At 37.6% G+C, this 144,179-nt stretch overlaps 1 protein-coding gene across 1 annotated transcript; it reads left to right on the top strand.

Annotated features, from left to right (window-relative positions):
- Positions 1-37,101: 37,101 nt before the first annotated feature.
- Positions 37,102-97,522, top strand: LOC149168932 (ABC transporter G family member 39-like). The gene is made up of 22 exons (XM_089426992.1): positions 37,102-37,453; positions 37,564-37,684; positions 38,927-39,015; positions 39,109-39,193; positions 39,278-39,437; positions 39,881-39,957; positions 40,061-40,114; positions 40,350-40,742; positions 41,376-41,654; positions 41,764-42,080; positions 42,427-42,587; positions 93,294-93,397; positions 93,493-93,637; positions 93,810-93,903; positions 94,180-94,294; positions 94,394-94,726; positions 94,814-95,104; positions 95,259-95,476; positions 95,760-95,987; positions 96,085-96,256; positions 96,589-96,843; positions 97,114-97,522. The coding sequence occupies exons 1-22, from the start codon at positions 37,125-37,127 to the stop codon at positions 97,381-97,383; spliced, it is 4,290 nt and encodes a 1,429-aa protein (XP_089283118.1). The 5' UTR covers positions 37,102-37,124; the 3' UTR covers positions 97,384-97,522.
- Positions 97,523-144,179: the final 46,657 nt, after the last annotated feature.

The following is a 144,179-nucleotide window of genomic DNA, read 5'->3' as shown; positions in this document are numbered from 1 at the left end:
ATTAAGATGTGCCCATTTTGCCTTGAAATGCTACTTGCCATTTTAGATGGCATTTCAGAATTGTAAAACATTATTTGAAATGTTTTATGGCATTTCAAAGGCATAACTTCTTGAGATTTGTGCTAACAACTGAAAAAGGTTACAATCATCCTTATATCTAGGGCATTCCTTAAAAAACTCCAATCATATATTAATATTAAATTACCCTTGTATCCCTCAAGCATGGAGCACTTTACTTCTTATTGACTCTTTGACCTTGGAGAATATGACAACTACCTTGTATCCCTCAAAGCTTGGGTATTCTTCTTCATGTTAACCAACTCCTCATAAAAAGGATCTCAAGTGCAAGCTACAACTTCCTCAAAATGTGGCCACCTACAGGCTACAAAAGAGGTGCATTAAAGTAGTGATCCATGTCCACGGGATGGAGTGCTCCTCTAATGTGATCCTTTAGGCTTTTTAACCAACCAACCTTCAAAAATAAGAAACTTTCAAAAATGAGTTATGCCTTTGCAACCTGATGAAAATGTTCTTTTCAAATCTGGGTATAGAAATCAGATTTGAACTAGTGTTTTGATATAACTGTTGGCTGAAAACAATATCTCTACAATATCATCATATCGAGGCAATGATAAGGTTTTCTTAACACCTCTACATATTGTCACCAATATCCAAAGAAGGTAACTACTTTAACTTTGTAAGTCATTTTTGTAGGCTGTAAGCACCCCTAAATCATGATTATAGACCTGACAAGGGTCACAAGTTACAACCCTTCTAAAGAAGGGTTTTTCCTTGTTACTATATGTTGGCTTGGTTAATATCTCATAGAATTCATTTGCCATATGTTGGATGATAAAATAGGAGTGCTGGCATAAACTAGAAATTTGTACCATGTGTAAAGGTCTACAAGATCCACTTTTTTATTTGCTCTTGCTAATCTGAAAGAGATGCCAGAAGAAGGTACAAAGTGAACAATTTCCAGAAAAGTGTATCCATGTGGACAGATTGCACATCATTATAAAAGCTACAACAATAAGGTCAGCTCAGAAACAAATCTTGGACATTATTTCAGTTCAACAATCATTCTACAAATGATCCCCCCCTTAGCCAGTGATGTTCCTTGGTCAAGCTTTCTAGAGTAAGGTAAAACAAAACTTCCTTAAGTGGTAGTCATGGCCACTTGCACACCCAATCATAGAATAGTCGGGCCTAAAATCAACTATGGAAATTTTTGGATGGAACCCTGAGAAGAGGATGGTATAAGTGATGTAATTATGTACAGATAGTTGCACTGGTGCACTTCTATATTCTGGTGCTTCTTATACCCTGAAGCTTAGAAAATGGGACATCCCTTGCAAGGATGGAAAAATAATTGGTCTAAAGACCTCAAAACCCTTAAGATTCACACATTAAATTATCCAGAGTAATGCAGATATATCGATATTTCCAATGCCTTGGAGATGGTTGTATGTTGTCTTGTAGTTGCATACAATGCTTCCTTGTGCATCATGTTTTCATCTTTTATTTGCATAAAGAGGAACTCTTTTACTTCTTCTCTATGCTAGTTATTTCTCCACATAGTAAACAATTCACTTATTGTTGGTAATATACTAGAAAATGAGACTCAACACCCATTCCAATAACATGCTGGGAACAATTTTTTTGCTGCCCACCTCTTCTTTTTGCTGGAATGTAACATTTTCTTAATTCTTGAATTTAAGTGGAGAATGTCTAAATCTAGAAAGGTGTGAAAGGTTGAACTCATTGTGACAATGAAGGAAGAGATGAATCAAGACCAAACAATTGGTTAATAATTGTCATTCTAAACTTGATCAATGACTACTCATGCATAGATTGTGAGGCATTATTTAGTGACAACCATCAAATTAAAATTCTCTTGGGTTGGTGCATTATTGACAATGGTGGCATAAAAAATGTGACTTATAGGACCTATTTCAGCAATAATTCTTGCCCCAAATTGCCATCCACATCCATATACACCAAGACCAATTATATAATGCATGCCACAAACATCGAATCATATTTTTAATTTGAGGAAATGGGAGGCTAAACCTTGGGCCTTCATGACCATTTTAGAGGGAACTCGTTGAAAATGGCTTCAATTATGGAGTCTCTATAAATGATGGTTGGGTGCACATTGGTTCACTTCAACCTCCACCTAGAGGTTAAGCGATCTCCCACTCTCAACTTAAGCAACACCTTTGTAGACTCTACCTCCTCTGGCCCACCTCATTCTATGGATACACCCTAAGTGGTCATATCTATGGATACACCCTAAGACAATCATGTGGACATTTACATTGATACTCGCTCCACAATTGTGAAATGTGAATCCCTAACATGTCATGTGGACCAAGTAACTAAAGCCTAGAACGGGCATTACATTTTTACCTTTTTTAGTAACCTAGTATGTTTTTTTGAGTTATATTTTTATTATTCCAGTATGTTAAGCATTATACGTATGAAATTCTAAGAAGTAGATATAGGTAGGCCTCCATAGTATTTTGATTGGTTCATCCTTAACTAGGGATTCTAGGTTATGCTTGCCCAAGGCTATATTTTTAGTAAACTTAAGTGGTAGCGTATGGCCACAACATTTTTAGTATAATCTCTACTAAACCATGCCCCCCTCACGTTGAAAAAAACATAAAAAAATAACTAACCTAGCAAAAATTGAAATTTACGATATCCCTTAACAATGAATAGGGATAGTGTTTTTTGTTTCTGTTGGGGGGGTAGGGTTTAGTTTTAGGGTTTTGAACAGTGCCCTTAACTAATACAAACTGCACCCAACCCATTATATGGACTACAAGCTTGCTTAATTAACCATGAGTTTCCAACAATGGAAACTTCAAGTAAAGGTCAATATATACTTCAAAGGAATCCAGAAGTAATGGAATGTATCAATTTTTATACTTACTACCTAGAAACAATAGCAAAAAGGATTCCAATCAAGTCAAAATGTTTACATCATATTACTTCATATTCAAGAATTGGATATTCTATGAATGCATCTAGATAAAACCTTTATGTTGTGATTTTTACTATGTTTTATTCATTTGTAGTGGTGAGTGCTAAATTGGTTTTTAACCTAGAGATATATATATTTTTAGAAATGATTGTGTGTGTGATCCTATGCACAATTGTACTTATTTTTCTTTGTTTTTATCTCTATTGGGCAAGCAATTTACCGAAATAATCATAATATGATTTGTGCTTCTATTTCTTTACACCAAACACTTTATCAACAAGCTTTATTGTTGTCTCTTAGTGAATGGATTGATTCCAAGATGAATCTTCTCAACGAACATTTTTTAATGGTAGCAATATCATAGTTTTCATTGAATTTTTGCAATATACAATGTCAGTGGCAACATGTAATTCACAATAATAGCATAAGATGGCAGGCTCTATAACATAGGCAGCTACAAAGCTTATATGCAATCATATTTTGTGATCATTTTTCATACCCTCTATTTTGGTAACATTAATAAAAACTTGAGACTTGGCAACAATTTTTTGTATGATCCGTAGAACACCAAACTAATTGTGATAGGTTCAGAGGCAAGTATTTTCCATCATTTTGTACTTGGCACTAAATCAAGCATCAAGTAAGCATTACTCATAGAAGTGATGGTGTATGATACATAGTAGAAATAATTTTTGATATTAATTGCTAACTATCGTTCCCTTAGCAACCAACCTTTCACCTTCCTCCATCTTTCCTATGAATGCCCCATAAGTAGTACAACTCAAAAACAAACCCCTATTCAAAATTTATTTCAATTGGTTGTTTGCATCCTGAATTTGGCTAGCCTTGCATAGGTCATAGATCATAGAAAAACATATGAATGCAAACAATAATCTTTAAGAGAAATATTCCATCACATTATTAGAATGAAATTTCCTCTGGCAAATTAGGAAACCTTCCTGACATGAAATTTGTGTACTTGGACTTCAAATCATCTATTGCAGTTTTTGATGGCTTTTTCCCTTTACTTGATGGAAATTTCTCTGAAAGAGTTGCTTCCACCAATTTCAAGATCTCCTCACCTGATAGATACTTCTCCTCGACATTGACATTGGTGAGAAAGGAAGAAATATTATTTTTTGTTAACTAAGAGGAAAGCTCCTTGGTAACTATGATAGGACAAAGAGACACTGGACCTGACTCATATGTAGGTACAAAGTTTCCATTTTGGTATCCAACCAAAAATTGATAGGAAACTTGACCAGGGGTGAGGGCGTTAGCCTGAATATGTCATTTTATAATCTTGAGTGCTTTATGTAGCTAAGTGACTCTTATTGTTAGGCCTATCTATACTAATAGAGATTGGATGCACAACCTTAGGATTCCCCTTTGTTCATTCAGAGTGGGCTCCCACTAGCTTTGGTTTGAGATAGCTCATGACATCACACACCTCAAAGGGAATTTTCAGCTATGTGACTTACAAGAGATCAAGTTGGGGGAGCACATTGTCTTCAAATGTTCCATCTAGTAGGAGATAGCACTGTTACATATTTATTGGATTTATTCTTGAATGATAACACTTGTTTTTTGGTTGTTTTGTCATGACTCGCATCTTATTCATCAATTTTAAAGTTTTGTTTGTTGCTTAGAGTCTATAGCTGAGGGACCTGGCACTATGTCTTGCCTAACTTTCCATTTCAAATATTAAAAGACAAAAACAATATCATTTTGCAAATATGTTTTTTTAGCATTTGAAGGACAAGTTTGTAGGCTTATCATGGATTCCTCCCTTATGTTGGAGGAGAGCTAGCCTTATGTGAGAAGGATGATCACCAAGGTGACAATGGGTGATGTTGTCAAGTAACTTTTGGGTTTATAGTTGATAATTGAATCTATATTTTGAAGCACAGATTTTAGAGGTAGCAATGAAGTGCGTTTCTCCTTGGATTGATGGAATGAGTTTAAGAACTTATTCCATTTCTTAACAAACCATCATTTGGTTGATGTTATGGTTCTTTTTCTTTTGAGAAAGAAGCTACCACAAGATATTTGAAAGCTTTTGTGGCTGCCTCAAAGGCTGGATCAAAGGAGGAAAGGGAGCCACCCCTCCTTAGGGAAGTCATGGCTACCTATAAGACTAGAGAAATTGAGAGTGAAAACCTATTTGTGCAAGATGTCATCTCTATTAATTGTAGGATTTGAACAATCAAATCTATCTTTGACATCATATTTAGCTTTGAACAATTTGCATGCCTAATGTAGGTGTTTTTTTGTAAAGTAACAACCTGCATTAATTTGTATTAATTGGGACATTTTTACATTCTATAAGTTAAAAAATTCCTTTAGTTATTGTGGCATTCATTTTTACCATTTAGAAAGACATGACAAATAAAGTGATTAGACATTTGTGTGAATTGTTCCATTTTCCTGATTGCATATATTTGCAATATGTTGTAGTTTTCATCTGTAGTGTGCTCTTCCACTCAGTCTCACTTGAGAAGGGATCAAATTGCGAGTTTTGTAGTTTGAAATAATCCATTTGGAAGGATATGAAAAATAATAATTGGTTTTATATGTGAGAACCATTGCAATGAAACATATTGTTCTTGTTCCTATCTGGAGCCTTTTCTTTATAATATTGTAGACATTTACTTAGACATTCGTATTAGTCAGACTTCAACATGCCCCCTAATTTTGATCATCAATAGTCACAAGGTTATCTACATGGTAAAATATCATGTTGGTATGTGGTGATAAACACAATTCTTAACAACATTCTTTATGTTTTATAGTGATAAAATTACTTTTGTAATTTTTTTTGTGAAACGTATTACATTTTAACTTTTCTTACATTATATATTGTAAATTTGACAGTTTGAGCTTTAGTATATGCATGATATGTAGGGTTTTGTACAAGTATTGTATTTACACCATCTCCAATAACACATTTCTGAGGAGTAATTGGAAACGAGAATCTTTTTGTAGGGTGTGAAGTTGCTTTCTACATTGCATCAAGAAACTTCTTGAAATTTGATCAAGGCTTGGGTATTTCAAAGATTGATTTTTTTTCTTCTTTGACCTTGTAAGACTTGGTCCTTTCCATTCTTGTAACATAAAATAGTGAATTTTAGTGGGCTTTTTGGTAAAATTTAGGGGCAATTGCAAACTTTTTTGTGAAGCATTGCATAGAAACTTTTTGGTGTCATAATGAAAGTGACTCATGCTTTGTAGAACTGGTAAGGGTGATACCTTGAAGGAATCTTACTTTCACATTGTTAGTCCTCTAAAAAAGACTGTTGTTGGAGCAAAGATATCACATAGCTTTTCAAGGAACAAGAAAATGTTCACCATACACACTCAGCATGCTTTGGACCCACCAACAACAATTAAGGGGTGCCTCAATAATTATGGAATGACAACTGCACTACTTCAGCATGAGTAGACGCCTACAAGTTTTGTTACTTGTTCTGGTGAGGTGGAAACCAAAGCCTTTCACAACCATGCGAAGGTGGTGTTATCTCTGGTTTTGTAGACTAGAAGGATATTTCATGGATATGCACTATTTGGTACAGATTTAAGTGAAGGTTTGTGCCAAATTTTGATTGGAATTTTTGAGTTTTTCCTTTCAGAATAATTATTTCAATTCATGTGTTTTCTTTTGAGGCACAAAGAAGCTCAACACCTTGACTTAATTGGAAATGTAGTTTTTTGAAGTCAGATGTTGTAAATTTTACAAGGCATATGCTCTTGAAAATGGGTGTTGCCAAACATGGTTGGCCGGAGCTTCAATCTGGTTGAAAATTTGTGAAACATTTTTGGTTTTAGGTAATGGTAAGATTATTAACTGAGCTCTTCAATATTTGATATGGGTGGGGTTTTGTTCAGACCCTTCATTTCATATTGTTTCAACATTTGGATGAGGGCTTAGACCTTCCCATTTTGATTGAATTAATAATTTGAGGGTGTGTTGGCTTGACCAAATTTGTTGTGGACATCAGTGCTCGACCTTCCACTGGTCCAATTAGTTGTCTTTTTTCTGCAAGAAAATGAGCTGCCACTATTGTGTGTGTATCATATTCATTTTTAGCCAATAATTTTTTTTTGTTGGGACTGAAATTAACACCATAGTTGATATTTCTGCTTTATTTCCATCTGATATTTAAAGCTGATTTAATGTACTTTTGCATAGTTGTATTCAAGTGCCATAGAAAATTCTGAAGAAGCATCTTTTTTTTTAATCATACAAGGTTGCAAATTCCATGCATGACTTGATGACTACAATAGCAAAGGTATTTTTCCATCCAGTTCGGGATCTTGTGATATTCTTTTTTGCAGTTGGAAAATGGAAATTTGTTAATGAATTGGGCTCTACCATTTCTTAGAGGCCATGGCCAAGGGTTATCTCTTCCATTAAATTCATCCAAGATTGCATCTTTCCTAATCTGTTGAGATATGCCATAACCATGGGCCATCAAGGTTGCTAAGACTTCCACCCACTTTTGGATGTGGTAGATAACTCTGTTGGCCACATTAAATTCATCCAATACTTGCATCTTTTCTCGCTTGTTGAGACATACCACAACCATGGGCCATCAAGGTTGTTAAGACTTCCACCCAATTTTGGATGAGATAGATAACTTTGTTGGCCATATTAATTCAATAACATGTCTTCGAGTGGCTTTGAACCCAGTTTTATGCACTGAAAGTTCTTTGATTTAACCACTTGACCACAACCCACCTAAGTTGATTTTGAGAAGTTCGATTCGATTTGTTTTAATATACAATTTAGTTTTTTATTTACAGGATAAATTGTGAGACTCTTGTGAAAATATCCTTGGCAGATCCTAGGTGAGAACCAAATCTAGGTTTACCATGTCAGAACCTAGGTTCATTGACCTTGGTTTGAAGATATCCGCTATACAAACTAGGACCACCCATACTTATCATTTTCATTCTCTCTTTCATCATCAAGACTAATATACTGAGGAGTTGTAACCCATGGAGGCCCATGGTAGTCATTGCAATGCAATTTATTAGAATACATGCCATGTCCATAAGTTTTTATACTTAATCTCTGCATCCAATGTGGCCATTTCTTATTATGAGATTTACCACATGCAAAAATGGCATCATTCACATCATTTTGAAGAAATCTGCAAAGGTCAACATAATTTTTTTCACATTTACGACTTGCCTCGCATTTGTTGGTTTCCAAAGCTTGAGCACTTTCATAACAAAAATAGGCAAAGTTGAGCGACAAAAATGGTCCACTCCCTTTTCATCTGCTGATATTAGAATGAAGTTTTATTAGAGGCATTGTTTGTTTGTTTGTTTGTTTGTTTTGGTTAGAAAAGGGTTTTCTCTTGGTTTTATGTGACTTTTAATTTATCATATGTAGCATGTTGAGAAATGGGAAAGAATAATGTGTGACATTTATCTTGTATAAATTGATGCTGAATGAAAGGATACCAAGTTTAACCAAGCTACAGTTCTATTTGGTAAAGGTGGAGGAACATCTTAAAAGGTTGCCTAAGAATACACCATATAAAGAGTTTGAACATAAGTAATATATGGATTTTTCTTTTGCAGATATGTTCTTTTTTATACCCAAGATATCATAGCATGAAAAATATATTGTAGAAATTGTTTGAGGACCTCATTGAGGTCGATTTTTCTAATGTCATGCTTGATTGGTACCTTCTCATATGTCAGGAAGACTTTAAACATGAATTAATATGTTCTTGAAACAAATCAGATTCAAATTTTATAGATAGAAAAGATAAAAGAAAATGTCAATGTCTTTGTTTGATTGTTACCTGACTCTATTGTGGCCATGTAACAAGAAATGTGATTGGAAAGAGGATGGGGAGACAATGCATAGCATGTATTGGATATGATTCATTTGCGGTTAGAGGTCCTCTAGGCACCTAAGCCATCAACTTTGGAAATGTTTCTAGTAGGGATTCCTATGGTTTTTAATCTTGTGATTCTTTCACCTCATGGTTATTTTTGGAGAGAAAATGTTTTAAGAATGCCATAAAAGACATCGGTAGATAGGTAAACAATTTTTTTATAATTTCAATGTCCATTCCATGATATCCTCTCTTTATTGTGTGATTGTATTTTGAACGTTTCTTATGATTTTGTTTTGTCTTTTAACTATAAAATTGAAAATACTTGGTATCATGTCAATGTAAACAACAGCCAAAGCTTGAAGATGAAATTGGTATTACAAGATATTGATTGGAATCCGTATAACTATTTTGTGTTAAAAGATTTTCATGACTATCAGAAAATTTTACTTTCATGTTTTTATTTGAGCACATGTTTTTTATATATTTACCAAGTTCATGCATTAGAAAATGAAATGTTGTTGCGAATAAATGACAAGGATTAAACATCACATATTAGATTATTTTTTTCACAGGCTACCTATAGTTTGAACTTTTTAGCATGTAACTTAGTTGGCATGATTGTGCCTAAGCTTTCCCTGAAGGTTGAATACTAAGTTACTAAGGTGTTGTTTTATATGCTGACATTTTATTTTCTTTCTTTATATAGGTCATCTGGCCACATTATAGTGGCCACTATTGCCAAAATAAAGAAAACTTGTTTGGGTTTCTTGCTTGTGTGGGGAAAATGGATTTAACATTACTGATGTTGAGGTATATGTCGTATAAACTCTTTATAGTATACTTTAGATTATATTTTATTGTTCATTGTATTTCATGTCTTACAATCTGCATTGTATCTTCTTTTATTTTCTGAAAATGAACTTAGTATTGATGCTAAGAAGCAGGAATTGAAGAAAGACACTGAGAGAATTAACACTGGAGCGACAAACACAAAAATAGAGAGAGAAGAGAGCTGGTCTAGTGATATTGTTAGATTCAATATCCCACATATGACGCACACATAGAGACTGATGGTCAAGTCTTCAGAGTTGGTGAATTCTCCTATATTGCCTTGGCAACACAATGATAATGTTTTGAAGTGATGAAACATCATTTCATGTGTAATTGTAGTTCAAACAATATTAAGTTAGAAACTCATATTGTAATACTTTATCATTTCATATAATATAATTTATGTGGTTGAAATTATTTATAGATGCAATTGATATTGTTTAGTATTGTAATTAACATATGAAACTTTGCATTTCCATATTAGATGAACATGCACATTGTATGACATTTTTTAAGTTTAGTTGCAAAAGCATACTAATTAATTTATGTTTATTAATAATGAATACATAAAATCAATCCAAAACTACTAAATTAGTAGTTTATATTGATTAATGATGAATACAAATAAAATGAATATACAACTAAATTAGTCATTTATAATGATTATTAATGAAAGTAAATGAAATGAATATAAACGATTAAACTAGCTGTTTATATAATAAATATGAAACTACAAAGAAAGTAACTACTACAAACAGTAAATTTGTGATTCCAAAGGACGACTAATTTTTTCATATATATGACTATTATTAGCTAATTTGCAGTATCTTATAACACGACCAAAATTTAGTCATATTTCTTTGTTCATTAATTGGTTTCAAACGATGACTAAAATTTGCATATATATGACTATTACTAGATAATTTATAGTATATTATAACATGACCAATATTTTGGTCATATTTCTTTGGTCATTAATTGGATTTCTCGGGTGACCATATAGAATATATTTTGTTGTATATTTAGTCATTAATTTGGCATTCAATGACTAAATCAATGACCAAATTTATGACTAAATATACTAATAGATGATAAAATTGAGACAACCAGTTAATGACTAAGCTAAAAATGACTAAAACTTGGTCACATTATAAGACACTGTAAATTAGCTACTACTGGTCACCGACTAAAAAATTTCCATTTATATGCAAATTTTAGTCTTTTTTAGCAATTAATTAGTCATTTTGTACTGGTGAATATACTCATTTGTCATAGGTAGAGCCACTGCTGCCAGTAAGCGTTCATAGCATTGACAGGGTTACCTTTTAACCATCAATGATTTAGAATCTCATCCATTTAAGAGTGTAGAATTTAGAGATAATTTCAAAAGTATATGTGTATTTCATTTTTTCCTTTTTCCTTTTTTTACTTTTCTTTTGACAATTTTTTTCAATACTTAAAAGCCATTGTCGTGGTTTGGTGACCAGAAAGTGACAATTCCATTCATTGGTTGTAATTGAACTAAACAAGTTGGCTCGTGATGAGACCCCTTGTCTTAAGATTAAAATAATCATAAGCCATTACCCTGGCTTGATATTCAATGTTGGTAATGTCAGTCTATTATTTCCCTATGATCATGGTAAGCAAGATCATGATGAGACCCCTTATATTTTAAGGTTAATATATTTTTGAATTACACTCTAAAAAAAGTAAAGTTAATGGATGGGGAGAATCATTGAATCCTTAAGAGTTTTGGATGAAAATTTTAGAGTTAGAGATGTTTAGTTGTAAACAGTCTTTAATTTGTTAAAGACAACCTTTCTTGACTGATAATAGAATAAAATGATTTTATAAAGTTTCAGGCTTCAAAGAATTTACAACTTCAATGGAAAAAGAAAATTTCAGAGTTATATGACACTTATCTAATTTTCAATGTTGTGATCATTTCCTTAAGAATTCCTACTTTCAAAGCAAAAGATCATAAAATGTTTTACAAGATTTTATTGTAAAGCCAAAAGTATTATATATATCGTTATTGTTTAACAAAACTAAAAATGTAAATGTGATAATGTTACAGTAGAAGATATCATCTTCTAAAAAAAGGATTTTTTCAAAATAAGTCCATTGACAAGAAGAGAATCTTTCGTTCCTAATGAATATTGCAATATGAATGTTGATGGGCCTATTTGTTTAACAATTTCAAATGGTCCAAGCCACATTTTCTGAAATATAGTATGCTTTCCTTTTTCCTCATGTACCTTGTCCTATTTAAGGACAAGATCTCCAATTTGAAAATATTTGGTGGAAAAAGAACTTGCATCAAAAGAAGATTTGTATAGTTCTTGATGGCGAGCATGTGTAAGCTTGGAATTTTCTCTTTTTTCTTCTAATTTAAGAATTTGAGACTGTCTTGGCTATTAAGAAGAAGAAGGTGTTTCTTTGATAAATTGGACCAGGGGTAATGAGGGAAGAGCTAGATTTTAAGGAATGATAGCCTCTTTCCCATATAATACACTAAAGGGATAAGTGCCTATTGAGGCCTTCTGAGTTATTTGATCTGCCCATAGAGAAAATGTCAAAGATTTGTGCCAAGACTTTTGGCTCTAATCAAAAGTTCTTTTAATAATTCTTATGAAGTTTTTATTGGTTGATTCTATTAGACCATTTCCTTGAGGGTAGTAGTTAGCAGAGTACTTAAGTTTAAAACCCCTCTTAAGAGAAAAATTCAATCATATTATTTACTCAAAAGTAAGATACGTTAACAAACCTAAGTGCAATCGGTAAGCCAAACCTAGTAAAATGAACTAATCAATGAATTCAATGATAACATCAGAATTGGCTACCTTTAGTGGTATTTCTTCCACCCACTTAGTAAAATAGTATGTAGCTGTAAGGATATTCTTATCATTCTTTGAAGAATAAGGAACAATCTCACCTATGATGTCAAGTCCCCATTGTTCAAAAGGTTGTTCAATGCTAACTAGTTGTAGAGGTAAGGTTGGTTTTCATTTTCTTCCAGTAGCAGTATGGAATATTTTTCATTTCCTCACATATTTGTGGGTATCCTTGAAATAAGTTGGCCAATAGTACTGAGCATGAAGGATCTTATGTGTAATAGTATCTCCTCCAAAATCTCCACCAGTTGGTCCATCGTGGAGTTCCTGCAAAACCTTTTTTTGCTTCAAACTTTCCTAAGCATCTCAATAATAGAGAATCACAATTTCTTTTGAATAACACATCATTAGCGATCTCATATTGATTGGATTTTAATATTAAATCCCTTTTCCTTTTTTGATTGTCTTTAAGGGGATCATATCCATTTTTTAAATAGAAAATGAGATCAACATATTGGGACTTTGAGTCATTTAAGCTTACCTGAGATATGCATATAGTACTACCTGAGGCCTCATCCACTGGTAGGTTGGAAGCTCCTGTAAGAAATCTACAAAAACCTTTCCCTTTGAAAATTTTAGCTTGTTTAATGTCAATATCATATTCTTGCAGGGTTGTTACCCAATTTCCCTTTTTTCCCCTAATTCCCTTTTCATAAGAAATTGTCTCACTGCTAAGAATGGGACTATTATCTTAGTGTTTGTTTTTTGGAGAAAATGCCTAAAGTGCTTTTAGATTTAAAAACAACGAAATATTTCTTCTCCACGTCTAAAAATTTTAGTTCAGTGCCTTGAAGATTATAACTAAAGAAAGAGATGGATGCTTCAGTTGTTGATCATTAAGTTGTGTTAGAACAACAACATAAGATGTTTGAGAAGCGAAAGTGTACAAGATGAAATGATTAAAAAAATTGGTGCTAAAGAGGGAGCATTCATAATGTTTGGTTTGATTAAATCAAAAGCTTCCCTTTCATTATGTCCCCACTTAAAGATTGATTTTTTCTTAATCATGGTTTGTAATGGTAAAACAATTTGGGAAAAGTCAGGGACAAATCTTTTAACAAAATTTATCTCACCTAGAAATGACTGCATAGATTTTTTATTGTGGGGCAAAGGAATTTCAGAAATTTCTTTTATTCTATCAGGATCGATACAGATGCCCTTTTTGGATACAATAAACCCTAAAATATTACCTTCATTTAGAGAAAAATAAGATTTCTTTGGATTTAATGAAATTCCATACTTCTTGCAATGTTCAAAGATCTTTTTGAAGTAATGTAAATGGTAATTTATATTTTTGGAATAAAAAGTTATGTCATCCAAGTAAACAATAATAGTTTTGTTTATCAGGCCCTTGAAATCTATATCCATAGCTCTTTGGAAGGTTGCCCTTGAGTTTATTAAACCAAAAGGAATTTTCTAGTAGGCAAAGGTCCCCCATTTAGTCTTGAACGTAGTTCTTAACCTATCATCTGGGTGGACCAAGATTTGGTTATATCCTAAAAAACATTCAAGAAAAGACATTAGTTTAGAACCACCTACTAGTTGCAAGTTATATCGTGAAAAACCATCAAGAAAAGACATTAGTTCAGAACTAGCTATTCAATGCAGTATTTGTTCCATGGTCGGTAATGGGAAATTGCCCTTCTCACAAGCTCTATTGAGATTTCTAAAATCTATGCAAATACAAATATCACCATTTTTCTTCCTAATAGGTACTAAGTTTGAAACACATTTTCAATTCCTAACAGGAAAGATAATCTTGGCTTTAAGGAGTTTATTCAGCTCAGATTTGATTTGGCTTTCTAGATTGGGGTGAATTTTCCTTAATTTATGTTTTATTGGTTTGCCATTGAATATCGTGGGAATAGTGTGTTGTATGATGGAGGTATCATATGTTTTAAGATCGTCATAGCTCCAAGCAAAGATACCTTTATAATTTTTTTAAAAATTAATAAAGGTTGTTCTCTCATCAGGTGAGAGACCAAGTCCTAGATTGATGTTTTGTGATTTGATATCCATTCCAAAGTTTACTAGTTCAAACCTTAAGGTTGAAATTTGGAGTTTATAATTAGTAACCTTCTTACATCTATCTTTCAGATCATAAATATCTTCAAGATTTACCGCATATTTAGGTATGGGATTTTCATTGGATTTTTGTTTCGATTGATTGTCATGTTCATTTTTATCAATTATCTTATCATCATATGATCCTTTAGATGTTAAAAAGCTTATGATATCTTCGTTGTTATTAAACACTTGCCAATTGGTGACATTATCGAGAATCGATGGTAGAAAAATAAATTCTATGGAAAACCTATCTAGTTTGTAGTCTTTTGATGGTATAAGCTTGGATGATAGATTAGCCAGAAGGTCAACACTTTCATTTTGAAGTCTAGGGATAGGAGAGATGTTGAATGCTAAAAAATGTGAAGTAAGGTCCTGAACCAATGATTGGTAATGTTTTAAATGTCTGGAGAGACAATGAATGGTGTTTCTTACTTGTTTGATAACAATTTCAGAATATCCAAATACTTGAAGATATTTGATATCAAGACCTATTGCTTTATACAAACCTTGGATCAGTGCCTCATATTTAGCAATATTATTTGTGCATTCAAATTCCAACCTACATGCTAGCATTTTTTTTTCTCCTTCTGGACTAATTAATATACAACCGGCTCCTACACCATCATTGGATTTAGATCCATTAAAATATAATGTCTAAAATAAAGTTTTAACTAATGGTTTATCTACAATATTTATACATCTGGAAGAATTTGTTTGAGAAAAGTTCTCAATCTAGGAAGTAACAGAGTTATCCAAAAAAGGTGACTTTTGTGCATTGAAATTTCCTAAAAATGACTCAGCAGAGTAGTTTCCAATGATATTATTGTTAAAAGCTACTGGTTCATTTTCATCTTCAAAATTAGCTATTTTATGCCTCAAATGTTTTTCTTGTCAATTTTTATTTTATTTGGCTTTTGGTTGTAAAGGACCCACATGTGAGACCAATCTTTTGCAAAATAACCATGATGTTTCTCAGACCAGTCTCTGTTAAGAATTAAACCATAAAATTAGGGAATATCAACAACTAGTATGTCAATTACTTGACAAACGTTTGGATTAGAAGAAAGTCTAATGCTGGTTGAATTCATTTCCCCGAAGACTTCGAATTTTGTTCTATCAAGTAGGACAATGTGGACTACAGACTTTTGGGATGAAACATTTAATTTCATGCAAACTAATCTTGGCATTATGTTTCAAGAGTCCCTTGAGTCTATTAAGCAGTTTTGAAGATTTTCATTGAAGATTTCATAAGTCAAAAGGAAAGAGGGAGTGTGTGAGTTAGATCTATCGCTAATTAAGGTAGAATCGATGGAATCAACCTTATTTGATGAATCATTAGGAGGCTTACCCATTCCTCTAGAATATTTGGATAAAATAGCAGTAGGAAGAGGAGAACCAGGAACTGCATTCAATTCCTTTAGTAATAACTTCTATTGATTCTTAAGCTTACTAAGCTCATGAAGAGAGATATTTTCGCTGGTTTTCTTCATGTCCTCCATTATGTTATATTCCATGGTATCAACAACTACCAAGGTTTTGGATGAATATGGAGGATTATATGAGGATGAGGTTGGTTGAGGAGTTGTAGAAGAAGACTTTTTACTAACCACTTTAGCCTTGGTAGCAAAGGTTGAAGAATTTTTATTTTGGGTTGATTTTGTTGAATCATGGGGCCTTTACTTCTAGTGATAATAGGTAAATCTTCTTGTTCATCTTCATTTTGGAAGTAGGTAGGATAAAATCCCACATCCCATGTACTTCAACCAATTCTTCATCTTCAGATTCATTAGCAGATCATGTCATTTCTTCATCATCTTCATCTAAATTAGACACAGTGTTAGATATTATATTTGGAGGTTGAGGATTAGATGTCTGATTTCTTTTGAAGGATCTAAAAGGTTTTTTAGAAGAGGACTCAACTACCTGTTTCTTAATTTCTACCATCTCATTTGACATGGTTTTAAGGACATTTTGTAAGCCCTCAATATCAAAGGGATCCTTAGGGGATTTATTCTTTGATTCATCCTTAAACATAACCTTTTTCGTCTTTCTTTCTTCCTAATAGTGTTCTTTTCTAATGCAACTATTCTCCTTTCTACAGACATGGTTTCTTTCATGTTTTCTACTAAAGTAGACTTATTTTCTCTATCCACAAAAATTGTTATATTGGAAGGAAGGGAATAATATACCACTCAATCTAAACATCAACATGAGGGCTTGATATGACTGGGATTTGTTTTAGCAATTTATTAAATTTGGAATTGAAATCTTTGATCTTTTCACCTGACCTAGATTTTAAATTAGAAAGATAATTAATAAGGGATGCAGTTGTGCAGTCATCACAGAATTTAGCTAAGAATTATTCTTCAAACATGTCCAAATTAGTAATAGACCCTAATGGTAATGAAAAATACCATGAACCTATCAATCCTTAGAGGGTGTAAGGAAATAATCTTACTACACAGTCTTCTTCCACTACTCCATTAAGATTAAAGGTTAACATATAATTATGGATATGCTCTTCAGTAGGTAATCCATCATCAGGATTAAATTTTGGTAGCCATATTTCGGGATGCTTAGGTAGATCATGGAGAGGTGCTGGCATTTTCATAGCTCCAGGATTGGCCCATGGTCTGGCTGGTGGTGGGGGTTGTTGTTGTTGTCTTCCTGCCATTATTGGAGTTTTGGAAGAGGTGGATGTTGAGGGTGATTGTGTGGAGGAAGAGGTAGGTTGTGTACTAGTGTTGGATGAACTGGCATGAGTACCTTGAGAAGAAGGGGTATGAACAAGAATGAATGGAGGGAATGAAGGAGTTTGTGGAGGAGAATTTTACAAAATCTCACTAGTAGATGTTTATGACTCAAATTTCTTAGTTTTTTTCTAGAAAGAAGGAAGAGGAAAATCAAATGGAGGAACCCCAAGCTTCTTGCTTTGAGAACGAGTTAAAATCTGAGTAGGTTGTAAAATAGAAATTACACTTCCTTTTAAAGCTTTAGATGGCACATGATTTTCTGTTGAAATTTAGATTTCTCCTCATTTATTTATTAAATTATGGACCTCAGGTGATTTTGGCTTATAATCTAAAGAGGGTTATTCAGGAAATGTACTAGGAGATTTAGGAGGAGTTTTCTCAACTTCTGATCTAGAAATAAGAGTTTTGGATGAAGATCTAGAAGTTGGAGATGATCTTGAGGGGGAGTGACTCTTGGAATGGATTTTTAATTTAGATTGAGTTCTTTTTTCCATTCATAGTCGGTGGCCCTCCTTCTAGCACCAAAATGTTGAAGCCTCGAAAATCGCTGCAACAACATGGGGGAAAACCACCTAGTCGGGGACTTGAATACCATCCCTTTTCTGTTTGGAATAGTGGCTCTGACTGGATATAATGGGACCAGTTTCCCAATAAAAATGTGATAGAATGGATAGAGTGTTTATGACCAAAAACTAAGTGATAGATGGGGTGGTTTATAAACTAGAATACATGTATATTAATCTATCTATTACCTAGGGTTACTTATGTTTATGCAATCTAGAATAGTTTCCCTTATTGCATGATAATAAAGGTTAATCAAACACTTATAGAAATGAAAATCTTTTAAGATAATTATTTTTATTAAATAGTTAATCAAAATAATTGATGAAACACATATCGCAATCAAATAACATTCAAAAATTGCTTATATATGTATTAAGGATGAAAATTCTAGCATGTTCATAAGTGAATTAATACATAAATGCATTAGAAAAGATACATATAATAAACAATATAAAGAGGAATGACTATCAATTCATTAAAAAATAGAAATACAATGATAAAAGTACCCGATGTATATTATTCTGGTCTTGAAAGAAATAGTTCATGTCCAGTCTTTCTCATTAAGATGGTTTCAAAAGTACAAAAGTGCAAGCTTCCAAAGCCTTCTCTACAAAACTTCAGGACCTTGATATTGTCCTTCTACTAAGATAAACTTCAAAAGTACAGTAGTGCAAGATTCCAAAGTTTTACTTTATAAATTAGGGGACCATTTCTTTGTAGACATGAAATGGTTTATATAACAAAAGTAAAGTATAAAAGTAGACAATACATGAAAGTTATGAGGAGGTTAAAACAACTCTCCTTAAAATAAGTGACACTAATACAGAAATAGAAGTTTTTGAACTGACGAGATCATGAATGCAATTGTGTCTATTCTTTCATTCACTACTTGAGCTCATAAATATACATCATTGGCTTAACTTTAGGAGCCTTAACTGTCTTCATGCATAGCTGTCCCATGTTGACTCCATCTGAAAGCCCAGTAATCATATGGGTGGATGAGTCAGCAAGGCAGCAGAGCATTAGCCACTGACTATGTGGCTTTATAAGATATTTCCAATACATTTCCTAGTTGATTTTGGTCAACTTTTTAGTTGCTTCTTCCTTTGCTTTTGAAGATTCTTGCCATTTCCTTTCCAGGAATTTGATAGTAGGAAGATTACCAGGTGGGCATTCCAGAATCAGGTTTCCATTATGCAAGTCATCATTGATAGTTTCAATGATGTTATTGCCAAAATTGGTTTCCCTAGAGACTACTCTTTCTACCTATTTCAATTGAATGTCCCAGTTGGTAAAGAGGATTTCCTTGTGAGATTCCTCTATTCTGGGAGGGTCTACATTTTTGCCTTCTGGTGTATCATGCCATGGTATAAATCTTGATATTTTATCATCAATTCATTGAATGTCACCCTTATATCAGATGATTAATTCATCAATGAATCACTTTTAACACATAGTGGATTGAGGATAGATAACATTTGACATAACATTGCTTGTTGCTTGATAACAAAGTGTTTAACTCCATTAATTCCTTTATAAAGTCCTCCAATTTAGGATTTTCCTTGAACTGATCAAGCGAAAACTAGAGTTGTTGGATTTGGGCATCCTTAGTACTAGTCTTTGCTTAATATTGGAGCTTTAATTGATCAGAGCTCTGCTAGAGTTGAGACAATTGTGTCTTTACTTGATGGTCAACAAGTTGTCTTTGTTCTGCCAACTATTGCTCCAACTATTGAATTTTCTCTTATTTTTCCTTTACCAATTGTCGAACCTCTACTGCTTTGTCAATCATAACAGATGCATAGGCACCTGCGAACTGTGACAACTTTGTCAAATTCTCTGAAGGATCAATTTGTGTATCCTTCCATACTATGTCCATTGGTATATCACTAGGAATAATGGCTCTGTTCTTCTCCATTTTCTTTGTCTTTTCACTAAAGCGCGATGTTTGCAACTATAAAACGCATTAAGAAGAGGGATTTATTCCACTTTAAGGACAATTTCAAATGAAGGGAATGTCTAGATGATTTCAATTTACTTTGTAGTGACAAATTTATCAGAATCCCTATCAGTAAACGAGCTTTCTCCAGTGTTATGGGGAGTGCTAAATGTTGTCTCCATATCAATATTTTCTTCCCCTTTCTATCCTTTAAGTTGTTGATCAAAGCTTCATCCAATTGATTATTGAAGGGTTTTTTATCGATATGGATTTCTATGGATTATCTTCCACTTCAGTATCCTTCGAAACATGTTTTAAGTCTTATTTTGAATTTTGCTCTCAATTCTTCTCTGAATTATTTTCTCAATTCTTTTCTAAACCCTTATCTGAATTATTTTTTTAATTTTTCTTTGAACCATGTTTTGAATCCTACTCTTCTTGGGAAATTGGTTGAGGAATCATCAACAGATCCAAAGTGACATTTTGTAGCCTTCTTTCCCTATATTCTTCAAATTGCACTACCCTTTATAGATTCAATTTCAATGTAGCTATATGTTGCACTTGTGAAAATACCTTGGTAGATTCAAATAGGTCATCATAGTCATCATCTTCATGATTGAATTGCCTAATTTTTACTTGGGCAGTAAAATTGTGTGCAACTTTGTTAGGATCAAACTGTCTACCAGGAATGGTAGCCAGATTTAAGCATGTAATATTATCAATCTCAAGCAAAGCATGCTTGAAATAATGTAGAACATATACACCACATTGGATAGGGAGTGAAGGCCAAAGAGATTTCTTGGCTTCCTTTAGGGTCTTTGTCAATCCATTCACTACAGTTTGATAGGAAATCTCCCTAGCCATTAGTTTATTAGGGACATATAATGGGAGAACATGAGGAGGTTCCAAACTTCCATAGACTCTAACATAGGTAAATATCTCTCTTCAAAATCACCTGCCTATTGGTATGAAATCAATTTTGGCCTCTTCAGACAGTCTTGGGGCTCTTTTGTCAAAAACGACTTGGTGAATTGGCAGCATGACTCCTTGGCAAATTTTATAGAAATGGGTGTGGAAATTAGATTCCCACAAGATTTTATGATATATATGGATGGGAGTGGGATCTTGAATGGTCCATTTCCATCCCATGGTTGGGAAATTTGAAGTGAAACAGACCGCATCCATGATATATGCACTCATAAAGAATGGTGGAACTACTCTGGTAGTAACATACCGATGTTGCCTAAATTCTCGGATTTGGGAGGCAATGTTATTTGAAAGGATAGTGCCCCAATCCATTATATAAGAATTGACTATTGCCCCAATGAGAGGAACCTAATCGACTGAGAAATTAGTTGCATTAGGGTGCGCCAATAATCTACACATCATAGTTGTGATATAAGAATAGGGAGCGTCGAGAGAAGATATATAGTACATAGCCAATCTCTCAAGCTTATGATATTTGGGTAGGCCCTCCATTGTTTAATTGGATCTAATTCTACCTCATTCTCGCATACAAAATGTTTGAGGAAAGCTTTGTCATACACCTTATGTGTGTCAGGTATATGGTACATTTTCTTCAAATCTTCCGTTGTAAAGGACCCTATATCTGTTTTTCTTGAAGTCAAGAATGTCCTATCGGTGATCTTGATGTTCTCAATTATCCATTTTACCATATTGATATAAGGAAGGATATTGGCTCAAGCAATGATCCTATGGAGAAAAGAGCTGAAGGCTTCATAGTTGGAGGCTTCCTTAGATGAGGTAGCATTCGTTGTTGCCACTCTTTGAATTACCTTAGGTCCTTCGTTTTCAAGAAATTGGTACATGGATTCCAAAAAAGATGCTCCACTATCTATCGTGCATGTAGTGTCTAAGAAAATCGAGGGAATTTTTATTACATCAGAAGTAGAAGGTGTGGATTGTGAAGTCTCCATGGCTTTCTTTCCTTTCTTTGCTTTGGTCATCCTGTTACACTACTTCTTCGGTTTAACCTGCAATTAGAAACATATAGGAATTAAGAGATATGGGTTTGAAATGTGGAAGCGTTTGAACATACAAGGCTTAAAATGACGAAAAACATGGTTTAAATGCGAACAATTATGAAATATCTATATATAGGGAATCAAATCACCTTGGGGCATTAAATAATAAATACTATTAGAAGTCTTTAATAAGTGAAATCAAAGCTTCACGTGATACTTTATTATCTCATTAATATATCGTATCAAAAAAGCCTTTCAAATTATATTTAGAACATGTTTCCATGTGTTTTCCTGATATGTGATAGTAATATCATTATATCGGTTCAAGGGGTATGGGATGTCTACGATGCGATGATCACAATATCACAATCAGAGGTTTTGGATCAGAGGGGAATGGATATAATGAAAGGCCTTTTGCAATTAAAAAATACAAGGAATGATATGTCATTAGAGTGGGCCCAACTGATGATTTAATAAGAGTGACTTTTCCTTTGAGTTATTCATTCTTAGGATTTTATTAAAGTTGTGCCTTTTAACAAATAGTTTTATCGCAATTGGAAGATCAAAAGTGAAGGGAGCAGCCTGCATTTTGCTAATTTATGATTCATCCAGACGTTACATGTTTATAGGTTTCCTTAATTGTTATGTCGTGTCCGGATGGTTTATCGCACATCACAATCAGAATGGTCCTTGAGGTTTTTATATATCGTGTTCGTTATTAATTTTGCAATGTGGGAAAGTTATGATATAGAGCAGCTTTTTAATGATACCTAAGCCTCAAGGTTTAAGCATGTCTTGTTCTCGGGGTCTATACTTTATCGCATCACAAATTTCGAATGGATAAAATGGGGAGTTGTTCATTAAGACTTGCGAAATGTGACCATTTGAGTTGATCGAGCCTAATGAAATTTTGATTTGTTTATTCAAATAATTTCAAATTTGTCCTTTTAAAACCCTAAAATGTTTTATTTTCCCATGTTTTTAAAATTTAAAGGTTCCTCATTTATTTATATAATAATTTCCTAAGAGATTTATACATAAATAAATGGGGGGTTATTGCATAGCACAACAAGTCGTCGGATAGATCTTTCTAATGAGGTATTGTGCACATCAAACAGAGATCATATGCCAAAGTTACAACCCTAAGAAGTAAATGTACGAATTTACCCTAATGAAGCCTATAGTTTTGGTGTTTCATCTCCTATGGTTAGGGTTTTCAATGTTTAGGTGCTACAGAGCATTTTGTCACACCTCACGCACTTCCCTGTGACATACCCCGAAGTGCCCGAAACATCACCATCATGCAGTGCACTCATTTAGATATGCATGTCAAATCCTCCCTAAAACTTCCCTGAAGGAAATGGCTCTAAAACCTTAATTTTGGAGTCATTGCTCTTATAATGCTGAACACCATGATTGTCGCTAGTTTCATTATACTAGCCCCATCATGCCATCTCTTTTTTCTCTTCTATACCCTCAATGATCCCTAAAAGGCAATTTTCCTAAAGAGGATGAGAAGCTTCGTGGTCTAGAAGCTTCCAAAGCGATGAGATGGAGGTTTTTCGGCATGGATGAGGTTGAGTTCTCTCAACTTTTCCATTTGGTCTTATCCCTATGAACTACCTCATTGAGATTAGGGCCTTCTCCTATCTTTGGAGAGATCCTAACTCCATTTCCCTACCTATATATTCATCCTCTCCCATTCCCAAATGGTTGGTCTTTGGCTATTTGCACCCTTATGCTGAGATTGTGCCTACACGCTACTCATTTGGCTTGGAGAAGGAGTGCTTGGAGAGATTAAGCTTGGACTTGGAAGTTCATTCAAGGAGAGGCTATTGCCATCAAGGCTTGGTTGTATGCTTCCTCCTTTATTCTATTAATATAAAACTATTGGTTCATTTTCCATAAATGTGTATGCTTATGTATCATTTATCTTAACACTCCTTGATCTATTAAGTAGGTTACTTTTGATTATGCTATTTGTATTTGCATGCCTTGTTGTGTCTTCATCTCTTGTGTAGGTGTTTAAAACCTGTGAGTTGCAGGATCAAGCCCATGACGCAAGTGATTCAAGGTCTTCAACCAAGGAGGAAGTGATAGGATCAGAATGAGGTAGGCCATCTTCTTCGTTCCCTATTCAATTGTAACTTAGGAAAGTGTCTGGTATATTGTCACGTAGGTTGCTAGTCCCACTCATTGGGCTAGAGGGATCATATATATCTGCAGAGAGGATTTCCTAGACAACAAAATGGTGACTCTACTGGGGAGGCTATAACCCTTTCCATCTAATCCTTCACCTTGATTTTGTGATGAGTTTGACAAACCATTAGTTTTCTAGCTTATTTGCTTCTCTCTAACTATTTTAACTTGCTGGTGATTACTTGAGGACACTCAATTTTGTCTAGTCTTAAAGAGTTTTTATTTTCCCCTCATTTTTCTCACCCATCACGTTTTTGGCCTTCACAGTCACGATATCATTGTTGATTTTTTAATTACAGTCATGATTATTACTCTTTCATCACCCTTTTGCCTATAACAGGAGTGATGATCCTAGAGGATAAGAGAAATTAGGGTTTTTCTTCTTGTTCTCAGTCTTTTTTCCCTCTGTTAGTGATTTTCTAGTGTGTCTATGGTTTATTTGTCCTAATTGTCATGCTTAACTTACTACAATTGTCTCTTGATTTGGTTTATGTGTGTTTGAGGCTTGTTTTCTTTCTAGGGTTTCTAAGGAATCTAGGTCACTCTCCACTAATTGATTGGTCTACTTCTCAAAGGTCAGTTACTCTTGTTCAAGAGTATTCTGCATCAGGACATCTTTTATAAGTTACTTTTGTTTCTTTGGTGTGAAATTGTTTTCATTAGTGTTGAATCATATTGATGCTTTGAAGATCACTTTACTTCCATTGTCAAGCATAGATCACAAATTGTTTGCTTTGGTTGAACTGAAAGAACGTGCTTGTTATCATTCTTATGTTTCGGAAAGTGAAAGTGTTTGTCATTTAAGTATTTTCGAGACATTTCTTGCATTCAAAATCATAAAGTGAAAGAGATTTTCATGTTTAGTGAGTTGTTTGCATTTCCCTTTACTTTTTGCATTCATTTACATTGATTGAATCAAAGAGGAAGGAAAATCCTTATCACATCTTAGTGAAAGGAAAGTGATTTTCATTTCTATAGGATTGGATGTTGGCATTGGATTTGTTAGTAGAATGAAACATAAGATTTCATTTTTACATATTGCATTGGAAAGAATTGTTTGATGCATTACTTGGTTGTTTCTCTTCCTTTGTTAGCTTAGCCTTCATCGAATGAAAGGGTTTCATTTTCATCATTTAGTTGCATTATAGGAAAAGGTGACATCATTGAGCCATCAAAATTGAAACTTAATTCAAGATTAACTTAAAATTCACCTCAATTAACCTAAGGAGCATTTTTCACTCAAAAAAATATCTAGAGTTCTATGCTAGAGATGTGTTTCGGCATCTTAAAACATAGCACCTATCATTAATTTCTTGCACTGTATCCCAGGGGTGAAATCATGTCCTAGTATGGAAGTATATACGAGGTTCTCTAGTACTTTCGGGTATATTGGATGCACTTCAATATGAAAAGTATATATGGACACTCTCATCAAACGGTTTTGCATTAGACATTGCTAACACAGACTTGTGCTCCCCGTACCATCACGTATATATTGGGAGACCCCATTAGGTTGCTATCTTGTAACCACAGGTAATCGAGTCAGCCGCCTTATAAACATGATACACCAAACACAACATTCAGGGAGATTGGTCATCGTACGTTAAGTCCTTGGCTTCAGGTGGGGTGGATATTATGGTTCACAGACACTTGGTAAACCCTCTTGCCTATTTTTTAGCCATTTTGATTTATTTGTTGCTTTGTATCAATAAAATTAACTACCAATGATAACATGTCGAACCCATGCAGTTGCTTCTTGGCCCAATATTGAGTAAATCCTCATGAATTTTAATTTTAATCGACCTTCAATGAATCATCTCTCCTTCTTCTTCTCTTGAGAGAAATTTATCGTGGCTGAACCATTCTCTAATACTGAAGGGTCTTCACAAGAAGTTCATCTAGAGCTTCCTCAATCACTTGAAGCTCAAGGCTTTGAACTTGGGATTTTCCCAAGCATCCAACCCCTTGCTTCTCATCCACCACCTTCAGATTCCTTCTCACCTCAAGAATCTGATCTAGAAACCCCTCAAAGTCCGGAAAGGTTTGTCTTATATCCACCGAATCCATTATTTGATCCTTTTGTGATATCTCCTCAGCATCCTTACAGTCCTTACTATCAACCTGTTGTTCCTTTGGAGTTATATCCTTGTACATCTTGAATTCCTCCTTGCCAGTAGTTTCCACCCATAGATTCAAAAGGTGAGATCCCAACCTCTCCTCAAGGTCGTCCGGAAGTTTCTGCTACTCACACTCCTCATGTTGATGAAGAGAAAGAATATGATTTTCCTCCAGAAGGCTTTCCTTTTACGGGAAGAGTACTCCCATCTCACACACTACATGAAACCAGTGGGTCTATGCTTACACATGGTTATATAGCCTTAGCTCAATTGGTTTCAGGAAATCCTAGTGCTTCATCTTTTTATCAAAATCCTATTTTGTCATCAAATTCCATGCCCACTACTAGTTCGTTTATCCCAAATACGACCTCTCAAATTATTGTAAAAATTGTTGTCACATTAGTTCCCGTTCAACTGACGATTCCATTGCAACCTATACCATCATTTCAACCTGCCATTTCAGTACAACCGAATGTTTCAGGTTATGTCTCCATAAGTTCCTCCACCCCTTCATCAAGTGGATAGAATGTATCACTGGCTAGGGGAAAAAATCTTAACATTCCTCTTGTGTCAGGTGGAACCCATGTGATTGGATCACAACCTCACATGGTTGGGGTCAATCAACCTTATTCTAGTGGTATTCCTGACCACGTTGATCCATCTGGGGAAGGAAATATCTAGTATCAACAACCTTAAATAGCTTAGATTCCACTCCAACAGGCTTATGTCCCATATTTCTCACAAGCCTTACAAAATCCATCTTATATTCCACAAGCAGGACCCAACCCATACGAAACTTACCAATACCCACAGGGTATGCCTCAAGTAACTATCCAACAATCATTACAACAGCAAGAGAAACCTTTGCAAGACTACGGGCAACCTTTGCAGTAGTATCAACGACCTTTGTAAAAGCAAACGCAGTTTGTTCAATAACCCACTCAACCCTTGTATCTGCAAGGCCAACCTTTGCAAAAACAAGGTCAACCTTTGTAGTAGCAAGGTCAACCTTTGTAGCAACAAGGTCAACCTCTGCAGCAGCAAGCTCAACTTGTATATCAACAAGGTAAAACCTTGCAGACGTAAGGTCAACCCCTGCAGTAGCAAGGCCAATATCTTCATATCCAAGGTCAACATGTGCAAAAAACTTATAGTCCATATGTCACATATAATGCTTATCGATGGCATATGGTAGGTCAATATCAACCTTACCCTGGACAAAATCCACCTTATGGTCAAGGTGCCTTTTAGTGGGGGCAAAATCAATTCCCCTATGGTCAAAGTCTTCTGTCGTGGGTGCAGAATCCTTACCATCAAGGTTGGAATCCATAGGTTGGGCCTCCTCAAAGGCCTTGCATGCCTTTTAATTACAATTGCCATTTTTAGCCACGTTGGAACTGCCTGAGGTCTTAAGGCTCACAAATGATCCCATTGTTCATTCACCTTACTAGCCTCCAATTGCTACTTAAATTCCAAGTGATCTCCAAGTTCGAAGGAAAATATAAAGAGGACACTCAAGCCCATGCGATGACATATCACTTATGGTGTTCTTCTAATTCTTATATTGATGATTCTATTCGTATCTACCTCTTTCAGCGAACCTTGACAGGTGCTACTGCAAAATGGTATATTGAGTTGCCTCGAGCTACCTATGTCAACTTTAACTCCTTGGTTATGGCCTTCCTCACCCATTTACAATTGTTGATTCATTATGAAACTGGTACTCATTTTCTCACATCTCTAAAGAAAGATGCTTCGACCGATATTTCTGATCATATCCATGAATGGAGATGTTGGCGTCGCCTCATCAAATTCGAAACTCTTGATGAGTTGTTAACTAAATGGTTCATGAAATCATTTGTAAACAAAATTGTCATCGATATAGAAATGGGTGGATGTGTTACCGAGGACAAAGCTATTTCCCGTGCTTAGTATCTAGACTTAGTCTATTCCCAATCTGGCACGCTATATGAAATGTTGCATGATGCTCTAAGACCATCTTCGGATCTGACATCTTCAAAGTCTCTCAGTGTACCACATGTTGATGGTGTAATTGGATAAGTGTCTCAGACCTCTACTAAGACTTCTTCGAAGAAAAAAATTGTTTCAGATACTAGTTCTAATCGTCCTTCAAAAGAGTCATCAAATCCTGGTAAAACCTCCAAGGTCCATGCCATCCATTCTACAACAATAGATAAGGCCTCAAAAGGTAAGAAAAAGGGTAAAGGTAAATCCAAATCTGATACCCCAAGTAGGATCCTCCCAAGTCATTTGTTGATGATGTTTCCAAATGAAATCTAGAGTATCCTTGCCTCATTTGTGAGCAAGACCACTATACAAAGGATTGTCCCCGACATGCTGAAGTTAACCATTTATTGAAAGGGACTTCGGTTGTTTTGAGAGGACCATTTCCATCTCAGCAGACTCAGTTGGTAGACCAACCACAATACTCTGCCTCCTCTGGTTCCCAATTTTTCATGATGCAAGGTTCATTTCCTATCTCTATCGCTACTCGATCGAAAGACTATCAAACCCCTCAAAAGTAGATGGTGGAGAAAGAATTCATTGATATACCTTCTACTTCCACTCCACCCAGTTCTGGTTCACTCCATATTGAGCAACCTAACAATGAATCTATGATCCGACCACCTCCCAAAGGTGTGCTTCGGAAATCATCCTATAATCCGAATGCTAGAGCTGCACAACATTATAATATAGTCGAAGATATAGCTCAAGCAACTTAGGAAATGTTTTCTTTGTAAGTTCTCCAAACATGTCCAATGCAGCAGAAATAATTGTTGTCTATTATAGGAGTCATTAATCCTACTGATTCTAATTTAATTACATTCGATCTTGAAAACCATGTTCCTTGTCTTCCTCATCATATTTCTTTTCTAATTCAAGATATTATAAAAGGAAATACGATCCATCAGTCTATCATTGATGAAGGTGCTTCCACTTGCATCATGTTTGTTTCATGATGGAAGGCCATTGGCTCTCCTCCCCTTAATGAGTCCCCGGACACTTTGGAGGCCTTTGATGGCATAGGCTCTCATCCATAGGTATTCTCACAAATTTTCCTATCACGTTGGAAGGAAAGACTATTGAGCTAGAAGTGGAAGTTGTAGATGCAAATCTCAATTACAACCTTCTTCTCGAGTGAAGTTGGACCCATGCCATGTTTTTTGTGGTTTCTTCTTTATTCTGGGTGCTTCATTTTCCTCATGAAGGAAAAATTGTCACCATTGATCAATTGGCTTTTCTCTCTTCTGGTGCATCAAACGAAAATGCCCCATATGTGGGAAATACCGAAGTTCCATGTGAGAGTGTGGGGGCAGGTATTTTTAAAGATTTTTATTTAATGGGTACTTTTTATCTCCCACCTCTGAATATCCCTTCGATCAATATGATCTCTGTTTCTACAGATCCTTGGATTATTCCTTCTTTGGATTAGATTGATTCATTTGGTGATTCTATGTCATTAAGTCCATTAGAACAAGCTTATCAAGAAATTGTCTTGGCTTCAATGACTGCTTCAGAAAGTCATGATGTTTTCAATATGAACTTGGATACTTATGCACAATCTCCTTGGCTTGGTTCTTGGGATTCCCCAGATCCTTTGAACAAGACATTCCCCACCGACGAGAGTATTGTTGAGGTTATGTCTCTTGATGAAACTCCTTGGAATGATATTCATCATCATTCTTCGTTTCTTCCAAGCCTAAGTGAGATTCCTCCATGTCTTGAAAATTTCATTTCTCATAACCCGATGCACCCCCTTCAAATTCATGTTTTGGTGCATGAAGTATTGTCTAAAAGTAATATGGGAAATATTCCTATAACCTTGCCTATTGACATTTCAGTTCAACCTGAAATTGTTAGGATCTTTCAACCAGCGGCACCTTTTCCTTGTCATGAGATTAATTTTTTCTTGCCTCCTTTCATGATATTTTTTCACTGAGTCTCTACCATTTTCCCTTTATCACAATGGGATCTTCATCTTATGACTCATCACCCTCACTCACTCGGGGGGCATGGGGGCATAGCCTTTTATGATTTTTACTCCATCATTTGGCTAAGTCGATGCTTACACATCATGCCAATGGTGAAATTTTAGTTTCATTCTCTGCTGATCGATTACCCGAGTGTGGAAATGGGCTCCATCTAAACTTTTTACACGTGGTTATCTGTGTAACTACATTTTGTACATTATTGTGTGAATTCATTGGTGTGTGCTTTTTTATTTTTGATGTGATTGTTTTCTTTGCAAACATGTGTTTTCTTCTTACCTTGTGTTCCACTCAGTTTGAAGATGTCGTCATATCATTATGTTGGTTTTGCTGATGGTGCTTGTCGTACCACGCAGAATTTGTCTTCCGTGGCTTTCGCACTCTTCACCCTTGATGGCAAGTTGGTCGATTTGCAAGGTATTTTCCTAGGATGGACAACTAACAATATTTCCAAACACAGTGCAGTTATTGAACTATTGTCAGAAGAAGTTGCTCTTGGCATTAGAGGTTTAGCTATTAAGTTAGATTCACAACTCTTTGTGTTATAATTGAATAATCATTACTCAGTAAGAAATCCATAAATTTTTCCTCGATTACTGGAAAGAAATTTTTATTTTATCACATATCAATGTATTCCACGCAATTTGAATACATTAACAGATGCATTAGCAAATTATGTTATTGATAGACATTTGTGTAATTTATAAAGCTAATCATATCATCATGATACACGGACACATAAGTATAAAATAAAACATATGTATATATATCATGTCTATCAAAGTTTTTAACACCAAAATCTCAAAAAGTAAAGTGCTACGAGACACATGGCTTTCAAAGCCTACAACATGTGCAAAAACATCTAGGAAATCTATGCGTCTACATGGTGCTCGTGATAACATGTGACTACCCTAATCACTCGGCCTAATAGCTGGCGTAGTCTTGCAGATACCCCTACTATGTGCGTCTAATATCGCAGTGGCACCTAGTCTATGGTTGTGTATTCTAGAATCCCTCTGAGTGATCACATCCAAATTACATTCCATCTCTACTAAGGGGTTCGCTCCTTCCTCATAAGCAATGTCTAATACCTTATGGGCTACTCCCCTTCTATTGGAAACATGTCAAGTGACCTCTCTAGTCTAAGATCTGCACATTTATCACAAGTTAAATCTCAGTTACACTTTCACAAAAAATCATAAAACAAGTTGAAAAATCCAAAAACAATTTTTACCTACATCAGCCCATTTTTCACTCGGTGGCAATAGTAGATCCAAATCCCATCTAAAATATGTTCCTGCATAGGCATAGTCATCTAAAACAAGTAATTGGCGACGCAACCAAATGAAAAATTGCGAAGGGAAATTCATCTATTGGCCCCCTCCTCCTCGAGGCATGAGTTCACTCAATCAAGCTTCAGGTCTTGTGGAGCAGGATCTAGTACCTCCGTCTACCAATACCAAAACAGGGGCACACGCTCCAGAAAAAATGTAACCAGAACAGATCTGAAGACAAACTATTTCACGTTTCCTCATTTACCCTTGGTCAGTTGTCTCTTCATACTTACCAATAATCCCGTACATTTGTTGAATATTGTTGGAGTAAGACAATCTACTGCATATTGGAATTGTGATTTTGAAGTCTCATGTAGAGCTTGCATCCTAGATATGCAAGATATGGTGTATAGGATCGTTCTCAAGGGAATATTGTTAACTATTTCTTTCTTCACCTTCCTCCCCATTGTCATCTCAGCACCTAGGAAATGCCTCCTGACTAGAGTACTGGTACTCTCACCTCCTAGATGAGATTCGAAGAGTTGGATTCTTTCTCCTCTTCTTGAAAATCACGTGAGGAAGTAAATGTATATTTCTTCCAATTCCAACTCCTGGTCTTTAATTATGAATATTTCCCAATAAGTATCCCGTAAACTAATCATGTAAGGCAACAGTTCCATTTTAGCTCTTAGTCCTGTAGTCCTGAAGAACTTCAGGAACCCACAGTTCCTCAAAGAATTTATACATTCTAGGTCTTGGGCTGCCTCATGGTATTCTATAACATGGCCTCTTTCATTCCATTCTAGGACCATGTTGGCAAAAAATCTCCTACAAAACATCATTACACATTAGTTAAACTCTTTTTTGTGGAGTAAAATTCAGACATTTTACTTTAAAAGGGAGATTTTCCTCAAAAAATATTGCCACAGGATCATTTCTTCTATTTTTATTAAACCTGCAATGCCATCATGAGGGCCTTTCATCTCAGGGGTGACCATCATGGGTCTGATGAGCAAAAATGCGATGATCACCCATGCTATTAAAAATTGAAAATCCTCCCTCTCGAAAAAAAAATCAATTTAAATGCATAAAAATGTAATGAAATGCAAGAGCAAAGACAAAGCTCTTACCTACTTCTGATGATTCGAGAAATTATGCCCTAGATCTTTTGCACTAGTCGCCTAAAAATCAAAGAAAATTGGGTAAATTGCACTCTCAAAACATACTTCAGTGAAATGGTAAAAATGTTTTCACTTGTAGTCTATTTATAAGTTTTAATTTCATTTTTTCCGTATTTTATTATTTTTCCTCAATATTAGTGATAGTTGATTCTCTTTTGCAATTACAGGTACTTTTTGGTGGATACAGTGATTATTCTTCACTGATTCAACGAGTTTTGATTTATCTCTTTTTCAGACTCGTTAGAAACAAACGAAAAAGGAACCCCTCTGGAGTCATCTTCAAGCTCTTTTTTGACTCTTGAAATATCAAAAGATCATCGAGTACTTGTATTTTCGAACTTGTTAAATTAAATGAATTCATGTGTTTTGAGTATACAATTACCCCTTTTTCGCATTGAGATTGACTATTTACGAAAAAGGTACACCTTGGTTGACATGGTCAAGAGGTTCTCTCAAGTATTGTATTCTACCTTTTTGGGTTCGAGAGACAAATTACGAAAATGAACATGATGGATTTTCCTTTTTTGTCTCTTTTTCAAACTCTCTAAATATGAAAAAGACACTAAGTTATTCTTCCGGTGGGCTCATTAGAAACTTTTACGACGAAAGACTCATCACCATGATGAGGCCAAGTTTCTCCTTCCTGGAACTCATAAAACTTACTAGGATGGATTCATTCAAAGAATGAACTTATATGACAAGCATATGCTATCCCCTTCAAGCTTGTGATAAAAAACGTTGGGGGACTCGCTAGTAATAATGGGGGAAAATGAAAGTTAAACATCTATTGTATAGGAAGCATGTCGCTCTTGAACATGACACTCTTCAGCTTCACGTGTCAGGTTTGGGATATCCTCACTCAGTCACTTGTCCTCCTAGATTTTGGTGATCCATTTTTGCCTCTCATCTTACTATTCGACTTCTTCATCATGACCTTTAGTCCTATGTTGAGTCAAATGCTGCCACACTCTAGAGTCGTGTTGCCAATGTTCAAGAGAAGTCCTATCTGTAGTCTATTAACTAAACATTGTCTGACCATTTGTTATAGTCTTGGATCTTATTCATTTCATTCTACTTTATTCGTCATTCCGTGTCATTGATGGGGGACTCATCATGGCCCTCCTTCAATGGGTCACTTCCTGTCGACTTTAGCTCATTATCCGGGAAGATGACTTAGAGACTACATTTTAGTACCTTAGAGCTTGCATGCCTTAATGGAAATTTATTCACATCCAACTATAGGTTTTCACCATTGATCTTCGATCGAGTGATTCCACGAGTGTTTGAATTCAGCTTCTTTTTTCACATTCATGGATTGTACTATCATACCTTGAAATAAATTGTCCTTATTGGTGGTTTCTCCTATGATGTTAATGGCCCCATTGGCCAGTAATCAGGTAGTTTTCTAGCATGTTTGACTTCGAAACATTCATTTTCATGTTAGAATTCATACTTTGATCGCACTGGGATGGAGTGTAAGACCCTGAGTCTTGTCTGATATGACTCAGGATCTGTGGAGTTATGTATTATTTATGATTGTACATGTTTCTTTTATACGAATGGTTGTGACCATACTAGGGAACTTTACATTTATGATGATCATTTTATATCTGGTGGCTTTGTCCATACCTTGGATCTTAGATTTATAGATGATCCTTCTCATTCAGATAGTTGCACCCAAACTGCTGATCTTTTTCATAGTCCTTATTATCCGTATGGCTATGTCCATACCATGGATTCATGTTTCGATATCAGATATGTATATGTATATGCGTCCTTCATTTGCAAGTCTCTTGATAGTGTTTTTTCTCATCGTTGCAAAAGCTCGTAAAGCATCTCAGTCATCACTCCCCATTCTTCCTTAATGCTTTAGGGGGCATCTGTTACACAATCTTTTGTCACATGTCCTACACTTCCCTGTGACATACCCCGAAGTGCCTGAAACATGACCATGATGCAATGTACTCATTCAAATATGTAGCTTAGATCCCCCCTAAAGCATTGATTTGAAAATGCCTTGAGCTTCCCTTGAAGGAAATGGCTTTAAAACCCTAATTCTAGAATAATCGCTCTTATGATGCTAAGCACCACGATGGTTGTTAGTCAGATTATACTGGCCCTGTGATGCCATCGCTTTGTTTTCTTGTATACCTGTGATAATCCCTAAAAGGAAATTTTCCTAAAGAGGATGAGACCCTTCGTGATCTAGAAGCTTCTAAAGCGACGAGCTAGAGGTTGTTCGGCATGGATGAGGTCGAGTTCTCTCAACTTGGCCTTTTGGTCTTATTCTTATGAATTACCTCCTTATGATGAGGGCCTTCTCCTATCTTTGAACAGATCCTAACTTCCTTTCCCTTCCTATATATTCATCCTCTCCCATTCCCAAATGGTTGATCTTTGGCTATTTGCACCCTTATGCTGAGATTGTGCCTACATGCTACTCAGTTGGCTTGGATAAGGAGTGCTCAGAAAGCTTAAACTTGGACTTGGACATTCATTCAAGGAGAGCCTATTGACATCAAGGCTTGGTTGCATGCTTCTTCCTTTATTCTATTAATATACATCTGTTGGTTCATTTTCCATAAATATGTATTCTTATGCATCATTTATCTTAATGCTCCTTGATCTGTTAAGTAGGTTACTTTTGATTATGCTATTTGTATTTGCATGCCTTGTTGCGTCTTAATCTCTTGTGCAAGGGCATAAACGTTGTGAGTAGCAGGACCGAGCACGTGATGCAAGTGATTCAAGGTCTTCAACCAAGGAGGATGTGATAATATCATAATGAAGTAGGACATCTTATTCATCCCCCATTTCAATTGTAATTTAAGAAAGTATCTAGTAGATTGTCATGTAGGTTGCTAGCCCCACTCATTGGGCTAGAGGGATCATCTTTGTCTGCAAAGAGGATTTCTTAGAAAACATTAGGATTTTCCATTGTTTCTCAATAATAAATAGGCCTTCGAGCCTCATTGTAACATAGTTCAGAGGCATATAGCTGCCACATTTCTTCTCAAAGATAAACTACCATCACTCGAACTATTTTATTTCTATTTTGTATGTAAGCATATTTTAGTTCATTGATATTAATGAAATGAAGTTTTACTTTTGTTACATCACCATGTTTATGTTTGTATCTACATTTTGTTGCATTCCTACATAAGTTTGGATTAATGAGGTACCTGGGTAGAAATCTCTAAGGCGCAGTGAATAAGAGTTGTTGAAACTGTATAGACAGAACTGTTGGGGACAGTAACGATGAGCTACTAGTGGATGAAGATAGAGCTACTAATGGATGGAGATAAAGCTGCTAGCGGGAGAAATTTCAGTAGATGAGACGGGTTCCAAGGGTCTGTCTATGAGTGAAGCAGTCTATGAAAGGGTCTCGTGTAACCCAAAGAGTGAAACATCGACTTGTTAGAGTACCTCGAAAGAAAACAAGTAGATCGAGGGTGAATTAATGCTATTTCATTTTTTTTAAGTATCAAGGGAATGCAACGAATGAATTAAATATACGCATTCTTTAATCTCATATTATTATCTTTAAGAAGTAAAGATTAAACAATTCCATTATGTTCTATGATACTTAAAAATGGAATTGTCTTTAGTGTGACTTTTTAGAGTTTCTGATGCCAAAATCCGGTGGAAAAAATTGTGGTCAAATCTTGATTTGTGTTATTTAAACTAGTTTTTTCACTATGTATATGGATTCAGCACCCTGAAAAACCCCTAAGGCACTTTTATTGTGCAGGTTTACCCATCAAAATTGTGATTTCAATAAATTCTTGCCTAAACGAGAAAAATGCAACAGCTTCCAAAAAAATCGCACTAAAAACAAGTCCCTTAAAAAAAAATTGAATAGTCATCCTAACCATCATATAGAATCTTCATATAATATTGATGACCACATCGAGATTACATCATTTGATAAGTCACACCAATTATTAATGGTGTGTTGTCACTTTCTCTTAAATAAAGAATGTGCAACTGGTGAAAACGACGGATCTATATGAAACACAGCGAATAAATGATACAGATAGTACCTATTGAGAAACAACGATGTCAATAATAATGTCGTGGGAGAACATGACACTATTTGCGCTCTTTGCAGTAAAGGTAGACGGTGCAGGATTCGAGTTAATAGAATATTCTGTATTAAGTAGAACGTTTTGTTTTGAACATGGGTTGCAGAATTCGAGTTAATAGAATATTCTGGATTAAGTGGAACTTTTTGTTTTTAACCTGGGTTAGTTGACCTATGTTATTATTCTATGTATTTGGTACACTATCATGTAGTTTTATATGAATTTTCGGGCATAAGCCTCATTTAATAAAATTTGTGTTATCATATTTCTGTGATCACTATTTGTTTTACGTGAAATAGCCAAAGCAGCAAGATGCTCAATTTATCATGAGCTCGTCCCATCTGCAGGTCATGATTATTCAAAGAATTGCAGGAGGAAATGGGAAGCAGCATATTGGGCTCTGGTAGATCAAATATGTTTGGAGACAGCGATCGATTCCCCAGCGTGTCATCGAGCTCAATAGCGCGAAGATGCGAGGAGGAGGCGGTGGCATGGGCAGCCATAGAGAGGCTTCCCACATGCGAACGTCTCAGAACTTCCATACTGAACGACCTCCTGAGCAGTCACTCCATCGGCTCTGGTCACCAGCGGATAGATGTCACAAATATCCCACCTGAAGCTCGGAAGCAACTCATTGAGAGACTCTTGGGAGTTTCGGAGGAGGATAATCAACGCTTTCTGCTCAAACTTCGTCACAGACTCCACAGGTTCTCAACATTTTATACTCTCTGCTTTTCCTTTTCTTTTATCGAATTTGCTTCACTTTGTTGTCCCATATTTATCTGTAAGATCATCATCTTGGGCTTGTGGTACTCAGAGTAGGAATTATCATACCGGAGATTGAGATCCGTTTCCAGGACCTGAATATTTCTGCTGATGTTTACGTTGGCAGTCGGGCATTGCCAACCCTAATTAACTGGACTATCAACATGGTAGAGGTAATATGTTCAGATTAATAGAGAATGTGTAGGTTTTTACAGTGGAAAGTATATTGTTGATAAATTGTTTTTAGAAAAGATTGTAAAAACACGAGGAACGTAAGATATTTTCAGTTGATGATGGATGCATCCATCGCCAGAAACGAACATTCTGATCATCAGGAACAGAAAAATTTCAGAATAAAAGTCCTGCACTTATTTCTAAAAGTTTCCTGCACTCTACACAGTTATTTACTTTTGGAAATAACTATAAAGAAGGTTAGAACAATTAGATCCTCTGAGTTGATGTTTCAACCATCACAAGGGACAAACAAATATTTCAAAATATCAGCTGGAAACTTCAGGCGTTTCCTACACTACAAGATTATTTCTGAAAGTTTATCTGCAATCTACACAGTTATTTTCAAAAGCAATTAATTAAAAGCGGAAGCAAAATGTTTTTGTTAATTTAGATATTTTTATTTAGTTAAAAGATACATCAATATGAGAGAGATATCTAGTTATTTTTTCATTATATTTTAAAATTCTGCAATAAGTAAATTAATTTATGGTTGTTTGTTGGTAAAATACTTATAGATGTTGATTTTTTATTAATATTTGTAACTTTTAAATATAATGATAAAATTTATAAAATTTGGAAAAATCAAATTAAAGAAAAAACTGTAAGAGGTTTGAAAATCATAATTAAAAGAAAATAATATATATCTAGTTAAAAAATGTCTTATTTCTAATCTAGTTATTTTTCATTATATTTTCAAATTTTGATTTATAAATCGTTGATTTTTAAATACTTGTAGATATTGATTTTTCATCAATACTTATAAGAAAATTAAACCTAATTACAAAAATTATATCTATCTATATATATATAATCGTCTTTTAATTATACTTTTTATGATATAAATAGAACTACGTTTTCTTATAGAGATCATCAAAAAGATTCCGAAACTTTCTATGGTTAATCATTTTGAATTTTCGCAATGTGATTCTATTTTAGTTTCTGATGCAATCATGTTTACCAGTCAACAAAAAACTAATGGTAACCATTCGATAATGTAACAATTCTTGTCTATTTCGATAATATAACGTGCGAATATTATTATTATTATTGATGTAAGGGAATCTGTGAAGGATAAAATATTTCATACATTTAAATTTATAATAATAATAATAATAACCTTCGGTTCCGAAAGACGCGTTGTCTCTAATTTTTTACCTAAATTTGTGGGAGGTTGACCGTAGGATGCTTTGGGAATCCTTCGGCTGAGAAAGACACAGAAGAAAAATTTAACAATTCTTCACAATATCAGTGGTATCGTTAAACCCGGCAGGTAAATATTATCTTCAAAAATTTAAACTTGAAGTTTATCTGGACGCTCCAAGCTCTGGTCTGATCTGTGGTTTGTGAAATTAAAATCCTGAAGACTGACGCTGCTTCTTGGGCCTCCTGCCTCGGGCAAGACTACTCTACTCTTGGCACTTGCCGGAAAGCTTCAAAGCACACTGAAAGTAAGTATGCTTCCAAATTTCAAGTTCATGGCGCTATTTTGAATCAAGGAGATTGAATTTATTTTGTACGAGGTTTTCGTTCAGGTGGAAGGAGGAGTTACGTATAATGGGCATGCCTTCAACGAATTCGTGCCAGAGAGGACTTCTACTTACATCAGTCAGCATGATACCCACATGGGAGAAATGACTGTTAGGGAAACTCTCAACTTTTCGGCTCGTTGCCAAGGCGTTGGTTCGAGATATGGTATTTTGTTTTCCTATTACAGATATTTAAATTCTTAGTCAGTGTTTTTTTTATGGTAGAATTTGCAATATTTTGGATCTTCGTGTTATTTATTTTAATTCGATATTCAAAATATTCTAAGAAAAAATAGCCTATTATTAATGCATTATTAAAGAATTACTTATAAAATTCAGAATATTTATTATAGAATTACATATAAAATTCACAATATTTTAAAATATGTAATTGATATATAGGAATGTCACTGTTGATATACATTATGAAATCATTTATTGATAAAATTTACACTAAAACTTCACTACGTTATTACACATCTGCAAGTTATAGAAAATATCTATATTTATGTGAAATAATGTATATCTGTGTTTCAGATAAACTTCCAGCTTTTAATTCTCCATCATTAAGATGGGTCTATATTCCTGAATAACCGGTCTTGACTGCAGATATGTTAACTGAGCTTTCCAGAAGAGAGAAGGAACTAGGAGTGAAACCAGATGTCGATATTGATATTTTCATGAAGGTATCAACTTCAAGAATGATGCAGTTTTCCAATTAGATAATGGATTTTAATGAAAAATGGTGGAGCTGATATAAATACCATGAACTGTTGAATATATATTCAGGCCACAGCAATAGAGGGACAAGAAAGCAGTGTTATGACGGACTATGTTTTGAAGGTGAGTTCTTTTCATTTGAGTGTACTAATTTGATTGTACATGTCTATGTAATTTGTTTATAGATTTTTTAGTATTTGGTATATCTGATGTGTATGTATGAAAATTTCCAAATATTTTGAAATCTACAATTATATTTTTATGATTATAGGAATAAGAATCTTCAAATTCAGTAATAGCCATCAACATGTTTTTGTGAATTGTGGCGCAATGCATAATATGCAAATACTTGTTCCAGATATTGGGGTTAGACATATGCGCGGATACGATGGTAGGAGATAGTATGCGGCGGGGAATTTCTGGAGGTCAAAAGAAAAGACTCACAACAGGGGAGATGATGGTGGGAGGTGCCAAAGCTTTTCTGATGGATGAAATTTCGACAGGGTTGGATAGTTCTACCACATTAGAGATTGTCCGATACTTCTCCCAGTTCGTTCATATAATGAGGGCGACAATGGTCATTTCTCTGCTGCAACCTGCCCCTGAAACCTACGATCTCTTCGACGATGTAATTCTAGTGTCAGAAGGTTATATCGTGTACCAAGGACCCCGCCAATTCGTTCTGCAATTCTTCGAAAGCATGGGATTTCAATGCCCCGAGAGGAAAGGCGTCGCAGATTTCTTGCAAGAGGTAGGCGATCTAACCTTCCAACTCTCAAGAGAATACATTCGACTATCAATTTTACCTCGCCACTTTTGATTAGAGCAGTCTTAGGAGGTCATGTTTTTGTTTTATTGTGACAAAATTATGCAGAAATTTTGGGAAATTCTGGGTATAGTTTTCAAATTTGAATTTTGGGTGCTCTGGGTTTTTAGAATTTTAAGTGTTTTTAGCGTTTTTTTAATGATATTAAATCATTTTCACTATTAAAAAAACAAATTTCACCTTTGAAAATACAATTGAAACATTACTATGATCATATTTTTCTCCCAAAAATAACCTTCCTTATCCTTCCAACCTAAATAAGGGGAGAAATTTATTTTTCACTTTTTGTTTTCAGAAAATCTAACCATAATAGTGTTTGAATTAATAAGAGTATGTGATTTTTTGTATTTTTATTTAAGACGTAAAAAGTTGAAATTTATAGGAGATACAGTATGTATATTTTTAAAAAGTAGATTTTTTTTAAATGTAGATTGCGTAATTTAAAAAGGTCATACACCAATTTAATAGTATTATTTATTTTACTGAAAAGTGGATGTGTATCCAGAATATTGATAAAACAATTGAGCACTCAAATTATTCTGTTTTTTACCGGCATAGGTGATTTCGCGGAAAGACCAAGAACAGTACTGGTGCGGGACACAGGCATACCACTACGTTTCAGTGAAGGATTTTGCAGATGCATTTCAATCTTTTCACGTGGGGATCAAACTAAATTCAGAGTTGTCAGTTCCCTACGATAAAACTAAAAGTCATCCTGCTGCTCTTTCTAAAGAAAAATACGGTTTAAGCAGAGCAGAACTTTTCAAAGCATGCTTTGATAGAGAGGTTTTACTCATGGAGAGAAATGCCTTCATATATATATTCAAATTCCTTCAGGTAGTAAAAAATGGCACGGAAAGATACATACTCTTCTTTCAACTGAAATGCATTAGATTTTCATCCTATATTTCTTAGTTCTCAAGGGATTTATTTGCCTATTTATCAGATAACTGTCGTCGCTACGCTGGCTATGACCATTTTTTTTCATACAAATATGCATCACAGAAATCTGAACGATGCGGGCATTTATTTTGGGGTGCTATTCTTGGGCCTCGTCATGAATATGTTCAACGGAATGGCAGGAATAGATATGACAATTGCAAAGCTTCCGGTGTTTTACAAGCAGAGAGATTTCATGTTCTACCCTGCATGGGCATACTCGCTTCCAATATGGATTACTGAATTTCCTTCTTCCTTAATAGAATCTGCAGCGTGGGTAACTATTACGTACTATACCATTGATTTTGCCCCGAGTCTACACAGGTTAAATATTCTTCACGTTGTTATTCTTTCCATTTTCATTCTTCCGTTTTTCAACAAGTTCAAATTTTGTAGTTATGGTAGATTTTAAGAATATTTGATGAACAAAGTGACTTAAAACACAAGAATTCCCTAGTAACTTTTGTTATGAATTGCAAACTATTCCCAAAATGTTACCCACGAAATAAAGATGATCCCTCAACTTTAAAGTGGTCTTTTAAACATCTCTCATCCGATTTATAAGTTACTATGCGAGCTTTTCCAAGTCTTTTTGGTCTTAAATATTGTCACAAAATCTAATAAAAAACATCTAATACATGAAAATCGAATTTAACGAGTTGTTATGCAGGTTTTTTCGACAGTTTTTAGTGTACGTCGGCCTCCATCAAACAGGCCTGGGACTTTTTCGCTTCATAGCTGCTCTTTCACGGGATCTTATAATTGCAAACTCTGTAGGTGTATACGCACTCTTGTTGACGTTCGTCTTTGGTGGATACATTATATCCAGAGGTATTTATTTTTCAAAACTAAGAGATTATCTGTGTGGCCAGGGAAGCTACTCGTGTTGAACTTTATGATATTCAGAAGATGCATGAAATAAAGTACACAGGAAGAACAAATTAATTAAATAAATTAAGAGAAAGACAAATTAATTGTTTTGTAAAGGTAGGGTTTTCGTATTATGATGGTATGACTTCCCAACATTTGTATGCCAGGACTCTTATGCCATGACTCTTAGATATATCTGAATCAGCGCGAATGCAATCTAGATACAATTATCAACTTTTTTTTTTCAGTTTTCATTAATCAAATGAGAAACTACATCTGGCTTTATAGACTCCAGAAACCAAAGAGAAGTAGGCAAATCGTTGAATCAGACCAACATCATACCAAAGAAGCAGAGAGTAGATCACTAAGAACCAACATTTGTAGCACCAAAAAAAGATCAAAGAAGCAAAGAGGAGATCACTAAGAACCAACATTGGCAGCGGTCAAACAAGGCCAAGGCAGAGGAGAAATGATAGACGAGACTAAGAAACAAAGCCATCCCAAAAAGAAACAAAACAGAGGATCATAAAGGGAACGACGTGTACAATGCCATCCACCCATAAAGCCATCCCAAAAAGAAACAAAACAGAGGATCATAAAGCGAAGGAGCTAGCTTCCTGTACAATGCCATCCACCTAGAGCTCAGAAAACATAAAACCAGGATAGAAAATGATCCTTGTTTCTTAAAATTGGCAACTAGGGCCAAACTCCATGTGGATCACCTTATTTATGGCTTCTGATATTTTTCCAAGATTCCTCTCATCGAGAGGTGTAGGATTGATCTAAAGATCATCCGATTCCGACAAGTATTTATGGAGATACGATTTATTTTTATTATGGACAAATTGTCAAGGTTGGCCAGCAAACTTATGTAGGCTCAGAAGCCCAACAATCATGTCTATTCAACCTCAATGTTTTCATATAAATACAAGGAGCATTCTCCTCATTTGGACAATTCAATTCACTCATCTTCTCTCTCTCTCTCTCCTATGCATAAAAGGAGCCTCTCTCTCTCACACACACGTGTGGATGAAAAGGAAGATGTCCTAGGGCAAAGAAGACGCAGAAAGGACACTAGGATAGCAGGTCATCTCTTTGACTAGCGTTGACCAAGCGTTGACCTTCCAAAAGTGTGGATTGGGTGTGGTTGTCTGTCCTAGGCAGGCCACAATTTTTGGCATGAAAAGCGAGGCAATATGACCTCTGGTTTGACCAGTATTGACTACCCTAGTTTAGGGTTGCAGTTGATTTCAGAAATCTGCAAATTGACTGAACTTTTGGGGCTGTTCAAGGGCTGTTTCTTCAAGTTGTTCGAGGAAAACTTGACCGGAAATTGACCAAGTATTTTAGAGGTCAATTTCAGCTAGTTTGACCAATTTTGACTTTGTTGATCTAGGGTTTTCTACTGCTCATATAAAATTACAGAATTCAGATTTTGTACTATTTCTCTATGTTGAACTATTGAAGATAAAATAAGATTTTATCAATGGGTTTCCCTTCATTGGGGTTTGTCCCTAGCTAGCTACCACATCTTGTGTCTCTTGTCTTGGCTTGTTTTCTGTTGATCATTTAATGTTCTATCTGCACTTTACTTAATGTATATGTGATTGCTAATCTATGACTAATAAGAAAAAAAATAAGTAAACTACTCTAAGCATAGAACATACCATAATTTAACATGGTATCGGAGCTGAGGTGAAGACAAAGCCCAAGAGCAAGAGCAATCACCGAAGAGAAGGTTGGAAAGGCTATCTTAAAAAGAAATCATGGGGTCCTCAACACACTTCCTTGCTAAAGACAAACTCCGTGAGAAGTCTCACTATCACGGATGGAAGATGTCTCTCGATCTAACATTAGAAAAGCAGGAAGTGTTGGACCATGTGAGAGGCGGGATTGTTGAGCCTCCATCAAATGCATCCGCTGGTGCTAGGAACAAATGGACCAAGGGAGAAGTCAAAGCAAGGAAGATCATTCAGGACTCTATTGACAAGTGCTTGGTGGCCTATGTTTCCGAGCTGAACACCTCCAAGGAAGTCTACGATAGACTGGTGAGTTTATTTAAAGTTAATGATGCAAATCAAGTCGTGTTTCTTCGAAATAAGCTGAAGGAAATTAAGAAGGGAAAATTTGAGAGTATGCAAGCATATTTCTTAAGGATCACCAAGATCAAGAACAATCTCCTATCTATTGGGGAAGTAATTCCTGACAGAGAAATGACACTCACAACTCTTGGAGGACTGCCATCTGAATGGTATATATTCAGGACTACTCTTCTCAACAATAACATAATTCCTGGATTTGAGGAATTAATGGACATATGCATTCAAGAAGAAACGAGGATGAAAGAGGAAGAAATGCCCATACTTAATGGTCATCCCTCTGCCTTTTCTTCTCATACTAAAAGAAGAAACAATTCCGAGGCTAAATTCAAAGGAAAGGCTGAACCAAAGGGTGGAAGAAAAGGATGTTGTTACAGTTGCAATAAAATGAGTCACTATGTAAGCGAGTGCTCCGATTAAGGGACTCACACTGGGACGATGATCAAAATCCCTCTCAAGGCAATCAAAGGAATAGCAGGTTAAATGGCAGAGGTAAAAGAAGTGTCGGAAATCAAGGAAGAGGACAACCATTTAAGAAGGCAAGAAATTGCAGTTATGAGTCTAACACTGTTAACAATAAGTAAGATGAATATTATCTACCAGCAACTCTATCTACTACTACTCTCAAGGCACTTCACTAGTTACAAAGAAGCTCTCTATAATCTGATAGAGAAGAAAACCAACCTAGAAATTGCTCTTGGAGATAATTCAAAATATCCTGTGAAAGGCATAGGAAATGTCACTCTTCAATTGAATCAAGGTAATACCATCCACTTACAAGATGTATTATATGTACCTGATCTAAAAAAGAACTTGGTGTCCATTTCGACAATGGAAGACAAAGGCTACAAAGTGGCCTTCAGCGATGGCAAGGTAGTGTATGGAAAAAGAACTTTAAATATGCTTTTACTCTTGGGTTTCGAGTTGATTCATTATATCAGGTTGGTGGAATTCTGCTGGGTGTCATGACTTGTGACACATCTATTCAGTCCGAACTATGGCATCAAAGGTTTTCTCACCTTCATTATAAAGCTCTACCCGATGTAAGAAAAATGGTGACCGAGATGCCCGATTTCATATTAGAGCAAGAAGATGTATGTCCAAGATGTGTCAAAGGAATGATAAAAAGGGGACCATTCCCCTCAAGCCAAAGCAAGACCTCTGATATATTGTAGTTGGTTCACTCAAACATATCCGGTATGATGCATGTGAACTCCTTAACATGATATTAATATTACCTCACTTTTACAGATGATTATTCTCGCAAGACTTGGATATGCTTATTGAAAAAGAAGGATGAAGTGTTCTCCTAGTTTCGGACTTCAAATCCTTGATCGAGAATCAAACCAAAAAGAAGATCAAGACCTTAAGAATTAAAAATGGGATTGAATAAGAATCCAATGAGTTTCATGGCTTTTGTAAAGACGTTGGCACTAAGAGGGAGACTACTACAGCATATACTCCTGAGCATAATGGTGTGGTGGAAAGGAAGAATCGTACAATTGTGGAAGTTGTCCATGCTATGCTCCATGATCAAAGACTTCCGAAGTTTCTATGGGCCGAAGTTGAAAATACCGCCGTATATGTACAAAACTGATGCCCTCGTTAAGAATTGGATTCCAAGACTCCAGAAGAAATGTTCACCGGTAAGAAACCTAATGTATCTCATTTTATAATTTTTGGAAGCCCTGTATATTTCTGTGTGCCAAAAGAGAAAAGGAATAAACTGGGTGCATCTGGAAAGAAAGGAATCTTTGTGGGCTATAGCGAAAATACTAAGCTATCCGAATTGGATCCTAGAACACTCTCTAAGTTTTCATGAACTCTTTAAAAATCATGCCAAGTTTCAAAGTCTCATAAAGATCAAGCCATAAGAGGTATGCTCGTAACAGTTACAATTGGTGATCAGCACGGAGCAACGAGGACCGTCGGTTAAGCACGTAAATCATCAGCCCATGGTAATGCTCATTGCCACAAATTAGCAAAACCAGGGGTCAATTCAAGAAACGGGGGTAGTTTTTGATATGCGATTACCGATAAGTTGCTAATCACATATCGTAGGGTTAACCCCTCCAAGAAGGAAAGGTTGCAAGCACCCAGACCCGAAAAATCATAAAATGCAACAGATATCGCACTGATTCCGTCAGAAGCGAGGTCCCACAAAAACCAGCAGGATATCAGAAGGGCTTCGAGTAGTAAGCGGTTTCAATCGAGTCCTTCCCGATGCCACACATCCGGTAGGAGAGAGAGAAATGCACTAACATTGAACAGATAAACATCATGTTACTTATCCGCCCGATATGGACGATGACCGTAGGATCTGGAGGCTCCAGATCAACGGCAAAGACGCATTCCAATGGATGACCAGATTTGACGAGGTAAACAGGTAGAGTTGTATAGGATTTGAAGTCTAATGTGGACGATGCGTTCGGAGAAGGTCGTGTTTCGTGGGAATTATTGGAGTAAGGGAATAAATGGCCATGTCTAAGAGAATTGACACTCATCCATTATGAAATAGGTGGCCACCTCCCGGAGAGGCATTATACAATAATGATTATGCAAAACAGAGGGATTCAAATGGACAGAGGCAGGGGAACCGGAAAGCCGGGAAACGGAAACAAACAGTCAGAAAGAAGATTGGATTAAAAGCCACAAATTGACAAAGAGAGTAGCAAGTAGTAAGTTAGAGAGAGGAAAGCTAAGATCAGAGAAAAGAAGCCGAGCTGAACTGCAGAAGAAAAGGCAACATCGAGCCAGATAAAAACTGAGAGAGTTAGAGAGTCTGTGTACTCCAGAGAAGGCTTGAGAGGTTCAAGTGCACTCCTTTGTAATGCTTGTCATGTATGAGTCTCAGATTGGACTCATACTACTCTGACGAATAGTGGTCAAGAGTTCAGTGTGAAGAGTCTGTGTACTCCAAAGACTTGGGGGATCCAAGTAAAGTATTACTGATTTGTATCTATTGTGTGAGACTCAAATTGAGATCACTATTGTAAAAGCTCTACTTTGGAAACATAATAGAGAGGCCACCACTGAAGGCTGGACAAGGAGACATAACCCAGGAGGATTGGGTGAACTCCTTATTAAACTTGTTGTGTTTATATGTTTGCCTGTTATGTTTTCTTTAACTGCTTCAGTGCCTGTGTATTTTGCAATCTTATCGATCTGTTTCATAAAATAACATAGGCACATCCATGCACATGAGTTTGTAATACCTTATTGTCTGTCTTAGATCAATTCCAGATCAAGTGGTATCAGAGCTCTAGGTTGCTAAGGTTAGACAAGCTTGTGATGGATTTTGTTGTTGAATGCTAACTAGGACAAAGCTTGAATTAGGAGAAGGAGAATTGGTTGAAGCTAACCCAAAAATTGGAAGAGTCTATCCTAAGAGGAAAATGGGATAAGAAATTCCCTTGGAATCAGACTCCTAGTTCATGGATAGTTTCATGACCATGAGAGACATGGTAGAAGAAATGTATAGAGAATTTAAGAATGGTAGAGATGAAGATTCATCAAACTCCAAACAAGATAAAGGAGTAGAATAATATCTCCTCCATGACCATTCTAAAGGAAAGGGGAAAGAAGAAAAGCTTCCCACACCTCCTAATAGCCCTGAAAATAAAAAGAAAACATCCTTGATTAAATTAGATGTTAAATTTGATTTGTCGATATATGATGGAGAGTTGAATGCAGAGAAGCTGGATAATTGGATTAGACAGATTGATGTGTATTGCAGAGTGTAGAGCAACAATTCAAACAAAAGTAAGATTCAGCTGGCTAGCCTACACCTTGGAGGCATTGCCTTCGTATGGTGGGAAGGCAGAACACAAGCTGACATGAAGAAGCATGGTAAAATTCTTTCTGTCTGGAGTGAATTTGTTTGTGCAATTAAAAAACAGTTCTATCCACTAGCTTATATGCAACAAGCCATGATGAGTTGTCAAACTCTTCGAAAATTAAAAGGGCAAAGTGTACAAGGCTACACCTAAGAATTTAGAAAAAGAGCTTTGATTCTAGGAATTTTGTTAGACTCACCTGAAACTTTGCTAAAGTATATAGGTGGTCTACATAGCTATTTAAAGCACACCATTCTCATGTTTAATCCTACTAGCATAGACGAGGTATCTGTTCATGCTACCCATCTAGAGGCTAGAGGAAAGAATGTGAAACTAGAAGTTGGGGGATCATCAAAACCCACTACAAGCAAGAACAAGGAAAAGAGAAAGTAGAAATGGAAAGAGAGGAAGATAAATGCTGCACAAAAGATGAGGCCTTCATGCACTCACTGCAAGAAGGATGGGCATGATGATGAACACTGTTGGATTCTGCATCTGGAGCTGAGGCCCAAGAAGTACGATGGAAGAAAGAAGAAGACTGTTGCAACTATTCAAAAGGATTTGGGATCAGACTCAGGGGATGAAACAATGATCGCAACCACAAGTATAAAAGGTAAAAATTCTGAAGCATCTACTAGTAATTCTGCACAATCTACTGATAATGAAGAAAATGAGAGGAAAAGACATGAGCTTTTCATATTAGATTTATTTCCAAGCATCAAAAGATTGATACTTTTTTTGATAGTGGCTCACAAGTAAATTTAATTTCTGAAGCAATTTAAAGAAGCTGGGAATACTAACCACACCTCACAAGAAGCCATATCCATTAGGTTGGTTATGTGATAACGCAAAGCTACAAGTGACTAGATAATGTAAACTTAGGTTTTCTTTCGGGTCAGAATTTGTAGATGAGGTTGAGTTAAATATAGTTCCTTTGGATATATGTGGAATTGTTTTAGGAAGTCCCTACTTGTATGATAGAAAATCCATTTTCTATAGAGTTGAAAACAAGTATCAACTCGTTAAAGATGGAATCGAATATATTGTAAGATCTCATAAACTCAAGAATAATTATACTCTCATAAACTCAGGGCATATGAAAAGAATTGTAAATTCATGCAAACAATTTTTACAGATGGTTGTAAAGGAAAAGAAACTTGATAAAACTAATGTATTTGAGGGCTGTAATGCTAAACAGAAAGCTGATTTAGAAAAAATTGTTTCAGGATATGGTATACTATTTCAAGAACCTAAAGCTCTACCACCCAAAAAAGGAAATAGTACATGATATTAATTTGGAGCAAGATGCTCCATTTCCTAACATCGGAATGTACAGGTCATCTGCTTTAGAGAATGCAGAAATCAAGAAGCAGGTACAGGAGCTGCTTGAAAAAGGGTTCATAAGGCCTAGCACATCACCATGTGGGTCTCCAATTGTCTTGGTGTGGAAGAAATATGGCTCATGGAGAATGTGAATTGGTTATCGAGCACTAAATAAGATAATGATAAAAAATATTTATCCCCTTCCTCGCATAGATGATCTATTAGATCAGTTGAAAGAAGTTGTTTATTTTTCCAAGTTGGACTTGCACAGTGGCTACCATCAGGTCAGAGTTGCAGAGCAAGATGCATGGAAGACTACTTTCAAAACAAAGCAGGGATTGTATGAGTGGTTAGTTATGCCTTTTGGTTTAACTAATGCTCCTGCTACTTTCATGAGAGTAATGAATGATGTACTCAGGCCTTTTATTGATGATTTTGTCATTGTATATTTAGATGACATTCTTATATTTAGTAAAACATGGGAAGAACATCTGAAGCATGTAAAGCAGACACTAGATGTTTTGAAAAGAGAAAATATTTATGTTAAGCTCTCAAAATGTGAATTTGGCAAAACATCTTTCAATTATTTGGGTCATATTGTAGGGGGTTGTGAATTGAAGATAGATCCCTCTAAGGTTGCAGTCATTGTAAACTGGCATAAACCCAAATCTGCTACAGAAGTTAGAAGCTTCCTAGGAGCAGCACAGTATTGGAGAAAGTTTATTTCTAACTTTTCCTTGATTGTAGCTCCCTTACATGCTTTAACAGGATTGAACAAGGTGTTTTAGTGGGGAGGCAAACAACATAAAGCCTTCAACACCTTGAAAGAAAAGATTAGTATAGCACCAGTATTAGCACTACCCGAACTTCAAAGACCATTTGAGATTGAAACGAATGCCAATGACTATGCCATGGGAGCAGTGTTGATGCAACACGGTAAACCCATATGTTATCATTCTCAGATATTTAATTCTGCAGTAGTTAATTATCCCACATATGATAAAGAATTGTGTGCATTAGTACAGAGTGTGAAAAAGTGGAAACATTATTTAATGGTCAAAGAGACAGTTATACATACTGACCATCAACCACTTCAATATTTACACTCACAAACTAAGTTGTAGCAATCAAGACACCATAGGTGGATGGGTTTTCTACAACAGTTTCATCTTTTCATAAGATATAAAAAGGGCATACACAATAAAATTGCAGATATGTTGTCCAGACCAATTATAAGTGCATCTACTATACTTAAGCATAATTCATTATTGCATGAAAGCTACATTGAACAGTATGCTCAAGATATAGATTTCAAAGATGTATATGCAACTTTAAGTCATGGTAAACAAGTAGAAGAATTATATTATCATGTTAAGGACCAACTCTTGTATCATTTTGGAAAGTTATGCATTCCTCAAACTGAAAGAGTAAAGATAATTCGAGAATCACACACTTCTCTAATATCAGTTTACGTTGGTGTAAGTATAACAGTTTCATAGTAGCAAAGATTTTGTTATTGGCCAAAAATGAATGAAACAATTTCTAGATATGTAAGAGGGTGTACCATGTGTGCTAGAAACAAGCCTAGCAATAGAAAACTAGGATTGTACACTCCACTACCAATTCCTTCTCATCCTTGGGAAAGTGTTTCCATGGACTTTGTTGGGGGACTGCCTAAATCTAGAGAAGGTCGTGACTATTTATATGTTATTTTGGATAGGTTCAGCAAAATGTGTATTTTAATACCTTGTAACAAACATATTACTGCTGAACAAACTGCAAAGTTGTTCTTTCAGCATGTATGGGTTCATTTTGGATTACCCACTTCCATTGTATTTGATCGAGATTCTCGATTTGTTGGGAAATTTTGGTCAAGTCTGTGGGAATTGATGGACACCAAGCTGAAGAAGAGCACAACTTTTCATTCGCAAACAGATGGCCAAACAGAAGTGGTCAATAGGACAGTGATCCAGTTGCTCAGAGGCTATTGCAGCAAGCATCCCAAACTTTGGGATGAACATTTATGTTATGTGCAACATGCTTACAACCGAGATAAACATTCTTCTACACAGAGATCTCCTTTTGAGACCTTATTTGGTTTCACCCCAAGGTCTCCCTTGGATTTTGTCTTTGGTAAAGACATAGCGATTGATGGACACAGTGATGTGGAGAAGGCAACCAAGTTCATTGAAAAAATCCAAGAAATTCACCAGGCAGTACATGAACAGCTGGAAAAGAGCCAAGCCAAGTACAAGGCAAGGCATGATAAGCATCAGATTGAGCATAGTTTCCAAGTTGGTGATCAAGTCTGGCTGTATATTAGCAAATACAGAATGCAAGGTGAAGGTAAGAAGCTGAAACCGATAAGGTATGGACCTTTCAAGCTACTTGAGAAAATCGGTGAGAATGCTTTTCACCTTGATTTACCATCTTACATGCACATCTATTCGGTTGTTAACACAGAAAGCTTGAGACTATTTGAACCTTCATTAATTGAAGATCTCGAAGAGCAGAGTCAATTGCCTTATATTGATGATCTGTTGCCTGAATATCTCAATGAATTGCAAGAAGATATAGTTCTGGACAGGAAGGTGAGAATTATGAGCAAAGGGGATGTTGAGTACCTCAGGATTGGACTCAAAGGTTCAAAATCAAGTAGTTCAAAATGGATAGAAATTGGATAAGCGAGGAATCTATATCCTCATTTGACTAATGCTTAAAAACTAACTTTTGGTGGTCCAAAATCTTTTTCAGTGGGAAGGTCATGATCCGAATTAGATCCTAAAACAATCTCTATGTTTTCATGAACTCTTTAAAAATCATGCCAAGTTTCAAAATCTTATAAAGGTCAAGCTATCAGAGGTATCCTCGTAATAGTTTCAATTGGTGATCAGCGCAGAGCAATGAGGATCATCTGTCAAGGACGCAAACTGTCGGCCCATGGTAATGCGTGCTACCACAAATTAGCAAAACCAGGGGTAAATTCGAGAAATGGGGGTAGTTTCTGATATCGCAAGGCAAACCCCTCCAATAAGGAAAGGTCGCAAGCACCCAGACCCAAAAAATCATAAAATGCAATGGATATCATGCCGATTCCATCAGAAGCAGGGTCCCACAAAAACCAGTAGGATATCAGAAGGGCTTCGAGTAGTAAGCGGTTTCAACCAAGTCTCGCCCGATGCCACACAATGTTTGTCATGCGTCCGGTGGAAGAGAGAGAAAACCGCTTACATCGGATGGATAAACATCATGTTACTTATTGCCCGATATGGACGATGACCGTAGGATCTAGAGGCTCCAGATCAATGGCAGAGACGTGTTCCGATGGATGACTAGATTTGATGAGGTAAACACGCAGAGTTTTATAGGACTTGAAGTCCGATGTAGGCAATGCATTGGCAGAAGATCATGTTTTGCGGGCATTCTTGGAGTAACAGAATAAACGACCATGTCCAAGAGAACTGACACTCATCTATTATGAAATAGGTGGCCACCTCCCTGAGAGGCATTATATAGTAATGATTACGCAGAACATAGGGATTTAAACAGACAGAAGCAGGGGAACCGGAAAGCCAGGAAGCTTAAAAAAACTGTCAGAAAGCAGATTGGCTTAAAAACCACAAACTGACAAAGAGAGTAGCAAGTAGTAAGTTAGAGAGCGGAAAGCTAAGAGCAGAGAAAATAATATGAGTTGACCTGCAGAAGCAAAGGAAGCATCGATCCGAATAGAAACAGAGAGAGATAGAGAGTCTTTGTACTCCAGAGAAGGCTTGAGAGGTTCAAGCGCAGTCCTCTGTAATGCCTGTCATGTATGAGTCTCAGATTGGGCTCATACTACTGTGACCAATAGAGGTCAAGAGTTCAGTGAGAAGAGTTTGTGTACTCCAAAGCCTTTTGGGATCCAAGTACAGTCTTAATGATTTGTATCTGTTGTGTGAGACTTGAATTTAGCTCATTGTTGTAAAAGATCTACATTGAAAACATAATAGAGAGGCCACCACTAAAGGCTAGACTAGGAGACGTAGCCCAGGAGTATTGAGTGAACTCCTTATTAAACTTGTTGTGTCTATATATTTGCCTGTTATGTTTTCTTTAACTGCTTCAGTGCCTATGTTTTTCGCAATCCTATCGATCCATTGCATAAAATAACATAGGCACATCCATGCACATGAGTTTGTAATACCTTATTGCTTGTCTTAGATCAATTCCATATCACTAAGGGCTATAGAATCTATGTAGTTGGTCAAAGGGAAGTCGATATTAGTCATGATGTCACCTTTGACAAAGATATGGCTCTTAGAAAATTAGACAATCTTCCTACTTTAAGGGGATCTAAAGAAGCTAATACCGGGGAACCGAAGGAAAAGGAAGATGAGATGATGCCCGATGTGGAAGAACCTATGGATCCTATTGATCCTCCTCTGCAAGAGCCTTCCTCTTCTAGGAAGAGGCCTTCATGGCTTAGGGGGACACTTGATGATGCTAAAGGGCACATTGCACCGAGAGGAACCTTCCATGAAAGTAAGAAGCCAAATAGGTATCAGGGATACCTAGCCATCATGAGCACGATCATCCAAAATGAGCCTTCTTCATTCACAGATTTTGTCAAGCATCAAGTATGGAAGGATGCCATGACCAAGGAATATGAGTCCATTATGAAAAACAATTTTTGGGATGTGGTTCCCAAACCCCAAGACAAAGAAGTTGCCACTTCAAAATGGCTTTACAAGATAAAGCATGCAGTTGATGGAAGTGCGGAAAAGTATAAGGCTTATTTTGTCGCTCGTGGCTTCTCCAAGAAGGAAGGCATAGACTATGATGAGATATTTTCACCTGTTTCCTGATATACCATCGTCTGCTTGATCATAGCCCTTGCAGGTTCACAAGGATGGAACCTACATCAGATGGATGTCAAGACCGTATTCTTACATGATTCAATCAAAGGGGATGTCTATGTGGAGCAACCCAAACGATTTGAGATTTATGATCGAGAATCTCATGTGTGCAGGTTGAAGAAGTCCCTCTATGGGCTAAAGTAAGCACCCCGAGCATGGTATGAGAGGATCGATAGCTACTTGATGAAGTTGGGATTCACTAGGAGTGAAGACCCTAGCCTTTACTTTAAGGTTATAGATGACAAGCCTCTCATACTTGTGCTATATGTTGACAACCTCTTTCTAACAGGTGCAGACCCTCTCATTCATGAATATAAGAGGGATATGTCTTCTGAGTTCGAGATGAAAGACCTAGGACTTATGCATTATTTCCTAGGACTAGAAGTCTGGTAGAAACTAGGGGAGATTTTCCTATCTCAAGGAAAATATGTGGTGAAGATATTGGAAAGATTCGGCATGGTGGACTGGAAGCCTGTAACTACCCCGATGGAGCTTGACTTTAAGAAGTTAAGCCGTAGTGCTACTGGACCTATTTTATGAAATGCTACCGAGTATCGTCAACTCGTCAAAGCATTAATGTTCTTGGTGAACTCCCGTTCAGATATATGCTTTGTAGTCAACACATTGAGTCAACATATGGTTGAGCCTCACCACTCATATTGGATTGGTGCCAAGAATCTGTTGAGATATCTTCATGGCACAATCATTCATGGGTTTAGATACACTGCCAAAGATGTGAGACTACTTGGGTATACTGATGTTGATTGGGCAGGTAGTGTGGTGGACCGAAAGAGCACTTCTGGGTGCTATTTCTCTTTGGGATCTACCTCGATATCCTGGATGAGCAGGAAGTAGAAGTCGGTGGCTTTGAGCACCATTTAGGCAGAATAAATTGTTGCTAGCATGGCCTCCTGTGAGGCAGTCTGGTTGTGAAAAATCTTTAGTGAGATGTTCGAATTTACATTGGATACCACCATGATTCTGTGTGACAACCAAAGCGGGATCTGTTTATTAGAGAATCCCATATTTCATGATCGCTCCAAGCATATAGATATCAGGTACCACTATATTCGATATATGGTGTAGTGAGGATCAATAAGGCTCCAACATATCGATACAGATGAACAAGTCGCTGAAATTTTGACAAAGCCCCTAGGAAAGTTCAAATTCCTGACTTTCCAAGAATGACTTGGTGTCATTTAGAGACCCTATTATGAGGTTCAAGTATGATGTATTGAGCTCTGGGAGCTCCAGGGGTGCATGAGGTACTTCTTGAGCGACATGTGACCACAGGGCGACTCACCATCCCCTGGTTTTGCACTATGTACAGGGTAAAGGTTCAACCTTCCCCTCTGACACCCCGTGGAAACTATGGAATAGGATGATTATTTCTCTTGTGGGCCAGGATGATTCGTTCTCCGTGGCAACTATGGAGTAGGATGATTAGTTCTCCTGTAGGCCAGGATAATTAGTTCTCCATGGCATTGACTAGACAGGATGATTTATTCTCCTATGGACATGATTATTAGTTCTCTTATCAAGGCATCCTACCCATGAAGTCTGGGACTCATGGAAAGTACCTCTCATCTGATCAATGAGCAGGGAAATGAGGATAATGACCATAGTAGTACTATCGATGGATGTATCGTTGTATCTACCACACTCCCTATGCTAGGATGACCTCCATTGATTTGGGATCAGTGAGAGTGGTTCAAACTCTGAGACTGACTTCAGGTCAGTGGAGGATGGTATGATACATCCTCGATTATTTCTTCTTCTTCATAGTTTGAGTAAAGCAGAGCAAAGCATAGCAAAGCAAAGCAGAGTAGAGTGGGGTCAAGCTATATAGGATAGTGCATTTGATGGATGGAGAGCAACGACGGTCTGACGGATTGCAGATGAAGTTCTCCCTAGCTGACAGGGAGTATTAAAATTAGCAACTAGGGCCAAACTCCATGTGAATCACCTTATTCATTGCTTCTGATATTTTTCCTAGATTCCTCTCATCGAGAGGTGTAGGATAGATATAAAGATCATCCGATTCCGATAAGTATTTATGGAGATATGAATTTATTTTGATTATGGACAAATTCTCAAGGTTGACCAGCAAACTTATGTAGGCTCAGAAGCCCAAGAGTCATGTCTATTCAACCTCAACGTTTTCATATAAACACAAGGAGCATTATCCTCATTTGGACAATTCAATTCACTCATCTTCTCTCTCTCTCTCCTATGCATAAAGGAGCCTCTCTCTCTCTCTCTCACGTGGATGAAAAGGAAGACGTCCTAGCGCAAAAAGACGCAGAAAGAAGGACGCTAGGCAGTAGGTCGTCTCTTTGACTAAGGTTGACCATGCGTTGACCTTCCAAAAGTGCGGATTGGGTGTGATTTCCTCTCCTAGGCAGGCCGCAATTTTTGGCACAAAAATCGAGGCAATCTGACCTCTAGTTTGACCAGTATTGACTGCCCTAGTTTAGGGTTGCAGTTGACTTCAGAAATCTGCAAATTGACTGAATTTTTGGGTTTTTCAAGGGTTGTTTCTTCGAGTTGTTCAAGGGAAAGTTGGCCGGAAATTGACCAAGTATTTTAGAGGTCAATTTCAGCTAGTTTGACCAAGTTGGACTTTGTTGATCTAGGGTTTGTTGCTGCTGATATAAAATTACAGAACTCAAATTTTGTATTATTTCTCTTTGCTGAACTATTGAAGATAAAGAAGATTTGATCAAAGGGTTTCCCCGCATTGGGATTTGTCCTTGGTTAGCCACCACATCTTGTGTCTCTTGTCTTGGATTGTTTTCTATTGATCATTTAATGTTCTAAGTGCACTTTACTTAATGTATATGTGATTGTTAATCCGTGGCTAATAAGAAGAAAAATAAGTAAACTACTCTAAGCATAAAACATACCATAATTTAACATTGTTAGATAGAACATCATCGACCAAGTTTTTCTCTCTATACTCATGCATGAAGGAGATATTAGAGAAGGAGGAACAAAGAGCCTTGATGTTGACCATCCAATGGTGACGTGAAGGAACCTCCAAGGATTTCTTCCCCTACAGCCAATCTATGACCACCTTAGAGTCTTGAGCGACCCTAAAGTAATCAATGGAAAGCCCCACAGGAGAATTCCCCGCAACGCCACTATCTCAACCCAACTATTAGTTCCTCTACCACCATTCTAGAAGAAATGATATTCCCTACTAGGGCAAAGATGGATAAGAGCACCACATCCACATGAACATCAGTGGAGGCCCCATCAAAGAAGCCCAAAGGAAAATGATCACCCAAATTCATGAATAGAACAGAGCATCGTGGAGATGAGGGGAACCATAGACCAATTTCTGAAAAATGGCTGACAATTTTAATGCTAGTAGATTGACAATCATAGAAAAAATTCTAAAAAATAGAGGTATTTCTGGAACACCAATACGCCAAAAACCATATAAGGGCAGAGCACGAAATGGCCTATGTTCCAATTTTGAGTACAATAAGAAATCCAAGATGGAAGACCAAATCCTATCAACCCTGATTTTTGGCAAAACTGCCACTTGGTCCGAGATAGAATTGGCATGTGAGCATCCCAGAAACAGATGTGTGATATCCTCAAAAGTAGAGTAGTAAAAATGGCATTGGCCTGACCCATTATAGCCCCTTTTCATCAAATTATCCCAAGTCAGAATGCGATTGAAAAGAGCCAACCAAGAAAAGCACTTGATCTTCAAGGGAGCTTCCCATCTCCACATAGCCATAGTCCACACGTCATTAGGGTAGGAACAAGGGGAACCATAGATGTATGAATAAATTTCACTAGCAGCAAGATTGCCACCAGCGGAATGTCCACCCCATACAAGAGAATCAGACCTCTCAAACAACACGATCCCTTCCTCGATGAGTTTCAGCCTATAGGCCACCCATTCGACTTCAAAAGCAACATTTAGACCCAAATCCTAGGAATGAGGCCAAGCAGAGGAGGGGAGTTGATTAGGGAACTAATGCTTAAGATCACCAAGATGGAAGATACCAAAAAGGTGAAGGGAAACGATGATTTGTGTGGATAGATTATGATCACCACACATGCCTTTAATATCATCCACTCCAAAAAGGATCTTGTCACTGTTACCCACTAGCCACCTGAGGTTTCGACAAAGCCAAGATCTAGTAGCCATCAAGCTGCTCCAAGTATATGATTGAATGATTTCCATGATGTTCTTTGACACAACATAGGTTTCGTAGCTTTTGTAGCACCTAACACGTGAGACCATTGGAATTTGGCTACCATGTTAATTAATTTAAGGACTAAAACATAGAGCAGAAATAAAGAATAATTTGAATATGCTCATGAGAACAATAAGAGGAATTCAAATATCTTTTATTTCAATCAAAATAGGTCGTTATAGAAAAGAATACAAATATGAGAGTGGATTTCTCATAGCACTTGAAATTATTAGGCTATTACATAGCACTACCACACAACAACCACACACTCTTGCTAATTCATGTAGAAACCAACTGTATCATCTGAAAATCATGTAGCAATCAAATCCAATGCCAATAGCTTGAGAGCTAGGAGGCCAAACAATCCAGCAAAAAACCAATAGCAAAATAAAAGGAAAAAAGTCCCTTTTTCTTCCTTGCTCATGCTATTTATCCTCATGTTGTTGACTTCTTTGTATTTCACTAGAAAAAATCACTTCCCCTACCACTGATTGCTTCACCTTCCAAAACTGAGTCGATTCACTTCCTCTCAGTATGCGAACAAAACAAATTTGTTGTTATAAAATTATATATTACAGAGCAATGGAACACATAAAATATTGCAGAAATACAAACATAGAAAACACATAAAACAAGAGAGACATAGATATACGTGGTTCACCGAGTTTGGGCTACGTCCACGAAGAAAAAACCAATCCTTCCTTTTATATTATCCAACAAACAGAAGAGATACAACCTACAACAGATCTGCTGTAACACCCTCTTTTCTCTCAATCTCCTCTCTCTTCTTCACTCAAAATACAGATATGCATAGACGCAATAAAATTCCCTAATATATAGTGAGGGGTTGCCTTCTAGGGCAAAGAAAACCCTAAATTAAACATAACTTCTACCGTCAGATCATCCGCCTAATGAACAGCCCAGATTGAATAGAAATTACTAGACTTTTACATGGCAATTTTACATCTATTTTAGCTTCGGGGGGCTGCTGGCCCCCAGACCCCCCAGCTGGGGGCAATTAGGCCCCCCAGACCCCAGCAGGGGGGGACAAGTCACCCCCACACCCCCCCGCATGGAGGGGTGTACAGTCTTTCTAGGGTATACATTCGGTTGAAACCTTTGAATACAGAAGATAATCAGGCTCCACACCCAACAATCTCCCACTTGGAGACTGATTATAGCAACTCCACTGCTGCTTCATTTGCTAGACAATAACTCCACTTTGGACCTGGTTTTTTCTCATCTTCTTCATCATACTTGAAGACCAATTGAAACTGATAAGATTCTAAGTTTCTCCCTAGTTACAACTTTTGTTAACATATCTGTAGGATTCTGGCTAGTGTGTACCTTTTCCATCTTCAACTGTTCATCTTCCAATGTTAATCGTATGAAATGGTACTTGAGCTGTATATGTTTAGTCTTGGAATGAAATGAAAAGTTATTTGCAAGATGTATGGCACTCTGGTTGTCACTGTATAACCTACCCAACTCCTACTTCTTGCCCAATTCATCCAGAAACCTTTGTAACCAAATCAATTCTTTACGAGCCTCTGTAGCAGCAACATACTCTGCTTCTATTGTTGAAAGTGAAACAACACTTTGGATTTTTGAAACCCAACTGACAGTTGTTCCACCTACAGTAAACACATACCCTGTTTTGCTCCTCCTGTTATCTCTATCACCTCCCATATCTGCATCAACATATCCCCGTAGAGCAATGTTTGAACCACCAAAGCATAATGCTTGATTTGTGGTACCTCTCAAATACCTAAGAATCCACTTCACTACCATCCAATGTTCTTTTCCTAGATTGTTCATGTACCTTGCTTACAACTCCCACTGCATGTGCAATATCAGGCCTTGTGTAGACCATTGCATACATTAAGCTTCCAACTGCTCATGCATATGGAACTTTAGACATATGAGCCATTCCTTCCCGAGTCTTGGGGCACGCCTCCTTACTTAATTTGAAATGGCTAGCCAAACGTATACTATCTGGTTTTTCATTCTACATATTAAACCTTTTCAACACCTTTTCTATGTACTCACTTTGAGACAATGTTAATTTGTGATTCTTCCTATCTCTAGTTATTCTCATACCAAGGATTTGTTTTACAGCACCCAAATCCTTCATTGCAAATAAGTTTTCCAATTTCCTTTCGAGCACATTTATTTCCTGCATGTTAGAACCTGCAACAAGCATGTCATCTACATACAATAACAATATAATATAGCTACCATCATTTTTCCTTTTGAGATAAACACAATGATTAGAGTGACATCTAGTATAACCTTGTTCAGACATAAACCTGTCAAATTTTAGATACCACTGCCTTGGAGCCTGTTTTAAGCCATGCAGGCTCTTCTTCAACCAGCACACTAGTTTCTCCTTCCCTTTTACCTCATATCCTTGTGGCTGCTGCAGATATATCTCTTCCTCCAAATCCCCATGGAGAAAGGTTGTCTTTACATCTAACTGCTCAAGATGCAAATCTTCAACTGCTACTAGACTTAAAATAGTTATGATTGAAGTCATTTTAACAACAGCAGAAAATATTTCATCAAAATCAATACCTTTCTTCTATGGAAACCCCTTCACCACAAGTCTAGCTTTGTACCTCTGTTTTCCTCCATCTTCTTCCTTCAGCCTGTAAACCCATTTATTCTGTAATGTTGTTTTACCTGCAGACAACCTAACTAAGTCCCAATTCTGGTTATGTGGTAAGGAGTCCACCTCTTATTTCATGGCTTGCTCCCACTTCTTCTTGGTTTCTACCTACACTGCTTCTTCATAACATCCTGGTTCACCAGAATCAGTTAACAATACATAATATAATGAATGAGAGTATCGTTCAGGGGGTCTACTTATCCTGGTAGATCTTCTAACACGACTTTCAGGTGTTTGAAGTGCTTGTTGATGTTGTGGTTGTTGTTCTAGCTATTGATCATTATGATTTTCAAGCACCATCACTTTTCCTGTGATATCGTCAAGCACTATGTATTCTCTATTTTCCTCTTCTTGTTTCTTTTCCTGCAACTGATTCTTATACAAGACCTTTTCATTGAATATTACATCTCTTCTCCTAATGATTTTGTGATTTTCATAATCATATAAGTGATAACCAAAATCATTAACACCATATCCAATAAAGGTACATTTCTTTGATTTTGCCTCAATCTTTGTTCTATTTTCTTTGTTAATGTGGACAAAGGCTTCACAACCAAAAGTATTTAAAAATGAGTAGTTTACCTTTTTACCTTTCCATGCATCCTCTGGAATACCAACATCCATGGAACTTGAAGGCCCTCTGTTTATTAGATAAACAGTAGTATCTACAACATCTGCCCAAAATTGTAAAGGAAATCCTGCATGAAATCACATGCACCTTGCACGCTCCATGATTGTCCTGTTCATCCTTTCGGACACACCATTTTCTTGTGGTGTTCCAGGAACTGTCTTCTCTCTGCAAATTCCATTCCTTGAACAGTACCTATCAAACTCTTTATTGCAATATTCACCCCCATTATCTGATCTGAGACACTTCAACCTTCTTCCTGTCTCATTTTCAACCAAAGCTTTCCATTTCTTGAAAATACCAAATACGTCATATTTATTTTGAATACAATAAATCCAGGTTTTTTTGGTTGCATCATCAATAAAAGTAACATAATAATGAGATCCACCAAGAGATGATACCTGATCAGGTCCCCATACATCTATGTGCACAAGCTCTAATTTTTCGCTCTTCTTTTCTTTCCCAACTCTAAGGAATATGACTCTCTTATGTTTTCCATAAACACAATTCTCACTGAATTTTAAATCAACATGCTTCGAACCTAGTAACAAATTTCTTGAATGAAGAATCTGCATCCCCTTCTCACTCATGTGCCCAAGCCTTTGATGTCACAATGCCGTATCTTCTCCTGTAGAGGTTAAATCATTAATATAATTAGAAATACCATTGCATAAATACAATGTATCAACCTTTTCTCCTTTCACTATTACCAAGGATCCTTTAGTGACCTTCCAGGTTTTATCTGTGAAAGTAGTTACGCAACCATCACCTCCCAACTGCCCTATTGAAATCAGATTTTTCTTTAGATCTAGAACATGCCTTACCTTCTTCAATAGCCAATGATTTTCAGTGTTTTTTTATGAAAATTGTACCCATTCCAACGATTTTATAGGGTTTATCATCACCAAATCGAACTTGTCCAAAATATCCTTGAACATAATCATGAAAATGTTTCTTATCAGGTGTGGCATGGAATGAGGCCCCTGAATCTATCACCCATGCATCAATAATATTTTCTAATGAAAGAATCAAAGCATCCTGCAACACATCACCTGTTACATTCACTTCATGATTAGTTTCTTGTTGTGCATCTCCTTCTTTTCCCTTCCGAGGCTTGCAGTATTTCTTCAGGTGTCCTTTCTTCCCACATTTCTAGCACATTATCCCCGATCTGGACTTGGATCTGCCTATTCTTGACTTACTGCGGTATCCTGGGCTCTTTCCTCTTTCCATTTTTCTTCCCCTAGTCTCTGCAGTCAAAGAATTACTTGATGTTTCACCGGAGCTTTTTCATCGCATTTCCTTGCTAAGGATTGCACCAACAACATCATGAAACTTTAAAATACTAGATCCAGAGATAGAGTTACTAACATCCATAACTAAACCATTCCAACTTTCTGGAAATGAGCAGAGAAATAATAAAGCCCTAACTTCATCATAAAAATTTACCCCTACAGAACTTAACTGACTTGTAACTGTATTAAAATCATTTAAATGATCTGCAACAGATCCACCTTCTGACATCTTCATATTAAATAAATGCTTCATAATAAATACCTTATTTGAGGCCGAGGGTTTTTTATACAGTTTGGACAATGCCGACATTACCCTGTGTTGTCATTTCCTTTGAAATATTAAACGCTACCGATGCCGCTAGGCACAACCGTATTGTTCCAAGTGCCTTTCTATCTAGAATATCCCATCCTGTGTCTGTCATACTCATCGGCTTCTTTACCTTTCTGCTCAATGGTAGGTACAGATCTCTCTGATACAGATAATCTTCCATCTGCATCTTCCACATCTGGTAGTTTTGGTCATTGAACTTTTCGACCTTAAACCTACCATCTTCCGCCATTGCTCCCACTCAAACGAGGAACCCTTCTCTCCTGCGAGTTTATCAGCAAAATAGACCTTCGGCTTTGATACCAGTTGTTATAAAATTATATATTACGAAGCAATGGAACACATAAATATTGTAGAAATATAAACACAGAAAATGCATAAAACAAGAGAGACACATTATATGGTTCACCCAGTTTGGGCTACGTCCAGGGAGAAAAAACCAGTCCTTCCTTTTATATTATCCAACAAACTAAAGAGATACAACCTACAACAGATCCGTTGTAACACCCTCCTTGCTCTTTGTCTCCTCTCTCTTCTTCACTCAAAATATAGATATGCATAGACACAATACAATTCCCTCATATATAGTGAGGGTTTGCCTTCTAGGGCAAAAAAAACCCTAAATTAAACATAACTTCTACTGTCAGATCATCTGCCTAATGAACGGCCCAGATTGACTAGAAATTATTAGACTTTTACAAGGCAATTTTGCATCTACTTTTAGCTTCGGGGGACCGCTAGCCCCCGGTCCCCCCAGCCGGGGGGGTTAGCCCCCACGGACCCCCGTGGGGGGGGGACAAGTCCCCCCCGCGTGGAGGGGTGTACAGTCTTCCTGGGGTATACGTCTAGTTGAAACCTTTGAATACAGAAGATAACCAAGCTCCACACCTAACATTTGTAACCTTGGCCTCATCCTCAAAGTGCATCCAATAGAGGTTTTCCTATAGTAGCGCAACTAAACAACTATCAACCTTGGATGTGTCAATGAATCTATGCAATAGAATTTTTAGCACGTAATCTTGAGAGTGTCAACCACATGAAATATAGTTGTAATTATGATAAAATGTAGCTACAAGAGTAGAAACAACTACCAGTTGGATGTATCAACAACTACATAATAGGTGTATCAGCGACTTAAAGCACATGGGATAACAACACTTATTATGAACTCAACATAAACTTGTTTTTGGTTGATAGATATTGCTTGAGGCCAAGGATGCTCCTGCATCAGACACACTTAGTAAGAAAATATGAGCTACTACCTCATGTGGTATTTATTTTAGAGATTGAAGTCCCTTGAAGGCATGTGAGCTCTTGCTTAGCTACCCATGAGGCATATTTAGATCCCCTATTCTTCCATTTGACCAAATACCCCAGATACTCCCTGCAGCGGGTCTTCCTTCTAACCCTGATGGTCATAATTTCTTCCACTTCTTTGTCAGGTTTGACTAGTAACTATCCCTTCCACTCAACATGCATACCTATCTCTTCACTTCTTTCGCCTTCACAAAACTCATATAGATCAGCTACATATAGGAGAGATATCCAAGTCTCTAGGTAGCTCAAATTCTAGGCGATTTCATAACTTTTTCGAAGAATTCTACATGGGCCTATTTCCTTATATTTCAACTTTTCCTTTGGCTACTTTTCCTACTTATATTCTCAGAGTAATTATGCACCTTGAAATACTCTTTCATTGATATCATCCATGCCTTTTCTTCCTTAGCCTTCTTCACCTCTCCTTCAAATGTAGGAGCCTTTTCCTTCTTGAATTATTGTGGCATGAAGTCTTTTCCTTTCCTTTTCTGCTAATGATATCTTTTAGTTGCAGCACTAGACAACTTCCCATGGTCATCTATCCTCCTCTGTAGAATATTGAGTGCATTCGCACCTCTCACTGCATCCTTGCTTTCCTACCTACGTATTTTCTTGGATTTATTTCCTTCAACACCATTAGTTTTCAACTCGTGTTTCCAAAGCCTTGATGAGATTTTCTTAAACATGTAGTTGGCACCTAGTTCATGTTGTATCTATATTTGCAAATTTGATACATTTACTTCTACCTTCTTTTCTTGAGCTATGAAAATCTATTCATTGTCATTATTGTAGCTTCTTAGCTCATCTCTTATACTTCCATGAGTGTTCATCTAGTCAAGGAAGTCTTCCTCTCTCATCTTTCTTATTGATTCTTCCTCATGGCCATTTTGGAATCTCTCAGTATTGTATTGCACCATTCTGTTATTCATCCCATTGTTATTTGATGTCCCCCTTGGTATCCTCTTATGTGCTTCTACGTAAACTTAATTGTTAGCCAGTCAATATATAAATAAAACATGTTTACTACCATCTTGTCAATCTACAATAAGCATATGATTGTAAGGCTATCTCAACAATGAGGCTCAAGTCAGTATGCTAGTTAGAAAATGTTGAAAATAGCAACAAGAAATGCCAAAAATAGAATTGCTAAAAATAGCACTACTATAAATAGCAGTTCAGCCAGTGTTGATCTTAGCAACAATGGATGGAAAAATGGAAGTGATAAAAATAGCATTCTATAAATAGCATTTCGGGATACCTTCTTATTTTAATCAGTCCCTAAACTAAAATAGTGAAGTAAAATTTGAATTTGATCTTAACAGCAATTTGGAGAATAATTAATTAATTCATCTTGAGTTAATTAGTTAAGGAAAATCAAACTTAAGTCTATGTGGGGACATGCAACTGTTTCTCCATTAATTGAGGAATTTATCCATCAGTTAAAGAGATAAGGATGAGTTGTAATATTGAGTTGTAATTAATTGACTTAGTTAACTAAGTCAAGTCCAGTTAGATTAATTCAAACATATTAATTCAAACAGTTTGTTGAATTAATGTAAGTTCAGTTAGTTAATGCTTGCATGCATGTAACTACTGCACTTTAGATAACTGAGTATTCTCTCATAAATAAATCATGCATGTTAGTTCAGATAGAGACCAGTAGAGATCAGATGGAGGGGCAGTGTACTATCAGTTGCTAGAATATTCCATTGTGAATATTCCTTGCATGCAGAAGGAATTCTTTCCTTGAGGATTGCGCAGTTACTTCTTCAGGTTTAGTGAATGTGATAAGGCCAATTCACACATGTACATCATTGGACCCCAAGAAAAATTGCACAAGGAAATAGGAGGCTTGGAGGGCTTGAGGAGGACATATATAGTGTCTATTCATTCTGTGAGTTGTATTGTTTGATTGCAGAGAGAGCAGGATAGCTTGAGAGCTGATTCATTTTGTAACTTGAACAAGATTTCCACTTGTATGATAATACAGAGTTGGGGTTTTAGGCTGAGGCTTTCTCCGAGTTATTTCTTCTGTGTTATGTGTGATTGGTTTCTCATTCTCAGTTATATGTGTTCTCTTGATCTTTCTCAATTCGATTAAGCTTCCGCAAAGTGTTGTAGAAGTCGATCTTGTATTGTGTTTTAGTATATTACATAATTTGTTGATCTACAATGGGAATTTCTACATGGTATCGAAGAAAAGGTGATCAAGGCGAAGAACAGTATACAAGAAGGAGAAGTTTGAATTTTGGTTCCTGAATATATAAATCAAGTTCTTATCACATCTCTATTTCACCTATGGCGTTCAGTGGTTTACGACTCGAGTATGCCCTTGATGGCAGCTCGAATTATATCGCCTGGAAGGACCGCATGGAGGCAATTTTAGCGGATAACGGTCTAAATGATTTCATTGATCAAGAAGTCCCCAAGCCGACTGATGCTACTCAACTGGAGGTATGGAAGAAATGTGTGGCCAAAGCAAGGAGAATCCTCCTGGAGGGAGTTCGGGACCACATTGTCTCGAGCCTCCATGGGAAGGAGACTCCATTTTCAATGCGGAAAACATTGAAAGATTTATATCAAAAAAACAGTGATTAGAGGAAGTTGGTGTTGAAATATAAGCTTTGTAAGATCAAGTATGAAAAGGGTGACACGATCTCTACATATCTGAACAAGCTCATCACCTGCAAGGATTAGCTTGGAAGTGTAGGGATCACTACCGTTGATGATGACATGGTGAGTCTTGCACTCCTCGATCTTCCTAAGAGTTGGCATAGCTACCAAGACTCGGTTAATGGAAGAGAAAAACTGCCAGATTGGGAACGAATTTGGTCAGATCTGATGCATGAGAAAATAAGAAGAAGCACCAGATATGGATCCTCAATGAAGCAAGATGATGAGGAAAATATAGCCTTAGCGAATAAGGTGAGGAAAGGGAAAGGGAAGGCATCCCTTACCCAATCTAGTTCTTCCCATGGTGGGAAGAAGATTGACAAATCAAAAGTGCGATGCTTTCATTGTCATGAAGTGGGCCATTATGCTACGAATTTTCCACAGAAGAAATCCAAGAAGGGTTCCTCAAAGGGATTTGATGGTGAGGCACTTGCCTCACAGTTTGAGTTGAATTTCTCGCTTATTGCATACACGGTTTCATCCATGGTGGGTTGTGTGTGGTACCTAGACAATGGAGCTTCATTACACATGTCAGGTGACAAGAATCTTTTCAGTACCTTGGAGGAGAAGTATCTCTAGATGCAGATCGAGATGGGTGATGATGGAAAGTATTGTGTTTTAGGTGAACATATGGTTGTGTTTCAGAGGGAGCATGGAGCTCCCCTCAAACTGACTGATGTAAAGTATGTACCAGGCCTGAAGAAGAATCTCATATCTGTCGCTATGCTAGAAGATAAAGGCTATGATGTAGTCTTCAGTCAAGGAAAGGTATTCCTGAGGCATATCGGTACTGGACAGACAAAGAGAATAGGGATTCGTGTCAAGAATCTCTACAAGTTGGAGGTAGATGACTATGCTACTTTGAGTTCCAAAGCTGAGATGGTGCGGAGCCAAGATGTTGGTGAGCTATGGCATAGAAGACTAGGCTACTTGCACCATGGAGCCCTGAAGATCATGCAACAAATCTATACTGGATTACCCAAGGAAAAACTTGAGCAAACGACTACATGCAAAGGTTTTACCTTGGGTAAGTATGCAAAATATTCCTTTCTGGATCGAGACAATAGAGCTAGAGCAATTCTGGAGCGAGTTCACTCAGATGTTTGTGGACCCTTCTCTACAGCCTCCACTGCTAAACAAAGGTACTATGTTATTTTTATTGATGATTTTTCTCATACATGCTAGATCTACTTTATGCAAAAGAAGGATCAGACCTTCTTGAGGTTTTGTGAGTTTAAAGCCTTGGCAAAGAAAGAATCTGGAAAGAAAATAAAAGCCTTGCGTAGCGACAATGGTGGGGAGTATGTCTGCCAATAGTTTAAATACTTCTGCGCTGCAGAGGGTATGAAACGGGAACTGGCGGCACCCCATAACCCATAGCAGAATGGGGTGGCCAAAAGGAAGAACATATCAATTGTGGGAGAAGCTTGAGCGATGTTGCATGACCAAATCCTATCACTGCATTTGTGGGCTGAGGTATGCAATACAACAGTATACTTGTAGAACTGAAGCCCGCACCGTATACTGGGGATGAAGACACCTATGGAGGCCTATTCCGTGAAGCAACCTGATGTAAGTCACTTCTGAATATTTGGATCATCAGTTTACTGTCATCTAACCAAAGATGCCAGGAAGAAGCTAGACCCAATAGCTGAGTTGGGAATACTTGTGGGGTACACGGATACACCCCACAATTATTGAGTGTACCTTCCTTCCACTCAGAGGACTGTGATACACACGGATCTAAAGTTCGACAAGCAGAAAGTCATGCGCTTATCACTTGAGAGGAAGCTCGAGTTGTATGCAGATGAGGAACTTTCAGTTCCTAAGGATGAGGAGCCTTAGATTGATGCAGAGTAGCTACATGTAGAGGATCCAGGAGTGGAGACATCCACTCATGCTGATACTTCCAAAGATGGGTGGAAACAATTAAGGGAAGCTGACAGGTTGATGCTAGATGCATGGGAGAATGTGGGACAACCATCTTCTCAATGAAAATAGAGGAGGTCACCTGAGCGGTACATTGGTTACATGGCCCTGGTTAGGGAGTGTGTAGATACTGAACCTTCTTCATTCGATGAGGCAGTGCAGCAACTAGTCTGGGTTGATGCCATGGTAGAGGAGTATGACTCTATCATTTGGAACAGTGTGTGGGATGTTGCCCCAGGGCCTTAGGGCAAGTTAGTGGTGAGTTTTAGATGGCTTTACAAGGTAAAGTAGGTAGCTGATGGCAGTGTTGAGAAACATAAGGCAAGGTTTATTGCCCAGGGTTTCTCACAAGTCGAGGGGATCGAATACGATGAGTCCTTTGCTCCCATAGCAAGGTACTCATTGATTAAATCGATGTTGGCACTATCAGCTCAGATGGCGTGGAAGATCCACCAGATGGATGTGAAGACAACATTCCTCAATGGGAAGATTGAGGAGGAGGTGTACATTGAGCAGCCAAAGGGTTTCGAGACCTTCGATCGTGAATCACATGTGTGCCAACTCAAGAGGTTTTTGTATGGGCTGAAGCAAGCACCCCGTGCTTGGTACACCAAGATCGACAACTATTTCACTGGTTTGTGCTTCACCAAGAGTGAAACAGATGCGAACCTTTACCACATCATGGTAGAAGGTAAACCATTGATCATTGTTCTTTATGTCGATGATCTAATTTTGACAGGTGATGATCAACTGATACAGTCTTGCAAGGAGGACCTTGCAAGACAATTCGAGATGAAGGACATGGGCCTTATGCACTAGTTTCTAGGCATGGAGGTGTGGCAGAAATATGGGGAATATCTGTGTCTCAAGGTATGTATGTCAATGAGATACTCAGGCGCTTTCACATGGAGAAGTACAAGCCCATGCGAACTCCTCTAGCTAGGAACTGGAGGAAGCAGGATGCTACTTCAAGTGAGGTAGTAGCTACTACTGTTTATCGGTAGCTGGTGGGTTCACTTATGTATCTGGTGAACACATGACCCAACTTATGCTTTGCGATGAACCAGCTGAGTCAATCTATGGTTCAGCCTACCAAGCTGTTTTGGAAGGCAGCGAAGCATGTGCTGAGATACCTCAGAGGAACATCTCAGTTCGAATTGTGGTACAGATGGATAGAGGGAGTGAAGCTTCAGGGCTTCACAAATGCGGATTGGGCAGGGAGTCCATCAGACCAAAAGAGTACTTTTGGAGGAATACTCAACCTTGGTTCAGCTACAGTTTCCTGGTACAGTAGGAAACAGAGATCAGTTGCACTTAGCTCAGTAGAGGCTGAATACATGGATGTTAGTCAGGCTGCATGTGAGGCCATTTGGATGTGTAAGATTCTAGTGGGATTGTTTGGTCAGATGATTGATCCTATAGTGATCTACTGCGATAACCAGAGTTGTATCAAACTCTCTGAGAATCTAGTTTTTCATGACAAGCCCAAGCACATAAATATCCGGTATCACCATCTTCGAGACTGTGTGGGCAAGAGGATCATGTTGTTGCTGTATGTTTCAACCAATGAATAGGATGCAGATATTTTGACTAAGGCATTGTCAAAATGCAAGTTCGAGTTACACAAAGACAGGATTGGGGTTACTAATTGTTGGAAATAATACTGAGGGGGGGGGGGAATCAGTATTATCTAGCAATTTACCAAATCTTCCTTATTTGATCTTTTGAAATATTCTTGCATATCAGTACCATAAAACAATGAGCATGAATAAAGAAAATAGACAGTCACACCAAAGAACACAAGATGTAAGGTGGAAACCCAATGCGGGAGAAAAACCACCTGCTGCAATAATGTCTCTAACTTCTTTCAAGAAATTCTTTTTACAATGATTTTGTACTGGTGCAGTCCTTTACCAGCACGCAGGCTGCAACCTGCAAAGAGCTACAACTCTTTCTTGTTTTCCAGACTTCTCCTGGAAGGGAGCTACAACCCCCTACTTCTTTTCAAAATGATCAACAAGTATACAACAGATACAGTCTACTACAGATATCAGATCAGTAATTACAGAAACAACCCAGAACATCTTATGAACAGAAATATACAGTTAACAGATCATCTTGAGACAGGGACGCATATTTTCTTTCTGTGGCCTGCGACTGGACGCAGTATACCTTATGCTGTTCTGCGTGCAGACGCACTGTTCCTTTTGCTTGTCTGCGACCGACGCACACATCAACACTATCGCGCCGCGTCTTTTGCTTCAGAGACGCACCCAATACCACAGTCGCGCCGCGTCCTTCGCTTCAGAGACGCACCTGATCCTTTACTGTACTGCGTCCCGGCGCACTTTCCCTTCACTGAATCTGCGTCCCTTTAGATATAGAAGATAAGAGGACTTCAGAACCAACCCAAACACTCAGATCCACAGATCTGATCATGCGCCATATAGATCGTAGTCCATTAGAAGATTTACCCTTAAAGATATGGACTAGATCACACCAAGAGATGATCAACTAAGATGATTCCTAATCCAAATGAACTCCTTTGCTTTATATAGGCAAGCTTCTCCCCAAAGCGTGGAACAATACCACGAGCCGACACTAGAGAAACACGCAACCGTCGGCTAGATACCACACAAGAAGCCCCCACGAGTTTTTCTCTACCTTGAAATGTGTGCACTGGGCGGACGCACCTTCTGAACGGCTGGCCGGCGTCCCTAGACGCGGGTTCTGTATGGAATACCTGCGGGGACGCGCTTGCTAAACAAAAATTCCTGCGTCCTTCTTAATTTACCACCTGAAGGCGTTTGCCATCAAGTACAACACCTGAATCATAATGCCAACAAACTCCCCCTTTGGACTTGATGGCAACCACATAAACTTTCAGCTTCATCATTCTCCCCCTTTGACATCAAGAGCAAAGGGTATGCTCCCCCTATGCTCATGCTTCTCCAGAATTGTAACCAGAAATCCATCATGAAGAAGACAGAGACATATTGCAGCTATTTCCAAGATCTCCTTCTCCATAATGCCAACAATGCATTATGTGCTCCCCCTGAGCCTATACCATCAATAGGAAGATGGTCAACAGTGAGATGATGCATCAACAACCCCCAGCTTTTGCCTGAGGTATTCAAAAGTGTCCCTGGGCAACGGTTTGGTGAAAATATCAGCAACTTGTTCCTTAGAAGGAACATACTCCAACTTGACCTTCTGTTCAAGTACTTGTTCCCGGAGAAAATGGTACTTGATTGGTATGTGCTTGGTTTTTGAATGCATAACCGGATTCTTTGAGATGCTGATTGCACTTGTGTTGTCACATAAGATAGGAATAGGAGGTGTACAAGTGATTTGATAATCCTGCAAAGTCTGCATCATCCAAAGAAGTTGGGTGCAACAAGATGCAGCCGCAACATATTCCGCTTCAGCTGTAGACAAGGCAATTGAACTCTGTTTCTTGCTGAACCAAGATACCAGTCTAGAACCCATAAAGAATGCACCACCACTTGTGCTTTTCCTGTCATCCACGCTTCCGGCCCAATCTGCATCTGTATAAGCATGAAGAGTGAGATCTGGATCTCTAGGATACCATAGGCCATAATTTTGAGTCCCTTGAAGATATTTGAAGATTCTCTTTACTGCTTGAAGATGAGTCTCCTTTGGATTTGCCTGAAACCTTCCAACTATTCCAACTGCATGCATGATGTCTGGTCGGGTACCTGTCAAATATAGTAGACTTCCAATCATAGATCTGTAGGTTGGTTGATGAACTGCTGCAGATTCGTCATTTGCACTGAGACTACATCCTGTGACCATGGGTGTACATACTGGTTTTGCATCTTCCATGCCATATTTCTTCAAAATCTGCTTGAGATACTTGGTTTGAGATAAAAGGATTCCTCCTTTCTTTTGTTGGATTTGCAAACCAAGAAAGTATGTCAGTTCTCCTAGCAAGGACATCTCAAATTCTTTCTGCATGACTGAGGCAAAGCTTTGACTCATAGCTTCTTCATTACTGCCAAAAATAATGTCATCTACATACACAACAAGTATTAGTAATTTGTCATTTTCAACTTTTATATAAAGATTGCTATCTGCTGAACCTTTTGAGAAACCTTGTTGATGAAGATATTTGTCCAACCGGTAGTACCAAGCCCTTGGAGCTTGTTTGAGACCATAGAGAGCCTTTTTTAATCGGCATACAAGATTTGGATCGTTTCCAAGAATGAAACCATCTGGCTGTTCAATGTACACTTCTTCATCCAAGTCTCCATTCAGAAAAGCTGATTTCACATCCATTTGAAATACTTTGAAGTTCTGACAACTTGAGAGAGCAAGAAACATTCGGATGGCCTCAAGTCTTGCAACAGGAGCAAAAGTTTCTTCAAAGTCTATTCCTTCTTGCTGTGCATACCCTTTACAAACAAGTCTGGCTTTGTTTCTAATTACTTCTCCATTTTCATTCAATTTATTTTTGAACACCCATTTTGTTCCGATAACATTCTTATCCTTTGGTCTAGGAACCAGCTCCCAAGTATTGTTCTTTTCGATTTGCTCAAGTTCTTCATCCATTGCTTTCACCCAACATTCATCTTTGCATGCTTCTTTCACATTTTGTGGTTCAGTAGAGGAGAGTAATGCCAAATAACTTGAAGCTTCTGCAACTGTTCTTCTAGTTTGTATACCTGCTTCCTTTTGTCCCATGATCTGAGATTCTGGATGGTTCTTTTGAACATATCTGGATGGAGTCTTTTCTTCTATTCTTGTTCTTTCTTCTGCTTCTTCGTGAGGTCCGTCTTGAAATTGTTCTTGCGGTTCTTCTTCTTCATCATTCTGTCTTTGAGGGTAGCTTTCATCTTCTTCAATGTCTTCACGATGTATTTGCCTAGGAATGTATCCTTTCTCATCAACCACTACATCAATGCTTTCAACAATTCTGCCAAGTCTTTTATTGTAGCATTTGTATGCTTTGCTATGTGGAGAGTAGCCAAGAAGAATTCCTTCATCTGCTCTAGGATCAAGTTTGCCAAGCTGCTCCTCAGTATTTTTGATATAGCATTTGCTCCCAAAGATTTTGAAGTGCTTTACTGAAGGAGTTTTACCACTCCAGAGCTCATGAGGAGTTTGAGTGCTGTTCACTCGAACATTTGTCTTGTTGAGAATAATAACTGCCGCATGTGCAGCTTCACCCCAGAAGGTTGCAGGAGTTCCTGATTCATCAAGCATAGCACGAGCCATTTGCTGGACTGTTCTGTTCATTCTTTCCACTACTCCATTTTGCTGAGGAGTTCTAGCTGTAGAAAATTCTCTCCTTATTCCATGTTCATCACAGAAATCGAAAAATTCATTTGAAGTAAATTCTCCACCTCTGTCGGATCTGAGGCACTTAATCTTGTGACCTGATTCATTTTCAGCCAAGGCTTTGAAGGATTTGAATTTTTCGAAAGCTTCATCTTTGTGCTTCATAAGTCCCAACCAAACAAACCTGGAGAAATCGTCAATAAATAATATCAAGTATTCCTCTCCTCTAGGTGTTCTTTTTCTGAATGGTCCACATACATCTGTATGTACTAGCTCCAGAGGCATACTGGCTGATCCTTCTTTCTCTGGAAAGTTAGTTCTAGTCTGTTTTCCAAACTGACATGATCTGCACATGGTGTTGTCAGGAATTTTGATATCTGGAAGATCGCGAACTGCCTGATATTTGCAAGCTTTCCTTATTTGTGAGAAACTTAGATGTCCCAATCTTCGATGCCATAACCAGTGCTCTTCATCCTTGCTTAAATAGCATTGTTGTTGTTCTTCATCAAAAATGTATAGATTATTTGAAGTTCTTTTTCCTTTGAGAACTGTTTTACCTGTATCAAGATCACGAACAAGACATCCATTTGATCTGAATATAACCTCGGTTCTTTGATCACACATCTGGCTTACACTTAGAAGATTATGCTTTAGTCCATCAACAAACAAAACATTTCCAGCCTTAACATCTTCTTTTAAAGGAGCAATACCTTTTCCTTTTATAGTTGCAGGAGTATCATTTCCAAAAGAGACTTTCTTTCCCTTTTCTAAATTAGAATAAGATTCAAGTTTTTCTTTATCACCTGTCATGTGCTTTGAACATCCACTGTCAATGTACCATAGATTTTCTTGTCCTTCTGCATAGAATGCTATCCCACATCTTTCTGTTTGAGGTTCCTTTATTTTCCATGTTTTGGTGCCTGAGGTTTGTTCCCTTTTTTGTTCTTGTACCTTTCTTTCCGGAAACCTGCTTCTGCATTCAACATCTTCATGTCCAAAATTATTGCAAATAGAGCATTCAACTTCATTTTCAAGAGCTGAAAAATTGTTATAGGTCCTTTTTGTATTCCCTGTCATGCTTCTTTGTTTTTGAGCTTCCCTAGTCATGATTGTTTTATACGCAACACATTGGGCTGCTTTGTGACCAAAGTTATGGCAAGAAAAGCATTGTCCATTGAAGAAGTTTCTGCGATTATTGAATCTACCAGCCGACTGATTGTAATTTCTATTTTCATCTATTCTTGAACCAAATTGAGAAGGTTTTACCTGTGGCTGGTTGTGGCTTTTGTTCACCCTTAAGCTGGATTGCCCCTGATAGTTTGAAGTTTGTCCCTGCTTTACCTGATGATCTTCCTTGTGTTCTTGCTCATTTCTTCTTGCGGCATCAAGATAACTTTTTGAAGTGGAAGCTTGAGAAGTTTCTCCATTGTAGCCCAGACCTGTCTTATTTAGAGGAGATCGCTGCACACTGATAATCTCATTCAACGTTTCAGATCCTTTGACAAACTTGAGATTAATAGTTTTTGTTTTCTCAATTTCTTTTCTAAGACCAACAATTTCACCTTCTAATTTTTCAAGATGTTTTTCCTTTTCATCAATCTGAAATTGTAGAGTATCAATAATCATGTTCTTTTCTTCTATACATCTCTTGAGTCTAGTAATTTCATCATAAAGGTTATCCACATCTATAGCATCCTCATAATTGTCATCTTCAAATGCCATTAACAATCTATATTTGTTACCTTGTTCATCTTCATCACTGTTTGATAAGCCATCGCTATCTTCATGGGTGTAGTAGCTTTTCTTATTTGTACCCTGTTTCTTATTCCATCTAACTGGTTCCTTTCCTTTATCCTTATAAGAGCATTTTGCAGCATAATGACCTACTCTTCCACAAGCAAAACATTTGAAAGGTAGCTTACCTCTGAACCTTCCAGAACCCCTTTGAAGATTTCTGACAAAGTTTGATTCTTCTTCCTCTTCTTCTGGAACATGACATGCTTCATAGTGATCTTCTTTGCCTGATGCTTTAAAAGCAGCTTCCCTTCTATCTGATGGACCTCCCTTTCTCATTTCATAAGCAGTTAGAATTCCATGCAGCTGAGACATAGTGAGAACACGGAGATTTTCCTTTTCTTCTACTGCAGATACTTTAGATTCAAACTTGGGAGATAAAGATCTTAGAATCTTTTGAACTACTATAGTCTCTTTTATTTCTTCACCCAAATTTTTCATACAATTAACAATCTCATCTACTCGAAGAAAATAATTAGCCACACTTTCATCATTATACATCTTGAGAGTCTCATATTGAATCCTGAGAGTTTGAAGTTTAGCTTCTTTTACCTGTTCATCTCCTTCATAGCTAGTGATCATTTTGTCCCATATCTCTTTTGCTGATTTGAAGTGCATGACCTTCATGAACTCTGTTTGAGATATACTTCCTAATAGAGTGCTGACTGCTTTTGCATTTGTTTCATACTGCTTTTTCTCAGCTGGATCTGTAGGAGTAACTGAAGGAAAGGCATAGCCTGATTCTACAATGTTCCAAACTTCTGTACCAAGAGATTGAAGATATGCAGTAACTCTTACCTTCCAATAATTGAAGTTTGTTCCATCGAAGACGGGTGGCCTGATTGATGCTTCTCTCTCGTAGTTGCTCATGATGAACGATCTACCTTCAAGCGATCAAGCTGTTCTGAAGGACCTGCTCTGATACCAATTGTTGGAAATAATACTGAGGGGGGGGGGAATCAGTATTATCTAGCAATTTACCAAATCTTCCTTATTTGATCTTTTGAAATATTCTTGCATATCAGTACCATAAAACAATGAGCATGAATAAAGAAAATAGACAGTCACACCAAAGAACACAAGATGTAAGGTGGAAACCCAATGCGGGAGAAAAACCACCTGCTGCAATAATGTCTCTAACTTCTTTCAAGAAATTCTTTTTACAATGATTTTGTACTGGTGCAGTCCTTTACCAGCACGCAGGCTGCAACCTGCAAAGAGCTACAACTCTTTCTTGTTTTCCAGACTTCTCCTGGAAGGGAGCTACAACCCCCTACTTCTTTTCAAAATGATCAACAAGTATACAACAGATACAGTCTACTACAGATATCAGATCAGTAATTACAGAAACAACCCAGAACATCTTATGAACAGAAATATACAGTTAACAGATCATCTTGAGACAGGGACGCATATTTTCTTTCTGTGGCCTGCGACTGGACGCAGTATACCTTATGCTGTTCTGCGTGCAGACGCACTGTTCCTTTTGCTTGTCTGCGACCGACGCACACATCAACACTATCGCGCCGCGTCTTTTGCTTCAGAGACGCACCCAATACCACAGTCGCGCCGCGTCCTTCGCTTCAGAGACGCACCTGATCCTTTACTGTACTGCGTCCCGGCGCACTTTCCCTTCACTGAATCTGCGTCCCTTTAGATATAGAAGATAAGAGGACTTCAGAACCAACCCAAACACTCAGATCCACAGATCTGATCATGCGCCATATAGATCGTAGTCCATTAGAAGATTTACCCTTAAAGATATGGACTAGATCACACCAAGAGATGATCAACTAAGATGATTCCTAATCCAAATGAACTCCTTTGCTTTATATAGGCAAGCTTCTCCCCAAAGCGTGGAACAATACCACGAGCCGACACCAGAGAAACATGCAACCGTCGGCTAGATACCACACAAGAAGCCCCCACGAGTTTTTCTCTACCTTGAAATGTGTGCACTGGGCGGACGCACCTTCTGAACGGCTGGCCGGCGTCCCTAGATGCGGGTTCTGTATGGAATACCTGCGGGGACGCGCTTGCTAAACAAAAATTCCTGCGTCCTTCTTGATTTACCACCTGAAGGCGTTTGCCATCAAGTACAACACCTGAATCATAATGCCAACACTAATAATCCCTTTCTTGTTGAGAGGGAGTGTTGAAAATAGCAACAAGAAATACTAAAAATAGAATTGCTAAAAATAGCACTACTATAAATAGCAGCTCAACCAGTGTTGATCTTAGCAACAATGGATGGAAAATAGAAGTGCTAAAAATAGCATTCTATAAATAGCATTTTGGGATACCTTCCTATTTTAGTCAATCCCTAAACTAAAATAGTGAAGTAAAATTCGAATTTCATCTTAGCAGCAGTTTGGAAAATAATTAATTAATTCATCTTGAGTTAATTAGTTAAGGAAAATCAAACTTGAAGTCTATGTGGGAACATGCAAGAGTTTCTCCATTAATTGAGGAATTTATCCATCAGTTAAAGAGATAAGGATGAGTTTTAATATTGAGTTGTAATTAGTTGACTTAGTTAACTGAGTCAAGTCCAATTAGATTAATTCAAACAGTTTGTTGAATTAATGTAAGTTTAGTTAGTTAATGCTTGCATGCATGTAACTACTGCACTTCAGATAATTGAGTATTCTCTCATAAATAACTAATGCATGTCAGTTTAGACAGAGACCCAGTTGAGATCAGATGCAGGGGCAGTGTACTATCAGTTGCTAGAATATTCCATTGCGAATATTCCTTGCATGCAGAAGGAATTCTTTCCTTGAGGATTGCACAGTTACTTCTTCAGGTTTAGTGAGTGTCATGAGGCCAATTCACACATGTGACATCATTGGACCCTAAGAAAAATTGCGCAAGGGAATAGGAGGCTTGGAGGGCTTGAGGAGGACATATACAGTGTCTATTCAGTCTGTGAGTTGTATTGTTTGATTGCAGAGAGAGAAGAATAGCTTGAGAGCTGATTATTTTTGTAACTTGAACAAGATTTCCACTTGTATGATAATACAGAGTTGGGGTTTTAGGCTGAGGCTTTCCCCGGGTTTTTTCTTCTGTGTTAAGTGTGATTGATTTCTCATTCTCAGTTATATGTGTTCTCTTCACCTTTTTGTTGGGTCCCTATAATACTAGTGATTACCCCATTACTATTATAGTTATACCCCTTATTAATATTGTTGTGCCCCTATTACCCCCATATTGTTATTACTGTGCCCCATAGAATCCCTCTATTGTTATTTTTGTGGCTTTATATTATTATTGTTAGGTTGGCTGGATTATATTCTGACTCCTTAGACTTCTATATATAGAAAGGAGGTTTTGTAATTTGAATCATCGAAGAATTGTTCATTTATGTAATGTAAAGGAGGTTGCCCCTCAAAGAGGCTGAATTCTAAGGCGTTGATCTATCTTTTCTATCTTTTCTTGAGCTGGTTTCATAACATTTGGTATTAGAGCTTTGGATTCTAGGGTTTCGCTGCTCCAAAAAGGTCATAGTGGCATTTTCACTATAACATTTTTTTCTGTGACGTTTCAGAAGTTGCAAAAAAAACCCATTTGAGAAGAAATCGCATTGAACCTTTGTTCCTAATTTTAGAGCTTTTCGCGCGATATGTGCGGAGATATGATCTGAGGAAGTTGGTCTTTTTGCAGACTCTTGAATTACATTCAAAACAGGTGACCTGGGGAAAATCGTCATAACTTTCTCTCTAGGAATTGGATTGAAATTCCGTAAGAAGGTACAGAAAGAGGACGGACTGTAGTTTCTTTTATGAATGTTTCAAATCCAAAGGTTGAAACATTGACTCGTGGCATGTTGTACAAGTTAGCTCTACTGAACTAGTCTATAAGAAAGTCACTGTGGGAGATTTCACATAACTCTTTCTTGGAGAATCCAATTTGGGTCAGAATTGTGGCATTGAAAGGAGGACACAGAGGGCTACTACAGCTCACAAATTCAGAACTAGATGATTGGAAAGTACAGAGATACATCAGAGGCAATATCGAGCTCCTACAAAGTGAAGAAAGGTGTGTAGATTTTCTTAAATTTTTGCTTAAGCTTTGTTTGAAATTTTATTTTGAAGGAATTCAAAGGGCATAGTAGAGAATTATTATTGGTAATTGATGCTCCGAGTAAAGAAAATACAAACACCTAGTAAGGAACCTGAAAGCTCTAGCATGACTCATGAAGAAGAGGAAGAAATGCAACATGATATATCAAAATTACAAGACCAAGTGCAACAATTGTCCCTTTCACAAAAAGGAACAGAATCTAAGATGGATGGTTTAAAGAAATATGTAGAAGCTAAGATGGATGGTTTAAAGAAAGGTGTAGAAGCTAAGATGGACTGTTTAAAGAAAGGTGTAGAAGATAAGATGGATTGTTTAAAGAAAGGCGTAGAAGCTAAGATGGATGATTTGAAGATAGATTTGAAGATAGACATGGACGAATTGAAGATAAATATGAATAAGTTGCTACAAGAAATGGTCCCTAAGGGTGAAATGGTACTAAAGGAAACTCATGATGAGAACAAAAGAAATGTTAATCATGATTCCATAGATGCTAATGTTGGATCGAAGACTCACCATATTCCAAAAATCGATATGAGGAAGTTTGATGGCAAGGATCCTGCCACATGGATATTATAGATGGAGCAATTCTTCGATCTCAATAATGTGCAAAACACACAAAAGGTATGTATGGCAACTTTATATTTGGAACCAAATCAATTTGTATGGTATCAATGGCTTTGCTCTCATAAACCATTTATCACTTGGGCAATTTTTACAGAAGAATTGATAGCACATTATGAGGATACAAAAAGCAACACTTTTTTTAGCCAATTGATAAGTCTCAAACAAAAGGGTTCAATAACAGAGCACATTGCGGAGTTCCAAAAATTGAACATAAGGGTAAAAGATATTCCAAAGGAGCATAGGATTGATGTGTTCATAGGGTCTTTAAAGGATAATATCCAACATGATGTTCGCCTTTGGGAACCTGATTCATTAGAGAACGCATTCAAGTTAGCAAGAAAAATGGAAAGCAAAATTATGGCAACCAGGAAGCATACCACTCACAACTATAAATATGGAAGTGTTGTTGCCCCTAGTCTTTCACAACCTATAAGGTTGACACCAAAACAATTGGAAGAAAAAAGAGCAAAATGGCTTTGTTATAGTTGTGATAGCAAATACACTGAGGGTCATAAGTGTGCTGAGAAGAAATTATTCTACATAGATTGTGAAGAGGAAGAAGAAAAGGAGCAAGAAAGGTCAAAATAAGAGGATATACTCCAGGAACAAATCCTAGATGAAGAACAAACAAATCCAACCATATCTTGTAATGCATTGGCATGAATTACCACTCCTCAAACCATCAAGATAGAAGGACAAATCAAGAATAAAAAGGTAATAGTGTTGATTGATTCAGGAAGCACCCACAATTTTATTCATTGTAAGGTAGAAAAAGAATTGAATTGCTTCCTATATCCAGCACCAAAGTGTCAAGTGATGATTGCAAATGGAGGAACAATAAATTGCTCTGGAAAGTGCCATAATATCAAGCTATCCATGGGAGAATATGTATTGACTAGCCCAATGCTTTCCATTCCAATGGGAGGTGTTGATGTTGTACTAGGAGTCCAATGGCTACAATCCCTGGGTACAATAGCTTTTAATTTTCAAGAACTTTTCATCAAATTTTTTACAGAAGGAAAGGAAGTTGAATTAAGGGGTACTGCGTGGAAACCAGGAAAGATAATCAACTCTAATAGTATGACAAAGCTTCTAAAAAAGGAGAAAAGAGTTGTAATTGCACAATTATGCTCGCTAGATGTTTCCACATCGGAATCATCTATTTCTCCAGATCTCCAAAAAGTCCTGGACAATCATTCCAAGGTATTTGAGACTCCCAAAGGTCTCCCACCTATGCGTGATCATGATCATGCTATTCATATGATTCCAGGAAGTGTTCCTCCAAACATCAGGCTGTACAGATATCCTTATGTCCAAAAGAGTGAAATTGAACGTATGGTTGTAGAAATGCTAGAGGCTGGTATAATTCAACCGAGTCAAAGTTTTTTCTCTGCTCCAGTAGTATTGGTGCACAAGAAGGATGGATCATGGCACATGTGTCTGGATTATAGGCAGCTCAACAAGCTCACTATTAAAGATAAGTTCCCCATTCCTGTCATTGATGAATTACTGGATGAATTGCATGTATCAATTTACTTCACCAAGTTGGATCTTCGTTCAGGATATCATCAAATCATAATGAAGACTGAAGACATTCCGAAAACAGCATTTAGAACTCATGAGGGTCATTATGAATTTTTGGTCATGCCTTTTGGCCTTACCAATGCACCTTCAACATTTCTAGGTTTGATGAATTCAATTTTCAAACCATTCCTTAGAAAATTTGTGTTAGTATTTTTTGATGATATACTAATCTACAGCAAGTCTTGGAAGGATCATGTTGAACATGTTGACAAGGTGATACAACTATTGAAGGAGAAAAAATTATATGCAAAAAGATCCAAATGTTTCTTTGGAGTCCAAGAGGTGGAATATCTGGGTCATATTGTATCTCATGAAGGAGTTAAGGTAGACCCTAGCAAAATTAAAGCCATTAAGGAATGGAAAATCCCCACATCCATAAAGCATCTGAAAGGATTTCTCTGGTTGACAGGGTATTATCGCAATTTTGTTAAGAATTATGGGAGAATAGCAGCACCTCTAACAACATTATTGAAGAAAGATGCATTTTCATGGACTCTGGAAGCAAAAAAGGCCTTTGAACATCTTAAAGAGGCAATGTGCCAAGCACCGGTCTTAGCTACACCAGACTTCACAAAAACCTTTGTTATGGAATTTGATGCTTTAGGAAATGGAATTGGTGTTGTTCTAATGCAAGATGAAAGACCCATTGATTTTGAAGGTCGTCCAATCAAGGGAAAATTTTTAAGCAAAGCTATTTATGAGAAGGAAATGTTGGCAATACTCCATGCACTTAAGAAATGGCGACCCTACCTAATGGGTAGACACTTCAAGGTAAAAATGGATCATGATAGCCTTAAATAATTTTTACAACAAAGATTATCCTCTGAGGAGCAACAAAAGTGGGTCACAAAGCTGTTGGGTTATGACTTTGAAATTATCTACAAAAAAGGGAATCAAAATGTGGTGGTAGATGCACTCTCAAGAAAGGATGAGGATGTGGAAGCATTGTTGTGCGCCATTTCTATTATCCAACCAGATTGGATAAATGAAGCAAGGGAGGAATGGAAGAATGACGAAGAATTGTGGGCACTTATTCGGAAGTTACAACAAGATTCCAGTACGTGTGGTACATTTAGCTGGCAAAATGATTCGTTATGGTACAAAGATCGCTTATACCTCTGTAAGAATTCCTAGCTAAAACAAAAGATTCTTATGGTATTGCACACTTCTCCCTTAGGAGGGCACTCAGGATTTTTAAAAACTTACCACAGGGTTAAGAAGGAATTTTTTTGGGATGTACTTAAATCATATATTCAAAAGTTTGTGGCTAAATGTTTGGTTTGCCAATAAAATAAAGTTGAAACAATTAAGACATCGGGTCTATTACAACCTTTATCCATTCCAAGCCAACATTGGGAGGAGGTTTCAATGGATTTTATTACAGGTTTACCCAAGTCTGAGGGAAAGAGTGTCATCATGGTGGTAGTTGACAGACTTAACAAGTATGCACACTTTTGTGCATTATCACATCCATTTAAAGCTAGTACAGTTTCTACTGCATTTATGGAAACAATTCACAAGCTACATGGAAACCCAAATATTATTGTAAGTGACAGAGATCCCATTTTCACTAGAAATTTTTGGACAAAATTATTTTCTTGTCTTGGTACTCAGTTAGCTCATAGCTCATCTTATCATCCTCAATTTGATGGGCAAACTGAGATAGTAAACAAATGTTTGGAAGGATATCTTCGTTGCTTTGTATCTGATAAACAGACACAATGGGTCAAATGGTTGCCTCTAGCTGAATGGTGGCATAACACTTCCTTCCATACAGCAACAAAAATTACCCCATTTATGGCACTTTATGGGTATCAACCACCATCCATCACATCATATTTAAGAGAAAATTCTAAGGTTTAGGCAGTGGAACATCACATAGAACATCAACAACAAGTCCTCCAACTCTTAAAGGATAATGTCATGTTGGCACAGAATAGAATGAAACAACAGGCAGATCAACATCGCAGTGAAAGAAGTTTTGATGTAGGTGATTGGGTATTCCTACGGCTACAACCATATAAGCAAATGTCCTTCAAGCAAGCTAAGAAGGATAATAAATTATCACCAAAGTATTATGGTCCGTACAAGGTGTTGCAAAAGATTGGTACTATGGTATACAAATTGGAGCTTCCTGCAGCTTCTCGATTGCACCCGGTTTTCCATGTTTCATGTTTAAAGAAGGTTATAGACAACAAGCTCCCAATTCAAACAATATTGCCAGAACTTGACGAGGAAGGAAAAATTATATTGGAACTGGAAGAAGTCACAAAAACAAGAACTCGACAGCTACGAAATCATTCAATTTCAGAGTATCATATCAAGTGGAAGAACTTATCCGCTGAAGATTCCACATGGGAGGATGAGAATTTTATGCAAAATTATCCAGAACTACTCAAGCATTGAGGACAACACTTTTTTGAAGGAGAGGGGCATGTTGGGTCCCTATAATACTAGTGATTACCCCATTACTATTGTAGTTATACCCCTTATTAATATTGTTGTTCCCCTATTACCCCCATATTGTTATTACGGTGCTCCCTCTATTGTTATTTTTGTGGCTTTATATTATTATTGTTAGGTCGGCTAGATTATATTGTGACTCCTTAGACTCCTATATATAGAAAGGAGGTTTTGTCATTTGAATCATCCAAGAATTGTTCATTTATGTAATGTAAAGGAGGTTTCCCCCTCAAAGAGGCTGAATTCTAAGGCGTTGATCTTTCTTTTCTATCTTTTCTTGAGCTGGTTTCATAAAAATTTCTCAATTCTATTAAGCTTCTGCAAAGTGTTGTAGAAGTAGATCTTGTATTGTGTTTTAGTATATTACATAATCTGTTGATCTACAGTAGGAATTTCTATTGAAAATAATTAACATATCAGAATCAACACTTGCATGCAACATGCAATTCACAATCATTTTGCAAGAATCACACATTGCACATAGCAACCAATCACTATAGTTTAAAAAATATCCTTATAGGCCCATTGAGTCTAAGCTCTAAACCTAGGAACTTTGATACCACAACATAATGCTCTCTCCCATCCCCTTCGAGTCTTATATGTTAAATGAGTGGTGTTACATTCAATTAATCAAGCCTTGGTCTCTTTATGGAAATGAGGTTACAAAATTCATCCTTTTCCTAAGTTAGCATAATTAACTTAGGGTAGCATCATTTCATTCAACTCATTGAGAGTTTTACAACAATATGAACTTTATCTTGATCCAATACTTAGATCAAAATTTATGGCGATTTGAAGTTTAATAATTTATTTCCTACCACATAGGTAAGGACCTACCATGTGGAACTCATTTGACATGTAGCCCTTGTGTGCAAATCCATTTATTCATGTTATATATGAATTACAAAGAAATTTGGATTTCCTTTATTTTGTTGCTTGGAAAGACTTATGGAATCCCATATGTGACCGGTCCACCAACCATTATCCAAATGTACCATACATCCGATGCTTTGGCCCATCCTAATATTTAGCTTGGACCACACATTCAACCTCATGGGGTTACCTGAACTAAGTCCCACCCGAGATATATCTGGCTTGCCCTTCTCCAATTATGTCCAACCCATTTGAAAATCGATGCCACTACAATGTTTCACTCTAACATGTCTTCCAAATATCTATATTTACCCCTCTTGTGAACAAATCTAAACACATTCAATATCTAGTTATACCACAAGGTTCGACTTGTGTTGGCTACATGGGGCCTAACCCAAGTTCAGTAGTGAGTTTAGCCAAGCAAATCCTGATACTACTGGCCCTTTCGGCAACAATCCACAAAGCACATACTGAGGTCTCAGCCAAAGTAGTATGGGAGGGTTCTGGAACCAGGTTTTCACACCCTAGGGATGTCTTAATTAGGGTTCTGGAAGTTTGTGATCCTAATCTGTGCACTGCGCTGCTCCACGCAGCTTGTTATTCTTCGCAACCCGTGCACAGATTCGTGTTGTTCCGATCTGATCCTTACTGTGTTATTATATTAGTGCTTAGTTTAGTTTGTGTGAGTCCAATATTCTTATTACTTATTCAACTTCCAGATTAGTGTGAGTACTTGAAAACAATATAAATGCATAAAGATAACCAGAACACAGAAATATAGATCTACAAATAGACGCACAATATTCTGAATCAATCTTCTCTTTATTAGTACTCAAGTTCAGTTATAGACCCGACTCTGTCCTACGCACTTAGCTGTAGGGATCTGCGCACTCAGCTACAGACTCTACTAGGTCATTGCGCACTCAGCTGCAGAGCCTCTACCTACTACTACGACCCAATACACTTCAAATTCACTTCTATCTTCTAACCATGCCTTCACATATATCTGATACTTCCAAAACTAAGACTGACTTTACACTTAGAGCCTCGCTCTATTTATACAATCCCATGGTCCGTGGACCATGGGAAGCCAACGCAATTTACATTAAATTACATTATCTTATGGCTAACAACCCTAGACTCTCGCGCTTCACGCCCACATTTCGTGGATTCTTTACATTACACTTGGCCAAAACTCGGGCTTTAAGCCCCAAAAACATGCTATGGGGGGATACACTGCCCAATAGGCCCCCAACACAATCATCGTGACTTGTCCTTGAGTCACCCTGCTGGTGTGGCAATCTTGGCGCAAATTCCATCCAATTGTGTCTGTGTTACGTGGAGATCCGCAATGCACTGCTCTATCGTTTGCTGGATCCGCTCTGCTCACTCGGCTGAATGCTCATTGGCAGGGTCAAATCCCTATCTTAGGTCATGCATCACTTTCATTTGTGCGAGTTTTCCTTTTATCTCGGCCGTGATGAGGAAGGCCTCATCAATCCAAGGCTGGACACGTGCTTTAAGTACTGCCTCTTTTTGGCGTGCTGCGTCGACTTGATCCTTCAATTCCTTTGCCTGTTGTAGCCTCGCGAGCCGCTGAGTTAGGAATACTATCTATGTTGTCCCGCGCACACTATCATATTGCATTTGAATCTCCCGCGCCTTTGTTTCCAACCGCTATATGGTGGGGTCCTCCTGTAAGGTTATGAGGACCCCGAATGATTCTTCCAACAAAGTGGTGCAACTCTGCACTGCCTGTTCAATTTCTTCCAACCCTTTTTGGATATCGCCAGCACACTTTTCTCGAACTTCTAGGGGGTGTGGAGGGCTGCACCTTTAATCGTAGTTCAACAATTTTCAGGTTGAGTTCCAGCTAGATCGTTGTAGCCTCTTCCTTCTCCTCGCAAAATCCACTAGCCAATTTGTGGATCTGCATTCCTATTGGCAGATCTATTGCAATTTCATGTTCTGAGACGCGATGACATGCTTTCTCTATGATCTACTCCAACTACTGGTTCTGAGCCACCACTTCATCACATTGTAGGCTAAGCTATTCAATGTTGATTCGTTGTTCACTTAGCATTTACACTGCACATCCCTCCCTAGCGCGGAGTTCTACCGTCGCTCCATCCTATAGCTGGTATAAAACATCCTGTGGAAGGGTAGCCAAGTTTAGGCCGAGTCCCTTGATCCGTCCTACCATGGCTCTATCCTCCATGATGGCCGCTGTCAGTGCTCCTTTCGGCAGCGTGACAGTGTTGGCCATTTTGGCCCACGAAAACTACTCTATTTCTGATGCTCCCATGGCACAGTAGATAGATACCATTCCTTCTTGTGGGAGTCACACATGAAGTCCCTACAGTTGTGCCCTAAGTGCCCCCAACACATTCTGCTACTCCGTCATTGCTTCTTGGAGCACTTCCCTGGTGACTTCGCGAACTGTGTCACCGATGTCGTATAGATCACCCTCTACTAGTGTAATAGGCTCCCCGTCCAATTTGAAAGCCTTGGTCTTCTTCCGTGGCCCTCTTCGTTCCGTATTGTGCGGCCATTTCAATTGTGTAGAGGTGGTGCTTGGGTCCATGCCTTCCACCGTATTGTTTGTCCCATTTCTTGTGGTCAGGTCCGGGCCTATTGCCTCCGACGTTGTGGTGGCCCCAGTTGCTGCTGCTCTTTCAGAGAAAATGTCATTCTGCTTCATTGTAGATCATGGTCGTGTCTATCACAAACTTAGTGATAAATCCCCCTATTATCTAGTTGAGCCAATGGTCCACAGCTTGTGTGATCTTATCTTCTGATGCCTCTAGTCTGCACACTAATTCCGGAGTCCACACTATCGGTTGGTCGAGCTTAGACCTTCCCTGGTTGTTGACTAACCTCGCGATCCACTCATACAGTTAAGAAGGAAAGAATGTGAATAAGATCTCGTGGATTTCTGTATACACATAGTGATTCAACCACCTTTTCTCGGATACTTGCAAAGTTTTGTTTTCCTACGTCACGAATTCATGAATCTTCTTGTCCAACCACTCTTCAATTTCCTTCTTTGTTGGCTTCCAGTGGCACGACATCAGACATCCCTTATGCAGATCTCGGTCCTGGCAACAGAACCATTTGTTGGCTACATGGGACCTTACCCAGGTTCAGCAGTGAGTTTAACCAAGCAAATCCCGGTACTACTGGCCCTTTCGGCAACAGTCCGCGGAGCACGAACTGAGGTCTCACTGAAATAGTATGGGAAGGTGCTAGAACCAGGTTTTTGCACCCTAGGGATGTCTTGATGAGGGTTCTGGAAGTTTGCGATCCTAATCTGCAGACAACGCCACTCCGCGCAGCTTGCTATTCTTCGCAACCCGTGCACACCTTCGTATTATTCTGATCTGATCCGATCCTTACTGTGCTATTATATTAGTGCTTAACTTAGTTTGTGTGGTCTAATATTCTTATTACTTATTCAACTTCCAGATTAGCACAAGTACTTGAAAATAATATAAATGCATAAAGATAACTAGACCACATAAATATAGATCTACAAACAGACACACAATATTCTGAATCAATCTTCTCTTTATTAGTACTCAAGTTCAGTTACAGACCTGACTCCGCCCTGTGAACTCAGCTGCTGGGGTCCGCGCACTCAGCTGCAGACTCTACTACCTTTGCACACTCAACTGTAGAGCCTCTACCTACTACTACAACCCAATACACTTCAGATTCACTTCTATCCTCCAACCATGCCTTCGCATCTATCTGATACTTCCAAAACTAAGACTGACTTTACACTTAGAGCCTCGCTCTATTTATACAATCCCATGGTCCGTGGACCATGGATAGGCCAACACACTTTACATTAAATTACATTATCTTAGGGCGGACAACCTTAGACTCTCGCGCTCTTCGCCTGCATTTTGTAGAGTGTTTACATTACACTTGACCAAAACTCGGGCGTTAAGCCCCAAAAACATGCTATGGGGGGATCCATTGCCCAACAACTTGATAATTCATCTATACATTTGCACTCCTAGATATATCCAGATAACTCAAATCTAGTCTGGATACAAAGGCAATTTCTACCTTATCAATTCAAAATAGCTTCTAGGATGTCCTTAAACTGCTTTAGGGAGCCTTTTTCTACCCAAAACATGCACGGTCAAAGGAATATGTCCTTAGGTCAAGCACAATGCATTCAAGTGCCAACCAAAGATAAAAGAAAAAAATCATAGAATAAAAAATTGCACACCAATAAAGTATTAGAACAACCCAAGCCATGGCTAACAACGAGAGACAATTGTAGGGGCTAATACTCATAGGTTCGCTAATTTTCCATGTTTTCTTCCATAAAAGATTGGTGAATTTCCATTTTTTTCTAAAAATTATTTTAGTATTATTTTCTCTTAAAAATGGCCAAAATTTTATATAGATTATATAAAATCATTAGAATTTGAATAATTTAAAAAAATATATTGCCAAACATTTTATAGTTGACATATTAAGGGCCAGTAAGATTTTGCAAGATTTCTAAACATTTAGATATTTTTTCATCCTTAAAAATTTCCTTGCTAATAACATACTTGTAATTTCAGTTAGACAACACCAAACCCTTCTGAAGAATGGGTATGAGCATATTTCCATCGGAGAACCTGGTGTCTCATGCATTATTTCATTTAGAGCTCCATGAGTGAAGAAGGAAACAATAATCCATGCACAATAGAAATCCATGATAATTCTTAGCAAACCACATACAACTCTTTAAACAACAAAACTCTTGGATTCTTAGATGCATAGAACCTTTGATACTAATGGCTCTTAAGCCATGGAATTTCACACACAATAGCAATTTAAATGGTTACTTTAACAACTATCAATAATCACGCAAGTAGCTCTGTAGATTAGAAATAATATCGACAACTATAGCGATTTGCAAGTCCCTCACATCATGAGAATAATCATTCAAACCACCTCATTGCAATACAAAGGGATATATATTCATCCATAACTAGTGTTGATACACCTGTTGTCATATGTAACATTATTTTACCATTAAAACTGCTCAAATATGCACAAAGATACAAGTAAGTAACATATACTATTAGTTAAATCAATAGAAATTGAGAGAGTGATTTCAATTATCCTCCCAATCATAGGCTAGTTGCATTATTTTTCTTTATTGTAGTTAGTCACCCCTTAGCCACATTTAGAGCCTATGGAGTGAAGTGCTCAATGGAAGTTCACACCAGTCAAGTTACAAACACATGAGAATTTGAACCACATAGTGCCTCCACCTGAAACCAGGAGTCCAAAGTGCACAATGTCTCCATCCAAATCACACTTCAAGGAATTTAGAGCACATAGTGCTCCACCCAACAACTGCTACAGGAGTATAGGGTCCAAAGTATCTCCACATGCTTCACACTTCAATATTGCAAAGCACAATGTGCCTCCATGTGTCTCTTGCGAGAATTGAGAGCACACCATGTTTCCACCTACTAAGTAAGAGTCCAGAGTCCATTGTCAATCTAACTTCTCCACAACAAAACTTCACTTTTCTTCAAAGTTCCTTAGCTAGCTTCCAAACTTGAGCTTACACTGAAATTCTCCCAGCACTTTAGATGCACTACTAATACACAATTTTTGTTATTGTTGCATTATCACTATGCTTTGGCCCTCTTGTGTGTTCGTGAGTGTCCTTGGGCACTGCCTCTCTTCTTCTTTTTCTTGTGCTATTAGTGCTTCACACTTTGACTCTTCTCCTCTTCTATATGAATGCCACTACTAGAGAGTGTATCCCTTTTTCCTTTTTCATTTCCTATTGTTTGTTGATTAGAGCTAAAATGTTGCACTAGATAAAGACTGGTAGGTGGCCATTAAATGAAAGTCTCTAAGCTTGGTTCCAAGCAATTCCTAAGTAGCTTCTCCTCCATAGAATCTGAACATGTGTCCTCCTCTAAGACAAGTCATTTAAAGATTTACATAAAAACACTTGTAAGAGTATACTATCAACCCCATGTCATGAGACCACCAATTCCCCATATATATATACTATGCATTGTTATTTTTTATGGAAGGGTTTCAGTTAAAAAGTAAATATCCATAGAATATTGATTAATTTTAGATGGTGTACTTTGTTTTTTAAAACAAGTTATATTAATCTTAATTCTAAATTTCATAATATTTTGGAAATATGATGGATAAGAACAATGTCAAATAATTGACTTTACACTTGTCCATCACATTCTAAGATGTTCTGAAATATACAACTTAATTAAATTAAACAACACATCACTCTTTACACTTTTTCTTTGAATATCACAAATTTGAGAAAAAAAAAGATATATCCAATCATAATAAAACTAACATACTATTAATATTTCTTAATACAAAGTATTCCTCCTTTATTTACTAAAACTAACATCTTGTTCACAATCGTGTGAGAGAAAATCTTCATCTTCTATTTCATTAACCTTTAAACTTATTTCCTTAAGTGCTTAAACTATTAAACTTATGAAAATCTTATATTCTGTGATTTTAAACTAAAATTTTCTGCTTCAAAAAATGAAATCCAATTTGTTTCGCTACTTCCTTAGCTGTCAAAACCTTTGAAATTATTAAAAACATAGTTCATGTCATTTTAAAGTCAATTTTCCTGCTTCAAGAATTGAAATCTAATTGTTTTTTTAGTGTTATTTCCCTTTTACACATTTTGAATTATAATAATGAGTTCAACTTGTGCCAAACAGAGGATATTAAATGGTGGTGGATATGGGCTTATTGGTCGTCCCCTCTTTCCTACGCTCAAAACGCCGTTGCAGTAAACGAGTTCCTTGCAAAAAGGTGGCAGGAGGTCTGAAATTATTTTATGCAACAACATCATTACCAGAAGCACTTTACTTTGCCCGACCAAAAAGTTCATTTGATTTGTGTTACGTTCTGATGCAGCCAAACAACCCTGTCGGAATGAAATTGTTGCAATCACGCGGACTTTTTACCAGTTACTACTGGTATTGGATTGGAATTGCAGCGCTAACAGGGTTCGCTGTTATGTTTAATATCTTCTTCACGCTAGCATTGCAGTACTTGAACCGTGCGTTATATTCAACTTCGTTCTTTTCAAATAAAAGTTCAAACATGTAGAGCTTTATCCACTTTACTAAGAAAAACAGAAAGTTAGTCTCTCCATTTAAAACCTTTTATCATGCGCTTTACTATTCTCCGATTTTACACTCAACTAATCTCTTAGATATATTTCGTTGCAGCCATTGGAAAGCCGCAAGCAATAGTTACTGAAGACGAGTTAGAAAAAGATCAAGAACGGGAAATGCAAGACCATCCCGTAAACGGATCAAATTCGTTGCCCACAGAGCAGCATCATGAAAACCAATCTTCTCGTAACATTATTGATGAAATTCTAATTATTTTTATTAGAGGAACTTAATTTAATTACAGTTTTGGAAATAATATTTTACAATGAAAAAGAAAAAAGGGAAAATTTAAGTGTAGATTTTGAAAATATTTTGAAATCATAAAGAAACAAAATTTATAATTACACATTTATATTATTTTCATAATATTAGGTTGCAGTGAAAATCAAGTTATAAAAAATTTTCAAACATTCCTAGTGGCAAGTACTAAGAAACAGCATCATGCAGGGCCGATGGTGAAAAGTAGAGGGATGATTTTGCCCTTTCAACCATTGTCATTGGCGTTCCACAACGTCAACTACTATGTAGATATGCCTGCTGTATGTTCTCGAAGCAATTATTACTACACTAACTTCATATTAAGTTGAAGCGTATTTTGACTTCTCTCAAAGCAATTATTACTGTTATGAACAATATAGGAAATGAAGAGGAAAGGAGACACGGAACACAGACTTCAGTTATTGCGGGACGTGAGTGGATCATTCAGGCCTGGAATACTCACTGCATTAGTCGGAGAAAGTGGCGCCGGGAAAACCACACTGATGGATGTTCTTGCAGGAAGGAAAACTGGAGGATACATAGAAGGATCCATTACAATCTCTGGATATCCCAAGAAACAGGAAACTTTTGCGAGGATTTCTGGTTATTGCGAACAAACTGATATTCACTCACCATATATTACGGTTCATGAATCCCTCGTTTACTCTGCTTGGCTTCGTCTTGGCGAGGATGTAGATTCTGATACAAGAAAGGTATTTTAATATGTCCACACAAGTTTGGGTCAATTAATTGAACCATTAGTTTGTTCATGATTATGAACAATATTTGTGTGTGCGCAGATGTTTGTGAATGAAGTAATGGAACTTGTAGAGCTGAATAATTTAAGTGGTGCGCTGGTGGGACTCCCTGGAGTAAATGGACTGTCTACGGAACAAAGAAAAAGATTGACAATAGCAGTTGAACTGGTAGCAAATCCTTCAATAATTTTCATGGACGAACCAACGTCCGGACTGGATGCAAGGGCTGCAGCTGTTGTTATGAGAACAGTTCGAAATACTGTTGATACTGGACGAACTGTGGTTTGCACCATCCATCAACCCAGCATTGATCTATTCGAGGCCTTCGATGAGGTATTTTTATGATATTAACAAGACGATGGACAAAGCACAACTTTTTAAATTTTTTATTCAAATTTTAGAAGGATTTATATTAAGTTTTAGGCATTTTTTCATATACTGAAAATAAACCAACATGTTAAACACATTTCTTCTCGTGGAAATGCAGCTGATGTTGATGAAACGAGGGGGACAGATGATCTACGTTGGACCTCTTGGTCACCAATCCCAAGCACTTGTGGACTACTTGGAGGCAATTGAAGGTGTACCAAAAATTATACCTGGTTACAACCCTGCTACATGGATGTTGGAAGTAACCTCTGTCACTTCATCAATTCAGCTTGGAGTTGATTTTGCAGAAATCTATAGAAATTCATCCCTCTATCAGTAAGTTATTGTTTCGGTGTTTCCTAATTATTTTAGGTTTTGCTCATTTTGGAATTGGGGAACACAATTAGAGTGTGATCTTGTTCAGAGTATCGTCTTTGGTTGTTTAACATGTATTATGGCTTTCATAAATAGCTTACCTTAACTGTGGAGCATGTGAACTGTGCAAATTACACAATTAGGCACTGCAATACCCAAAACTTAAAATTATTAAACTACCGACATTGTTTGTTTCTAATTGTTCAAAATTGCGGAAAGATAATCGATGTTAGTTTCTGTGCAGACGTAATGAATCTCTCATTCAGGAAATTAGCAAACCTGTTCCTGGCTCCAACGATTTGAGCTTCGAAAGACAATTTGCTCAATCCTTTGCAGTTCAAACCATGGCTTGTCTATGGAAGCAGCGTCGGTCTTATTGGCGAAATCCTCAATACAACAGCGTTCGATTCTTCTTCACCTTGGCCTGCGGTTTGTTTTTTGGCACCGCTTTCTGGAGAATGGGCCGGAAAGCGTAAGCATTAATTTCAGAACCCAAGAGCATAAAATTTAGTAATATCAATTCTAATATCATTTGTTGTTATGTATGTGTGGTTGTAATTTTTTTACAGACACAGCCAGCAAGATTTATGGAATGCAATGGGATCCATGTTCGCCGCAATTATCTTCCTAAGCTTCAGCAATGCTGTCTCTGTACAACCAGTGGTCGAAGTCGAAAGAACGGCCTTCTACAGAGAAAAAGCAGCAGGAATGTACTCTCCTCTGCCCTATGCCCTTGCGCAGGTAAACACTCTTGTAAATGTGATCAAGATCGTAGATTCACGAATAATACTTGCATATATATATATATATATATATATATATATATATATATATATATATATATATATATATATATATATATTAAAAATAAAACTAAATTGTAAATTTATCAATATTTTCAAAATATGACTGAACACACTAGTAAATAAAATCAATATAATAGACACCATTAAATCTATTTAACTTCTTCAGTATCTTTTAGAATATTTTGAAATCTAGCACAATGCTTTTCTCTAATGGTAAAATGAAATATCTTGTTCAGCGGATGGTGAAATCATGTTTGTGTTGTTCAGATTTTGATCGAAGTACCATACGTATTTGTGCAAGCGATAGTGTATGGCCTCATCGTTTATGTATTGATCGACTTTCGGTGGACAGCGGCCAAATTCTTTTGGTATTTTTTTATTATGTTCTTCACGCTCCTTTACACCACATATTATGGGATGTTGACGATGGGTCTCACTCCGAATTCAGCCATAGCTTCAGTTCTCTCATCGGGTTTCATTGCAATCTGGATGGTCTTCTGCGGTTTCTTAATTCCACGGCCGGTGAGATTTACTGTCTACTTATATTGTTGGGTGGTTGTAGATGTTAACATCTATATTGATGGGTGGTTGTAGATGGTAGATTTTAGAAATATTTTGAAATTCACATTAATAAAATTAAACAATTAATTTCTCAGCATCTTAGATTTCAAAATTAAAATATTCTAAAATATGCAATTAGCTTTCCAATGATGGGAATCTACAATCCAATTAAACTTAGGTCTCTTGAATCTATTCACGTGGCTGGTTTTTCTTCTTTTGTGACTGTTGCAGCGTATTCCAGTGTGGTGGAGATGGTATTATTGGGGTTCCCCATTTTCATGGACTCTATATGGACTGATAGTGTCTCAGTTCGGCGATAACTCAGAAGAAATGGTGTTGGCCGATGGTAGGAAACAACAAGTGAACCAATTCCTGCGTAGATACTTTGGATATAGGCACGATTTGATGGGAGCAGTAGCGGTTGCTACGATGTCATTCGCAGTCTTGTTTGCAGTAATCTTTGCCATCAGCATCAAGGTTCTCAATTTCCAAAAGAGATAAGAATCAACATTATCTTTTGAATTTCTAAACGAGCTGGATAAGACATTATATTTTGTTGTGCGGTATTCGCACTCTTGTTTCCAGTAATTATCTGGACCTGCCCTAGAAGGCAAAACATTATATTAGGGTTTTGGTCTCAAAAAAAATAAGTCAACCAGTGTGGTAGATAAGCCCTGGATTAGACATTTAGTTTAAGATAACTAATTATTCTAGCATTGAGATTTATTTAAAATTAAAGAATCAACTTCAGTTAAAACATATTTTGGGTGAAGTCAAATTTAATATGTGTTTGTATGTTATTTTAAGAAGTCACTATTTTAAAAATTATTTAAATACTTTTTACTGGGTTTCTTGTAATCATCGAATTTGTGTGATAACCGTATTATTATATATGTGAATTTTTGTGTTATTTTGTGTCTTTCATTTTCTACTTCCTCAACACATATGTCTTATTTTAAGATCCATTTCCCTAGCTATTCGACAGAAGTATGAACTATCTTTGTATAACCCTTAAGGGCCAAGAAATATAAATTTTCTATATATGTTTTTTATTTAATCAGAAAATAATTTGATTGTAAATTTTGGAAAAATTTTAAAAACCTAAAATTAAAAGTCATCTTAATGGTTTGAAATCTCTCTGGTTCACCAAATTCCAAATGTTTTCAAGTATTTCCAAAATCTAAATTCTAAATAAATAAAAAATAATCATAATGCACACATATATGTAATCTTAGAAAATGCAATGCAATCACGATAAAGACGTCTCTTTGTTTGCAGACTTCTCTTTGTTCTCAGTCGTGTATGTATGTTGTTTGGCATTAATCAATGACTTCGATAATTTGGACTGCCCTCCATTATGTGTTATATGAATCAGTGAAATTTGGATGGTCAATGTCTTGAAGTTGTTTTTTTTTTTTTCAACAGAAAAAAGCATGATATAATTATATTAAGGTGATATAATTTGTCGAAATACATAAGTTGTCTCCGTGGAGACATAAAACAGAAGGCCGTTCCCCATGACAGAAAGATTGTTTGCTGTTACAGCATCATACCAATGAGAGCATATGACCTACGATGCTACGCGGAATTGTGCAGAATACCTGAAATGGTGACCAAAAATAGATTGGGCCGTTCCCCCATAATTTTATTTTATAATTATAATTTATCGTGATTAAGTATTAACTAAATTATTCAAAAATCATGAGAAATTAGTAAGTTACTACTATTTTTCATGAAAATGATTATACATAAATAACTTACTTAACACACTTGAATCCCAAAATAATATCCAATATAATTTTATTATTAATAATTATTATGTAAATGATAAAAATTTATATTTTAAAATATTTTTTTAATAATAACTATATATCAAAATTTAAATTTTATATTAAAAATAATTATGTTTTGTTTTTCTAATTATAATAATTTACTAAAAAGTTACAAATTATTACTAAGCAACAATTATGGCCTCTACAACCCTACATTGATTGCTCAACTTCCATTCTGCCATTCCCTTTTCCTGGAGTGTCACGTTTTTGTGTGTACGGTGCACCTCCCTTCGATAGGGCCTCCTTCTACAGGACCCATCCACGGTGCCAACGTCGAAATCTTGAGAAGGGAGTTGTTTTGGGATAATGACATTGGCTTTATGGTTCGATTGGTTGGAAATAATAATTCTAACCACCGCAATAAACATCATTTTGACAGGAGTAGAATTATTTTTACAGATTGTGTTTTTATTTGAAGATGAAAGGACTGAATCCAGCGTGAACCATTTCAGGACACAGTGAAGAATTGAAGACATTTAATGTATTTTGGTAAATAGATATGGGCAACCATTTACTGCGCAAATATTGCCCACATTCCATCTCCCAACACAACAAATAATTGAAAGCATTTAATATATTGTGGTAAATAGATATAGGTAACCATCTACTGCGTGAATATTGCCCACATTCCACAAACACCTTTGCTAACTCTCAACACTCAACATAAACATCATATTAATTATTTGTTGTGTCATGCATTAATGTAAATATTGTATGTAGAGATAAATATGTATGTAAAAGTTATTTTTCATGTAAAGAGAGTTGGAAAGAAGAGAGGGAGAGTCTCTTAGGAGAAAATGGTGGAGCAAATTTTGGTGTGAGCGTGAAAGCAACACTCACTGTGTTTTACTGTGTGTTATAAATCACTTTAAACCTTTGTTTTACTTCCTGAATGAGCCTCAGTCTCATGTGAATGTATTTTTCATGATTTATAATTCAATCCAAGGTTTTTATTGTGTTGCTCCAACATTACTTTGTTTTACTCTCTATTTTTTCCATGAGAGAATTCTGTTTTTTTAAGTTTCTATATAGTTGTGCGTAAATGAGCTCACTCCTCTTCCTCTCAGCAAAAATTCTATTTAATTTATTTTATTTTTTTAAGATGGTATGGAGTAGGTTAAACTTTGTTAGCGCAAAAACAAGTGCTTTTACCAGTAGTTAAAATTGTTTTAAGGACAGATTATTTTTAGCATAGTTAGCAAGAGGTAGACAGTTTTTTTTTTCCGAACATCAAGCACAAGCTTCACTAATCCTCAAATACCTCAGTTCAATGGAAAAAATTATGATTATTGGACTAATACAATGAAGGCCCTGTTTTCTTCTCAAAACATTTGGGATTTGGTGGAGAATGGTTTCCAAGAACCAGCAGATGCAGCAGCATACAATGCCTTATCTCAACCAAAAAGAGATTTGTTAAGGGACAACAGGAAGAAGGATTCAAAAGCCCTGTTCTATATTTTCCAAGTAGTTCATGAAAGTATTTTCCCAAGGGTTGCAGTAGCAATGAAGTCCAAGCAAACAAGGGACACCCTCTAGAGAACCTACCAAGGCATGACAAAAGTCAAGACAACAAAGCTACAAATGTTGAGAAGAGACTTTGAAACACTTTGTATGAAAGATTCTGAGAATGTAGACTCGTTTTTTACACATGTAAGTGGGTTGGTTACTCAAATTAGGTCTCATGGTGAGACACTTGAGGAAAGAAGAATAGTTGAGAAAGTTTTGAGAAGTTTGCCAGCAAGGTTTGATGCCATTGTTGTGGCCATAGAAGAGACAAAAGATCTTTCACAGTTCTTAGTGGATGAGCTTAATGCATCACTAATTTCTCATGAACATAGACTGAATAGAGCAACAAGCTCCTCATTGGAGCATGCCTTCAAGACACAAGTATCATTTGGTCAAGGTCGAGGCAGAGGAAGATCATATGCTAGAGGAAGAGGAAGAAGCCCACATAGAGGTGGAAGAAGAAGCAGCCCTTCAAGCTCAAGTGGAAGAGGCTGTAATCAAAATCCAAGTCAATGCCCAAGCCAAAATCAAGCACAAGATCAGGAGTATGATAAATCTCAAGTTTAATTTCATTATTGTAAGAAGTGTGGTCATTATGCAAATGAATGTAGAAAGAAGCAATATGACATTAGTAACAAACCAAGTGTAAATTTCACAAAAGAAATCAGAACCATGATAGAATGTTTTTAGCTTGTAATGTAGCACAAGAAAAATAGAGTGATATATGCTATCTAGATTTAGGGTGTAGCAACCACATGTCAGGAAACATAGAAATGTTTTCCAATCTAGATGAAAATGTGAAATCTAAAGCAACATTAGATAATGATAGCAAAGTCTCTGTCATGGGAAAAGGTAGAGTTAATATCCTAACAAAGAAGGGGGAGAAGAAGTACATCTCAGATGTTTACTTTGTCCCCGGTCTAAAGCATAACCTCATAAGCATTGTGCAGTTCATGTAGAAGGGCTACAATGTCCTCTTCAAAAATGATGTTTGCACAATTTTGGATAGGCCTCCAAGCAAAAACCTGATTACAAAGGTTCAGATGAAAAACAATAGAATGTTTCCCCTAAAATTAAAATCAGATTTGCAGAAAGAAGGTGCACAAGCACAACTCTCAATGAACTCACAAGAGAATGGAAGAAAAGAGACAACTGTCACACAAGTAAACTTTCAAACAGAGATAAAAGATGAAAACAGGTTATGGCATTTGAGATTTGGTCATCTCAACTTTGGAGGTTTGAATTTGCTGCATAGGAAAAGCATTGTGAGGGGACTACCACTCATAGAAAAACCGGACAGCCTATGTGAAGGATGTATCTTGGACAAGCAACATAGAGAGACATTTCTAACAGGAAAGTTAGTAAGGGCGAAGACACCTTTGGAGATTGTCCACTCAGATTTATGTGGACCAATGTAGACACCATCAATTGGTGGCAACCACTATGTATTGTGTTAGGTCCCTATACTACTAGTGTAACCCCTTATTGTTATTAGTACAACCCACTTATTATATTGTTCTTCCCATGTAGTCCCCATATTGTTATTATTGTGCCCCGTTCAAGCCCACTATGGTTATTATTGTGCCCTTACATTATTATTGTTATGTCGGCTCTGATTATATTATGACCCCTTGGACTTCTATATATAGAAAGGAGGTCTTATCATTTGTATCATCCAATAACTGTTCATTTGTGTAATATAAAGGAGGTTGCCCCCTCGAAGAGGCTTATTTATAAGGCATTCATCTATCTTTTCTATCTTTCTGTGAGCTGGTTTCCATAACATTTGGTATCAGAGCTGTGGATTCTAGGGTTTCGCTACTCCAAATAGGTCATCATGGAATTTTCGCTATATCTTTTTCGCTATGATGTTTCAGAAGCTAAAAAAAAAACCCATTTGAGAATAAATCGTTCTGAATCTCGGCTCCGAATTTCAAATCCTCTCTCACTATATTTTTGGAGATATAATATGAGAAAGTTAGGGTTTTTGCAGACCCCTAAATTACATTCCAAACAGGTCACCTTCGTAAAATCATCATAACTTTTTTTTCTGAGCATCAGATTGAAATTTTGTAAGAACTTTCAAAAAGAGGACTTCTTGTAGTTTTTTGTATATCAGTTTTAGGTACTAAGGTGGAAACAGTGAGACGTGGTACATCGTATAAGTTTGCTCTACTGAACTAGTCTATAATTAGGTCACCATGGGAGATTTGGCATAACTCCTTCTTGGATAATCAAATTCTGATTAGACTTGCGCGGTTAGAATGAGGACTTAGAGGGATACTACTGAACAAAATTTCAGAACTTGGAGATCTGATGCAGAGTTACAATCGTTTCAATATCAAGCTCCTAAACAAAAAAAGAAAAAAAGCGAGATGAGCAAGTTTGATGGCAAGGATCCGGTAAATTGGATACTACAGATGGAGAAATATTTTGATCTACATGGCGTACCACGGTTACAAAAGGTATGTATTGCATCTAATTATTTAGAACCGGATCAATTTTTATGGTACAAAGGGCTTTGTTCTCGTAAACCACTTGTTACGTGGTCAAATTTCATGGAGGAAATGATAACACATTATGAGGATACAAAGAGAAACGCCTTCTTTAGCTTATTGATAAATCTCAAACAAAAGTGTTCAATGAGAGAGAACATTGAGAACTTTCAAAAATTGAACATAAGGGAAAATGATATTCCAGAGAAGCAGAGGATTGATGTCTCCATAGGGACTTTAAAGGATAACATTCAACATGAGGCTCGTCATTGGGAACTTGGTTCATTGGAGAGGGCAAGAAAAGTGCAAAGAAAAATTATGGCAACAAGGAAGTCTACCCCTCACAACTATAAATATGGAAGTATTTTTTCTCCATCCTTCCACAACCTACAAGGTTGACACCATGACAATTGGAAGAAAAAAGAGCAAAAGGGCTTTATTACAATTGTGATAAAAAATACACTAAAGGTTATAAGTGTGCTGAGAAGAAATTATTTTACATAGATTATGAAGAGGAGGAAGAAAAGGATCAAGAAACATCAAAAGAAGAGAATATACACCAGGAACTAACCCCAAAGAAAGAAGAAATGAATTCCACCATATCTTGTAAAGAATTGGCAAGAATTACCACTCCTCAAACTCTCAAGATAGAAGGACACATCAAGAAGAAAAAGGTTCAAGAAGTGAAAGATCACATTGAGAAAGAAGAAATGAATCTGGCCATATCTTGTAATGCATTGGCCGAAATTACCACTCCTCAAACTATCAAGATAGAAGGACATATTAAGAATAAAAATGTTCAAGAAGTGAAAGATCACATCGAGCATCAAGAAATGAAACCAACCATATCTTGTAATGCATTCAAAGAAATTACCACTCCTCAAACTCTCAAGATAGAAGGACATATCAAGAAGAAAAATATTCAAGCAATGAAATATCACATCGAGCATCAACAACAATTTCTTCAACTTTTAAAGGATAATGCCACTTTGGTGCAGAAACAAATGAAACAACAGGCAAATCAACATCACAGTGAAAGAAGTTTTGATGTAGGTGATTGGGTATTTTTGCAGCTACATATCAAGCAAGCAATTTATGAGAAGGAAATGTTGGCAATATTACATGCAGTTAAGAAATGGGGACCTTACCTGATGGGAAGACACTTCAAGGTAAAAATAGATCATGATAGTCTTAAATACTTTTTAGAGCAAAGATTATCTTTAGAAGGGTAGAAAAATGGGTCACAAATATGTTGGGTTATGACTTTGAAATCATCTACAAAAAAGCGAAGCAAAATGTTGTTGCAGATGCACTCTTAAGAAAGGATGAGGATGTGGAAGCATTGTTTTGTGCTATTTCTATTATCCAACCAGATTGGATACACGAAGAAAGGGATGAATGGAACAAGGACGAAGAAGTGTGGCCATTGATTCAAAAGTTGCAGAAGATCCTAGTTCAAACAATATTTCTAGAACTTTATGAGGAAGGAAAAATCATATTAGAACCTAGAGCATTCATAGAAACAAGAACTCGACAGCTACGAAATCGATCAATTTCAGAGTATCTCATTAAGTGGAAGAACTTCCTTGCTGAATATTCCACATGGGAGGACAAGAATTTTGTACAGAAGCATCAAGAACTACTCAAGTGCTGAGGACAACTCTTTTTGAAGGAGAGAAGCATGCTAGGTCCCTATACTACTAGTATAACCCCTTATTGTTATTAGTACAACCCCCTTATTATATTGTTCTTCCCATGTAGTCCCCATATTGTTATTATTGTGCCCCATAGAAGCCCACTATTATTATTATTGTGCCCTTACATTATTATTGTTATGTCGGCTTTGATTATATTATGACCCCTTAGACTCCTATATATAGAAAGGAGGTCTTATCATTTGTGTCATCCAAGAATTGTTCATTTGTGTAATGTAAAGGAGGTCGCCCCCTCGAAGAGGCTTATTTCTAAGGCATTCATCTATCTTTTCTATCTTTTGTGATCTGGTTTCCTGACATATTGACCTCCATAGATGGCTACACAAGGAAGACATGGGTCTTTCTCCTAAAACAGAAAAATGAAGTGTTTGAGTGCTTTCGCCAATACAAGGCTCTTGTTAAGAAGCAAAGCAGACACTATATCAAAGTCCTTAGGACTAACAGAGGTGGAGAATACATATCAAATGATTTCCTTCATTTTCATGGAATTCACAAGCAACTTATAACAAGGTATACACCTCAGCAAAATGGTTTAGTGGAAAGAAAGAATAGGACCATTATGGGAATGGAAAGGAGGGTGTTGAAGGAAAATCGTTTGTCAAATGATTATTGGGTTGAACTTGTCGCTTGTGCAATATATATATTGAATAGATGTCCAACCAAAAGCGTCCGAAACATAGTTCCTGAAGAGGCATGGAATGGAAGAAAGCATAATGTCACCCACATGATAGTTTCTAGATGTGTGGCGTATGCACATGTCTTGGATGAGTTGCGGAAGAAATTGGACAGCAAAGGGGAGAAATATATATTTGTTGGATATAGTGATGAATCCAAGGCATACAAGTTCTACAATCCATCAACCAAGAAAGTCATAATCAGCAAAGATGTGCAGTTCATAGAAGAGGAAGCATGGGATGGAAGTTTAGAAAGGAAAGTCAATGTCAACGCATGTATACCATAGCAGGACAAAGAGGAATTGACAGCAGCAAGTAATTCCTCAACAGTTACTCCCTCTACTCCTATTCAAGTGCAACAAAGCAGGTAGCAAGCAACACCATCAATAAATAATAGGACAATTTCATGCAGCCAAGTAACTGCTTCTCCAAGAACACCGAAAAGCACAAAACCAAGTGACATGTCGAGCCCATCTTCAGCAAGCACAAGAAGACCAAAATTTAGAAATTCAAATGAAATTTATGAGCAAGAAGAAGTTGATAGCAACGCTGGTCTGAATTCCTTATTTGCATTATTTTGTCATGCAGATGACCCAATCCATTTTGAAGATGCAGTCAAAGAAGAAAAATGGGTTGCAGCAATGGAGGAAGAAATATAAGCAATAGAAAGGAATGACACATGGGAGTTAGTGAACCTTCCAAAAGGAAAACATGTCATTGGAGTGAAGTGGGTCTATAAGACCAAAAGAAACATTGAGGGAAAGATTGAAAGGCAAAAAGCAAGGCTAATTGTTAAAGGGTCCACGCATCAGCATGGAAGAGATTACGCAGAGATGTTCATGCCAGTCATGAGGATGGAGACAGTGCGCGCAGTTGTGGCGATTGTCGTGCAATAGAAATGGAGTGTATCAAATGGATGTAAAATTAGCATTCTTGAATGGAGTGCTGAAAGGGGAGGTATATGTTACGCAACCGCCTAATTATGAGGTAGAAGGCCAGGAAGACAAAGTGTATTGGTTGAGGAAATCTCTTTATGGGTTGAAGCAAGGACCATGCGCATGGTACATCAGAATATATGCCTACTTGTTGGACAATGTTTTCAACAAATGTGACAGTGAACCCACTCTCTACATCAAAGAGAGTGAAGGTAAGATTTTCATTGTCATCTTATATGTAGATGATTGATTTTTACAAGCAATGGTGATTTCCTCATCATTGATTTCAAAAAAATCATGAAGAGTGAATTTGAAATGATTGACTTGGGATTGTTAAGATATTTTTTGCGCATAGAAGTGAAGCAAATAGAAAAATGCATTTTTATCTCTCAAACGAAGTATGTGGCAAACATTTTGGAGAGGTTTAAAATGCAGAACAGGAAGTCTGCACCAACTCCAACTGTCATGGAGTTTAAGTTGAGAAAAGAAGATTGCAACAGTAATGTTAATCTGACATTATACAAAAACATGATAGGCAGCTTGATGTATTTGACTGCCACTAGGCTGGATATAATGTATGCAGTAAGTTTTGTTTCAAGGTTTATGGAGACACCCAAGGAGACACATTGGAAAGCAACGAAAAGGATTTTAAGGTATGTCAGTGGGACAAAATAGTATGGAATTTCGTACACAGCAACAAGTGATTTCAGTCTGGTTGGTTACATTAACAGTGATTGGGCAGGAAGTGTCAATGACAAAAAGAGCACGTCAGGATATGTTTTTCATTTGGGTTCTGGAGCCATTTCATGGGCCTCCAAGAAGAAGCCAATAGTGTCATTGTCAACAACAAAAGTTGAATATGTCGCAATGACAGTGGCACCATGTCAGGCGGTTTAGATGAGAAGGATGTTGAGGGATCTTCGCCATGACCAAGAGGGAATGCAAACCATTTTCTGCAACAACACCTCAACAATTGCATTGTCAAAGAATTATATCTTTCATAAAAGGACCAAGCATATTGGTGCTAAATATTATTTTATTATAGAGTTGATTAATAATGATGAAGTTGTGTTGCAGCACAGTAGGTCACAGGAACAATCTGTTGATATCTTCACAAAGCCATTGACACGTCAAATTTTTGTTTATCTCAGAAACTATTTGGGAATTTTCAATAGCGGCAATTGTGATTAAGGGGGAGTGTTGGAAATAATAATCCCAACCACTGCAATAAACACCCTCACAGCAGCCATGTTTGTCAAAACTATTTTTGTAGGTTGCATCTTTGTTTGAAGATGGAAGGACTGAAGCCAGGCGCGAACCATTCCGCAACACAACAAAGAATTGAAGGCATTTAATGTATTTTGGTAAATAGATATGGGCAAGCATTTACTGCGTGAATATTTCCCACACTCCACAAACACCTGCATGAACTATCAACACTCAACAACAACATCATATTAATTATTTGCTCTGTCATGCATTAATGTAAAAATTGTATGTTGAGATAAATATGTATGTAAAAGTTATTTTTCATGTAAGAGAGTTCGAGAGAAAAAGAGCGAGAGTCTTTGAGGAGAGAATGGTGGAGCAAATTTTTGTGGGTGCGTGAAAAAACACTCACTGTGTTTTATGTGTGTTATTCCATGTGAAGTATAAATCACTGTAAACCCTTGTTTTACTCGTTGAATGAGCCGCGGTCTCATGTGAATGTATTTTTCATGATTTAGAGTTCAATCCAAGGTTTTTATTGTGTTTCTCCAACCTTACTTTGTTTTACTCTCTGTTTTCGCCATGAGAGAATTATGTTTTTTTAAGTCTCTGTATAGCTGCACGTAAATCAAGCTACACGAAATCAGCTTTGCGAAGAGTCATAAATCTGCGCGAAATCAACTTCGTGGAGAGTCATAGAGATGTGGGAAAGTAGCTTCACGAAAGTCACTCCTCTGCCTCTCTGCAAAAATTCTGTTTAATTTAATTTTTTTTTAACACCATTTTCTCCATGGTAGTAGGTGATTCCGAAAGAGATCTCAAGGAAAACGTCAAAATCTTGAGAAGGGAGTTGTTTTGGGATAAAGACATTGACTTCATGGCATTAGTTGGATCCATTTTCTCCATGGCAGTAGGTGAATTCCCAAAGAGATATCAAGGAAAATTTACATTCCGGATCAAGTAGAAAATATCCCAACTATCAAAGCGGATCATCTTCAATCTAAGGATGCTTACATGGATTATTCCACACATGTCATTATCCGTCGATTTAATGGCTTATGGCCTCGACACTTCAGTAATGGTTTTATCAGACTTAGACCCCAAATAAAAATATTTTTTTGCTCGAAATGTTTTTTTGTGGTGTATTTTAAAGATCTAAAGGATTTTAATGAAGGACCTTGGTTTTGGGGCCATGCTCGTATTTTTTCAAAACATGGATTATTGGTTTTAACACTCTCTTTAATCCAACTATAGTCACTTTAGTTTGGGTAAGACTCCCAAAAATTTCCCTTCATCTTCTTTATTTGGACAACTTAGCTGATGTCGGCAACTTACTGGATCGCTTCATGTAAGATCCAAAATCACGAAATAATGAACAAGTCTGGAATATTTTAGTGCTCTAAATGAAATACTGACAAGCCAAACATAAAACACAAGGGATATAAAGAAATACAACCCTTTATTTATATTATTAGCTGAAGAAAATAGCACATGCTCATACAATAAGATTGAAACTCCTACAGATGGCATGCATGGCTTCTCAACACAAGAAAACGTAGACATTGAATCCCACTTATGAATCCTGGATAGATCCAAAAACAAAGTATCCACAGGGTTTTCATCTTGGGATTAGAGTAGAACTGGCCTCGCCAAGTTCCAAACATGAAAAAATAGATAGATCACTCTGAATGATTCAAATTCCTAGCTCCTATCCCATTTAATAGGCTTGAGGGACTCTCTAGAACCCTTATTTTATCATTTTCCCTTGAAAAATGAAGGCAAATACTATGGGCGGATCCCATGGGAAAATACCATATTAAGTACCATGGGTAGATGTTCAAAATAGCAACAAGAAATGATAAATATAGAAGTGCTAAAAATAGCATTACTATAAATAGCATTTCGGGATACATTACAATTTTAGTTAGTCCCTGAACTAAAATTGAGAATTGAAATTCGAAATTGATCTTAGCAGCTGTTTGAAAAATAATTAATTAATTCATCTTGAGTTAATTAGTTGGAAAAAATCAAACATGAAGTCTATGTGAAGACATGCAACAATTTTCCCTTTGATTGAGGAATTTATCCCTTAATTAAGGAGATCAGGATGAGTTGTACTTTGAGTTATAATTAGTTAGCTCAGTTAACTGAGTTAAGTCCAGTTAGATTAGTTCCAACAGTTTGTGGAACTGATTGTGAGTTCAGTTAGTTAATGCATGCATGCATGTCACTAGTGTACTTTAGATAACTGAATATTCTCTCATAAATAATTCATGCATGTCAATTCAGTCAAAGACCCAGTTGAGATCAGAGGATGGGATAGTGTACTATCAGTTGCAACAAGAATATTCCATTGAGGATATCTCTTGCATGTAGAGGGAATTCATTCCTTGGATATTGCGCGTTACTTCTGAGTTTGGTGAGTTGTGTGAGAGGTGAATTTACACAGGAGGCAACGAGAGGACCCAGGAGAAACTGCGCAAGGAAATAGGAGGCTTGGAGGAATGAGGGAAGGTATATGTTGTGTCTATTCTATCTATGAGTAGCATTGAGGGATTGTACTGAGAGATGGATATCTTGTGAGCTAAAGCTTTCTGTAATACAGAGATATTTCCACTTGTATGATAATAAAAATAGCAGGGTTTTTAGCTGAGGCTTTCCCCAGAGTATTCTTTTGTGTTCATGTGTGATTGATTTCTCATTCTCTGTTATATGTGTTCTAATTGATCTTGCTCAAAATCGATTAAGCTTCCGCAAGTTTGTTGTAGAAGTAGATTAAGTATTTTTCTTTAGTATATTGCATTATCAGGTGATCTACAGTGAGAATTTCTACATGCAATCAGAGCAAAGGTGATCAAAGAGAAGAAAAGTATAAAAATAAGGGAGAAGTGCAAAGTTTGAAGTTCCTGATTATAGAAATCGAATTCTTATCACATCTCAAATTTCACCAATGTCGTTCAATGGTTTGAGACTCGAGTATGCCCTTGATGGTAGCTCAAATTATATAGCCTGGAAGGATCACATGGAAGCGGTATTAGAGAACAACGGTTCAGAGGACTTCATTGATCAAGGAGTCCCCAAGCCAACAGCTGCTAATGCCCAAGAATTAGCTGAATGGAAGAAATGTGTGGCTAGAGCGAGGAGGATCCTTCTGAAGGGAGTTCGAGACCACATTGTCTCGAGTCTCCATGGGAAGGAGACACCGTTTTCAATGTGGAAAATATTGGAGGATCTATGTCAGAACAACAACGATCAGAGGAAGTTGGCGCTATAAGACAAGCTTCAGAAAATCAAGTGTGAAAAGGGCGACACGATCTCTACATATCTGAACAAGCTCACCACCTGTAAGGATGAGCTTGGAAGTGTAGGAATCATGACCGTCGATGATGACATGGTGAGTCTTGCTATCCTCGGTCTTCCTAAGAGCTGGCATAGCTACCAAGGATTAGTAAATGGAAGAGAGAAACTACCAGATCGGGAAAAATTGTGGTTGGATCAGGTGCAGGAGAAGATAAGGAGAAGCACCAGAGATGGTTCTTCATCAAAGCATGATGATGAAGAAAATCTAGCCTTAGCGAGTAAGGCAAGGAAAGGGAAGGGGAAGGCTTCCCATTCCAAATCAAGTTCTTCCCATGGTGAAAAGAAGATTGAAAAATTAAAAGTGTGATGCTTTCATTGTCATGAGGTGGGCCATTATGCTACGAATTGTCCACATAAGAAATCCAAGAAGGGATCCTCAAAGGAATCATATGGTGAGGCACTGGCCTCATAGTTTGAATTGGATTTCACCCTCATTGCATGCATGGTTTCATTGATGGTGGGTTGTGTTTGGTACCTGGACAATGGAGCCTCATTCCACATGACTGGTGACAAGAGCTTATTCAGTACCTTAGAGGAAAAGGACCTCCAGATGCACATAGAGGTGGGCAATGATGGAAAGTACCATCTTTCAGGTGAAGGCACGATTTTGTTTCAAAGGGAGCATGGAGCTCCTCTCACCTTGACTAATGTAAAGTATGTGCATGGTCTGAAGAAGAACCTGGTATCTGTCACTATGCTCGAAGACAAAGGCTATGATCTAGTCTTTAGTAAAGGAAAGGCATTCCTAAGGCACATCAGCACTAGACAGATCAAGAGGATTGGGATTCGAGTAAAGATTATCTACAAGCTGAAGGTAGATGACTGTGTTGCATTGAGTTCCAAAGTAGAGTTGGTGCAAAGCCAAGATATTAGTGAGCTATGACATAGAAGATTGGGCCACTTGCACCATGGGGCCTTGAAGATCATGCAGCGAAATTCTACTAGACTTACCAAGGGTAAACTAGAGCAAGTGGATACATGCAAAGGTTGTACCTTGGGTAAGTATGCAAAATCTTCCTTTCAGGATCGAGATAGTCAAGCTGGAGCAATCCTGGAGCGAGTTCATACAGATGTGTGTGGACCATTCTCGACAGCCTCCACTACTAAACAAAGGTACTATGTTATTTTTATTGATGATTTTTCTCGTAAATGTTGGATCTACTTCATGCAGAAGAAGGATCAAACCTTCTCAAGGTATTGTGAGTTCAAAACCTTGGTTGAGAATGAATCTGGAAAGAAAATAAGGGCCTTGCGAAGTGACAATGGTGGAGAGTATGTCTCTCAACAGTTTAAGGACTTCTACGCAGCATAAGGAATTAAACGGGAGTTGACGGCTCCCCATAACCCACAGTAGAATGGGGTGGCCGAAAGGAAGAACAGAACAATTGTGGGAGTAGCTCAGGCGATGCTGCATGACCAGGGCCTACCACCTCATTTGTGGGCTGAGGCATACAACAGTATACTTGCAGAATAGAAGCCCGCATCATATATTGGGAATGAAGACACTAGAGGAGGCTTTCTCTCGGAAGAGGCCATATGTGAGTCACTTTAGGATCTTTGGCTCATCGGTATTTTTCCAGGTGACCAAAGATGCCCAGAAGAAGCTAGAGCCAACAGCTGAGTTGGGGATACTTGTGGGGTACATTGATACACCCCACAACTATCGGGTGTTATTTCCTACCAGTCAGAGGACAGTGGTAAGAAAATATCTAAAGTTCGACGAGCAGAAGGCCATGTGAGTTTCCCTTGAGAGGGAGCTCAAGTTGCATGCAGAGGAGGAAATTTTGGTTCCTAAGGAGGAGGAGCCTCAGACTAATGCGGAGCAGCCGCATGCAAAGGATCCAGGAGTGGAGACATCCACTCATGCAGAGTCTTCCAAAGATGGGTAGAAATGCTCAAGGGAAGATGACAGATTGATGCTGGATGCGAGAGAGAATGTGGGATAGCCATCTTCTCAGCGCAAATAGAGGAGGTCCCCCGAGCGGTACACTTGTTACATGGCCCTGGTTGGGGAGTGTGTAGAGACTGAACCATCTTCCTTCAAGGAAGCAATGCAACAACCAGTCTGGTTTGATGCTACGGTGGAGGAGTACAACTCCATAGTTCAGAACAATGTTTGGGATGTTGTTACAAGACCAGAGAACAAGTCAATTGTAAGTTCCCGATGACTTTACACAGTAAAGCAAGCAGCTGATGGCAGTGTGGAGAAACGTAAGGCAAGGTTTGTTTCCCGTGGTTTCTCACGGGTCGAGGGGATTGACTATGATGAGACTTTTTCTCCTGTAGCAAGGTACTCATCTATCATATTAATGTTGGCACTATCAGCTTAGATGGGTTGGAAGATCCATCAGATGGATGTGAAGACTGTGTTCCTCAATGGCAAGATTGAGGAAGAGGTGTACATAGAGCAGTCAGAAGGATTTGAGACCTTCGATCATGAGTCGCATGTGTGTCGACTCAAGAGAGCTTTGTACAGGATCAAGAAAGCACCTCGTGCTTGGTACACCAGGATCGACAACTACTTCATCGGGTTGGGCTTTACAAAGAGTGAAGCGGATGCGAACCTTTACCACATCATGGTAGAAGGTAAGGCATTGATCATTGTTCTTTATGTTGGTGATCTGATATTGATAGGTGATGATCAGTTGATGAAGTCTTGCAAGGAGGACCTTGCAAGAGAGTTCAAGATGAAAGACATGGGTCTTATGCACTACTTTCTAGGCATGGAAGTGTGGCAAAAGGATGGGGAAGTGTTTGTGTCTCAAGGCAAGTATGCTAATGAGAGACTCAAGAGATTCCACATGGAGAAGTGCAAGCCCATGCAGACTCCTCTAGCAGGTAACTGGAAGAAGAAAGATGCTACTTCAGGTGAGGTAGTAGTTACTACTGCTTATCGGTAATTTGTGGGTTCATTGATGTATTTAGTGAACACACGACCAGATTTGTGCTTTGCGGTGAAGCAGCTGAGTCAAGCTATGGTTCAACCTACCAAGTTGTTTTGGAAGGAAGCAAAGCAAGTGTTGAGATGCCTCAGAGGCACATCTCAGTATGGATTATGGTATAGACGAACAGAGGGACTGAAGCTTCAGGGCTTCACAAATGCAGATTGGGCAGGGAGTCCATCAGATCGAAAGAGCACTTCAAGAGGAATTTTCAACCTTGGTTTAGTTGCAGTTTCTTGGTACAGCAGGAAACAGAGGTCAGTTGCACTTAGCTCAGTAGAGGCTGAATACATGGCTGCCAGTCAGGTAGCATGTGAGGCCATTTGGATGCAGAAAATTCTAGTTCGATTGTTTGGTTAGAGGATGGATCCAACTGTGATCTATTGCAATAATCAGAGTTGTATCAAACTCTCTGAGAATCCAGTATTTCATGACAGGTCCAAGCACATCGATATCTGGTATAATCATCTTCGAGACTATGTGCTGAAGAGGATCATGTTGTTACTGTATGTTTCGACTGAGGAGCAGGATGCAGATATTTTGACTAAGGCATTGTCAAAATACAAATTCGAGTTCCATAGAGACAAGATTGGGGTGACAAATAATCACTTTATTGTTGAGAGGGAATGTTGAAAATAGCAACACGAAATGCTAAATATAGAAGTGCTAAAAATAACATTGGTATAAATAGCATTTCAAGAGACATTCCAATTTTAGTCAGTCCCTGAACTAAAATTGAGAATTAAAATTTGAATTTGATCTTAGCAGTTGTTTGAAAATAATTAGTTAATTCATCTTGAGTTAATTATTTGGAGAAAATCAAACATAAGTCTATGTGAAGACATGCAACAGTTTTCTTTTGATTGAGGAAGTTATCCCTTAATTAAGGAGATCAGGATGAGTTGTAATTTGAGTTGTAATTAGTTAGATCAGTTAACTGAGTTAAATCCAGTTAGATGAGTTCCAAAAGTTTGTGGAACTAATTGTGAGTTCAGTTAGTTAATGCATACATGCATGTAACTAGTGTACTTCAAATAACTGAATATTCTCTCATAAATAACTCATGCATGTCAGTTCAATCAAAGACCCAGTTGAGATCAGAGGATGGGACAATGTACTATCAGTTGCAGGAATATTCCATTGAGGATATCTCTTGCATGCAGAAGGAATTCATTCCTTGGAGATTTTGTAGCTACTTCTGATTTTGGTGAGTTGTGTAGGTGAATTCACATAGGTGGCAACCAGACGACCCAAGAGAAACTGTGCAAGGAAATAGGAGGCTTGGAGGACTGAGGGAAGGCATATGTTGTGTCTATTCTATTTATGAGCAACATTAAGGGATTGTACTGAGAGTTGGATAGCTTGTGAGCTAAAGCTTTATGTAATCCAGAGATATTTCCACTTGTATGATAATACAGATAGTGGGGTTTTTAGCTGAGGCTTTCCCCAGAGTATTCTTCTGTGTTCATGTGTGATTGATTTCTCATTCTTTGTTATATGTGTTCTAATTGATCTTGCTAAAAATCAATTAATCTTCCACAAGTTTTTTGTAGAAGTAGATCAAGTATTTTTCTTTAGTATATTGCATTATCAGGTGATCTATAGTGAGAATTTCTATAGTAAATTCCGTCCATTTTGACCACATCAAGAAAATGGAATATTATAAATTCTCCCACCCAAAGAGTGCTTTCCCTCAAGAAATCCATTTATATCCACAGAAAGAGCATTTCTATACTGATACTTGGATCCCATAAAAACCAGTGTGTCATTCCATGCCTCCATGATAAATGATCCTGAATGGATCCTTCGATACCTAGATCCCAAACAATCCTCCGACCAATTTTTCCCTCAATAGATTCAACTAGATCCTATTTCCACTTAATTCTGGGACTTGTGGGTTATGATACCATTTCATCCCTCCATCACTACCCATGCCTAAAGGCCCAAGCGAAAATATGCCCTTGGGTAAGGGTAGCCTCCTAGGAATCATCACATCGATAGAATTCCAACTCATAATCTCTCTCCACTACATTCCATGAGAAGGATGAATACCTACACAAGGAACAAATCTATTCTGTTGATGTTGCTCGATGCTCAACTCATGTTGCTCCACTTGGTCACCCAACATGACCCATTTGAAGAACTCTTCCCTACTTTAACTGATGTATGAAGGTAGGTTGGTAGTATAGCAAGCCCTATTTATGTACTCATGTAGAGGGCTACTCTGAAACTCCCAACTGTATTCCTCTTGTTGCATTGTGAGGGACTTAAGACGTTACTCTACACTAGACAACCTGGATGTTGACTCAGAACATACCCCTATGAACTCAATTTTTTTGTTCTCCTGTAAGACAGTGTCTCGGGTTGTCTGGAATCTCTGCTTTAACATCTAAGCTCTATCTTGAAATTCGTGATCTTTCCCCAAAATTCCTCTACTGAAAATTTGGGTGCCCTGTCGAATGTCTCTATACCTGTCTGCACCAGATGCCCCATGACCACAGATTCATCTTGAGCCTTTGACTCACTCTCTAGCAATGGTTCATCTTACACACTATGTTTTTCATGCTTCCCCTCATGACAATGCTCATCATGGTAGTTCACTACTATTGGCTCCTCACTCAAGTTTCTCTGGTCTCCTCCATCAATGGATATAATCTGTTGTTCATCCTTCCTAGTTGTTAAACATAGATGCCCTAATGGATTTCTATCTATACTTATTTTCTCATATTATTTATGGAAATTGTCCTGGAGACCTATGGACTCAGTTGTATAGGAGTCTATCTTATCAACACCATTAGGTAGAATTTCCTCATGCACTTTTGAATGCTTGTCATCTTGCAAGTCTCCTTGAATAATATCATGTTGCTGATCACCATCCTGAAAATCAATAGATCCAACTATTGAAGACTCCCCATGATATGTAGGAATCTCCTCTTGTTTTGTCTTTGTTGACTCCTTCCTATCATTTAGACATGAATGGTTAGGTTTCCATGGTCCCTTGTAGATAAATCATAGTCCTCTCCTCCTTAGTTCATTCTTGTTGCAGGTTTTGTTCTTGCTTCCTCCATCAATCCTTCTCAACTCCTTCCTAGTCAACACCTTTATGAGAAATTCTATGTTTTGCCTGACCAACTTCTCAACTAGATCATAGGAAGCTTGTGGTACCATTGGTTTCTTCCTCCAAATGGTCAACAATTTGGATCTTAGTATCTTGCATATGTCGGCATCTCCTTTTAAGAACAGGGACACAATATTTTGCATGCATGTCTTGACATGGTCTGAATGAGTTGATGTAATACTGGTGTAAAAGTTTTGGAGCAACTGAAAGATCAACTCATCACACTCCAAATTCAACATGAATGTGCCAAAGCTGAACTCTGCCATCAGTTCTAGAATTTTGTGCTACTTTTGAAAGGTAGGAAGCATGATGTTGTTCAACCCTTGAAGGGTTTCTACTATCAGCTGCAATATCTCCCTCATGATATCATTGTTGTAAGGTGTTAGTGGCGATGTTAAAGCTATGATCCTATTGAGACAAGAGGCAACTGTGAGTCTAACCTTTTCACAAGAATGCTCCAAGAACATGGGTTGTATCAAAGCAATCATTGATGGCTTCAAGACCCAACTGACCTTTTCGAATCTAATTTCTTTATGAGGGACAAAGCCATATCTAATGTGTCCAACCATAAGAGTACATCTTCGGACTTTGTATACTGCAATTTGGATCTAAGTTCAAAGAGACTCTTTCTTTTCACATCTTCTTTTGGATATCCTTTGACTACTGAAAGATAGCATGGACCTTCCGAACGAAAGGCATGTTGTTCTTCTCTTGCTTCTCATTTGTTCTTCTCTTGCTTCTCATTTGTAAGTTGTTGCCATTTTTTATTTGCGGTAATGTATCCTAGAGGACCAACTTGTGTATTACCATGTCGATTCTTAAGGTGTTTCCAAAAGTAAAAACGATGACATCTTCTCTATATTGCTGAAAGGAAAAGGTTATAGGAACTTTAAGTGGCACGAATACGAGACCCACAAATTCATATGATGGGTCAGAAATAAATAGAACTTCACCGTTTGATGGAAAATCCTTTAAGCAACTCTCTTATCAAATCGCGTGCTACATTGTGATGTGGATTTGGCCTCGTGCTCTCCTTAGACAGATGTAATTTTGGTGCTTTCAAGAAAGGGAAAATGGGACCCCTATATTTTTCTGGCTACAAGTGGAATCTTTGCATTGTTTTCATTATATGAAAATGTCTCAAGGGCCACGCTTGAAGATGCAAATGGAATCTTGATGCTCAAATTTGAAAGTATTTGAGCGTATATGTGATGGTCACGTGGGCAATCAAGATTTTGCACGAGAGTCACAGGGGTATTCAAGCCACGTTGGTATAAAAAGTCACTAGAATACTCTCCTAAAGAGGATCCTTGGCTACCCATTAGTTGCGAGTCACTCTGTGCTTCTCTCACCCTTTTTCCCAACCGGTATTATCGTATATGAGGCTTACGACCTTAGAAACTCCGCCACGTGATTTCCAATGAGCTCTGGAGTGTAACAATTATGTAAATAATGCTCACTCCTTGGCTCCCTCATGGTGCACACAAGGGGTGTTCGTCAAACAAAACTTTGGAACAGAGCTCTAGAACAACATCTTTGTTTTTTAAGGTTAAATAGAGATCAATAAATCTATTCTTTGTTGCACACCCATAATAATCATTGTTTAATTATTCCACTACTGAATATATGATTTTCAGCCCAATGATTCAACTAGTTTTGACACCGGTGATGACTGAACGATCTCCTCTGGAATTGATAAAGGTACAACCAAGGAAATAATTTGATCTCCTGAAGTAAAAACGCTAGAGCTGGTTAGGCAGCAACATACCAGTTGTTCGAGCCTCACTTGCAAACAGAGATGAAAAGGGTGACTTGATCCTTTTACCAAATGAGCAATTTGCTCCAACAATATTGCAACATGAATATACAAGCCACCTCAATGTATTCGACCTTAAGAACATGCAACGATTCAACGTCAACAATTAGTGCCAGCGCACATGGATTTCAGCGTCATGCATCACAGGGATTATATAGGAAATTCAATTTAATACGCTACTATCAATCGACCTCACTACGCAGGTGTAGCTCGACTTTCCAGGTAATGGTGTTCGTGCTCATGCAACTTTCAATCCTTCCCTCTTCCAGATGACGAACCCTTAGCAATTTATTTTTACTGATCCTTGCAAATCGATCTCTACGCTATAGATGCTCTCAGCCCTGGAAATTCAATGCTACAATTATGGGATTCCTACTCAAGGATCAACTCCCCACCTTCGCACTTGCTCAACATGAAACCCTCGTTCTGCACGCCTTCGATCAGCGGACTACATGGCCATCACGTGGCCCGCCGACTCATCTATGTCTGGTCCTTCACTGCTTCTTGGTGATGCATGTGCCTGACCCCTACATAGGATCTTGGTTATATCGATTAGGTCTGAGCATGTAAATCAGCCCGAGAAAATCCCACCAAGCACGTTGCAACAAAAACCCAAAATATTTAAAATCACACTTGGCCCCGCGCACCTGAAAACTACGGCGAAATTCGGCCCTCACAACCTATAGTTGATCCCACGCTGAAAAATATGATCTGCACGCTTCATGCAATTCTCCTTGGCTATGGACGACCACCGCGCATGACACATTTCTGCTCGTTAGCATTTATGCAGGGTTTTTGGCCTCCTCAACCGTTCAACGTGGCTATGTCCCACTATGATTAAGAATCCTGCAAAGAAACCCAAAACCAAGGATCTATAAATAGTAGTTTAAAAAATAAACCCTTGTTTCAATCTAGATTGTTCCAATATTGACCTAGATCAATTCCTCCAAGTTGCAGTAGGAAAATTTCCAAAATAAACCAATTAGGGTGATATTAAATACCACCAAAGATAGAAATGCCAGCTAGGGTGAGAATATATTCCATCGAAGTTCCCTATATACTTTTAGGTTCGGAGGATGCACAACTCTGATATCACTATAAGATCCCAAATTGCTAAATAATCAACAAATCTGGAATATTTTAGTGCTCTAAATGAAATACTCACAAGCCAAACATAGAACACAAGAGATCTAAAGAAATGAAACCTTTTATTTATATTATTAGCTTATGAAAATAAAACATGCCCATACAATAAGATTAGAACTCCTTCAGATGGCATGCACAACTGCTCAACACAAGAAAACAAAGACACTAAAGCCCACTTGTGAATCCTAGATGGATCTACCAACAAAGTCTCCATGGGGTTTTCGTCTTGGGATTAGATTAGAACTAGTCTTTCCAAGTTCTCAACAAGACAAAATAGATAGATAACTCTGAATGATCCATATTCCTAGCTCTTATCCCCTTTAATAGGCTTTAGGGACTCTCTAGAACCCTTATTTTATTATTTTCCCTCAAAAAATGAAGGCAAATAATATGGGCAGATCCCATGGGCAAATTCTGTCCATTTTGACCACATTAAGAAAAGGGAATATTAAACTTTATTAAAGTAGACACAAAAATACTTGATAAGGGTATTGTGACCTTTGCTCGAATATGTGTTAAAATTGATCTTGGCAAAGTGTTGTCAGAGAAAATATGCTTCAAGTGGAATGATATTATCTATTCACAGCAAATGGACTACAAAAATTTAGCATTCTGTTGTAGGATCTGTGAACAACCCGACCATATCTAGAATGTTTGTCCCTCTTCTCAAAGGATTTCTCCTCCTCTATACTCCAAGAATAAGTCATGAGGATGGCAAGATCCAAAAGCTCCAAAAGGAGCTAAGACTTCTTCAGCTCACAAGCCAAAAAACATGCAACAACAAAAATATTCTACAGCTAAAATGAGTCCTCCAACCTTAGCTAAACCACATACAAGGGACATCTCATCATGCAAAAGTCGAGATCCATCCCTCAAATGGAGACGCACAAGATACAACTATGTTTTTGGCTTTTGCATTGAGTGGCCATAAATGCTTCCATGACTCAAATCACTCAAATAGTGATAAGGAAGAAACTAAAGTCGAAGAACATTTGGGTTTGGAATTGGACCAAGGAAATGTTGACCTCTATATGTGTCCTTGGTAACTCCTGGGAGTTGATTGATCTATGAAAAAAAGGAAAAAATGACCCCGAATAAAATCCATGATCATTCTTGGGTTATTTTACCAAGAAAGTAGAAAAGTATTGGTATTGTTAATAGTAGGTTAGTTTTCATGTAAATTTATGTTAGTTTGTCTCTTGATATTGGATTTGGTTGGTATTCCCCTCAAAATGACCAAGCGGGAACATGTAATGGATTGATGAAGGTAACACAATTTTTTAATTAAAAAAATGATTAATTAATTAGATGATGTATGAACAAGTATCATATCTAAAATGGGTTTCATTTTTTAGGCATGTGGTAGTGATAAACTATAGTATTGGCCTATGGTATTGAAACAAAACATTTTTCCATATTAAAAATCTCCATGGTTAATTGGGGTTGAATATTGTTTAGCAATATAAATTAAATGATTGGTAAACTATTAAAAAAATGTCTTATGAACAAGTTTCATATTTAAAATGAGTTGCATTTTTTATGCATGTGGTATTGATAAACCATAATATTGGCCCATGGTATTGTAACAAATCCTTTTTACATCTTAAAAATATCTATGGTTAATTTTGGTGAATCTCCACATAATGTTGTTCAAGAATATAAATTAAATGGATGGGAAACGATCAATCGATAATAAACATCAAAGACTTATTCAAAAAACATGGAACAAAATTCTAACCATGGATATTTATCCCTACTTTACCATAGATATTCTTAATTTGTAAATAGGATTTATTACAATACCACAACTTATCAAACCCCAAGGTTAGCTCAATTGGTCAAGTCTCATAACTCATCTCATATGACATTTTTTTAATTAATAAATTTAATTAATAGAGTGAAAGGACATAACTACTTTGGAGATAAATCTCAACCATTAAGTTGTATATACTATAATGAATGTTCTAGAATATTCCATATTGATTAAGTCATATTAGAAATTTGACATGTCTATATCTGTTTTCAATAATAATAATTTAAAATAAAGTTATAATTTTATTATTTTTATTTTTATTTTTTAAATCTTGGTAATGAAATGTAGAATAAGTTAAGTATTATCTTGATGTTTATATAAATTGATGGCCATTAAAATTTACTAACCAATTAATACCTATAACTATGCAATAGAGTATTCTTAAAAAGAAATATCTTTACATATCATATTTGAGACAGAAAGTTTAACTAATTAAATTAATTTTCTGAATTAAAATTTATTCAATATCTTTTATTATTAATATCCACATTTTATTAAAAATATTAATTATAAATATATATAAATGCATATTTATAGCTTAAAATATATATATTTATAATTGAAATAAATGTGTATTTGACCACTTTTTTAATTTCAAAATAAAACTTATTATTAATTTTTATTTCAAAATAAAATTTATTAAAAATATTTAAAATGATTGAAAACAAATCATAACTTTGATAAAAATATACCGTTCCTATTCGAATACTTTAGTTTATTTTTAAATAAATTTTAAATCATATTTTTTAAAAAACATATATATATATTATTGATGAAATAATTTACTAATTTTTATCGCGTTTTTAACATTTCGTTAAGATTTAAAAACTTGCTTTGCGCTCTTCCCTCTACGACGTCTGCAAAAACCCTAGGATTACTCGATGGCGACGCTTAAGGGGGCTAATGATCCTCCCTCCTATCATGTTTCCTCACATGCGGATGAAGCTGCAACGTTTCATGCATTGGTGTCTTCTATGCCAAAGCGTGGGCGCCCCTCGGAAGCGCAGTCGAAAATTTGTCAAATGGAATGATGAGCTGCGAGATATCGCCCTGCTCGTTGGAGCTTGTCGAACTTATCTCACGTACTGGGAAACATAGCTTTATATGTCATGGGTAATGGTTTCTTCGCTTTCTTGTTTGAATTCAAAGAAAATAGGGATGTAATTTTCTAAAACAGATTTTATTTTTTTGGATCTCCTCGTATGTATCTGAATAAATTGAGCCTTGATTTCAATCTAGATGAGGACATCCCAACCGCTATCCCGGTTTGGGTCAAGATTCCTTGTTTCCTTCTCTCTGGTTGGAGTGACATGAAATTGGTAATGGCGTAGGGAAATACTTTGACAAAGCTAAATCAAGGGCTCATATTTTTCTTGGTCAAAGATCTTTGTGGAGGTAGATTTGGAAAAAGGGTTACGAGCAAAGATGAATCTAACCTTAGTAGAGTGGAAACATCAACAAATTTTGGATTATGAGAAAATTTCATTTAAATGTTGATACTATCACAAATATGGTCATTTTTCCCTTGATTGTCCCAATATGCCAACCTGCAAAGGCACTAAGCAATCTAACCTGGCAGAAGAACAATGGAAAACACAATGAAAAGGTGGAAACAAAGGGAAGGGAATTGCCAAAAATTCTCAGGGTAACAAGGGCAACAATCTAGTAGCCACCTCCTCAAATCCCTTTAATGCACTTCAGAATCAAGATAGTGACATATATGTACATTCAAAGATATGATGGAATGAGTAATTTTCGGAGGATGAAGATGAACCCAGAGAGTCTAAGGAGGGAGAGATCAATGATTATGCATCATCGAAAACCTCTCATGATCCTTTGACTGTGGAACAACCAACCATGCAAAAAAAACCCTTAGTTGCACCATTCCCCAATAAATGTAGTTAAAGAAATAATTGGGGTAATAACCCATCACATGGCCCAAAACTTGGTATGGGCAGATGAGGGCAGTAGTCATGAGACAGAAAGCTCAGGGAAAAAGGGTTGGCCAAAACAAAAAACGGTGAAGGAAAGAAAAGAATAACAAAACAAGAAACTTGGGAGTTAACCAATCATTACAAAAATACTTAAGGGTATAGAAGGAAAAGGTAGAGAAGGAAATGAAGGGGGTGCCTTAAGCGAAACCCTTCTTCCAAATGAAATTTTTTTCCTAGAATATAATGGGTTTAGAGAGCCCTATCAAAAGCCTAGCTATAAAATATATAGTGAAGCAAGAATCTCCATGGGTTCTATTTCTAAAAGAATCCAAGATGAATGAGCAAGTTGTGTTTAAAGTGGCGGATTTCTTTTGGAAAGGAATTTCAGCTAGTCTAACCCTCAAGAGGAGAATTTGGGGGCTTGGGTATCTTTTGATTGGAAAGATACTACACCCTTTTGGACAAATTTAAATCCTAATTTTGGATCATGGCACTTTTGGAATCCAAATAATTAGGAGAGTGTATCCCATTTATAAATGCATACGCTCCTATTCTATACAATGAGAAAGTAGAATTTTGGGGCTCCTTTAATGAGATCAAGAGCAATGATTTTCACCAAAACTGCATACTTAGAGGGGATTTTCATATAATTCTGAACTTGACAGAAAAAAGAGGGGAAAGCACCATTCGATACCCCTTTAGGGATCATCATATGGAAGACTTAATCATCGACTGTGATTTGTTTGATGTTATGCTGAAAGCAGGGAAGTACACATGGATGAATCACAGGTGGTGGAGAAGCCACATTGTTTCTCCTCTAGACAAATTTTTAATACATGGTAGTTGGATTTTGAAGGGGCTAGAATGCATCTTAGTTATCAAGGCTCAATGCGAATGTTATCATCGTCCAATAATTTTGTATTTGGAGAGATCAGAAAACATTGGTCCAATTCCATTATGTTTCAATTCCCCATGAATTCAAGAAAATGGGGTGGTCAATTTAATAACCCGAGCTTGGGACATTCTAGTTCAAGGTTATTCGACATTAATCTGGTAATATAAGATTCAAAATGTTAATCTCTCTAAGGAAGTGGCTAAAGGAGGCTTCTCATCCCCCTGGTTAGCAACAGAGAGAATTGGTTAAGCAACTGGAAGAACATTATCGTAAATGTGCAGAGAGTTTCATAGAGTAGCAACATCTACAAAAGGAAAGGGAGTTGACTAGAAATATTGTTAAGGTAAGATGAAAAGAGGAGTAGCTATGGTGGATCAAGTCAAGGAGTCTTTGGTTAAAATAAGGGGATTCAAACACTTCTTTCTTTCTCAAACAAGCTAAAGAAAGAGAGCAGCGAAATTGAGTTAAAGAAATAACTTCAGAGGGCCGACTAAAAGTCACCTCCTTTAAAGATATCAAGCATGGGGAATTTCTACATTTTCAATCCCTATATAGTGCAGAACCAACTCCCATGGATCATGCACATGAGTTCCTAAGGGTAATGCCTAGTGTGATTTTTCCTCTCACAAATTTGGATCTCACACAAGTGATTGAGGAGGATGAAGTATTAGAAGCATTCTGGTCTCTTGACCTGGACAAGGCTTTAGAACCTGATGGCTTCTCAATAATATTATTTCATAATTTTTGGCATCTAATAAAAAAGGATTTGCTTCGCATGCTAAATAATTATCTGGTAAAAAAGAAACTAGAAGGAGTAACCAATTCCTCCTTTCTTCCTCTCATTCCGAAGGAAAAGAATCCATTCAATTTCTCTTGATTTTTTCCAACTTCTCTTTGCAATTCCTCCTACACAATTCTAATCAAAATCATTTCTAACCAATTGAAAAAAATTGTTACCCTCTCCTATCTCAGAGAATAAAGGGGGTTTTATGCAACATATATATATTTTGGATAACATAATTTTGGCGTAGGAGGCCATTCAGACCAAGAAGGAAGTGGGTAAATTAGGCATGGTCATCAAATTAGATATGGAAAATTCATTTGATCGGGTAAATCACTCCTTTTTACTTCTTTTTCTTGAAAAAATGAAATTATGTCAGGATCATATTCAATGGATCAAAGCTTACATTGGGGCCCCTTAGATAGCCTTGTTGGTTAACAACTGTCCAAACCCCTTCTTCTCAGCCTCAAGAGGAATTCACTAAGGTTGTCCCCTCTCCCTTTTATTATACTTCATCATGGTGGAAAGTTTAAACCAAAACTTGGAAGAAGCATGACAAGAAGAGATGCTCCTGGGATTTTGCTAAACACACATGGGCAGCAATAGAATATGAAGGATAAAACATGAGAGTACCATTTTTATTGACAAATGATATACATTTATAGTACATTGTTTGACCGTTGGGTTTCACATCCCAAGGTCTCTTGGACTCCTTTTGTCCATTCAACTTCCACGCTAACCTATTGAGGATTAGGTGTCCAACATTCCCCCCCTTAATCTGAAGGGTTATGTATGAGTCCAAGAAGAGAGCTGTAATACAAAATGTGAAAAAAATGCATGGCAACACTAGGCTGAATGTGCTCAATGAAATGTTGGTATAAAGGGCGGTGGTTTGAGGATGACCACCAACACTGGAATGCTTAGTGCAGTTCCCGGAACTCTTCCAAAACTGGCAAGAAACTAAAGTTTTCTGCTAGATGAAGTGCTCCTATCGTTTTGAAGAGGGAAACCTTCAACCATGAAAGGGAGGTCTCACCCTGCATAAAAGGGAGAACTTCAACCTGAAAAGGGAAGTCTCAACCTGTGATGGTTTAAGGATGACCAACAACTCTGGAATGCTTAATGCAATTCCTGGAACTCTTCCAAAACTGGCAAGAAGCTGGAGTCTTCTGCTACAGGAAGTGTTCTCAATTTTGTTCCTGGAATTCTTCCGAAACTGGCAAGAAGCTGAAGTCTTCTACTAGAGGAAGTGTCCCAGATTTCCAACTGAAGGCATCTTCACGGGCATCTTTGTCTCTGGCTACAACTCTGAAACTGGTGTGGCAGGTTGTGGCTCAGGCTCGCTTGATGTGACTTTGAAGCTTGTAGATGACCATCATTTCCCCCCGTCAGATAGAAGGTGATATGATGGAGAAAACTCAACTGCAAGACTGTTCAATATTCTGGAACAAGTTCTGACATGTGTTTGGAATATCTTCTTGCCTATTGATGCCCATTGCCAAGAAGGGATCCATCCAAGATGAATCTTTGTTCTTGCAGGATGTTTGTTTCTGAAGCATCTGTGTGAAGAATGGTTGGTTTTATGACAGTGCTTACATGGATGAAGATCAAAACAGTGATCTTTCAAATGGCCAACTCGATCACAGTGTTGGCATTTCACAATCTGTTGTTGTTGCTGTTGCTGTGGAAGAGGTGCAAGATCTGGAACAGCTGAAGCTGAACTGTCATGAGGAGCAGGTGAACTATCATGAATGAATCCAACACTCTGAAACTGAATGGGCTTTGAGTAGTCTGGAATATGAAAGGATAAGTCCTTGTCATATCCAAGACCAATTCTATGCTTGTTGTGGACAAGCTGTTCCCAAGGCCTGATGATGGGCTTGGGAAGTGCAGACTGAGTTTGTGCATCTGCATGTACAACTGCTGCTTTATTTGAATGAATGGTAACATTATTGACTTGCTATTTATGGGAGTCTGCTTCATTGTTTTGAACAGAAACAGGTTCAGAATGACTCCTTCGTTTCAATTCTTCTTGTTGTAGCTGTGATTCAAGCTGCAAAAAATTGATCTTTTCATGTGCATTACGCAGGCAGCTCTGAATGTCACAGAGAGTGTCTTTGTTGATGTTGACTATGTTTTCGACACTAGAATGTATTAGTGTGTTCAGTAACTCTAATACTCCATAAAGTCTTCCCATTTTATCAACAAATCAAACTCTGTTAAATACACTTATTTTAACCTTTTTTTCAAAGATATTAGAAGTGGACCCTCTTTTGATTTGCACCAAGTTTTGGTTGAATGGTAAAATCATACAAATTTTGGAATAAGATGATAACTTATATATGCTTTAATACTCCATTAGGCAGAATAATTTATCTTCAAAGCTATCTCAATCCAAATTCACAAGAAATATCAAAGATATATGTGAACAAATTATTTTCATCTTCATGGCATTTTCGCAATTATTGTCTTTCCTGTCAAAGATACAACATGAAAATATTGTAACAGCACCCACTAACACATCATGCTCCTCCACTGTACAAAATCAAAATGCTAAAAATAGATCCTTCCTTTTCAAGGAACAAAATCAAAATGTTGGCACTGCAGTCAATTGATTGCACCCCACTAGCGTACAAAATATAAATGTGGAAACAACAGTCATCAATACATCTTGCCCCTCTTACGTACAAAATCAAATTGTTGAAATTGCAAGCACTGATACATCTTGTCCCTCCAAGTTACAAAATCAAAATATTGAAATTGTAGTCACTTCAGTTGAAACTAAATTTGAACATGCAACCATGTATGCTGAAAAGTCGGAAACAGTTGATGAAACTACAAAAGAAGTTGGAAATGATCCTAAAAACACTTCAGAGGCCCATATGCTTGAGGAGTGCAGCCAAATACAATTGTTGATAAGGAAATACAAAGCTCAGAATTATTCAAGAAACTGACATCGGGCATAGATTCGATGATCTACTCCGTTCTGGTCGCAACAGTTTTCCCAACTTTTCAAAGTCTAAATTACATTAGAAGGTCATAAGCCACAGACCTTGCGTCTTTCTCAATTATGAAAAGCAGGGCAATTGTAGAGAGCGTTGGAGAGTAAAGAAGAGTCCTTGGTAACATATAAGCTACCTGAATCTCGCTCCACAATGGAGGTGTCAGTGTAGTTTAGGAGGATGATTCTTCACAGAGCCCAACGAATATACCAGTCAGCAGACTCAATAAAATCACAAAGAGATGCAGAACATGGCGCTAATGTGGTTAGGAGTCCGGCTGCATAATTACACAACATAATTGAATGAAACAGGTGTTCAATCAGAGAATGATACCAGATTGTAGGAACGATTAGGGAACACTCTCCTTTTTTTTTCTTTGGAATAGTTGGTAGAGAACCAGCTAGAAGATAGCTGAAAAAGGATTCAGAACACTGTAACAGACAAGGAATATTGAGCGGAGGAAATTAATTTGACATAGTCACGTCTAAGTGAAATTAAGGAGCGACTATTTGTCCAGGTGTTATAAATTATACCAGGAAAAAATTTAAACTATAATAAGTCACAAAGACTACCTACTCTGGTTTAGCGTGCCCATTTCCAAGGTAAAAAATTTCTTAGGCTATACCAGAATATGGAGGACCAACTACTTATGTGGGCTGGAATTATATGCCACCCAATATACAATTTCCTCGGAGCACTTTATGATAATTATCTTACCGGAGAGATCCCTTCAGGGTTTCGAAACCTCACGTCCTTGAGGTTATTTGATGCCTCTAAGAATTCGCTCACTGGGACACAGTCCGAGATTGCAAGCTTGAACAATTTACAGTCTCTTCACTTCTATACAAACAACATCTCAGGCGAAATACCCAATGAGTTTGACGAGTTCCATTATCCGTGACTGTCGAGCGGTATTACACCAGAAACTACATCATTAACCGTGACTGTCGAGCGGTATTACACCTGAGGGCGTAATGAACAACAGAGGTATCGTATTAACAAGGATGCATTTCAGTGTTAATACAACACCAGAGTTTTAACATACAACTCGCACCACAGTCCTAACACAATTTGACTTGAACCAATGTTTTGACCAGCATTACATAACGCAATGCAAAATACAAGAACAAGCATGACACGACGCTGACTGAGAGGAGGAGGATGCCATTGCACAAAGTATCAATGACATTAATTAATGGCGACCTTCTCGGAGGCTCCTGAAGGTGGAGCAGCGACAGGAGTAGCGTAGAATAATAGCAGAGAATAATAGAGAATCACAGGTGAATAATAGACAGAGAGGAGCGTTTTGTATGCAGAGAACAGCGTTTTGTATGCAGGTGGAGCAGCTACAGGAGCAACGTTCAGGCCAGTGGAAGCGTCAGAGCAAGAGAATAATGATGCGTTCAGGCCAGTGGAAGCGTCAGAGCGTGAGGTATGTCAGAATTTTCTATTTGGGGAATTGTGTGCAGAGAATGCAGCTAAAATACGGCTGATAAAACATTCATGAAATGCAGAACTGACTTGCACAGAAAAGCCATAAAACAAATGGCTCAAATTAATTATGCAGGGCAGGAATACGCCTGCTCTGATACCATGTTAAACACACATGGGCAGTGTAGAGCTATAAAAAGGGTCTCTTTCACCTCTAATTACCTCACATTAATATGTCAATCGGGAGCATTTGGTTATTTCAAAGAGTGACTCAATCTGAGGCTATTTATCAGAGTAATGCTAGTAGTACAGCGTTCTGCAAAAATACAAGAGTAAACGGATGCTTATCTATGACTAAGTTACTTCAAATGACTAAATCACACACTCTTAAAGCTAGGCAACTTTATCAGTCAAGGGTTTGGCAGCAATAGCCCATTCCTTTGGAAACTGATGGAAAGGAAATTAGAGCATGGACCACGGGTCTAGAAGTAAGGCAGTAAATGCCGAGGCTCACTACAGCCACAGATCGTCTCTCACACCAAATGCGAGTAAATGAAACAACAGGTAAAAATGGAACGACAAATAAGAAATCGAACAGCGAATCTAGAATGGAACAGCAATGCTTGAAATGGAACAACAATTCTGAAATGGAACAACAATCGAATAACTAAACCTCGCGAGCAGTAATCAAGCTTTATCCTATCAACTCAAATGCAATCATTGTAATCAAGCATCAATCTTTCATTCTCCAAGCAAATCAAACAACACGCGCTAATGGAACAACACTAATTACTAATAAGTTATGGAACAACATTTGGAAATCACACACACACAACACACTTGAAAAGTAATCTGATTTAGCACCAATTGTCATCAACAGGAATTACAATTGCGTTTCAAAATGGAACAACAATATTCCTGAATCATAAGGAACACATCTCTCAGATAAATTCCACAACACGAATATACAGCATAAGAGCTCCATAAAAAAATAATAACAATGTTTGATTAAGTCCAATAATATTCAATCAACTCTGAAGGTATTGGTGATATAATGCAGAGTCAATATAACAGTTATTGTCTGTAAAAACCTTAATGAACGAATCTTAACAGAGCATATGATGTAACTTATAAAGCATATTAGATTACCAACTAATGACAATAAGAAAACTATGCAGAAATCAAATCGTAGTGATACAAAAGAAAGTGTCCTCTGGGGCCAGGCCCTTAGCCTCAAGGGTACACCGCTTTAAGTTAATCCGGATGCAGAGATAAGATAATCACCAAATTTATATTAATGCATAAAACAAAAAGTACAATGAGCCAAGTTCAACGAGACTCGATGATCAAAGTTCAATCTTTAACAGAAAGTTACATAAAAGCATAATCCCCCAAAGCTAACAGTGTCGTCCCTTTATATAAGGGTGACGGCGGAGATGTCTAAGCAATAAGATAAATAAAGCATTGATCCCTCAGGATCGAAGATCCTGAGGGATTCGCCAAACTGTTAATCCTTAATTACTTCTTTTCTCCTCCGCCAAGTTGATGCCTTCTCCTCCTTTTCCGGACTGGTTTGCTTCAACTTGCTTAGCCTCGTTTGCATTCGGTCCTTCGTCAAAGGGACAGCAGTTACCATGTTCTTGTCTTTTTCTTTGGAACAGCAGCTCCTCGTTTTTACACTTTCCTGCACAGGAGAATGACAACTATCAGCGGTTAAGTCTTGCATACTAATTCCACATGTTTTGTCATAATTCTTTATTGTTTTCCACATTCATGATGTAAAAAGATTCACAAGTCCCACTAAAAAGCTATTGAAATGATCATCAAAAACATACCTTTTTAGTACTCCACACACCCCCCTGCTTACCATGTTTCATGCCCTCATGAAAACGTTGTAGTTGACATGCAAAGTAGTGAGAGAATAGGTTGCAGAAGGAATCTCATGCAGAGGCCTACAGCCATGGTGAGTGACTAGGTAGTCAAAAAACTGGCCTGTTTGACGCTCAGGCATCTCATATAGGGCTTGATATCGGGTGCAGGGTGCCAGATAATTGGACTGCAGAATCTATATCCTAACCAGGATGGCCCTGCCCTCAAAATTATTTCGCCATAAAGGTTCAAACGGTTGGCGGCTAATTGAAAATTCTCATACTTAAATTGCTCCCTGAGCTGGATGTTTGGATTAGAGATTCGGTACCGAAATTTGGCTGCATCAATGGCGAGGTCTTTGATAGAAAGGAAATATTCTAAACTTTGTCGAATGAGTGCCTCGTGCATGGGTCCTAATGTTTCGATGACCCCCAGAGTTCTCATGAGGTTTCTATGTGCTTTCCACAACCGCACTGGGTCCCTAGGCTCAGCCCTTACCCACAAGTCTAGGCTATTTTCCTGCCTCTCGAAAGTGTTATAGGCTTTGAGCCATTTAATATGATTAACCCCGAATGAGATGAATGCTTGCAATTGGATGTCTCCAACAAAAGGGCCAGGGTTCAGCTCAGTCTCCTGATCTAGCACGAGGTTATGCAAATAGAATTCACATAGCAATCTCTGGGCCTTCACCCCATAATGTTTACAACAATCTATAAATTCACTGACAGTGTTAATTTGTATCGGGGTGCCTGCTTTAATAGCTTTTATTTTTAATTGTAAGTATCGTTCCAATAAAAACAGAGCATAGTTTTTGGCAGGGGCCATACATGCTAAAACGTCATTGTATAAAGAACACAAGGTATCCATCTTCTTGATAACAATATCTAGCCTACGAGTTACCTTTGCAACTTTCTCTTGTTCCTTTTGCCACCCTTCAAAGGCCTGGCTTTCAGATTGATTGGCGTTTCTTAGTTACTGTTGTAGTTCTTCATACTTCTCGCGAGGGACTGTTTGCTCTCTAAGCCTTTCCATTTCTTGCTGAGCCTGTTTCAATCCCTTGTGCAAGGTCCTTGTCTTTGGATCTCTTTTTCATGCAGTAGTGGAGTCCGGGAGTTTTACCTGAACTTTCTTATTGCGTTGTTTCGAGTTCAGAACCCTTATCACCCCCGAGGGTGGTGCCTCTGTTTGAATTTTCTTGTTGTTCGTTTCTTTTTTAACACGAATATCAGCTTGATGCTGTTCCTTTTCAAATGGAACAGTAGTCTATCCCTCAGCGTCATTTGGAATAGCAGCTGGATCTTCAGCATCACTTGGAATAGTAGCTAGATCTTCAGCAAGGTTTTGATCAGCAAGGTGATTTTTGGTCCTTCGCCCTTTTATCCTACGGATTTTTATTGCAGTGATCATCCTTTTCTTCCCTGCGGTCTTCCTTACCCTCTGCCTCGCTTTCAGGATCCTGATCTGCTAGTGGAGCTGGGATATTATGCTCAATAACCTCCATTGTCCCTTTCGTAATTCCCTAATTTCCAATGTTTTATTCGAAGGAACAACAGGCTTTCTGCTGCGTTCTGGGCCATGACTAGTCCCTGGATCTTTCTCCTGGGGTGCTTCTTCACTGTTTTGTGCTGGCTGTTCTGGTGTAGGAACCCTAACTAGTTTCGTGACTTCTTTTTCTATCCCTACTTCCTCCGGAATTTCCTCTGGTGCCTTGGGAACAGATTATTCCCGTTTAGTGTCTGTTATCTCCTTTTCATCATGAATAGGCAGATTTCCTTCTTCTGCCTCTTCTGCATGTGGTTTTTTGGATGTATCTTCTTCCTGGGGTTTGTTGTGGAGGTATGATGGAGTGGAAGGTTGGCCATACTCACCCATATTGGCCAATATTGTGGCCAATTCATCTTCTCCCACTGGGTCCTGTGGTGGGCTACCTACCTGTTGTCCCATTTCCTCCTCCTGCCTAGATTGTCCAGCTTCTGCCTCAGAATGCTCAGCTTCTGTTTCAGGATGCTCAGCTTCTGTTTCAGGAGGCTCAGCTTCTGTTTCAGGAGGCTCAGCTTCTGTTTCTGAATGCTCAACTGCTTCCTCATTTTCCTCTTCGGATTGCTCGGCCTCCTCGGCCTCTTCTTCCTTTTCTCCTTCAGCTTGTTCTTCTTCTACTTCTGGCCGTGAGGGTTGCTCGTCCTCAATTACCACTGGCTGGCTGGTGCTTTCCTGGAGCTTTTCCAGCCTTCCTCTTATCTGGGCTAACCAGACTGATTTTCTGCGTTTCTCTGGCTGTTCTGGTGTATTAGTGTCATGCTTACGCTTTGCTGATTCCTGGCGTGTTTCTAGTCATTCAGATGTGCTCGCAACATGTTTTTGTTTTCCTAATTCTCTGTGTTTTTCCGGACGTTCTGGTGTGCTTGTAGTATGTTTACGTTTTGGGGAAGGTGTTGTCGCCCTCCCCTCAATTATTGCAATTAGCTCTTCCCAGCTGCTTTGCTGCTGGGTGAGGCTATGACTAACTATTAATCGAATTAATCCATGGTGGCTGACAACTGACTCTACATGTTGTGCCTTTTTTAGGCTTCGTCCGACGTCATGAAGTAGTGAATTCAAAAGTGCAGGAAGATTTACAGAGCATTTCTACTTTAGAACAGCTAAGAGTTTAAGATGTCGTGGCCTTACCACGTCTTTTCTCCCCTTGCAGGTGATGTAGCTTTGTACTGTTCTTGCTAATTTTGCCCAGGGTTCTCCTAGCGTTGCTGGCAGGACTCCCTTCCCCTTAATCGTCAAGCTCTGGCCTTCGTCTTGGAAAATTTCCATGATCTTCTGTAATCTTTCCTTCTTTAGTGTCCATACAGGTCCAGTGGCTGGTAGTCCCGAGACTTCTACGATTATATCGTCGGTGACCGCCATCCGCTTCCCCCTTACTGTGGAGTGATCCTCCTGTAGGTTCTGCAGAAATTCCATCACCACTGTTTCATTAGACTCCTGCAGGCGACTGTGATAAGTCAACCACCTTGCTCTTTCCAGGATCTCCCGAGTAGCAGCGGAGACTGTCAAATCTTGTGGTTCGCTTCGAATTGCCCTGCCTCCCATGGTTTCACTGTGGATTCTCAATGGAAAAACAACTGCTTGTGCTGTTTGAAACACAGAGAGGATAATAATCGTAGGATTTAGAAAAAACACAGAGTATGCAACTGAAATGACTTATGAACAACAACTTGTGTAGGAAAAAAATAGAAATATCATGCCGTTAAACCGTGCCATTCCTTGGTACACTATCTTTCCCGAATAGTGAGCTGACACATAACCCAGGGAATAATGAGGTTAACCTCCCCCCCCCCACAATGCTATAGGCTGTCCCAGCCGTCAAAGAAAGGAGCAACACCCGATCTGTAACCAAGTCATAAAGGAACAACGCATGAAAATATGCCATGTTTAGAAAAACAATGGATTACCGAAATCGAGGCATAAAGTTGGATTGCATATTACGTAAGAGGTTGCTATGATATGATGCGAGGCCGGGGGATAGGACATTTGTTGTACTTTCCAAATCTCAAGTGGTCATTGTCACCTCCTTTGCCATGATTGGTGTAATAAATGTTCATGCGGTAAATGTATGATTAGTGCCTAGGATATAAGAAACAAAAGAGTATTAGTATCCTACCTATTGGTGTAATCAATGTGACTTTGATATCATTAACAGTGCTCTGCTACCGACAGGTGTCCATAACCTTTGCAGAGTTGTTTATTTCACCCCTGGAACAATGATCCTTTATGTGTATATTAACGAATGTACTGTCAAAGTGTAGGCCATTATGCTAGCTTGGTAACCAGTTAGACATAATGCAATTCACGAGGAGGGAGTGAAGAGTGGGCAGGCCGGCTCGTGATGAGACCTCCTATTCCAAGGTTTGTTTATTTGATATACCTTTTGGACCATATCCCTGGTGTGGTGGCCATAGTGGGAATGCCACTTCACTTCCATCCTCATGATCATGGTAGGCTAGCTCTTGATGAGACCCCCTATCTTGCATTTGACAACTTATAATTCATTTTTTTTACTTCCTTTTTTTTTTTTCATAAAGCACTTTTCCTTACATATACACAAAGGGTGGTTCAACACTCCTTAAGAGTAGGAATGGTGGAAGAATTCTTATCATCTCAACAGGAGGATATAAACCCTTTGCTCTTATTCCTAAACAGAAATCAAAGAGGATTAAAAAGAATGGCATGATAAAGATAACCAATCAGGGAAAAATTAGTAAGACAATGACAACAAAAGATAAGTATGTCCTTCCTTCTGTCCTCTTACCAATACAGAGCCTTATAAAGATAGCGATTTATAATTTTCTGATTTTAGTATGTTGTGATTTTGTATTCATTGCATAGGTGCATAGCTGTCTCTAAAAGGCTTTGAAAGAATAGGAGCAAGAAGCATCCTCAAATTTAAATCAGCAAAAGGGATAAGTTGTTTCACAAGGAGAGAAAAAGTATGCTAAAAGTGTTCCTTTTTGAGAGAAGAACAACAAAGGAGCATAGGTCTCAAAAAGTGCAAATGTCGTTCCTTTTGAAAAAGGAACAGTAGAACACACTAATGTCGTTCCTTTTGAAAAAGGAACAGCAGAACACACTAATGTCGTTCCTTTTGAAAAAGGAACAGCAGAGAATAAAATAAAAAAATGTTATCTCTCTTGAAAAAAAAGGACAGCAATACACTCAAAATGATGTTCCTTTTGAAAAAGGAACAGCAAAAATCAGCAAGACAAGCAAACGCCATTCCTTTGAAAAAGGAACAGCAAAACAAGCAAACTCTGTTCCTTTGAAAAAGGAACAACAAAAATAAAAATGTTATTCCTTTTAGAAAAGGAACAGAAAAACAAGCAAACGTCGTTCCTTTGAAAAAGGAACAACAAAAATCAAGAGTGTTGTTCCTTTTAAAAAGGAACAGCACGAAAATCAAGAGTGTTGTTCCTTTTGAAAAGGAACAGCAAAAATCAAGAGTGTTATTCCTTTTGAAAAGGAACAGCAGAAAAATCAAGAGTGCTGTTCCTTTTGAAAAGGAACAACAGAAAAATCGAGAATGCTATTCCTTTTGAAAAGGAACAACAGAAAAATAAAAAAACCAAAAATGTTGTTTCTTTTGAAAAGGAACAGCAGAAACACGCAAATGCCATTTGTTTCAGGAACGGCAAAAATCGAAATCTTTTGAGCAAAAGAACACATTTAGTTCAAACATATGTACATGAACGACTTGAAGAAAAGAAATTATGTACAAATTGTGAAAAGAAATGAATTCCTTAATGAATTACAGGTGAGGAAGACTTCTCTTCCTCTCCTAAAATATCCATATTAGTCTCTCTGCATAGCTGTTGGTAGAAGGATTCCCGAGTGAGTGGTTTACGATAGAGACGAACTCGGTGGCCATTAACTTTGAAGGCATATCCAGAACCGTCAATGGTGATTAAAGTGATGGTCCCATTGTCATGTACCTTCTGGATTTCGTATGGTCCCAACCAACGAGTCTGGAGTTTCCCAAGGAAGTCCTGAAACCGAGAGTCATATAACAGAGCCCAGTCTCACTCGTGGAAGACTTTGTTTTTGATGAGGGCGTCATGCCATTTAGCTCGCTACTGTTGAATCAGTGCTGTATTTTGTAGTGCAGAGAGCCTAATTTCGTCCAATTCATTGATCTGCTATAGTTGATTAATCTGTGCCTCGGTTAGATCTAAGCCAACTTCCTGTGTTGTTCGTAATGTTTGGATTTCAAATTCTATAGGAAAAATGGGTTGTTTTCCAAACACTAATTGATAAGGTGAGTAACCAGTGGTGCTTCTCCATGTTGTTCTATAGGCCCAGAGTGCTTTAGGTAGTCGGGTAGCCCAATCACGCCTATGTGACGCAATGGTTTTCATTAGGATTGATTCTATTACCTTATTGCTGCTTTCTACTTGTCCATTCACCTGTGGGTGATATGGAGTAGTGATTTTATGCTGGACAGGATAATTATTAAGTGTTGCGGCTAATCTATTGCCAGCAAATTGTGGTCCTCCGCCTGTAATTATTTCCCTTGGAAGGCCATAACGTACAAATAGATGGAACAAGAACTGTATGACAGAGTCCTCTGTGGCTCTTGGCAATGCTTCTGCTCCAACCCATTTGGTGACATATTCTGTTGCCACCAAGATATATGTTTTATGATTTGATGAAGGGTTGATGGGTCCAACGAAATCAAGAGCCCATTGCTCAAATGGTTCAATGACTAACTGTGGTTTCAGAGGCATCTCGTCAGCTTGACCAGGACGTCCTGCTCGCTGGCAGCTATCACAAGCTTGGACAAATTTCTTTGCATCTCTGAAAATCGTGGGCCAATAATATCCTGTCTGTAATACTTTGTGTCCAGTTCTACGCTCAGCGAAGTGTCCCCCACATGGTCCGTCATGACAGGCTTTTAGGATGTCAAAGATTTCATCTTCTCGAACACATCTCCTGATATGCATGTCTGCCCCTGTGTGAAACAAATAGCCCCCAATCCAGGAGAATCGAGTACTCTTCTGAACAATCTGTTTTCATTCATTAGGGGTTAAGTGTTTTGGTAGTTTACCTACTGCAAGGTAATTGGCAACATCAGCATACCAGGGTGTTCGAACGGCAACAACAAACAAATGTTCGTCCGGAAATCGATCTTCAACTATTGCTGCATCAATTGGCTTTGGCATTCTTGAGAGAAAATCAGCTACAGGATTCTCTTTGCCGGGCCGGTCCTTGATTGTGATATTGAATTCCTGCAATAAGATCAACCATCTAGTTATTCTGGCATTTGTGACAGGCTTATTTGCTAAATATTTTATGGAGGAATGATCGGTATACAAGATAACAGGATAGCCTGTAATATAATGTCTAAATTTATTGACAGCATGTATTACAACTAGGAATTCTTTTTCAGTAACAGTGTAATTTAATTCAACAGGGGATAAATTTTTGTTGATGTAATAGATAGTGTATGGTTTTTTATCCTCTTCCTGCCCAAGGACTGCACCAATGGCTGTATCTGAGGCATCAACTGATATCTGAAATGGCAAATCCCAGTTTGGTCCTCAAAGGACTGGGGCTGTGGATACGAGCTTCTTTAAATCCTTGAAAGAACGTTCACATTTTTCTCTCCAAAGAAAATCAACGTTACCAGTTAGTGCATATAAAGGTGCAACAATGTGTGAATAATGTTCTATAAATCGTCTATAATAACCAGAAAAACCAAGAAAGCTGCGTACCTTTTTTTGAGTGGTAGGAGTGGGAATAAGCAAAAGTATTTGGATTTTGACCGGGTCTACCTGAATGCTGGTTGCTGAAACATAGTGTCCTAGAATAAGTCCTTCAGTCATCATCATGTAACATTTTTCGTGGCTTAAGCAAAGCCTGGTAGCTATGCAGTGTTGTAGGACATTTTCTAGGGTATTTAGTGCTGGATCAAAATCATCTCCATAGGGTGTAAAGTCATCCATATATACTTCAATTCCATCATTTATTAAATCTGCAAAAATTCTAAGGATAGCCCTTTGGAATGTGGCGGGAGCATTACATAGGCCAAAAGGTAGAACTCGGTAGGCAAATGTTCCCTAAGGACAAGTGAAAGTAGTTTTGTCCTGCTCTTCAGGGGCAATCTGAATCTCAATGTATCCACTGAAGCCATCCAGGAAAGAAAAGAATTTCTTTCCTGCCAAAGTATCTAGCACTTGGTCTATGAACGAGAGAGGAAAGTGGTCTTTTTGTGTTGCTTTATTGAGTTCCCTGTAGTCCACACAAATTCTCCATTTCCCATTCTTTTTTGGTACCACCACAAGCGGAGAGACCCATTTACTGTCAGAAGTAGGATAAATAAAATTGACATCTAAAAGTTTCTGAAGTTCCTCTTTTACCACATCTTTTAGATGAGGATTAAGTCTTCTTTGCGGTTGACGGACAGGTCTAGCATCTTTTCCTATATAAATGTGGTGTGTACACAATTGTGGGTCAATTCCTTTCATATCAGGGTAATCCCATGCAAATGCTTGTTGATATTTTCTTAACAGATGGGTGAGCTTAGTTTCTTGTTTAGATGTGAGGTTGGCATTGATATTTAAATTTTTTCCTGGTTCAATTTCCACAATTTTACTATTTGCGACAGAAGTAACAGGCATTGTTTGATCATGTGTGTCTTTCAGAGGATCTTCTTCTAATTCACTATCAAATGCTGCTTCTATCATGTGACATTGTGTGCAGGATCTGGATTCAGTTTGATTAATGAAGTTCTTAACGGCATCATCTTCTGTTTGATCTTTAAAATCAAGTGCTTCTTGTATAGTCAATGGAGATCTAATGTTATCAATAAGGTATGATATAGGATACTTGTTAGTTTTAATTATTGTGACACTTGGCTGTGCTGGAGGGTATAGAACTAAATTCTTGATATCAGGTCCTTTGGTTATGGTCATATTTCCTTGCCGGCAACCAATGTAAGCATCGACGGTGGCAAGCCAAGGTCTATCTAGGATTAGCGGGTGTCCATCAAGTCGGGTTTTTGGATTAATTATCAAGAAATCTGTTGGATATTCCCAGGAATCTACAGAGACCATGACATCATGTAGAGTACCTTTTGGTCTAACCACAGATCGGTCGGCCAATTCTAACAAAGTAGAGGTAGGTTCTACAGTTGTAATGTCAAGCTTTTGACAGGTAGTGGTTGTTAAAATATTGATTGTAGCTCCTAGATCAACTAAGGCATTAGACAGGGTCTGACCGTAAATTTGAACAGTTACAATTGGATTTCCTGGGTCTTCATATTTAATGGGTGTTTCTTTACTAGATAATAAATCAGATAAAGTACCGACTACTTGGACTCTTGGATTAGTTGTTATATTCCTCCTTGGTTCTTTATGCACAATTCTTTAATAGTTTTTGCGTATATAGGAATATCTTCAATGGCTTGGAGGAACGGGATTTTTATATACAAATTTTGTAATTCTCCCATAATGTCAAAGTCAGGATACTGTAAAGGTCGAGGTATGACTAATCGTTCTGGGAATGGAGGAGAGGATGTGGTTGCTTGATTATGAGTCTGCTACTTATTTACATCCTCTTGTTGCAACTGATGTTCTCTTGATAACTGATCTTCAATATGAACTATTTTATATCCCTCATTTTCAATGATACGTCTAGATCGTAATTGAAGATCGTTACACTCCCGCAGGTCGGGTCCTATTTCTGGTGATTCTATGATTTGAAGAGATTAGACTGGTTGATTATTTGGATTGGGGTTGGGTTGGGCTGGGAGTTGCGGTCTCATATTAGACTGGGGATTTTGTTGTAAAGCTAGCAGAGTAGGTTGAGGGAGCGGATTAGTTCCTACTGGCTGTTGCATCGGTCTTTGCCAATTTGTCTACCAGGGTGAACTTTGTGAAGTAGGGGGAGTCCATTGCGGAGGATATGGGCTATTTTTCCAATATGGTGGAGTATAAGGGAAATTCGGCCAACCAGATTGGCTTGGCTGATTCAGCCACGGGTTTGAAGAGGGAAACAATGGTGGTGACCAGTTTGAAAATGGGGGTTGGGACTGATTTTGCCACATATTATATTGTTGAGCATTATATTGTGGAGGCTGAAAAGAAGAGGTTGGGTTTGAAAACATACCAGATTGTCTTGGCTGCCACTGGCGGCACTGGTTGATCAAGTACACCGATTCTGGTTCTTCCTCTGCTTCCTTGTATACTTCTTTTAATCCAGGAAGTGAGGGGCAGCTTTCCGTCAGATGATCTTTTGTACAGATGACACATGCTTGGACTGTATCCAGTGGACACTCCTTGTGACTATTCTTTTTCCTGCATCGGGGGCAGAAGATTGCCAAATTTTGTTCTGCCTCCATCTGCTTCTATTTGGCCTGCATAATATCAAGTTGTGTAGTTAGTGTCCCTAGAATATCAGTTTTAAAATTTTCCAATAAATTTCCAATCTCTACACGCGTTACTCCTTCTATTGATATTTTATTGTCTCTTGCAAACTGATCATATTCTGCCGGTTTTATTCTTGTGCTGCCTCTCGAACTCCTGATACATAAATCAATAATGTCAGCAAAATTCTCTTGATAAATATCCCCTTTTCCCATGATATTTAATGTTTCAAACCACTGTTCCTTCATGCCCCTTATCAATGCAGTTTTTAACACATTATCAGGTAAAGGTAGTGATGCATAAGGAGATCTTTGTAAATTGTATTGAAAACGTTCCACATATTCTTCTAATGTTTCGTTCGGTTTGGCTGTCATTTGGAATATTTCGTCTTTCAATTCTCTAGACCTACAATAATCCTTATATTTTTTTAAGAAGGATTCTTTCATTTGATCCCAATTGTTGATGACCCCACCACCTAGTCCCATAAACCATATTAAAGCAGCCTCCTTTAATGTAGAGGGGAATAATTTCAATTTCTGGGGATCAGTGGTGTAATCGTATCCCCTGCACAACACATCAAATTCGAATAAAAATGCATCCGGATCTTCTGATGTGAGACCGTGAAATGTAGGGATATGTTGAAGAGGGATAGCTTTCATGGGCGCATTTTCTGCAGAATCCACTATAGGATATTGTAATGTAGAGGTTTGAGTATTTGGCTGGTTCTGAGCCATAGGATCGAATATATGCCAATAACCTTCTGGGATATCTAGGGGGGTATTCCTAGGTTGAGAGGGAACTATTTTAGCAGGGATAGTTTTAATGGCACTTCCTTTATCTAGGATAAGGGGAATACCTGATGTCTGAGGAGATTGGACTCCTTCAACAATGAATTTCGCAGCTCTCCCCTTATCTGGGCTTTTTAATGGCTGATCTGTTCCAATGGGAGATTTTGGTTCCTTGGTTTCCCCTGTTTCTCCTTCTCCTTCACAAAAGTTGCTGGAATTCCCTTCTTGCAATAGTTCTGGAGTAGAATTTTCAATTTCTTGAAAGTCCTTCTCTTCAGTTTGACTATGCACCTCAGCAAAGGCTACAGATGGTGATCATGTGGCCTGAAGGGAACTAGTAGGTTGTTTAGAAATAATTTTCCTGGGACCTACTGATGGCTGAGATCCTGTTTTCTTATATATTTCATATATGAAAGTTGTTCGGCCAAGGGTCACCGACCCCTTAGCTTTTTCGGGTTTGGATGGAAGCTTAATATTCTTTTCTGGTTTTTTCTACTTAGTCATGCACTAAAATGAACTACTAAATTCTATTCAGACAAAGCAACAGCAAATTTGTTAGGAAAGCGGACAGTGGAGCAGGGCTTTTACATGCTCCGCACGCAGGTTCTTACCTTCCGTTTTTAAGATCCAACTCTTCCCTAGCAGGTTCGTACACTACTCTGAAAAAGACAAATGGATACACTCTTTCCCCGGCAATAGCGCCAAAATGTAGAGCTATAAAAAGGGTCTCTTTCACCTCTAATTACCTCACATTAATCCGTCAATCCGGGAGCGTTTGGTTATTTCAAAGAGTGACTCAATCTGAGGCTATTTGTCAGAGTAATGCTAGTAGTACAGCGTTCTGCAAAAATACAAGAGTAAACGGATGCTTGTCTATGACTAAGTTACTTCAAATGACTAAATCACACACTCTTAAAGCTAGGCAACTTTATCAGTCAAGGGTTCGGCAGCAATAGCCCATCCCTTTGGAAATTGATGGAAAGGAAATTAGAGCATGGACCACGGGTCTGGAAGCAAGGCAGTAAATGCCGAGGCTCACTACAGCCACAGATCATCTCTCACACCAAATGCGAGTAAATGAAACAGCAGGTAAAAATGGAACGACAAATAAGAAATCGAACAACAAATCTAGAATGGAACAACAATGCTTAAAATGGAACAGCAATTCTGAAATGGAACAGCAATCGAATAACTAAACCTCGCGAGCAGTAATCAAGCTTTATCCTATCAACTCAAATGCACTCATTGTAATCAAGCATCAATCTTTCATTCTCCAAGAAAATCAAACAACACGTGCTAATGGAACAACACTAATTACTAATAAGTTATGGAACAACATTTGGAAATCACACACACACAACACACTTGAAAAGTAAATTGATTTAGCACCAATCGTCATCAACGGGAATTACAATTGCGTTTCAAAATGGAATAACATTATTCCTGAATCATAAGGAACACATCTCTCAGATAAATTCCACAACACGAATATACAGCATAAGAGCTCCGTAACAAAATAATAACAATGTTCAATTGAGTCTAATAATATTCAATCAACTCTGAAGGTATTGGTGATATAATGCAGAGTCAATATAACAGTTATTGTCTGTAAAAACCTTAATGAACAAATCTTAACAGAGCATATGATGTAACTTATAAAGCAAATCAGATTACCAACTAATGACGATAAGCAAACCACACAGAAATCAAATCGTAGTGATACAGAAGCAAGTGTCCTCCAAGGCCGGGCCCTTAGCCTCAAGGGTACACCGCTTTAAGTTAATCCAGACGCAGAGATAAGATAATCACCAAGTTTATATTAATGCATAAATTAAAAGTACGATGAGGCAAGTTCAACGAGACTCGATGATCAAAGTTCAATCTTTAACAAAAAGTTACATAAAAGCATAATCCCCCAAAGCAACAGTGTCGTCCCTTTATATAAGGGTGACAGCGGAGATGTCTAAGCAATAAGATAAATAAAGCAGTGATCCCTCAGGATCGAAGATCCTAAGAATTCGCCAAACTGTTAATCCTTAATTACTTCTTTTCTCCTCCGCCGAGCTGGTGCCTTCTCCTCCTTTTCCGAACCGATTTGCTTCAACCTGCTTAGCCTCATTTGCACTCA

Source organism: Pinus tabuliformis, chromosome 4_2 (genome assembly GCF_031772625.1).
Source record: "Pinus tabuliformis cultivar Carrire ecotype Pingquan chromosome 4_2, CPIR1, whole genome shotgun sequence".
Taxonomy (NCBI): domain Eukaryota; kingdom Viridiplantae; phylum Streptophyta; class Pinopsida; order Pinales; family Pinaceae; genus Pinus; species Pinus tabuliformis.
Note: the sequence above shows the minus strand (reverse complement) of the source record. Positions and strands in the feature narration are given on the sequence as shown.

What these genes read in the sequence shown, in the direction of transcription:
- LOC149168932 (XM_089426992.1), top strand. Translation starts at nt 37,125, where the DNA reads ATGGGAAGCAGCATATTGGGCTCTGGTAGATCAAATATGTTTGGAGAC. An exon ending in CCCGTAAACGGATCAAATTC is followed by an intron (nt 93,904 to 94,179) that starts GTTGCCCACAGA and finishes CCTAGTGGCAAG; the next exon opens with TACTAAGAAACAGCATCATG. An exon ending in ACTATGTAGATATGCCTGCT is followed by an intron (nt 94,295 to 94,393) that starts GTATGTTCTCGA and finishes TGAACAATATAG; the next exon opens with GAAATGAAGAGGAAAGGAGA.